We start from the raw sequence: 144,179 nt of genomic DNA on the forward strand, positions 1-144,179 counted from the left end.
TAACAGTTATTAATTCAGACTCATAACCATTCAGACCCATAACCATTCAGATGGTGGTAGACTATAACAGTTATTAATTCAGACCCATAACCATTCAGACCCATAACCATTCAGATGGTGGTAGACTATAACAGTTATTAATTCAGACCCATAACCATTCAGATGGTGGTAGGCTATAACAGTTATTAATTCAGACCCATAACCATTCAGATGGTGGTAGACTATAACAGTTATTAATTCAGACCCATAACCATTCAGACCCATAACCATTCAGATGGTGGTAGACTATAACAGTTATTAATTCAGACCCATAACCATTCAGACCCATAACCATTCAGACCCATAACCATTCAGATGGTGGTAGGCTATAACAGTTATTAATTCAGACCCATAACCATTCAGATGGTGGTAGACTATAACAGTTATTAATTCAGACCCATAACCATTCAGACCCATAACCATTCAGATGGTGGTAGACTATAACAGTTATTAATTCAGACCCATAACCATTCAGACCCATAACCATTCAGATGGTGGTAGACTATAACAGTTATTAATTCAGACCCATAACCATTCAGATGGTGGTAGGCTATAACAGTTATTAATTCAGACCCATAACCATTCAGATGGTGGTAGGCTATAACAGTTATTAATTCAGACCCATAACCATTCAGATGGTGGTAGACTATAACAGTTATTAATTCAGACCCATAACCATTCAGACCCATAACCATTCAGATGGTGGTAGACTATAACAGTTATTCATTCAGACCCATAACCATTCAGATGGTGGTAGACTATAACAGTTATTAATTCAGACCAATAACCATTCAGATGGTGGTAGACTATAACAGTTATTAATTCAGACCCATAACCATTCAGATGGTGGTAGACTATAACAGTTATTAATTCAGACCCATAACCATTCAGATGGTGGTAGACTATAACAGTTATTAATTCAGACCAATAACCATTCAGATGGTGGTAGGCTATAACAGTTATTAATTCAGACCCATAACCATTCAGATGGTGGTAGACTATAACAGTTATTCATTCAGACCCATAACCATTCAGACCCATAACCATTCAGATGGTGGTAGACTATAACAGTTATTAATTCAGACCCATAACCATTCAGATGGTGGTAGACTATAACAGTTATTAATTCAGACCCATAACCATTCAGATGGTGGTAGACTATAACAGTTATTAATTCAGACCCATAACCATTCAGACCCATAACCATTCAGATGGTGGTAGACTATAACAGTTATTCATTCAGACTCATAACCATTCAGATGGTGGTAGACTATAACAGTTATTAATTCAGACCCATAACCATTCAGATGGTGGTAGACTATAACAGTTATTAATTCAGACCCATTACCATTCAGATGGTGGTAGACTATAGCAGTTATTAATTCAGACCCATAACCATTCAGATGGTGGTAGACTATAACAGTTATTAATTCAGACCCATAACCATTCAGATGGTGGTAGACTATAACAGTTATTAATTCAGACCCATAACCATTCAGATGGTGGTAGACTATAACAGTTATTAATTCAGACCCATAACCATTCAGATGGTGGTAGACTATAACAGTTATTAATTCAGACCCATAACCATTCAGATGGTGGTAGACTATAACAGTTATTAATTCAGACCCATAACCATTCAGATGGTGGTAGACTATAGCAGTTATTAATTCAGACCCATAACCATTCAGACCCATAACCATTCAGACGGTGGTAGACTATAACAGTTATTAATTCAGACCCATAACCATTCAGATGGTGGTAGGCTATAACAGTTATTAACTCAGACCCATAACCACTCAGATGGTGGTAGACTATAACAGTTATTAATTCAGACCCATAACCATTCAGATGGTGGTAGACTATAACAGTTATTAATTCAGACCCATAACCATTCAGACCCATAACCATTCAGACCCATAACCATTCAGATGGTGGTAGACTATAACAGTTATTCATTCAGACCCATAACCATTCAGACCCATAACCATTCAGATGGTGGTAGGCTATAACAGTTATTAATTCAGACCCATAACCATTCAGATGGTGGTAGACTATAACAGTTATTCATTCAGACCCATAACCATTCAGACCCATAACCATTCAGATGATGGTAGACTATAACAGTTATTCATTCAGACCCATAACCATTCAGACCCATAACCATTCAGACCCATAACCATTCAGATGGTGGTAGGCTATAACAGTTATTAATTCAGACCCATAACCATTCAGATGGTGGTAGACTATAACAGTTATTAATTCAGACCCATAACCATTCAGACCCATAACCATTCAGATGGTGGTAGACTATAACAGTTATTAATTCAGACCCATAACCATTCAGATGGTGGTAGACTATAACAGTTATTAATTCAGACCCATAACCATTCAGACCCATAACCATTCAGATGGTGGTAGACTATAACAGTTATTAATTCAGACCCATAACCATTCAGATGGTGGTAGACTATAACAGTTATTAATTCAGACCCATAACCATTCAGATGGTGGTAGACTATAACAGTTATTAATTCAGACCCATAACCATTCAGATGGTGGTAGACTATAACAGTTATTAATTCAGACCCATAACCATTCAGATGGTGGTAGACTATAACAGTTATTAATTCAGACCCATAACCATTCAGATGGTGGTAGACTATAACAGTTATTAATTCAGACCCATAACCATTCAGATGGTGGTAGACTATAATAGTTATTAATTCAGACCCATAACCATTCAGATGGTGGTAGACTATAACAGTTATTAATTCAGACTCATAACCATTCAGACCCATAACCATTCAGATGGTGGTAGACTATAACAGTTATTAATTCAGACCCATAACCATTCAGACCCATAACCATTCAGATGGTGGTAGACTATAACAGTTATTCATTCAGACCCATAACCATTCAGATGGTGGTAGACTATAACAGTTATTAATTCAGACCCATAACCATTCAGATGGTGGTAGACTATAACAGTTATTCATTCAGACCCATAACCATTCAGATGGTGGTAGACTATAACAGTTATTCATTCAGACCCATAACCATTCAGACCCATAACCATTCAGATGGTGGTAGACTATAACAGTTATTAATTCAGACCCATAACCATTCAGATGGTGGTAGACTATAACAGTTATTAATTCAGACCCATAACCATTCAGATGGTGGTAGACTATAACAGTTATTAATTCAGACCCATAACCATTCAGACCCATAACCATTCAGATGGTGGTAGACTATAACAGTTATTCATTCAGACTCATAACCATTCAGATGGTGGTAGACTATAACAGTTATTAATTCAGACCCATAACCATTCAGATGGTGGTAGGCTATAACAGTTATTAATTCAGACCCATAACCATTCAGACCCATAACCATTCAGATGGTGGTAGACTATAACAGTTATTAATTCAGACCCATAACCATTCAGATGGTGGTAGACTATAACAGTTATTAATTCAGACCCATAACCATTCAGATGGTGGTAGACTATAACAGTTATTAATTCAGACCCATAACCATTCAGATGGTGGTAGACTATAACAGTTATTAATTCAGACTCATAACCATTCAGATGGTGGTAGACTATAACAGTTATTAATTCAGACCCATAACCATTCAGATGGTGGTAGACTATAACAGTTATTAATTCAGACCCATTACCATTCAGATGGTGGTAGACTATAGCAGTTATTAATTCAGACCCATAACCATTCAGATGGTGGTAGACTATAACAGTTATTAATTCAGACCCATAACCATTCAGATGGTGGTAGACTATAACAGTTATTAATTCAGACCCATAACCATTCAGATGGTGGTAGACTATAACAGTTATTAATTCAGACCCATAACCATTCAGATGGTGGTAGACTATAACAGTTATTAATTCAGACCCATAACCATTCAGATGGTGGTAGACTATAACAGTTATTAATTCAGACCCATAACCATTCAGATGGTGGTAGGCTATAACAGTTATTAATTCAGACCCATAACCACTCAGATGGTGGTAGACTATAACAGTTATTAATTCAGACCCATAACCATTCAGATGGTGGTAGACTATAACAGTTATTAATTCAGACCCATAACCATTCAGACCCATAACCATTCAGACCCATAACCATTCAGATGGTGGTAGACTATAACAGTTATTCATTCAGACCCATAACCATTCAGATGGTGGTAGGCTATAACAGTTATTAATTTAGACCCATAACCATTCAGATGGTGGTAGGCTATAACAGTTATTCATTCAGACCCATAACCATTCAGATGGTGGTAGGCTATAACAGTTATTCATTCAGACCCATAACCATTCAGATGGTGGTAGGCTATAACAGTTATTCATTCAGACCCATAACCATTCAGACCCATAACCATTCAGACCCATAACCATTCAGATGATGGTAGACTATAACAGTTATTCATTCAGACCCATAACCATTCAGACCCATAACCATTCAGACCCATAACCATTCAGATGGTGGTAGGCTATAACAGTTATTAATTCAGACCCATAACCATTCAGATGGTGGTAGACTATAACAGTTATTAATTCAGACCCATAACCATTCAGACCCATAACCATTCAGATGGTGGTAGACTATAACAGTTATTAATTCAGACCCACAACCATTCAGATGGTGGTAGGCTATAACAGTTATTAATTCAGACCCATAACCATTCAGATGGTGGTAGACTATAACAGTTATTAATTCAGACCCATAACCATTCAGATGGTGGTAGACTATAACAGTTATTAATTCAGACCCATAACCATTCAGACCCATAACCATTCAGATGGTGGTAGACTATAACAGTTATTCATTCAGACTCATAACCATTCAGACCCATAACCATTCAGATGGTGGTAGGCTATAACAGTTATTAATTCAGACCCATAACCATTCAGATGGTGGTAGGCTATAACAGTTATTAATTCAGACCCATAACCATTCAGACCCATAACCATTCAGATGGTGGTAGACTATAACAGTTATTAATTCAGACCCATAACCATTCAGATGGTGGTAGGCTATAACAGTTATTAATTCAGACCCATAACCATTCAGATGGTGGTAGACTATAACAGTTATTAATTCAGACCCATAACCATTCAGATGGTGGTAGACTATAGCAGTTATTCATTCAGACCCATAACAATTCAGATGGTGGTAGACTATAACAGTTATTAATTCAGACCCATAACCATTCAGACCCATAACCATTCAGATGGTGGTAGACTATAACAGTTATTAATTCAGACTCATAACCATTCAGATGGTGGTAGGCTATAACAGTTATTCATTCAGACCCATAACCATTCAGATGGTGGTAGACTATAACAGTTATTAATTCAGACCCATAACCATTCAGATGGTGGTAGACTATAACAGTTATTAATTCAGACCCATAACCATTCAGATGGTGGTAGACTATAACAGTTATTAATTCAGACCCATAACCATTCAGATGGTGGTAGACTATAGCAGTTATTAATTCAGACCCATAACCATTCAGACCCATAACCATTCAGATGGTGGTAGACTATAACAGTTATTAATTCAGACCCATAACCATTCTGATGGTGGTAGACTATAACAGTTATTAATTCAGACCCATAACCATTCAGATGGTGGTAGACTATAACAGTTATTAATTCAGACCCATAACCATTCAGATGGTGGTAGGCTATAACAGTTATTAATTCAGACCCATAACCAGTCAGATGGTGGTAGACTATAACAGTTATTAATTCAGACCCATAACCATTCAGACCCATAACCATTCAGATGGTGGTAGGCTATAACAGTTATTAATTTAGACCCATAACCATTCAGATGGTGGTAGGCTATAACAGTTATTCATTCAGACCCATAACCATTCAGACCCATAACCATTCAGACCCATAACCATTCAGATGATGGTAGACTATAACAGTTATTAATTCAGACCCATAACCATTCAGATGGTGGAAGACTATAACAGTTATTCATTCAGACCCATAACCATTCAGATGGTGGTAGGCTATAACAGTTATTAATTCAGACCCATAACCATTCAGATGGTGGTAGGCTATAACAGTTATTAATTCAGACCCATAACCATTCAGATGGTGGTAGACTATAACAGTTATTAATTCAGACCCATAACCATTCAGATGGTGGTAGACTATAACAGTTATTAATTCAGACCCATAACCATTCAGACCCATAACCATTCAGATGGTGGTAGACTATAACAGTTATTCATTCAGACTCATAACCATTCAGACCCATAACCATTCAGATGGTGGTAGACTATAACAGTTATTAATTCAGACCCATAACCATTCAGATGGTGGTAGACTATAACAGTTATTAATTCAGACCCATAACCATTCAGATGGTGGTAGGCTATAACAGTTATTAATTCAGACCCATAACCACTCAGATGGTGGTAGACTATAACAGTTATTAATTCAGACCCATAACCATTCAGATGGTGGTAGACTATAACAGTTATTAATTCAGACCCATAACCATTCAGACCCATAACCATTCAGACCCATAACCATTCAGATGGTGGTAGACTATAACAGTTATTAATTCAGACCCATAACCATTCAGATGGTGGTAGACTATAACAGTTATTAATTCAGACCCATAACCATTCAGACCCATAACCATTCAGACCCATAACCATTCAGATGGTGGTAGACTATAACAGTTATTAATTCAGACCCATAACCATTCAGATGGTGGTAGACTATAACAGTTATTAATTCAGACCCATAACCATTCAGATGGTGGTAGACTATAACAGTTATTAATTCAGACCCATAACCATTCAGATGGTGGTAGGCTATAACAGTTATTAATTTAGACCCATAACCATTCAGATGGTGGTAGGCTATAACAGTTATTCATTCAGACCCATAACCATTCAGACCCATAACCATTCAGACCCATAACCATTCAGATGATGGTAGACTATAACAGTTATTCATTCAGACCCATAACCATTCAGACCCATAACCATTCAGACCCATAACCATTCAGATGGTGGAAGACTATAACAGTTATTCATTCAGACCCATAACCATTCAGATGGTGGTAGGCTATAACAGTTATTAATTCAGACCCATAACCATTCAGATGGTGGTAGACTATAACAGTTATTAATTCAGACCCATAACCATTCAGACCCATAACCATTCAGATGGTGGTAGACTATAACAGTTATTAATTCAGACCCACAACCATTCAGATGGTGGTAGGCTATAACAGTTATTAATTCAGACCCATAACCATTCAGATGGTGGTAGACTATAACAGTTATTAATTCAGACCCACAACCATTCAGATGGTGGTAGACTATAACAGTTATTAATTCAGACCCATAACCATTCAGACCCATAACCATTCAGATGGTGGTAGACTATAACAGTTATTCATTCAGACTCATAACCATTCAGACCCATAACCATTCAGATGGTGGTAGGCTATAACAGTTATTAATTCAGACCCATAACCATTCAGATGGTGGTAGGCTATAACAGTTATTAATTCAGACCCATAACCATTCAGACCCATAACCATTCAGATGGTGGTAGACTATAACAGTTATTAATTCAGACCCATAACCATTCAGATGGTGGTAGGCTATAACAGTTATTAATTCAGACCCATAACCATTCAGATGGTGGTAGACTATAACAGTTATTAATTCAGACCCATAACCATTCAGATGGTGGTAGACTATAGCAGTTATTCATTCAGACCCATAACAATTCAGATGGTGGTAGACTATAACAGTTATTAATTCAGACCCATAACCATTCAGACCCATAACCATTCAGATGGTGGTAGACTATAACAGTTATTAATTCAGACTCATAACCATTCAGATGGTGGTAGGCTATAACAGTTATTCATTCAGACCCATAACCATTCAGATGGTGGTAGACTATAACAGTTATTAATTCAGACCCATAACCATTCAGATGGTGGTAGACTATAACAGTTATTAATTCAGACCCATAACCATTCAGATGGTGGTAGACTATAACAGTTATTAATTCAGACCCATAACCATTCAGATGGTGGTAGACTATAGCAGTTATTAATTCAGACCCATAACCATTCAGACCCATAACCATTCAGATGGTGGTAGACTATAACAGTTATTAATTCAGACCCATAACCATTCTGATGGTGGTAGACTATAACAGTTATTAATTCAGACCCATAACCATTCAGATGGTGGTAGACTATAACAGTTATTAATTCAGACCCATAACCATTCAGATGGTGGTAGGCTATAACAGTTATTAATTCAGACCCATAACCATTCAGATGGTGGTAGACTATAACAGTTATTAATTCAGACCCATAACCATTCAGACCCATAACCATTCAGATGGTGGTAGGCTATAACAGTTATTAATTTAGACCCATAACCATTCAGATGGTGGTAGGCTATAACAGTTATTCATTCAGACCCATAACCATTCAGACCCATAACCATTCAGACCCATAACCATTCAGATGATGGTAGACTATAACAGTTATTAATTCAGACCCATAACCATTCCAGATGGTGGAAGACTATAACAGTTATTCATTCAGACCCATAACCATTCAGATGGTGGTAGGCTATAACAGTTATTAATTCAGACCCATAACCATTCAGATGGTGGTAGGCTATAACAGTTATTAATTCAGACCCATAACCATTCAGATGGTGGTAGACTATAACAGTTATTAATTCAGACCCATAACCATTCAGATGGTGGTAGACTATAACAGTTATTAATTCAGACCCATAACCATTCAGACCCATAACCATTCAGATGGTGGTAGACTATAACAGTTATTCATTCAGACTCATAACCATTCAGACCCATAACCATTCAGATGGTGGTAGACTATAACAGTTATTAATTCAGACCCATAACCATTCAGATGGTGGTAGACTATAACAGTTATTAATTCAGACCCATAACCATTCAGATGGTGGTAGGCTATAACAGTTATTAATTCAGACCCATAACCACTCAGATGGTGGTAGACTATAACAGTTATTAATTCAGACCCATAACCATTCAGATGGTGGTAGACTATAACAGTTATTAATTCAGACCCATAACCATTCAGACCCATAACCATTCAGACCCATAACCATTCAGATGGTGGTAGACTATAACAGTTATTAATTCAGACCCATAACCATTCAGATGGTGGTAGACTATAACAGTTATTAATTCAGACCCATAACCATTCAGACCCATAACCATTCAGACCCATAACCATTCAGATGGTGGTAGACTATAACAGTTATTAATTCAGACCCATAACCATTCAGATGGTGGTAGACTATAACAGTTATTAATTCAGACCCATAACCATTCAGATGGTGGTAGACTATAACAGTTATTAATTCAGACCCATAACCATTCAGATGGTGGTAGGCTATAACAGTTATTAATTTAGACCCATAACCATTCAGATGGTGGTAGGCTATAACAGTTATTCATTCAGACCCATAACCATTCAGACCCATAACCATTCAGACCCATAACCATTCAGATGATGGTAGACTATAACAGTTATTCATTCAGACCCATAACCATTCAGACCCATAACCATTCAGACCCATAACCATTCAGATGGTGGAAGACTATAACAGTTATTCATTCAGACCCATAACCATTCAGATGGTGGTAGGCTATAACAGTTATTAATTCAGACCCATAACCATTCAGATGGTGGTAGGCTATAACAGTTATTAATTCAGACCCATAACCATTCAGATGGTGGTAGACTATAACAGTTATTAATTCAGACCCATAACCATTCAGATGGTGGTAGACTATAACAGTTATTAATTCAGACCCATAACCATTCAGACCCATAACCATTCAGATGGTGGTAGACTATAACAGTTATTCATTCAGACTCATAACCATTCAGACCCATAACCATTCAGATGGTGGTAGGCTATAACAGTTATTAATTCAGACCCATAACCATTCAGATGGTGGTAGGCTATAACAGTTATTAATTCAGACCCATAACCATTCAGACCCATAACCATTCAGATGGTGGTAGACTATAACAGTTATTAATTCAGACCCATAACCATTCAGATGGTGGTAGGCTATAACAGTTATTAATTCAGACCCATAACCATTCAGATGGTGGTAGACTATAGCAGTTATTCATTCAGACCCATAACAATTCAGATGGTGGTAGACTATAACAGTTATTAATTCAGACCCATAACCATTCAGATGGTGGTAGACTATAACAGTTATTAATTCAGACCCATAACCATTCAGATGGTGGTAGGCTATAACAGTTATTAATTCAGACCCATAACCATTCAGATGGTGGTAGACTATAACAGTTATTAATTCAGACCCATAACCATTCAGACCCATAACCATTCAGATGGTGGTAGGCTATAACAGTTATTAATTCAGACCCATAACCATTCAGATGGTGGTAGACTATAACAGTTATTAATTCAGACCCATAACCATTCAGACCCATAACCATTCAGATGGTGGTAGACTATAACAGTTATTAATTCAGACCCATAACCATTCAGATGGTGGTAGACTTTAACAGTTATTAATTCAGACCCATAACCATTCAGATGGTGGTAGACTATAACAGTTATTAATTCAGACCCATAACCATTCAGATGGTGGTAGGCTATAACAGTTATTAATTCAGACCCATAACCATTCAGACCCATAACCATTCAGACCCATAACCATTCAGACCCATAACCATTCAGACCCATAACCATTCAGATGGTGGTAGACTATAACAGTTATTAATTCAGACCCATAACCATTCAGATGGTGGTAGGCTATAACAGTTATTAATTCAGACCCATAACCATTCAGACCCATAACCATTCAGATGGTGGTAGACTATAACAGTTATTCATTCAGACCCATAACCATTCAGATGGTGGTAGACTATAACAGTTATTAATTCAGACCCATAACCATTCAGATGGTGGTAGGCTATAACAGTTATTAATTCAGACCCATAACCATTCAGATTGTGGTAGACTATAACAGTTATTAATTCAGACCCATAACCATTCAGATGGTGGTAGACTATAACAGTTATTAATTCAGACCCATAACCATTCAGATGGTGGTAGACTATAACAGTTATTAATTCAGACCCATAACCATTCAGACCCATAACCATTCAGATGGTGGTAGGCTATAACAGTTATTAATTCAGACCCATAACCATTCAGATGGTGGTAGACTATAACAGTTATTAATTCAGACCCATAACCATTCAGACCCATAACCATTCAGATGGTGGTAGACTATAACAGTTATTAATTCAGACCCATAACCATTCAGATGGTGGTAGACTATAACAGTTATTAATTCAGACCCATAACCATTCAGATGGTGGTAGACTTTAACAGTTATTAATTCAGACCCATAACCATTCAGATGGTGGTAGACTATAACAGTTATTAATTCAGACCCATAACCATTCAGATGGTGGTAGGCTATAACAGTTATTAATTCAGACCCATAACCATTCAGACCCATAACCATTCAGACCCATAACCATTCAGACCCATAACCATTCAGACCCATAACCATTCAGATGGTGGTAGACTATAACAGTTATTAATTCAGACCCATAACCATTCAGATGGTGGTAGACTATAACAGTTATTAATTCAGACCCATAACCATTCAGACCCATAACCATTCAGATGGTGGTAGATTATAACAGTTATTAATTCAGACCCATAACCATTCAGACCCATAACCATTCAGATGGTGGTAGGCTATAACAGTTATTAATTCAGACCCATAACCATTCAGACCCATAACCATTCAGATGGTGGTAGACTATAACAGTTATTCATTCAGACCCATAACCATTCAGATGGTGGTAGACTATAACAGTTATTAATTCAGACCCATAACCATTCAGATGGTGGTAGGCTATAACAGTTATTAATTCAGACCCATAACCATTCAGATGGTGGTAGGCTATAACAGTTATTAATTCAGACCCATAACCATTCAGATTGTGGTAGACTATAACAGTTATTAATTCAGACCCATAACCATTCAGATGGTGGTAGACTATAACAGTTATTAATTCAGACCCATAACCATTCAGATGGTGGTAGACTATAACAGTTATTAATTCAGACCCATAACCATTCAGATGGTGGTAGACTATAACAGTTATTAATTCAGACCCATAACCATTCAGATGGTGGTAGACTATAACAGTTATTAATTCAGACCCATAACCATTCAGACCCATAACCATTCAGATGATGGTAGACTATAACAGTTATTAATTCAGACCCATAACCATTCAGATGGTGGTAGACTATAACAGTTATTAATTCAGACCCATAACCATTCAGATGGTGGTAGGCTATAACAGTTATTAATTCAGACCCATAACCATTCAGATGGTGGTAGGCTATAACAGTTATTAATTCAGACCCATAACCATTCAGATGGTGGTAGGCTATAACAGTTATTAATTCAGACTCATAACCATTCAGACCCATAACCATTCAGATGGTGGTAGACTATAACAGTTATTAATTCAGACCCATAACCATTCAGACCCATAACCATTCAGATGGTGGTAGACTATAACAGTTATTAATTCAGACTCATAACCATTCAGACCCATAACCATTCAGATGGTGGTAGACTATAACAGTTATTAATTCAGACCCATAACCATTCAGATGGTGGTAGACTATAACAGTTATTAATTCAGACCCATAACCATTCAGATGGTGGTAGACTATAACAGTTATTAATTCAGACCCATAACCATTCAGATGGTGGTAGACTATAACTGTCACGTCCTGACCATATACTTAGGTTTTTTTGTATTATATTTGGTCAGGACGTGGCAGTTATGTTTGGTTATGGTATAGTGGGGTTGTGAGTGTTGGGGTAGGTTCTAGGTTAGGTATTTCTATGTGGAGTTTGGTGAGTGTATGTCTGTTGGGTTAATTGGGGTTGGGACTCTCAGTTGAAGGCAGGTGTTGTCTATCTGCCTTTGATTGAGAGTCCCATATAGTGGGGTGTGTTTGTGTTTGATTTTTGTGGGTAATTGTAATTTTGCACTGTGTTTCGTTTCACCTGTGAAACTGTCACCTTTCTCCTCTGCGTGTTTATTTTGTTTTGTCGTTTCCATCTAAAATAAATATGATGTGGAACAGTCAACCTGCTGCGTATTGGTCATCGAGTGATTTCGACATATCTTCCGATGAGGGAGAATACGAGGAACGTGACAGAATTACCCACCAACAACGGACCAAGCAGCAGAGGAAGGAGCAGCACAAGGAGAGGCACCAGGAGAAAAGCTATCTGGAGTCATGGACTTGGGAGGAAATCCTGGACGGGAAAGGACCATGGACTCAAGCTGGCGATTATCGCCGCCCACAGTGGGAGATCGAGGCGGCGAGAGCTGAGAGGCGCTGGTATGAGGAGAGGGAGCGCAACGGACACGGGAGGCAGCCCCACAATTTTTTTGGGGGGGCACACGGGGAGATTGGCGGAGTCAGGTGGTAGACCTAAGCCAACTCCCCGTGCTTACCGGAAGCAGCGTGGTACTGGTAAGACACCGTGTTATGCTGTGGAGCGCACGGTGTCCCCAGTGCGCGTTCAAAGCCCGGTGCGCTACATACCAGCCCCCGCAAGTGCCATGCGAGTGCAGGCATCGAGCCAGGGCGGATGGTGCCAGCTCAGCGCGTCTGGTCTCCAGTGCGCCTCCTCGGTCCAGGTTATCCTGCGCCGGCGTTGCGCACTGTGTCTCCAGAGCGCTGGGAGGGTCCAGTTCGCCCAATGCCTGCTCTCCGCCCGTGCCGGGCCAAAGTGGGCATTCAGCCTGGAGTGTGGGTAAAGAGTGTCCGTACCAGAACTCCAGTGCTCCCCCACAGCCCGGTTTATCCTGTGCCTCCTCCTCGGACCAGGCCTCCAGTGGGTCTCCCCATCCTGGTTCATCCTGTGCCACCTCCCAGGACCAGGCCTTCAGTGGGTCTCCCCATCCTGGTTCATCCTGTGCCACCTCCCAGGACCAGGCCTTCAGTGGGTCTCCCCAGCCTGGTGAGTCCTGTGCCACCTCCCAGGACCAGGCCTTCAGTGGGTCTCCCCAGCCTGGTGAGTCCTGTGCCACCTCCCAGGACCAGGCCTTCAGTGGGTCTCCCCATCCTGGTCCGTCCTGTGCCACCTCCTCGGACCAGGCCTCCAGTGGGTCTCCCCATCCTGGTTCATCCTGTGCCACCTCCCAGGACCAGGCCTTCAGTGGGTCTCCCCAGCCTGGTGAGTCCTGTGCCACCTCCCAGGACCAGGCCTTCAGTGGGTCTCCCCATCCTGGTTCATCCTGTGCCACCTCCTCGGACCAGGCATCCAGTGGGTCTCCCCATCCTGGTCCGTCCTGTGCCACCTCCTCGGACCAGGCCTCCAGTGGGTCTCCCCATCCTGGTTCATCCTGTGCCACCTCCCAGGACCAGGCCTTCAGTGGGTCTCCCCAGCCTGGTGAGTCCTGTGCCTGTGCCCAGGGCCAGGCATCCATCATGTCTCCCCAGCCTGGTGAATCCTGGGTCAGGGCCGTCGGAGGATCCGACACCGGGGTGCGGCCCAGAGGATCCGACACCGGGTGCGGACCAGAGTATCCGACAACCTCTTGCGACCCGGGACTGAGGGGGAGCTGCCTGTGACCCAGAACCGGGTGAGTCTGGTCACAATTCTAAAATAAAGTTGATTAACTATGACTGTGATGATTCTGCCTACAACCCAGAACCGAAGGAGTCTGCTTACAGCCTGGGACCGACGGAGTCGGCCCACGAACCAGAACCAAAGAAGTCTGCCTACTGTCCTAAGCCCAACAGGTCTGTCTACGGTCTGTTGGACAGTAGGCCAGAACCGAGCCACCTCCAATATAGGTGGGTTGGGGAGGGGGTGTAGCACTGTGCCGTCGTTGACGGCAGCCACCCTCCCTTCCCTCCCTTTAGTTAGGAGGTTAATTGTGTGTTGTTTTTTTTGTTTTGTTTTTTTCTGTTGGTTTTGTGCATTCAGTGTATGCACCTTTAGGGGGTAATGTCACGTCCTGACCATATACTTAGGTTTTTTTGTATTATATTTGGTCAGGACGTGGCAGTTATGTTTGGTTATGGTATAGTGGGGTTGTGAGTGTTGGGGTAGGTTCTAGGTTAGGTATTTCTATGTGGAGTTTGGTGAGTGTATGTCTGTTGGGTTAATGGGGTTGGGACTCTCAGTTGAAGGCAGGTGTTGTCTATCTGCCTTTGATTGAGAGTCCCATATAGTGGGGTGTGTTTGTGTTTGATTTTTGTGGGTAATTGTAATTTTGCACTGTGTTTCGTTTCACCTGTGAAACTGTCACCTTTCTCCTCTGCGTGTTTATTTTGTTTTGTCGTTTCCATCTAAAATAAATATGATGTGGAACAGTCAACCTGCTGCGTATTGGTCATCGAAAGTGATTTCGACATATCTTCCGATGAGGGAGAATACGAGGAACGTGACAATAACAGTTATTCATTCAGACTCATAACCATTCAGACCCATAACCATTCAGATGGTGGTAGACTATAACAGTTATTAATTCAGACCCATAACCATTCAGACCCATAACCATTCAGATGGTGGTAGACTATAACAGTTATTAATTCAGACCCATAACCATTCAGATGGTGGTAGGCTATAACAGTTATTAATTCAGACCCATAACCATTCAGATGGTGGTAGGCTATAACAGTTATTAATTCAGACCCATAACCATTCAGATGGTGGTAGGCTATAACAGTTATTAATTCAGACCCATAACCATTCAGATGGTGGTAGACTATAACAGTTATTCATTCAGACCCATAACCATTCAGACCCATAACCATTCAGATGGTGGTAGACTATAACAGTTATTAATTCAGACCCATAACCATTCAGATGGTGGTAGGCTATAACAGTTATTAATTCAGACTCATAACCATTCAGACCCATAACCATTCAGATGGTGGTAGATTATAACAGTTATTAATTCAGACCCATAACCATTCAGATGGTGGTAGACTATAACAGTTATTAATTCAGACCCATAACCATTCAGATGGTGGTAGACTTTAACAGTTATTAATTCAGACCCATAACCATTCAGATGGTGGTAGACTATAACAGTTATTAATTCAGACCCATAACCATTCAGATGGTGGTAGGCTATAACAGTTATTAATTCAGACCCATAACCATTCAGACCCATAACCATTCAGACCCATAACCATTCAGACCCATAACCATTCAGACCCATAACCATTCAGATGGTGGTAGACTATAACAGTTATTAATTCAGACCCATAACCATTCAGATGGTGGTAGACTATAACAGTTATTAATTCAGACCCATAACCATTCAGACCATAACCATTCAGATGGTGGTAGATTATAACAGTTATTAATTCAGACCCATAACCATTCAGACCCATAACCATTCAGATGGTGGTAGGCTATAACAGTTATTAATTCAGACCCATAACCATTCAGACCCATAACCATTCAGATGGTGGTAGACTATAACAGTTATTCATTCAGACCCATAACCATTCAGATGGTGGTAGACTATAACAGTTATTAATTCAGACCCATAACCATTCAGATGGTGGTAGGCTATAACAGTTATTAATTCAGACCCATAACCATTCAGATGGTGGTAGGCTATAACAGTTATTAATTCAGACCCATAACCATTCAGATTGTGGTAGACTATAACAGTTATTAATTCAGACCCATAACCATTCAGATGGTGGTAGACTATAACAGTTATTAATTCAGACCCATAACCATTCAGATGGTGGTAGACTATAACAGTTATTAATTCAGACCCATAACCATTCAGATGGTGGTAGACTATAACAGTTATTAATTCAGACCCATAACCATTCAGATGGTGGTAGACTATAACAGTTATTAATTCAGACCCATAACCATTCAGACCCATAACCATTCAGATGATGGTAGACTATAACAGTTATTAATTCAGACCCATAACCATTCAGATGGTGGTAGACTATAACAGTTATTAATTCAGACCCATAACCATTCAGATGGTGGTAGGCTATAACAGTTATTAATTCAGACCCATAACCATTCAGATGGTGGTAGGCTATAACAGTTATTAATTCAGACCCATAACCATTCAGATGGTGGTAGGCTATAACAGTTATTAATTCAGACTCATAACCATTCAGACCCATAACCATTCAGATGGTGGTAGACTATAACAGTTATTAATTCAGACCCATAACCATTCAGACCCATAACCATTCAGATGGTGGTAGACTATAACAGTTATTAATTCAGACTCATAACCATTCAGACCCATAACCATTCAGATGGTGGTAGACTATAACAGTTATTAATTCAGACCCATAACCATTCAGATGGTGGTAGAGTATAACAGTTATTAATTCAGACCCATAACCATTCAGATGGTGGTAGACTATAACAGTTATTAATTCAGACCCATAACCATTCAGATGGTGGTAGACTATAACTGTCACGTCCTGACCATATACTTAGGTTTTTTTGTATTATATTTGGTCAGGACGTGGCAGTTATGTTTGGTTATGGTATAGTGGGGTTGTGAGTGTTGGGGTAGGTTCTAGGTTAGGTATTTCTATGTGGAGTTTGGTGAGTGTATGTCTGTTGGGTTAATTGGGGTTGGGACTCTCAGTTGAAGGCAGGTGTTGTCTATCTGCCTTTGATTGAGAGTCCCATATAGTGGGGTGTGTTTGTGTTTGATTTTTGTGGGTAATTGTAATTTTGCACTGTGTTTCGTTTCACCTGTGAAACTGTCACCTTTCTCCTCTGCGTGTTTATTTTGTTTTGTCGTTTCCATCTAAAATAAATATGATGTGGAACAGTCAACCTGCTGCGTATTGGTCATCGAGTGATTTCGACATATCTTCCGATGAGGGAGAATACGAGGAACGTGACAGAATTACCCACCAACAACGGACCAAGCAGCAGAGGAAGGAGCAGCACAAGGAGAGGCACCAGGAGAAAAGCTATCTGGAGTCATGGACTTGGGAGGAAATCCTGGACGGGAAAGGACCATGGACTCAAGCTGGCGATTATCGCCGCCCACAGTGGGAGATCGAGGCGGCGAGAGCTGAGAGGCGCTGGTATGAGGAGAGGGAGCGCAACGGACACGGGAGGCAGCCCCACAATTTTTTTGGGGGGCACACGGGGAGATTGGCGGAGTCAGGTGGTAGACCTAAGCCAACTCCCCGTGCTTACCGGAAGCAGCGTGGTACTGGTAAGACACCGTGTTATGCTGTGGAGCGCACGGTGTCCCCAGTGCGCGTTCAAAGCCCGGTGCGCTACATACCAGCCCCCGCAAGTGCCATGCGAGTGCAGGCATCGAGCCAGGGCGGATGGTGCCAGCTCAGCGCGTCTGGTCTCCAGTGCGCCTCCTCGGTCCAGGTTATCCTGCGCCGGCGTTGCGCACTGTGTCTCCAGAGCGCTGGGAGGGTCCAGTTCGCCCAATGCCTGCTCTCCGCCCGTGCCGGGCCAAAGTGGGCATTCAGCCTGGAGTGTGGGTAAAGAGTGTCCGTACCAGAACTCCAGTGCTCCCCACAGCCCGGTTTATCCTGTGCCTCCTCCTCGGACCAGGCCTCCAGTGGGTCTCCCCATCCTGGTTCATCCTGTGCCACCTCCCAGGACCAGGCCTTCAGTGGGTCTCCCCATCCTGGTTCATCCTGTGCCACCTCCCAGGACCAGGCCTCCAGTGGGTCTCCCCATCCTGGTCCGTCCTGTGCCACCTCCCAGGACCAGGCCTTCAGTGGGTCTCCCCAGCCTGGTGAGTCCTGTGCCACCTCCCAGGACCAGGCCTTCAGTGGGTCTCCCCATCCTGGTCCGTCCTGTGCCACCTCCTCGGACCAGGCCTCCAGTGGGTCTCCCTATCCTGGTTCATCCTGTGCCACCTCCCAGGACCAGGCCTTCAGTGGGTCTCCCCAGCCTGGTGAGTCCTGTGCCACCTCCCAGGACCAGGCCTTCAGTGGGTCTCCCCATCCTGGTTCATCCTGTGCCACCTCCTCGGACCAGGCCTCCAGTGGGTCTCCCCATCCTGGTCCGTCCTGTGCCACCTCCTCGGACCAGGCCTCCAGTGGGTCTCCCCATCCTGGTTCATCCTGTGCCACCTCCCAGGACCAGGCCTTCAGTGGGTCTCCCCAGCCTGGTGAGTCCTGTGCCTGTGCCCAGGGCCAGGCATCCATCATGTCTCCCCAGCCTGGTGAATCCTGGGTCAGGGCCGTCGGAGGATCCGACACCGGGGTGCGGCCCAGAGGATCCGACACCGGGTGCGGACCAGAGTATCCGACAACCTCTTGCGACCCGGGACTGAGGGGAGCTGCCTGTGACCCAGAACCGGGTGAGTCTGGTCACAATTCTAAAATAAAGTTGATTAACTATGACTGTGATGATTCTGCCTACAACCCAGAACCGAAGGAGTCTGCTTACAGCCTGGGACCGACGGAGTCGGCCCACGAACCAGAACCAAAGAAGTCTGCCTACTGTCCTAAGCCCAACAGGTCTGTCTACGGTCTGTTGGACAGTAGGCCAGAACCGGAGCCACCTCCAATATAGGTGGGTTGGGGAGGGGTGTAGCACTGTGCCGTCGTTGACGGCAGCCACCCTCCCTTCCCTCCCTTTAGTTAGGAGGTTAATTGTGTGTTGTTTTTTTTTGTTTTGTTTTTTTCTGTTGGTTTTGTGCATTCAGTGTATGCACCTTTAGGGGGGTAATGTCACGTCCTGACCATATACTTAGGTTTTTTTGTATTATATTTGGTCAGGACGTGGCAGTTATGTTTGGTTATGGTATAGTGGGGTTGTGAGTGTTGGGGTAGGTTCTAGGTTAGGTATTTCTATGTGGAGTTTGGTGAGTGTATGTCTGTTGGGTTAATTGGGGTTGGGACTCTCAGTTGAAGGCAGGTGTTGTCTATCTGCCTTTGATTGAGAGTCCCATATAGTGGGGTGTGTTTGTGTTTGATTTTTGTGGGTAATTGTAATTTTGCACTGTGTTTCGTTTCACCTGTGAAACTGTCACCTTTCTCCTCTGCGTGTTTATTTTGTTTTGTCGTTTCCATCTAAAATAAATATGATGTGGAACAGTCAACCTGCTGCGTATTGGTCATCGAGTGATTTCGACATATCTTCCGATGAGGGAGAATACGAGGAACGTGACAATAACAGTTATTCATTCAGACTCATAACCATTCAGACCCATAACCATTCAGATGGTGGTAGACTATAACAGTTATTAATTCAGACCCATAACCATTCAGACCCATAACCATTCAGATGGTGGTAGACTATAACAGTTATTAATTCAGACCCATAACCATTCAGATGGTGGTAGGCTATAACAGTTATTAATTCAGACCCATAACCATTCAGATGGTGGTAGGCTATAACAGTTATTAATTCAGACCCATAACCATTCAGATGGTGGTAGGCTATAACAGTTATTAATTCAGACCCATAACCATTCAGATGGTGGTAGACTATAACAGTTATTCATTCAGACCCATAACCATTCAGACCCATAACCATTCAGATGGTGGTAGACTATAACAGTTATTAATTCAGACCCATAACCATTCAGATGGTGGTAGGCTATAACAGTTATTAATTCAGACTCATAACCATTCAGACCCATAACCATTCAGATGGTGGTAGATTATAACAGTTATTAATTCAGACCCATAACCATTCAGATGGTGGTAGACTATAACAGTTATTAATTCAGACCCATAACCATTCAGATGGTGGTAGACTATAACAGTTATTAATTCAGACCCATAACCATTCAGATGGTGGTAGACTATAACAGTTATTAATTCAGACCCATAACCATTCAGACCCATAACCATTCAGATGGTGGTAGACTATAACAGTTATTAATTCAGACCCATAACCATTCAGATGATGGTAGACTATAACAGTTATTAATTCAGACCCATAACCATTCAGATGGTGGTAGGCTATAACAGTTATTAATTCAGACCCATAACCATTCAGATGGTGGTAGGCTATAACAGTTATTAATTCATACCCATAACCATTCAGATGGTGGTAGACTATAACAGTTATTAATTCAGACCCATAACCATTCAGATGGTGGTAGACTATAACAGTTATTAATTCAGACTCATAACCATTCAGACCCATAACCATTCAGATGGTGGTAGATTATAACAGTTATTAATTCAGACCCATAACCATTCAGACCCATAACCATTCAGATGGTGGTAGACTATAACAGTTATTAATTCAGACTCATAACCATTCAGACCCATAACCATTCAGATGGTGGTAGACTATAACAGTTATTCATTCAGACCCATAACCATTCAGATGGTGGTAGACTATAACAGTTATTAATTCAGACCCATAACCATTCAGATGGTGGTAGACTATAACAGTTATTAATTCAGACCCATAACCATTCAGATGGTGGTAGACTATAACAGTTATTAATTCAGACCCATAACCATTCAGACCCATAACCATTCAGATGGTGGTAGACTATAACAGTTATTAATTCAGACCCATAACCATTCAGATGGTGGTAGACTATAACAGTTATTAATTCAGACCCATAACCATTCAGATGGTGGTAGGCTATAACAGTTATTAATTCAGACCCATAACCATTCAGATGGTGGTAGGCTATAACAGTTATTAATTCATACCCATAACCATTCAGATGGTGGTAGACTATAACAGTTATTAATTCAGACCCATAACCATTCAGATGGTGGTAGACTATAACAGTTATTAATTCAGACCCACAACCATTCAGATGGTGGTAGACTATAACAGTTATTAATTCAGACCCATAACCATTCAGATGGTGGTAGACTATAACAGTTATTCATTCAGACTCATAACCATTCAGACCCATAACCATTCAGATGGTGGTAGACTATAACAGTTATTAATTCAGACCCATAACCATTCAGATGGTGGTAGACTATAACAGTTATTAATTCAGACCCATAACCATTCAGATGGTGGTAGACTATAACAGTTATTAATTCAGACCCATAACCATTCAGATGGTGGTAGACTATAACAGTTATTAATTCAGACCCATAACCATTCAGACCCATAACCATTCAGATGATGGTAGACTATAACAGTTATTAATTCAGACCCATAACCATTCAGATGGTGGTAGACTATAACAGTTATTAATTCAGACCCATAACCATTCAGATGGTGGTAGGCTATAACAGTTATTAATTCAGACCCATAACCATTCAGATGGTGGTAGGCTATAACAGTTATTAATTCAGACCCATAACCATTCAGATGGTGGTAGGCTATAACAGTTATTAATTCAGACTCATAACCATTCAGACCCATAACCATTCAGATGGTGGTAGACTATAACAGTTATTAATTCAGACCCATAACCATTCAGACCCATAACCATTCAGATGGTGGTAGACTATAACAGTTATTAATTCAGACTCATAACCATTCAGACCCATAACCATTCAGATGGTGGTAGACTATAACAGTTATTAATTCAGACCCATAACCATTCAGATGGTGGTAGAGTATAACAGTTATTAATTCAGACCCACAACCATTCAGATGGTGGTAGACTATAACAGTTATTAATTCAGACCCATAACCATTCAGATGGTGGTAGACTATAACTGTCACGTCCTGACCATATACTTAGGTTTTTTGTATTATATTTGGTCAGGACGTGGCAGTTATGTTTGGTTATGGTATAGTGGGGTTGTGAGTGTTGGGGTAGGTTCTAGGTTAGGTATTTCTATGTGGAGTTTGGTGAGTGTATGTCTGTTGGGTTAATTGGGGTTGGGACTCTCAGTTGAAGGCAGGTGTTGTCTATCTGCCTTTGATTGAGAGTCCCATATAGTGGGGTGTGTTTGTGTTTGATTTTTGTGGGTAATTGTAATTTTGCACTGTGTTTCGTTTCACCTGTGAAACTGTCACCTTTCTCCTCTGCGTGTTTATTTTGTTTTGTCGTTTCCATCTAAAATAAATATGATGTGGAACAGTCAACCTGCTGCGTATTGGTCATCGAAGTGATTTCGACATATCTTCCGATGAGGGAGAATACGAGGAACGTGACAGAATTACCCACCAACAACGGACCAAGCAGCAGAGGAAGGAGCAGCACAAGGAGAGGCACCAGGAGAAAAGCTATCTGGAGTCATGGACTTGGGAGGAAATCCTGGACGGGAAAGGACCATGGACTCAAGCTGGCGATTATCGCCGCCCACAGTGGGAGATCGAGGCGGCGAGAGCTGAGAGGCGCTGGTATGAGGAGAGGGAGCGCAACGGACACGGGAGGCAGCCCCACAATTTTTTGGGGGGCACACGGGGAGATTGGCGGAGTCAGGTGGTAGACCTAAGCCAACTCCCCGTGCTTACCGGAAGCAGCGTGGTACTGGTAAGACACCGTGTTATGCTGTGGAGCGCACGGTGTCCCCAGTGCGCGTTCAAAGCCCGGTGCGCTACATACCAGCCCCCCGCAAGTGCCATGCGAGTGCAGGCATCGAGCCAGGGCGGATGGTGCCAGCTCAGCGCGTCTGGTCTCCAGTGCGCCTCCTCGGTCCAGGTTATCCTGCGCCGGCGTTGCGCACTGTGTCTCCAGAGCGCTGGGAGGGTCCAGTTCGCCCAATGCCTGCTCTCCGCCCGTGCCGGGCCAAAGTGGGCATTCAGCCTGGAGTGTGGGTAAAGAGTGTCCGTACCAGAACTCCAGTGCTCCCCCACAGCCCGGTTTATCCTGTGCCTCCTCCTCGGACCAGGCCTCCAGTGGGTCTCCCCATCCTGGTTCATCCTGTGCCACCTCCCAGGACCAGGCCTCCAGTGGGTCTCCCCATCCTGGTCCGTCCTGTGCCACCTCCCAGGACCAGGCCTTCAGTGGGTCTCCCCAGCCTGGTGAGTCCTGTGCCACCTCCCAGGACCAGGCCTTCAGTGGGTCTCCCCATCCTGGTCCGTCCTGTGCCACCTCCTCGGACCAGGCCTCCAGTGGGTCTCCCCATCCTGGTTCATCCTGTGCCACCTCCCAGGACCAGGCCTTCAGTGGGTCTCCCCAGCCTGGTGAGTCCTGTGCCACCTCCCAGGACCAGGCCTTCAGTGGGTCTCCCCATCCTGGTTCATCCTGTGCCACCTCCTCGGACCAGGCCTCCAGTGGGTCTCCCCATCCTGGTCCGTCCTGTGCCACCTCCTCGGACCAGGCCTCCAGTGGGTCTCCCCATCCTGGTTCATCCTGTGCCACCTCCCAGGACCAGGCCTTCAGTGGGTCTCCCCAGCCTGGTGAGTCCTGTGCCTGTGCCCAGGGCCAGGCATCCATCATGTCTCCCCAGCCTGGTGAATCCTGGGTCAGGGCCGTCGGAGGATCCGACACCGGGGTGCGGCCCAGAGGATCCGACACCGGGGTGCGGACCAGAGTATCCGACAACCTCTTGCGACCCGGGACTGAGAGGGGAGCTGCCTGTGACCCAGAACCGGGTGAGTCTGGTCACAATTCTAAAATAAAGTTGATTAACTATGACTGTGATGATTCTGCCTACAACCCAGAACCGAAGGAGTCTGCTTACAGCCTGGGACCGACGGAGTCGGCCCACGAACCAGAACCAAAGAAGTCTGCCTACTGTCCTAAGCCCAACAGGTCTGTCTACGGTCTGTTGGACAGTAGGCCAGAACCGGAGCCACCTCCAATATAGGTGGGTTGGGGAGGGGTGTAGCACTGTGCCGTCGTTGACGGCAGCCACCCTCCCTTCCCTCCCTTTAGTTAGGAGGTTAATTGTGTGTTGTTTTTTTTTGTTTTGTTTTTTTCTGTTGGTTTTGTGCATTCAGTGTATGCACCTTTAGGGGGGTAATGTCACGTCCTGACCATATACTTAGGTTTTTTTTGTATTATATTTGGTCAGGACGTGGCAGTTATGTTTGGTTATGGTATAGTGGGGTTGTGAGTGTTGGGGTAGGTTCTAGGTTAGGTATTTCTATGTGGAGTTTGGTGAGTGTATGTCTGTTGGGTTAATTGGGGTTGGGACTCTCAGCTGAAGGCAGGTGTTGTCTATCTGCCTTTGATTGAGAGTCCCATATAGTGGGGTGTGTTTGTGTTTGATTTTTGTGGGTAATTGTAATTTTGCACTGTGTTTCGTTTCACCTGTGAAACTGTCACCTTTCTCCTCTGCGTGTTTATTTTGTTTTGTCGTTTCCATCTAAAATAAATATGATGTGGAACAGTCAACCTGCTGCGTATTGGTCATCGAGTGATTTCGACATATCTTCCGATGAGGGAGAATACGAGGAACGTGACAATAACAGTTATTCATTCAGACTCATAACCATTCAGACCCATAACCATTCAGATGGTGGTAGACTATAACAGTTATTAATTCAGACCCATAACCATTCAGACCCATAACCATTCAGATGGTGGTAGACTATAACAGTTATTAATTCAGACCCATAACCATTCAGATGGTGGTAGGCTATAACAGTTATTAATTCAGACCCATAACCATTCAGATGGTGGTAGGCTATAACAGTTATTAATTCAGACCCATAACCATTCAGATGGTGGTAGGCTATAACAGTTATTAATTCAGACCCATAACCATTCAGATGGTGGTAGACTATAACAGTTATTCATTCAGACCCATAACCATTCAGACCCATAACCATTCAGATGGTGGTAGACTATAACAGTTATTAATTCAGACCCATAACCATTCAGATGGTGGTAGGCTATAACAGTTATTAATTCAGACCCATAACCATTCAGACCCATAACCATTCAGATGGTGGTAGATTATAACAGTTATTAATTCAGACCCATAACCATTCAGATGGTGGTAGACTATAACAGTTATTAATTCAGACCCATAACCATTCAGATGGTGGTAGACTATAACAGTTATTAATTCAGACCCATAACCATTCAGATGGTGGTAGACTATAACAGTTATTAATTCAGACCCATAACCATTCAGACCCATAACCATTCAGATGGTGGTAGACTATAACAGTTATTAATTCAGACCCATAACCATTCAGATGATGGTAGACTATAACAGTTATTAATTCAGACCCATAACCATTCAGATGGTGGTAGGCTATAACAGTTATTAATTCAGACCCATAACCATTCAGATGGTGGTAGGCTATAACAGTTATTAATTCATACCCATAACCATTCAGATGGTGGTAGACTATAACAGTTATTAATTCAGACCCATAACCATTCAGATGGTGGTAGACTATAACAGTTATTAATTCAGACTCATAACCATTCAGACCCATAACCATTCAGATGGTGGTAGATTATAACAGTTATTAATTCAGACCCATAACCATTCAGACCCATAACCATTCAGATGGTGGTAGACTATAACAGTTATTAATTCAGACTCATAACCATTCAGACCCATAACCATTCAGATGGTGGTAGACTATAACAGTTATTCATTCAGACCCATAACCATTCAGATGGTGGTAGACTATAACAGTTATTAATTCAGACCCATAACCATTCAGATGGTGGTAGACTATAACAGTTATTAATTCAGACCCATAACCATTCAGATGGTGGTAGACTATAACAGTTATTAATTCAGACCCATAACCATTCAGACCCATAACCATTCAGATGGTGGTAGACTATAACAGTTATTAATTCAGACCCATAACCATTCAGATGGTGGTAGACTATAACAGTTATTAATTCAGACCCATAACCATTCAGATGGTGGTAGGCTATAACAGTTATTAATTCAGACCCATAACCATTCAGATGGTGGTAGGCTATAACAGTTATTAATTCATACCCATAACCATTCAGATGGTGGTAGACTATAACAGTTATTAATTCAGACCCATAACCATTCAGATGGTGGTAGACTATAACAGTTATTAATTCAGACCCATAACCATTCAGATGGTGGTAGACTATAACAGTTATTAATTCAGACCCATAACCATTCAGATGGTGGTAGACTATAACAGTTATTCATTCAGACTCATAACCATTCAGACCCATAACCATTCAGATGGTGGTAGACTATAACAGTTATTAATTCAGACCCATAACCATTCAGATGGTGGTAGACTATAACAGTTATTAATTCAGACCCATAACCATTCAGACCCATAACCATTCAGATGGTGGTAGGCTATAACAGTTATTAATTCAGACCCATAACCATTCAGATGGTGGTAGACTATAACAGTTATTAATTCAGACCCATAACCATTCAGACCCATAACCATTCAGATGGTGGTAGGCTATAACAGTTATTAATTCAGACCCATAACCATTCAGACCCATAACCATTCAGATGGTGGTAGACTATAACAGTTATTAATTCAGACCCATAACCATTCAGACCCATAACCATTCAGATGGTGGTAGACTATAACAGTTATTAATTCAGACCCATAACCATTCAGATGGTGGTAGACTATAACAGTTATTAATTCAGACCCATAACCATTCAGATGGTGGTAGGCTATAACAGTTATTAATTCAGACCCATAACCATTCAGATGGTGGTAGGCTATAACAGTTATTAATTCAGACCCATAACCATTCAGATGGTGGTAGACTATAACAGTTATTAATTCAGACCCATAACCATTCAGATGGTGGTAGACTATAACAGTTATTCATTCAGACTCATAACCATTCAATCTTCGTGAAGAGAGGTGAAAGCCGTCTGCATCGAATTCTAGTCCTATATTACTCAAGCATGTCATTTGAATGATGAAGATAAGGACAAACTAAACTTATTTAATTTAACTGTTGAGAACGAGGAAGGAATGAAGCAACAATTGACAGAGAAAGAATAATAGGCACATCGCACAGCATTATGGGAAATATTATGAAAGGTATATACACTGAATGGACAAAACATTAAGAACACCTTCCTAATATTGAGTTGCACCCACATGGGGTCGAATTGCTGCATAAAAACCACTACTAAAGGACACCAATAATAAGAAGAGACTTGCTTGGGCCAAGAAACACGAGCAATGTACATTAGACCGGTGAAAATCTGTCCTTTGGTTGAGAGAATGCCAAGAGTGTGCAAAGTTGTCATCAAGACAAAGGGTGGCTACTTTGAAGAATCTCAAATATAACAGATATTTTAATTTGTTTAACACTTTTTTTTGGTTACTACATGATTCCATATGTGTTATTTCATAGTATTAATGTCTTCACTATTATTCTACAATGTAGAAAATAGTTTAAAAAAAATAAAGAAAAACTCCTGAATACAAACCAAGTGCATTTACCTATAACTCTACATGGTCTCTAGAAAACCTTGAGTCTGTCCATCAGTAGAGAGGTCTGAAGTTGAGCCAGTCTGCGGCGACAAGTGTGGTAGACACTTTCACTGGTTGCCATGGGAGTTCTATCAGATACGATTTTGGACCCGTATGAGTGAGATTATTTGTAAAAAGTGGATTCTTGCTTTTTGGCATGTTGTTTCAGGCTGGATACAGACAAACTGGGATCAGTTACATCTGTGAAAGAGAAGTGCAATTTGTTTTGATTGTTTGTGTATCTTCCGCCCAGAGGCAGCGGAAAGACGCGCGTCTCGCGGCTCAACCTGTAGTCTGTTGTGCTTTGCTCTCCGGAGTAGTGATGTGCAGTTCGCGAAAGATTCGTTATTTTGCCTGAACTAGTCAAAAAGATCCAAGTCAGTAAAAAGAGCAGCAAATCCCATCACTACTCGGATCAGGGCGCTGCTCAAAGGAGTGATCAGTGGGGAAGTATTGAGTAGAGAGGTGGATCAAATTAAACATAATATTCCTGGTGCTGGTGACGCCCACCGTTTGGTGAGACGTAGACCCAGTGGCAATGGCGAGACTGAGAATACCCTGACGGTCTTGTTGAGCTTTGACACGGTTTCTACTGATAAGGCAACCTGGTCACATAGACTAGACGTAACATAGTAAATGCAAATCCGATATACAAAAATGTGCATTATATGGTTACATAAGACAGAAGGTTACTTAAGGCAAAGACTAAAGTAGGTTGGTTGGTCGGGGTGGATGGGTGGGCGTATAATGCGAACGTTTAGGTGTTCAAATCTCTTCACGGACAACATTAGCATTTAAGCTAATTAGCAACTTTGCAACTACTTACTACTTTTTAGCTTCTTTGCAACTACTTAGCATGTTAGCTAACCCTTCCTCTAACTCTAACCTTAACCCTTTAAACTAACTCCTAACCTTAACACTTTAAACTAACTCCTAACCTTAACCCTTTTATTTTTATTTAACATTTTTTTAACCTTTATTTAACTAGGCAAGTCAGTTAAGAACAAATTCTTACCAAAAGGCCTCCTGCGGGAACGGGGCATAAAAAATAAAAGAAATAGGACAAAACACATCACGACAAGAGAGACACCACAACACTACATCAAGAGAGACTCCACAACACTACATCAAGAGAGACTCCACAACACTACATCAAGAGAGACTCCACAACACTACATCAAGAGAGACACCACAACACTACATCAAGAGAGACACCACAACACTACATCAAGAGAGACTCCACAACACTACATCAAGAGAGACTCCACAACACTACATCAAGAGAGACACCACAACACTACATCAAGAGAGACTCCACAACACTACATCAAGAGAGACACCACAACACTACATCAAGAGAGACTCCACAACACTACATCAAGAGAGACACCACAACACTACATCAAGAGAGACTCCACAACACTTCATCAAGAGAGACACCACAACACTACATCAAGAGAGACTCCACAACACTACATCAAGAGAGACTCCACAACACTACATCAAGAGAGACTCCACAACACTACATCAAGAGAGACTCCACAACACTACATCAAGAGAGACTCCACAACACTACATCAAGAGAGACTCCACAACACTACATCAAGAGAGACTCCACAACACTACATCAAGAGAGACTCCACAACACTACATCAAGAGAGACTCCACAACACTACATCAAGAGAGACTCCACAACACTACATCAAGAGAGACTCCACAACACTACATCAAGAGAGACACCACAACACTACATCAAGAGAGACTCCACAACACTACATCAAGAGAGACTCCACAACACTACATCAAGAGAGACTCCACAACACTACATCAAGAGAGACTCCACAACACTACATCAAGAGAGACTCCACAACACTACATCAAGAGAGACTCCACAACACTACATCAAGAGAGACTCCACAACACTACATCAAGAGAGACTCCACAACACTACATCAAGAGAGACTCCACAACACTACATCAAGAGAGACTCCACAACACTACATCAAGAGAGACACCACAACACTACATCAAGAGAGACACCACAACACTACATCAAGAGAGACTCCACAACACTACATCAAGAGAGACTCCACAACACTACATCAAGAGAGACTCCACAACACTACATCAAGAGAGACACCACAACACTACATCAAGAGAGACTCCACAACACTACATCAAGAGAGACTCCACAACACTACATCAAGAGAGACACCACAACACTACATCAAGAGAGACACCACAACACTACATCAAGAGAGACTCCACAACACTACATCAAGAGAGACTCCACAACACTACATCAAGAGAGACTCCACAACACTACATCAAGAGAGACACCACAACACTACATCAAGAGAGACACCACAACACTACATCAAGAGAGACACCACAACACTACATCAAGAGAGACTCCACAACACTACATAAAGAGAGATGACACAACACTACATAAAGAGAGACTCCACAACACTACATCAAGAGAGACTCCACAACACTACATCAAGAGAGACACCACAACACTACATCAAGAGAGACCAAAGACAACAACATGGCATGGCAGCAACACGGCATGGTAGCAACACAACATGGTAGCAGAACAACCTGGTAGCAGAACAAAACACGGTACAAATATTATTGGGCAGAGACAACAGCACAAAGGGCAAGGTAGAGGCAACAATACATCATGTGAAGCAGCCACAACTGTAACCCTAACCTGAACCCTAACCTTAACCCCTAATCCCCTATTTTATCTAACCTTAGCCGCCAAGCTAACATTAACGATAGCTATCTAGCCACCTATATAACATTAGGTACAACAAATTGGAATTCGTAACATATATGTCTTTTGCAAATTCATAACATATTATATAAATTGCAATTTGTAACATATCGCATCGAATTCTGATTCATAACATATCATACGAAATGTAAAATGGACATCCAAAAGTTAATACATACCATGCGAAACTTAAACATATCACACTAGATGGAATACCCTGGAGTTACATTTACTATGTTACGTCTACCACTGAGTCCAGGTTGGATAAGGTGAAGTTAAGTTATAGTTGCTATTCTGTGAGGGCCTACAGTATGTTCCAAACCCGCTACGGTGCTTTAGGTGCCAAGGATTCAGAGGTGTTGCAGCAGTGTGAAGAAGGTAGATCCCAAGATGTGAGAACTGTGCAGGATAGGAGTGGAGAGCTGGGATAGAGAAAGAACTGTGTGTCAACTGTGGGGTTGCCAATGCAGGCTGGCGATACAGAGAGAGAGAGAGAGAGACAGAGAGAGAGAGAGAGAGAGAGAGAGAGAGAGAGAGAGAGAGAGAGAGAGAGAGAGAGAGAGAGAGAGAGAGAGAGAGAGAGAGAGAGAGAGAGAGAGAGAGAGAGAGAGAGAGAGAGAGAGAGAGAGAGAGAGAGAGAGACAGAGAGAGAGAACAGACAGAGAGAGAGAGACAGGTTGAGATTGCCGGAGTTTGAGTGGGGTAGAAAGTTTCCTATGCTGAGGCAGTGAAGAGAGTAACGGACAGCCCAAGGGTGAGTGATTTGACTGGGAGCTCCCCCCCACTGAGTAGGCCTGAAGTAAGGTTGGATTTCTTGCGTTTGTTGCCATGGTGATCCACTGTACTGCGCTGATGGAGCAGAAACCATAGAAGATGGATGAGGGAGTTGCAGCAGCAGAGAAATATTTGTGTGTGAGAGATTTTAGTGTCGAAGATCTGCAAGAAGTTTAGAGAAGAGAGTTTACATCCTCCCAGGCTGATGTTCAGGGCCAAAGAAGTGGGAGTGTATAGGTACAGGGTTAGATAGTGTATAGGTACAGGGTTAGATAGTAGATAGGTACAGGGTTAGATAGTAGATAGTGTATAGGTACAGGGTTAGATAGTAGATAGTGTATAGGTACAGGGTTAGATAGTAGATAGTGTATAGGTACAGGGTTAGATAGTAGATAGTGTATAGGTACAGGGTTAGATAGTAGATAGTGTATAGGTACAGGGTTAGATAGTGTATAGGTACAGGGTTAGATGGTAGATAGTGTATAGGTACAGGGTTAGATAGTAGATAGTGTATAGGTACAGGGTTAGATAGTGTATAGGTACAGGGTTAGATAGTGTATAGGTACAGGGTTAGATAGTAGATAGTGTATAGGTACAGGGTTAGATAGTAGATAGTGTATAGGTACAGGGTTAGATAGTAGATAGTGTATAGGTCAGGGTTAGATAGTAGATAGTGTATAGGTACAGGGTTAGATAGCAGATAGTGTATAGGTACAGGGTTAGATAGTAGATAGTGTATAGGTACAGGGTTAGATAGTAGATAGTAGATAGGTCAGGGTTAGATAGTAGATAGTGTATAGGTACAGGGTTAGATAGTAGATAGTAGATAGGTCAGGGTTAGATAGTAGATAGTGTATAGGTACAGGGTTAGATAGTAGATAGTGTATAGGTACAGGGTTAGATAGTAGATAGTGTATAGGTACAGGGTTAGATAGTAGATAGTAGATAGGTCAGGGTTAGATAGTAGATAGTGTATAGGTACAGGGTTAGATAGTAGATAGTAGATAGGTCAGGGTTAGATAGTAGATAGTGTATAGGTACAGGGTTAGATAGTGTATAGGTACAGGGTTAGATAGTGTATAGGTACAGGGTTAGATAGTAGATAGTGTATAGGTACAGGGTTAGATGGTAGATAGTGTATAGGTACAGGGTTAGATAGTAGATAGTGTATAGGTACAGGGTTAGATAGTAGATAGGTACAGGGTTAGATAGTAGATAGTGTATAGGTACAGGGTTAGATAGTAGATAGTAGATAGGTCAGGGTTAGATAGTAGATAGTGTATAGGTACAGGGTTAGATAGTAGATAGTGTATAGGTACAGGGTTAGATAGTGTATAGGTACAGGGTTAGATGGTAGATAGTGTATAGGTACAGGGTTAGATAGTAGATAGTGTATAGGTACAGGGTTAGATAGTGTATAGGTACAGGGTTAGATAGTAGATAGTGTATAGGTACAGGGTTAGATAGTAGATAGTGTATAGGTACAGGGTTAGATAGTGTATAGGTACAGGGTTAGATAGTAGATAGTGTATAGGTACAGGGTTAGATAGTAGATAGTGTATAGGTACAGGGTTAGATAGTAGATAGTGTATAGGTACAGGGTTAGATAGTAGATAGTGTATAGGTACAGGGTTAGATAGTGTATAGGTACAGGGTTAGATAGTAGATAGTGTATAGGTACAGGGTTAGATGGTAGATAGTGTATAGGTACAGGGTTAGATAGTAGATAGTGTATAGGTACAGGGTTAGATGGTAGATAGTGTATAGGTACAGGGTTAGATAGTAGATAGTGTATAGGTACAGGGTTAGATAGTAGATAGTGTATAGGTACAGGGTTAGATAGTAGATAGTAGATAGGTCAGGGTTAGATAGTAGATAGTGTATAGGTACAGGGTTAGATAGTAGATAGTGTATAGGTACAGGGTTAGATAGTGTATAGGTACAGGGTTAGATGGTAGATAGTGTATAGGTACAGGGTTAGATAGTAGATAGTGTATAGGTACAGGGTTAGATAGTAGATAGTGTATAGGTACAGGGTTAGATAGTAGATAGTGTATAGGTACAGGGTTAGATAGTGTATAGGTACAGGGTTAGATAGTAGATAGTGTATAGGTACAGGGTTAGATAGTAGATAGTGTATAGGTACAGGGTTAGATAGTAGATAGTGTATAGGTACAGGGTTAGATAGTAGATAGTGTATAGGTACAGGGTTAGATAGTGTATAGGTACAGGGTTAGATGGTAGATAGTGTATAGGTACAGGGTTAGATAGTAGATAGTGTATAGGTACAGGGTTAGATAGTAGATAGTGTATAGGTACAGGGTTAGATAGTAGATAGTGTATAGGTACAGGGTTAGATAGTGTATAGGTACAGGGTTAGATAGTGTATAGGTACAGGGTTAGATAGTAGATAGTGTATAGGTACAGGGTTAGATAGTAGATAGTGTATAGGTACAGGGTTAGATAGTGTATAGGTACAGGGTTAGATGGTAGATAGTGTATAGGTACAGGGTTAGATAGTAGATAGTGTATAGGTACAGGGTTAGATAGTAGATAGTGTATAGGTACAGGGTTAGATAGTAGATAGTGTATAGGTACAGGGTTAGATAAGAAGTGTATAGGTACAGGGTTAGATAGTGTATAGGTACAGGGTTAGATAGTAGATAGTGTATAGGTACAGGGTTAGATGGTAGATAGTGTATAGGTACAGGGTTAGATAGTAGATAGTGTATAGGTACAGGGTTAGATAGTGTATAGGTACAGGGTTAGATAGTAGATAGTGTATAGGTACAGGGTTAGATAGTAGATAGTGTATAGGTCAGGGTTAGATAGTAGATAGTGTATAGGTACAGGGTTAGATAGTAGATAGTGTATAGGTACAGGGTTAGATAGTGTATAGGTACAGGGTTAGATAGTGTATAGGTACAGGGTTAGATAGTAGATAGTGTATAGGTACAGGGTTAGATGGTAGATAGTGTATAGGTACAGGGTTAGATAGTAGATAGTGTATAGGTACAGGGTTAGATAGTGTATAGGTACAGGGTTAGATAGTAGATAGTGTATAGGTACAGGGTTAGATAGTAGATAGTGTATAGGTCAGGGTTAGATAGTAGATAGTGTATAGGTACAGGGTATAGATAGTGTATAGGTACAGGGTTAGATAGTGTATAGGTACAGGGTTAGATAGTAGATAGTGTATAGGTACAGGGTTAGATAGTAGATAGTGTATAGGTACAGGGTTAGATAGTGTATAGGTACAGGGTTAGATAGTAGATAGTGTATAGGTACAGGGTTAGATAGTAGATAGTGTATAGGTACAGGGTTAGATAGTGTATAGGTACAGGGTTAGATAGTGTATAGGTACAGGGTTAGATAGTAGATAGTGTATAGGTACAGGGTTAGATAGTGTATAGGTACAGGGTTAGATAGTAGATAGTGTATAGGTACAGGGTTAGATAGTAGATAGTGTATAGGTACAGGGTTAGATAGTGTATAGGTACAGGGTTAGATAGTGTATAGGTACAGGGTTAGATAGTAGATAGTGTATAGGTACAGGGTTAGATAGTGTATAGGTACAGGGTTAGATGGTAGATAGTGTATAGGTACAGGGTTAGATAGTAGATAGTGTATAGGTACAGGGTTAGATAGCAGATAGTGTATAGGTACAGGGTTAGATAGTAGATAGTGTATAGGTACAGGGTTAGATAGTAGATAGTGTATAGGTACAGGGTTAGATAGTAGATAGTGTAAAGGTACAGGGTTAGATAGTAGATAGTGTATAGGTACAGGGTTAGATAGTAGATAGTGTATAGGTACAGGGTTAGATAGTGTATAGGTACAGGGTTAGATAGTAGATAGTGTATAGGTACAGGGTTAGATAGTGTATAGGTACAGGGTTCGATAGTGGTGCTGTTCAAGATTTTGTCCTTCCCCATTTCCCTTTATTTTGTTACCGAAATTTGCAAGTCCGCGTTCTGACCTGCTAAAGGTAGCAAACCATACTGACACAGTGCCTAGATGGGAGATTCTAGATGTCTGTAGGAGGGAGATTCTAGATGTCTGTAGGAGGGAGATTCTAGATGTCTGTAGGAGGGAGATTCTAGATGTCTGTAGGGGGGAGATTCTAGATGTCTGTAGGGGGGAGATTCTAGATGTCTGTAGGGGGGAGATTCTAGATGCCTGTAGGAGGGAGATTCTAGATGTCTGTAGGGGGGAGATTCTAGATGTCTGTAGGGGGAGATTCTAGATGTCTGTAGGGGGGAGATTCTAGATGTCTGTAGGGGGGAGATTCTAGATGTCTGTAGGAGGGAGATTCTAGATGTCTGTAGGGGGGAGATTCTAGATGTCTGTAGGAGGGAGATTCTAGATGTCTGTAGGGGGGAGATTCTAGATGTCTGTAGGAGGGAGATTCTAGATGTCTGTAGGGGGGAGATTCTAGATGTCTGTAGGAGGGTGATTCTAGATGTCTGTAGGAGGGAGATTCCTAGATGTCTGTAGGGGGGGAGATTCTAGATGTCTGTAGGGGGGGAGATTCTAGATGTCTGTAGGAGGGAGATTCTAGATGTCTGTAGGAGGGAGATTCTAGATGTCTGTAGGGGGAGATTCTAGATGTCTGTAGGAGGGAGATTCTAGATGTCTGTAGGGGGAGATTCTAGATGTCTGTAGGAGGGAGATTCTAGATGTCTGTAGGGGGGAGATTCTAGATGTCTGTAGGAGGGTGATTCTAGATGTCTGTAGGGGGAGATTCTAGATGTCTGTAGGAGGGAGATTCTAGATGTCTGTAGGGGGAGATTCTAGATGTCTGTAGGAGGGAGATTCTAGATGTCTGTAGGAGGGAGATTCCTAGATGAGTTAGAGTTAGTTAGTATAGTGGTGATGTTTTAATGGGTGCAGGGTTAGTTGGTATAGTTGTGAGGTTTTAATGGGTGCAGGGTTAGTTGGTATAGTGGTGAGGTTTTAATGGGTGCAGGGTTAGTTGGTATAGTGGTGAGGTTTTAATGGGTGCAGGGTTAGTTGGTATAGTGGTGATGTTTTAATGGGTGCAGGGTTAGTTGGTATAGTGGTGAGGTTTTAATGGGTGCAGGGTTAGTTGGTATAGTGGTGAGGTTTTAATGGGTGCAGGGTTAGTTGGTATAGTGGTGAGGTTTTAATGGGTGTAGGGTTAGTTGGTATAGTGGTGAGGTTTTAATGGGTGCAGGGTTAGTTGGTATAGTGGTGAGGTTTTAATGGGTGCAGGGTTAGTTGGTATAGTGGTGAGGTTTTAATGGGTGCAGGGTTAGTTGGTATAGTGGTGAGGTTTTAATGGGTGCAGGGTTAGTTGGTATAGTGGTGAGGTTTTAATGGGTGTAGGGTTAGTTGGTATAGTGGTGAGGTTTTAATGGGTGCAGGGTTAGTTGGTATAGTGGTGAGGTTTTAATGGGTGTAGGGTTAGTTAGTATAGTGGTGAGGTTTTAATGGGTGCAGGGTTAGTTAGTTAGTAGGCCAATTTTTTCACAAAGTAATGAATTCATACCACAGAATCGTAGGCTGATACATAGCCAATACAGTAGGTGGCGGCATGCACCTATAATATTTGTTTGCGGGCGGCCATAATAGCAACGAAGAAGAAGAAGCGTCTCCCAGCCGGCAGAACATTCACACGAAGAAGAAGCCCCCTGCTCTTAGTCTTGACTTCGTCGCCATCTTGTGGTCCACTAACACTCTGCCGGGAGGCAGCGGGGGAATCATGTGGTTTGTCATGTGACGGTAAACAGGAATTGAATTGAAAAACCTGAAACGGTCAACATTTAGCTAGCAACTACACTATACTATAGGTGTATACCTTATAAACGGTCAACATTTAGCTAGCAGCTACACTATACTATAGGTGTATACCTTAATAATGTGAGTTACTGTTGTGAAATGATGCATGTAAAATATATAGAAACTCGCTCGGCTCGGTAGAATAAACCGCTTGTTGCAAAATATCTTACCGGCCACTAACTTCAACTAGCCTGCCGGTGATAACTAACGTTAAATGTACAATTGTTTCACGTAGTTAGCTGAACTCGTTAACGTTATACAAATGAATACTATTTAGAGATGCAGTTTTAGTCCCTGGTTTAACCTGTGGCAGCTGTGTCTCTCTTTGTGTAGAAGTGGGGGGCCAGAGCCCGATTTGCAGCGGTGCCTTGTAGACCCAGACCGCCGCCATGGTGGATTTCCTGGCGGAGAACAACCTGTGTGGTCAGGCGGTGCTGAGGATCGTGTCCCGGGGTAACGCTATCATAGCCGAGCTCCTCCGCCTCTCGGACTTCATCCCTGCTGTCTTCAGGCTCAAAGACAAGAGCGACCAGCAGAAATATGGAGACATCATCTGTGATTTCAGCTACTTCAAGGTGAGATGGGGGGGGATTGTCTTGTTAAATAGGTATGAGATGAGATCACAGTGAAAGGACATCATTTGCGGTGCACCTCCTTAGATAATGGACAGACACCGCCAGGGTCATGGTTAGGTCTTTCAAGTTATTTGATTTCCATCCGTCATCCATGAACTCAATTATTTACAATGTGTTATGGCATGATGATGATGAAGAAGTACAGGGATAACGTTATGTCCATAAGTAACCTTTTTATATTCTCCCGCTGCCTTCCAGGGTCCAGAGTACTACGACAGTAAGCTAGAAGCCAAACCAGATCTGCAGGATTTGGACGATGAGTTCCGGGAGAACAACATAGAGATACTTTCACGATTCTACCTGGCGTTTGAAAGTGTCCACAAGTACATCGTTGATCTGATCAGGTGATCTAGAATTACTTCCTTCCGATATCAACCAGGATGTCTGTTTTGGATTGAGATATTTTGGTTTGTTCACTCATTGAGCCTGAAGCCTTAATGTGTGGTGTGTCAAGTAGTCTGTCTGTCTCACCATTTCATTGAGCCTGAAGCCTTAATGTGTGGTGTGTCAAGTAGTCTGTCTGTCTCACCATTTCATTGAGCCTGAAGCCTTAATGTGTGGTGTGTCAAGTAGTCTGTCTGTCTCACCATTTCATTGAGCCTGAAGCCTTAATGTGTGGTGTGTCAAGTAGTCTGTCTGTCTCACCATTTCATTGAGCCTGAAGCCTTAATGTGTGGTGTGTCAAGTAGTCTGTCTGTCTCACCATTTCATTGAGCCTGAAGCCTTAATGTGTGGTGTGTCAAGTAGTCTGTCTGTCTCACCATTTCATTGAGCCTGAAGCCTTAATGTGTGGTGTGTCAAGTAGTCTGTCTGTCTCACCATTTCATTGAGCCTGAAGCCTTAATGTGTGGTGTGTCAAGTAGTCTGTCTGTCTCACCATTTCATTGAGCCTGAAGCCTTAATGTGTGGTGTGTCAAGTAGTCTGTCTGTCTCACCATTTCATTGAGCCTGAAGCCTTAATGTGTGGTGTGTCAAGTAGTCTGTCTGTCTCACCATTTCATTGAGCCTGAAGCCTTAATGTGTGGTGTGTCAAGTAGTCTGTCTGTCTCACCATTTCATTGAGCCTGAAGCCTTAATGTGTGGTGTGTCAAGTAGTCTGTCTGTCTCACCATTTCCTCACCATGCTTTATTTAATCAGCCGTTCTTCTCTCCAGGTACCTGGATGACCTGTATGAAGGAGTTTACATTCAACAGACCCTGGAGACTGTGCTGCTGAATGAGGATGGAAAACAACTCCTGGTAAAAAAAATATTTATTTAATTTTTATTTTACTAGGCAAGTCAGTTAAGAACAAATTCTTATTTTCAATGACGGTTAACTGCCTTTTTCATGGGGGCAGAGCGACAGATTTTCTTACCTTGTCAGCTCGGGGGGGATTCGATCTAGCAACCTTTCGGGTTACTAGTCCAACGCTCTAACCACTAGGCTACCCTGCCGCCCCAATCTCTTGTAATGACTTATATTTTGTAGAGGGGCCCCGGGGGTCGGGTTCCCTGGAAGCTTTGTAGCTCTAAGATCAACTTTTATACATTTCATGAAAATCGTCCCTGTATGTTTGGCGATGTCCAGAAGGTATGTAACAGTCCTATGATGTGGTGTTTGTCCTTGTTAACCAGTGTGATGCCCTGTATGTTTGGTGATGTCCAGAAGGTATGTAACAGTCCTATGATGTGGTGTTTGTCCTTGTTAACCAGTGTGATGCCCTGTATGTTTGGTGATGTCCAGAAGGTATGTAACAGTCCTATGATGTGGTGTTTGTCCTTGTTAACCAGTGTGATGCCCTGTATGTTTGGCGATGTCCAGAAGGTATGTAACAGTCCTATGATGTGGTGTTTGTCCTTGTTAACCAGTGTGATGCCCTGTATGTTTGGCGATGTCCAGAAGGTATGTAACAGTCCTATGATGTGGTGTTTGTCCTTGTTAACCAGTGTGATGCCCTGTATGTTTGGTGATGTCCAGAAGGTATGTAACAGTCCTATGATGTGGTGTTTCTCCTTGTTAACCAGTGTGAAGCCCTGTATCTCTATGGAGTCATGCTGTTGGTTATTGACCAGAAGATGGAGGGAGAGGTCAGAGAGAGGATGCTGGTGTCCTACTATAGATACAGGTCAGACTTTTGCTGCTCTTTTTGGGGGGAAATGGCTTCTACATCCTTTATACAGTTCAACCCTTTTAAGAATCAATCTTCTTTGTTATTTTGTCAGGGACTGTTTAATGCTGTCAATAATATCTATAATAATATCTATAATAATATCTATAATAATATCTATAATAATATCTATAATACTATAATAATATCTATAATATTATAATACTATAATATCTATAATACTATAATAATGTCTATAATACTATAATAATATCTATAATATTATAATACTATAATATCTATAATACTATAATAATGTCTATAATACCATAATACTATCTATAGTACTAGGACAGTAAGAGAGCGCTGACAGACATGGAAGCTCTGCTTTTAGCTCCTAAGCAATTTTGCACAAGCATTTCACTTCACACACACAATAACATCTGCTAAATATATGTATGTGACCAATAACATTTTGATTTGAAAACATTTCACAGGCTGAAATCTAATGCGTAGTACAAGAGAGAGCTAAAAAGTTATTTTAATGAAAGAAAACAAAACATCTTGAGTTAAAATGGACCGTGTTCCTAACAATACATGTCCTGTTTGTCTATCCAGTGCTGCCCGCTCCTCAGCAGACTCTAACCTGGATGACATCTGTAAGCTGCTGCGTAGTACAGGCTACTCCAGCCAGTCAGGGGCCAAACGGCCAGCTAACTACCCTGAGAGCTACTTCCAGAGAGTGCCTATCAGTTCTACCTTCATCAGCATGGTGATCGGCAGGCTGCGTTCTGATGACATCTATAACCAGGTAAGACTCAAACGGATCATTTCCTGGATTTTTTTAAATTGTTTTTTTATAACCATTTTGTTTTCTTACCTTTTTTTTTAAAAGGAGTTTGTCGTGTCACTGTTTTTCCTAGTTGGTAACGTAAACACTCCATTGGTTCCCTTTGGGTGGTTAGTATCCTAGAGCTGAATGACAGTTCTTACACCCCGACTAATGCTACAATATTACGTTGTCTTGAATGTTTTATTATTATCTATTTGTATGTTATTTATCATGTAATCGTCTGATTCTCAGATCCATGTTTAGTCCTGTCTCTAAAGATGTCCTCTGTCTCTCCCCCAGGTGTCTGAGCATCGCAGCACAGCGTTAGCATAACCAGTCTCAGATCCATGTTTAGTCCTGTCTCTAAAGATGTCCTCTGTCTCCCACCCAGGTGTCTGAGCATCGCAGCACAGCGTTAGCATAACCAGTCTCAGATCCATGTTTAGTCCTGTCTCTAAAGATGTCCTCTGTCTCCCACCCAGGTGTCTGAGCATCGCAGCACAGCGTTAGCATAACCAGTCTCAGATCCATGTTTAGTCCTGTCTCTAAAGATGTCCTCTGTCTCCCACCCAGGTGTCTGAGCATCGCAGCACAGCGTTAGCATAACCAGTCTCAGATCCATGTTTAGTCCTGTCTCTAAAGATGTCCTCTGTCTCCCACCCAGGTGTCTGAGCATCGCAGCACAGCGTTAGCATAACCAGTCTCAGATCCATGTTTAGTCCTGTCTCTAAAGATGTCCTGTGTCTCCCCCCAGGTGTCTGCGTACCCTCTGCCTGAGCATCGCAGCACAGCCTTAGCTAACCAGGCTGCCATGCTGTATGTCTGTCTCTACTTCATTCCCTCCATACTTCAGACTCAACAGGCCAAGATGAGGGAGATAGTGGACAAGTACTTCCCTGATAACTGGGTGAGAGACACCATCTAAACTGTACTTCCCTGAATACTAGGGGGAAAAAAAACATTTAGTGTACTTGTTTATCTTGATGCAGTATATTTCCCTCGGCCACCAGCCATTACGCTGGTTTAAAGTATTTACAATTTCTCCTGCTGCAGGTCATCAGTGTCTACATGGGAATCACTGTGAATCTGGTGGAGGCTTGGGAACCGTATAAAGCTGCCAAGATCGCCCTCAACTACACCCTGGACTCGGCCAATATCAGAGAGCAGGTATAGAGGCTAACAGGCTTACTGACAAAACGTCTACTAACATGAAATGGTTTTCACTTGTTATAGACGTGAGTCTCCCATCATATCCTTCACAAGTTGTTGTGAAAATGTGGAAGGTTAGAGGACTGCTTATGACCCCCCCCCCCCACTGCCATGTTATAACACCTTTTATAACACCCTGTAACTAACCATACATTAACCCTCCTCTAGGCCAGTCGTTATTCAGTCAGTATGGAGGGCCTGAGGCCACAGATTCAGCAGCTGCTGAAGGAAGGGTTTCTGAGGGAGGAGATCGTCCTGGATAACATCCCCAAGCTGCTCAACTGTCTACGGGACTGTAACGTTTCTATACGCTGGCTGATGCTACACACTGCAGACTCAGGTAGGTCTTTCTATAGACCTCTAGGTCCATGCATGAAATGGGCTTACAACTGATTTATGAAGCATCCATAAAGGCCTTATAAAGGGTTCATGAAGCATCCATAAAGGCCTTATAAAGGGTTCATGAAGCATCCATAAAGGCCTTATAAAGGGTTCATGAAGCATCCATAAAGGCCTTATAAAGGGTTCATGAAGCATCCATAAAGGCCTTATAAAGGGTTCATGAAGCATCCATAAAGGCCTTATAAAGGGTTCATGAAGCATCCATAAAGGCCTTATAAAGGGTTCATGAAGCATCCATAAAGGCCTTATAAAGGGTTCATGAAGCATTTTGTATTGATTTATTTTTAAGGTCCCGTGTGGCTCAGTTGGTAGAGCATGGTGTTTGCAACGCCAGGGTTGTGGGTTCAATTCCCACGGGGGACCAGTACGGAGAAAAAAAGGGAAAAAAATGTATGAAATGTATGCATTCACTACTGTAAGTCGCTCTGGATAAGAGCGTCTGCTAAATGACTAAAATGTAAAATGATTAAAGTGGGAATGAGAACTAGTATCAAAACCAGGTAGAGCAGAACCTCAGGTATAGTCATATCAGACAGAACCTCGGGTGTAATCGTGCTGGGCTGCACTGTGTCGTGCCAGGTTAACTATGTCATGCCAGGTGGCACTATGTCATGCCATGCCAGGTGATACTATGTCATGCCATGCCAGGTGACACTGTGTCGTGATACTATGTCATGCCAGGTCATACTGTCATGTCATGCGATACTATGTCATGCCATGCCAGGTGAACTATGCCATGCCAGGTGTAATGCCAGGTGATACTATGCCATGCCAGGTGATACTATGTCATGCCATGCCAGGTGATACTGTGTCATGCCATGCCAGGTGATACTATGTCATGCCATGCCAGGTGAAACTCTGTGTCATGCCAGGTGATACTGTGTCATGCCATGCCAGGTGATACTGTGTCATGCCATGCCAGGTGATACTATGTCATGCCATGCCAGGTGTACTGTGTCGTGCCATGTGATACTATGCCATGCCAGGTGATACTATGTCATGCCAGGTTTTTGCATGCCATGCCAGGTGATTGCATGTCATGCCATGCCAGGTGATTGCATGTCATGCCATGCCAGGTGATTGCATGTCATGCCATGCCAGGTGATTGCATGTCATGCCATGCCAGGTGATTGCATGTCATGCCAGGTATTACTGTGTCATGCCAGGTGATACTGTGTCATGCCAGGTGATCCTGTGTCATGACAGGTGATCCTGTGTCATGACAGGTGATCCTGTGTCATGCCAGGTATTACTGTGTCATGCCAGGTGATACTGTGTCATGACAGGTGATACTGTGTCATGACAGGTGATCCTGTGTCATGACAGGTGATCCTGTGTCATGACAGGTGATCCTGTGTCATGACAGGTGATACTGTGTCATGCCAGGTGATACTATATTCCTAAACTGTGCTGTGTTGTCTTCTTGCAGCCTATGATCTCAACAACAAGCGTCTGCGCCAGATCAAAGATCAGGTGATCAACGACTCCAAGTACAACCCCAAGATCCTCTTCCAGTTACTCCTCGACACCGCCCAGTTCGAGTTCACTCTCAAAGAGGTCAGTCTCAACAATATCATATATGATTTGATGCCAAGTTGTAATTACACAATTAAAAAAAAACGTGTCGGGTCTCTGAATATAAATGGTGAATTCACCATCTGTGTTCCCCCTGGTTTTTTCTCTTCCTCTCTCAGATGTTCAAGCAGATGCTGTCAGAGAAGCAGCTGAAATGGGAGAGTTATAGAACAGAGGGATCAGAGAGGATGACCGAGCTGGCTGAGGTCTTCTCTGGGGTCAAGCCTCTAACCAGAGTGGAGAAGAATGGTGAGATGGATAACAGAACTAGCTACAACATAAAAACACACATCATTACCACAACTGGTAGTTCACAATCTGGACTCCCTACTCTTATTGTAGTTCACAATCTGGACTCCCTGCTCTTATTGTAGTTCACAATCTGGACTCCCTGCTCTTATTGTAGTTCACAATCTGGACTCTCTGCTCTTTTTGTAGTTCACAATCTGGACTCCCTGCTCTTATTGTAGTTCACAATCTGGACTCCCTGCTCTTATTGTAGTTCACAATCTGGACTCCCTGCTCTTATTGTAGTTCACAATCTGGACTCCCTGCTCTTATTGTAGTTCACAATCTGGACTCCCTGCTCTTATTGTAGTTCACAATCTGGACTCCCTGCTCTTATTGTAGTTCACAATCTGGACTCCCTACTCTTTTTGTAGTTCACAATCTGGACTCCCTACTCTTATTGTAGTTCACAATCTGGACTCCCTACTCTTATTGTAGTTCACAATCTGGACTCCCTGCTCTTATTGTGACTGCTTGTAAAATCCTTTTAGTTGGAGTCAATCACTGAAACTGTTTGAATGGCACAAAAATACACAATCCATGTCTCAAGGCTTTAAAAAAATCGTCTTCACTGATTGAAGTGGATTTAACAAGTGACATCAATAAGGGATCATATCCTTCACCTGGATTCACCTGGTCAGTCTCTGTCATGGAAAGAGCAGGTGTCCAGTCAGTGTATACCCTACACATATATAGAGGGTGAAATGGACAAGGGGGTGAAATGGACAAGGGGGTGAAATGGACAAGGGGGTAAAATGGACAAGGGGGTAAAATGGACAAGGGGGTGAAATGGACAAGGGGGTGAATGGACAAGACAGAAGATGTAAGTATCTTTGAACAGGATATGGTAGTAGGTTCCAGACAGAAGATGTAAGTATCTTTGAACAGGATATGGTAGTAGGTTCCAGGCTCACCGCTTTCTGTCACACTCAAAAGTCCCCCTTCTGTATGAAGAATGGTCCCCCACCCAGCCAACATCCAGCCAACACCCAGCCAACACCCAGCCAACACCCAGCCAACACCCAGCCAACACCCAGCCAACACCCAGCCAACATCCAGCCAACACCCAGCCAACACCCAGCCAACATCCAGCCAACACCCAGCCAACACCCAGCCAACACCCAGCCAACATCCAGCCAACACCCAGCCAACACCCAGCCAACACCCAGCCAACTTAACACACCTGTGGGAAGCATTGGAGTGCTTTGGACACCTTGTAGAGTCCATGTCCCAACAACCTGAGGCAGTTCAGGGGGCAGAATACCTTCCTCAATATTAGGAAGGCATTCCTAATGTTTTTCTGTTAAAAGCATGTGGCTCACTGTACCATACCTATTCCTGTTGCAGGCTCACTGTACCATACTTATTCCTGTTGCGGGCTCACTGTGCCATACTTATTCCTGTTGCAGGCTCACTGTACCATACCTATTCCTGTTGCAGGCTCACTGTACCATACCTATTCCTGTTGCAGGCTCACTACCATACCTATTCCTGTTGCAGGCTCACTGTACCATACTTATTCCTGTTGCGGGCTCACTGTACCATACCTATTCCTGTTGCGGGCTCACTGTACCATACTTATTCCTGTTGCGGGCTCACTGTGCCATACTTATTCCTGTTGCGGGCTCACTGTACCATACTTATTCCTGTTGCAGGCTCACTGTACCATACCTATTCCTGTTGCAGGCTCACTGTACCATACTTATTCCTGTTGCGGGCTCACTGTACCATACCTACTCCTGTTGCAGTCTCACTGTACCATACCTATTCCTGTTGGGGGGCTCATTGTACCATACCTATTCCTGTTGCGGGCTCACTGTACCATACTTATTCCTGTTGCCGGCTCACTGTACCATACTTATTCCTGTTGCGGGCTCACTGTACCATACTTATTCCTGTTGCAGGCTCACTGTACCATACTTATTCCTGTTGCCGGCTCACTGTACCATACTTATTCCTGTTGCCGGCTCACTGTACCATACTTATTCCTGTTGCGGGCTCACTGTACCATACTTATTCCTGTTGCAGGCTCACTGTACCGTACCTATTCCTGTTGCAGGCTCACTGTACCATACCTATTCCTGTTGGGGGCTCACTGTACCATACTTATTCCTGTTGCGGGCTCACTGTACCATACTTATTCCTGTTGCGGGCTCACTGTACCATACTTATTCCTGTTGGGGGCTCACTGTACCATACCTACTCCTGTTGCAGGCTCACTGTACCATACCTATTCCTGTTGCAGGCTCACTGTACCATACTTATTCCTGTTGCAGGCTCACTGTACCATACCTATTCCTGTTGCGGGCTCACTGTACCATACTTATTCCTGTTGCGGGCTCACTGTACCATACTTATTCCTGTTGCGGGCTCACTGTACCATACTTTTTCCTGTTGCAGGCTCACTGTACCATACTTATTCCTGTTGCGGGCTCACTGTACCATACTTATTCCTGTTGCAGGCTCACTGTACCATACCTATTCCTGTCTCAATAGTGAAAGCTGATCTCACTGTACCATACTTATTCCTGTTGCAGGCTCACTGTACCATACTTATTCCTGTTGCGGGCTCACTGCACCATACCTATTCCTGTGGCAATAAGCTGATCTCACTGTACCATACCTATTCCTGTTGCGGGCTCACTGCACCATACCTATTCCTGTTGGGGGCTCACTGTACCATACTTATTCCTGTGGCAATAAGCTGATCTCACTGTACCATACCTATTCCTGTTGCGGGCTCACTGTACCATACCTATTCCTGTTGCAGGCTCACTGCACCATACCTATTCCTGTTGCAGGCTCACTGCACCATACCTATTCCTGTGGCAATAAGCTGATCTCACTGTGCCATACTTCCTCCCATTCTAAACGTGTTAGATGTTGATGTGTTGTTGACATGGTTGTTGTTGTTGTTGGACAGAGAACCTGCAGGCATGGTTCAGGGAGATCTCTAAGCAGATAGAGTCTCTGAACTACGAGGACTCCACCGCTGCAGGCAGGAAGACCGTTCAGCTGATACAGGCCCTCGTAGAGGTGAGGCTTGGAAATTCACCACAAACGACAACGACTAGAAAGTGAACAAGAGTACATTCACTTAGTGACCGTTACATGATCATTTTATTACACGGTAACACACTTAGTGACCGTTACATGATCATTATATTACATGGTAACACACTTAGTGACCGTTACATGATCATTATATTACATGGTAACACACTTAGTGACCGTTACATGATCATTATATTACATGGTAACACACTTAGTGACCGTTACATGATCATTATATTACATGGTAACACACTTAGTGACCGTTACATGATCATTATATTACATGGTAACACACTTAGTGACCGTTACATGATCATTATATTACACGGTAACACACTTAGTGACCGTTACATGATCATTATATTACATGGTAACACACTTAGTGACCGTTACATGATCATTATATTACATGGTAACACACTTAGTGACCGTTACATGATCATTATATTACATGGTAACACACTTAGTGACCGTTACATGATCATTATATTACATGGTAACACACTTAGTGACCGTTACATGATCATTATATTACATGGTAACACACTTAGTGACCGTTACATGATCATTATATTACATGGTAACACACTTAGTGACCGTTACATGATCATTATATTACATGGTAACACACTTAGTGACCGTTACATGATCATTATATTACACGGTTACACACTTAGTGACCGTTACATGATCATTATATTACACGGTGAGTACATGGTAACACACTTAGTGACCGTTACATGATCATTATATTACACGGTGGTTACATTTGTATTCCTTCGATTTAATATACAATGGTGTTGCTTTGTCCAAAAATATGTTGTAACTTTTCAGTGAAAAGCTCAACTTTTCTCATGTTCATTCTAACAGCCAATTGGATAAGAGACTTGGAAGTGTGGAAACAGGAGACTATATAACCCTGTCTTCCTGTCCTCTCCTTACCTATATAGCCTGACTTCCTCACCTTACCTGTAAACCCCGACTTCCTGTCCCCTCCTTACTAATAAACCCTGACTTCCTCTCCTTACCAATAAACCACGACTTCCTGTCCTCTCCTTACCAATAAACCACGACTTCCTGTCCTCTCCTTACCAATAAACCCTGACTTCCTGTCCTCTCCTTACCTATAAACCCTGACTTGCTGTCCTCTCCTTACCTATAAACCCTGACTTCCTGTCCTCTCCTTACCTATAAACCCTGACTTCCTGTCCTCTCCTTACCTATAAACCCTGACTTCCTGTCCTCTCCTTACCTATAAACCCTGACTTCCTGTCCTCTCCTTACCTATAAACCCTGACTTCCTGTCCTCTCCTTACCTATAAACCCTGACTTCCTGTCCTCTCCTTACCTATAAACCCTGACTTCCTGTCCTCTCCTTACCTATAAACCCTGACTTCCTGTCCTCTCCTTACCTATAAACCCTGACTTCCTGTCCTCTCCTTACCTATAAACCCTGACTTGCTGTCCTCTCCTTACCTATAAACCCTGACTTCCTGTCCTCTCCTTACCTATAAACCCTGACTTCCTGTCCTCTCCTTACCTATAAACCCTGACTTCCTGTCCTCTCCTTACCTGTGCTCAGGTTCAAGAGTTCCACCAGTTGGAGTCCAACCTGCAGGTGTGTCAGTTCCTGGCTGACACCAGGAAGTTCCTTCACCAGATGATCAGGACGATCAACATCAAGGAGGAGGTCCTGATCACCATGCAGATAGTAGGAGACCTGTCCTACGCTTGGCAGATCATAGACAGGTAGGGGTTATAAATGTCTTATGAATGGGTTATTTATGGGTTAATAATGGGTTATGAATGGTCCTGATCACCATGCAGATAGTAGGAGACCTCTCCTACGCTTGGCAGATCATAGACAGGTAGGGGTTATAAATGTCTTATGAATGGGTTATTTATGGGTTAATAATGGGTTATGAATGGTCCTGATCACCATGCAGATAGTAGTAGACCTGTCCTATGCATGGCAGATCATAGACAGGTACACACTGACCAACTACATATTACCAGTTTCATGATGACATAGTCAGGTCTCTCTTGCAAATAAGATCCCAGTGAGACTAACCTGGTCAACCCAGTGAGACTAACCTGGTCAACCCAGTGAGACTAACCTGGTCAACCCAGTGAGACTAACCTGGTCAACCCAGTGAGACTAACCTGGTCAACCCAGTGAGACTAACCTGGTCAAATAAGATCTCAGTGAGACTAACCTGGTCAACCCAGTGAGACTAACCTGGTCAACCCAGTGAGACTAACCTGGTCAACCCAGTGAGACTAACCTGGTCAACCCAGTGAGACTAACCTGGTCAACCCAGTGAGACTAACCTGGTCAAATAAGATCTCAGTGAGACTAACCTGGTCAACCCAGTGAGACTAACCTGGTCAACCCAGTGAGACTAACCTGGTCAACCCAGTGAGACTAACCTGGTCAACCCAGTGAGACTAACCTGGTCAACCCAGTGAGACTAACCTGGTCAACCCAGTGAGACTAACCTGGTCAACCCAGTGAGACTAACCTGGTCAAATAAAAAAAAAATCTAAATTTGCCATTTTGAATGTTTTTCTCTGGTTGTTTCCCAGCTTCACGTCCATCATGCAGGAGAGTATCAGAGTGAATCCATCCATGGTGACCAAACTACGAGCAACCTTCCTAAAGGTCAACCGTTCACCTCTCAGAAAAACACTTCATTTAGTAGAGGACACAGGTTCAAAAGGTCTTTTACTGTTTTGAAAACATGCAGTCTGTAACGCGTGTTTTTTATTGATGTATGTTTCCAGTTGGCGTCTGCGTTGGATCTGCCTCTGCTGCGAATCAACCAGGCTAACAGTCCAGATCTGCTTAGTGTTTCTCAGTTCTACTCCGGGGAACTGGTGACCTACGTCAGGAAGGTACGGTCCCGGGGACGAGGAATGCTGAATCTCAAATCAACCCCCGGTCCCCACTCCCTACGCCTAGTCTCTACTCTCTACCCCCAGCCCCTAGTCTCTACTCTCTACCCCCAGACCCTAGTCTCTACTCTCTACCCCCAGCCCCTAGTCTCTACTCTCTACCCCCAGCCCCTAGTCTCTACTCTCTACCCCCAGACCCTAGTCTCTACTCCCTACCCCCAGCCCCTAGTCTCTACTCTCTACCCCCAGTCCCTAGTCTCTACTCTCTACCCCCAGCCCCTAGTCTCTACTCTCTACCCTTAGCCTCTACTCTCTACCCCTAGCCTCTACTCTCTACCCTCAGCCCCTAGCCTCTACTCTCTACCCCTAGACTCTACTCTCTACCCCCAGCCCCTAGTCTCTACTCCCTACCCCCAGCCCCTAGTCTCTACTCTCTACCCCCAGCCCCTAGTCTCTACTCTCTACCCCCAGCCCCTAGTCTCTACTCTCTACCCCAGCCCCTAGTGTCTACTCTCTACCCCCAGACCCTAGTCTCTACTCCCTACCCCCAGCCCCTAGTCTCTACTCTCTACCCCCAGCCCCTAGTCTCTACTCTCTACCCCCAGCCCCTAGTCTCTACTCTCTACCCTCAGCCTCTACTCTCTACCCCCAGCCCCTAGCCTCTACTCTCTACCCTCAGCCCCTAGCCTCTACTCTCTACCCCTAGACTCTACTCTCTCCCCCAGCCCCTAGCCTCTACTCTCTACCCCCAGCCCCTAGCCTCTACTCTCTACCCCCAGCCCCTAGTCTCTACTTTCTACCCCCAGCCCCTAGTCTCTACCCTCTACCCCCAGCCCCTAGTCTCTACTCCCTACCCCCAGCCCCTAGTCTCTACTCTCTACCCCAGCCCCTAGTCTCTACTCCCAGCCCCTAGTCTCTACTCTCTACCCCCAGCCCCTAGTCTCTACTCTCTACCCCCCAGCCCCTAGTCTCTACTCTCTACCCCTAGCCTCTCTACCCCCTGCCCCTAGTCTCTACTCTCTACCCCCAGCCCCTAGTCTCTACTCTCTACCCCCAGCCCCTAGTCTCTACCCCCAGTCCCTAGTCTCTACTCTCTACCCCCCAGCCCCTAGTCTCTACTCTCTACCCCCAGCCCCTAGTCTCTACTCTCTACCCCCAGCCCCTAGTCTCTAGTCTCTACTCTCTACCCTCAGCCCCTAGTCTCTACTCTCTACCCCCAGCCCCTAGTCTCTACCGCCAGCCCCTAGTCTCTATTCTCTACCCCAAGCCCCTAGTCTCTACTCTCTACCCCCAGCCCCTAGTCTCTACCCCCAGCCCCTAGCCTCTACCCCCAGCCCCTAGCCTCTACCCCCAGCCCCTAGTCTCTACCCCCAGCCCCTAGTCTCTACTCTCTACCCCCAGCCCCTAGTCTCTACTCTCTACCCCCAGCCCCTAGTCTCTACTCTCTACCCCAGCCCCTAGTCTCTACTCTCTACCCCCAGCCCCTAGTCTCTACTCTCTACCCCCAGCCCCTAGTCTCTACTCTCTACCCCTAGTCTCTACTCTCTACCCCCAGCCCCTAGTCTCTACTCTCTACCCCTAGTCTCTACTCTCTTCCCCCAGCCCCTAGCCTCTACTCTCTGCCCCTAGCCTCTCCCCTCTACCCCCAGCCCCTAGTCTCTACTCTCTACCCCCAGCCCCTAGTCTCTACTCTCTACCCCCAGCCCCTAGTCTCTACTCCCTACCCCCAGCCCCTAGTCTCTACTCTCTACCCCAGCCCCTAGTCTCTACTCCCAGCCCCTAGCCTCTACTCTCTGCCCCTAGCCTCTCCCCTCTACCCCAAGCCCCTAGTCTCTACTCTCTACCCCTAGTCTCTACTCTCTACCCCCAGCCCCTAGTCTCTACTCTCTACCCCTAGACTCTACTCTCTACCCCCAGCCCCTAGTCTCTACCCCCAGCCCCTAGTCTCTACTCTCTACCCCCAGCCCCTAGTCTCTACTCTCTACCCTAGTCTCTATTCTCTACCCCCAGCCCCTAGTCTCTACCCCCAGCCCCTAGTCTCTACTCTCTGCCCCTAGCCTCTACTCTCTGCCCCTAGCCTCTCCCCTCTACCCCCAGCCCCTAGTCTCTACTCTCGACCCCTAGTCTCTACTCTCTACCCCCAGCCCCTAGTCTCTACTCTCTACCCTAGTCTCTATTCTCTACCCCCAGCCCCTAGTCTCTACCCCCAGCCCCTAGTCTCTACTCTCTACCCCTAGCCTCTACTCTCTACCCCCAGCCCCTAGGCTCTACTCTCTACCCCAGCCCCTAGTCTCTACTCTCTACCCCTAGCCTCTACTCACCCCTAGTCTCTACTCTCTACCCCAGCCCCTAGTCTCTACTCTCTACCCCCAGCCCCTAGTCTCTGCTCTCTACCCCCAGCCCCTAGTCTCTGGTCTCTACCCCCAGCCCCTAGTCTCTACTCTCTACCCCCAGCCCCTAGTCTCTACTCTCTGCCCCTAGTCTCTACCCCCAGCCCCTAGTCTCTACTCTCTACCCCAGCCCCTAGTCTCTACTCTCTACCCCCAGCCCCTAGTCTCTACTCTCTACCCCCAGCCCCTAGTCTCTACGTCTCTACCCCCAGCCCCTAGCCTCTACTCTCTACCCCCAGCCCCTAGTCTCTACTCTCTACCCCAGCCCCTAGTCTCTACTCTCTACCCCCAGCCCCTAGTCTCTACCCCCAGCCCCTAGTCTCTACTCTCTCCCCAGCCCCTAGTCTCTACCCCAGCCCCTAGCCTCTACTCTCTACCTCCAGCCCCTAGTCTCTACCCTATCCCCAGCCCCTAGTCTCTACTCCCTACCCCCAGCCCCTAGTCTCTACTCCCCAGCCCCTAGTCTCTACTCTCTACCCCCAGCCCCTAGTCTCTACTCCCTACCCCAACAGATCATCGTCCCTGAGAGCATGTTTCCTCTACTCTCCACTAGGTGTTACAGATCATCCCTGAGAGCATGTTTCCTCTACTCTCCACTAGGTGTTACAGATCATCCCTGAGAGCATGTTTCCTCTACTCTCCACTAGGTGTTACAGATCATCACTGAGAGCATGTTTCCTCTACTCTCCACTAGGTGTTACAGATCATCCCTGAGAGCATGTTTCCTCTACTCTCCACTAGGTGTTACAGATCATCGTCCCTGAGAGCATGTTTCCTCTACTCTCCACTAGGTGTTACAGATCATCCCTGAGAGCATGTTTCCTCTACTCTCCACTAGGTGTTACAGATCATCCCTGAGAGCATGTTTCCTCTACTCTCCACTAGGTGTTACAGATCATCCCTGAGAGCATGTTTCCTCTACTCTCCACTAGGTGTTACAGATCATCCCTGAGAGCATGTTTCCTCTACTCTCCACTAGGTGTTACAGATCATCCCTGAGAGCATGTTTCCTCTACTCTCCACTAGGTGTTACAGATCATCCCTGAGAGCATGTTTCCTCTACTCTCCACTAGGTGTTACAGATCATCCCTGAGAGCATGTTTCCTCTACTCTCCACTAGGTGTTACAGATCATCCCTGAGAGCATGTTTCCTCTACTCTCCACTAGGTGTTACAGATCATCCCTGAGAGCATGTTTCCTCTACTCTCCACTAGGTGTTACAGATCATCCCTGAGAGCATGTTTCCTCTACTCTCCACTAGGTGTTACAGATCATCCCTGAGAGCATGTTTCCTCTACTCTCCACTAGGTGTTACAGATCATCCCTGAGAGCATGTTTCCTCTACTCTCCACTAGGTGTTACAGATCATCCCTGAGAGCATGTTTCCTCTACTCTCCACTAGGTGTTACAGATCATCATCCCTGAGAGCATGTTTCCTCTACTCTCCACTAGGTGTTACAGATCATCCCTGAGAGCATGTTTCCTCTACTCTCCACTAGGTGTTACAGATCATCCCTGAGAGCATGTTTCCTCTACTCTCCACTAGGTGTTACAGATCATCCCTGAGAGCATGTTTCCTCTACTCTCCACTAGGTGTTACAGATCATCCCTGAGAGCATGTTTCCTCTACTCTCCACTAGGTGTTACAGATCATCCCTGAGAGCATGTTTCCTCTACTCTCCACTAGGTGTTACAGATCATCCCCTGAGAGCATGTTTCCTCTACTCTCCACTAGGTGTTACAGATCATCCCTGAGAGCATGTTTCCTCTACTCTCCACTAGGTGTTACAGATCATCCCTGAGAGCATGTTTCCTCTACTCTCCACTAGGTGTTACAGATCATCCCTGAGAGCATGTTTCCTCTACTCTCCACTAGGTGTTACAGATCATCCCTGAGAGCATGTTTCCTCTACTCTCCACTAGGTGTTACAGATCATCCCTGAGAGCATGTTTCCTCTACTCTCCACTAGGTGTTACAGATCATCCCTGAGAGCATGTTTCCTCTACTCTCCACTAGGTGTTACAGATCATCCCTGAGAGCATGTTTCCTCTACTCTCCACTAGGTGTTACAGATCATCCCTGAGAGCATGTTTCCTCTACTCTCCACTAGGTGTTACAGATCATCCCTGAGAGCATGTTTCCTCTACTCTCCACTAGGTGTTACAGATCATCCCTGAGAGCATGTTTCCTCTACTCTCCACTAGGTGTTACAGATCATCCCTGAGAGCATGTTTCCTCTACTCTCCACTAGGTGTTACAGATCATCCCTGAGAGCATGTTTCCTCTACTCTCCACTAGGTGTTACAGATCATCCCTGAGAGCATGTTTCCTCTACTCTCCACTAGGTGTTACAGATCATCCTGAGAGCATGTTTCCTCTACTCTCCACTAGGTGTTACAGATCATCCCTGAGAGCATGTTTCCTCTACTCTCCACTAGGTGTTACAGATCATCCCTGAGAGCATGTTTCCTCTACTCTCCACTAGGTGTTACAGATCATCCCTGAGAGCATGTTTCCTCTACTCTCCACTAGGTGTTACAGATCATCCCTGAGAGCATGTTTCCTCTACTCTCCACTAGGTGTTACAGATCATCCCTGAGAGCATGTTTCCTCTACTCTCCACTAGGTGTTACAGATCATCCCTGAGAGCATGTTTCCTCTACTCTCCACTAGGTGTTACAGATCATCCCTGAGAGCATGTTTCCTCTACTCTCCACTAGGTGTTACAGATCATCCCTGAGAGCATGTTTCCTCTACTCTCCACTAGGTGTTACAGATCATCCCTGAGAGCATGTTTCCTCTACTCTCCACTAGGTGTTACAGATCATCCCTGAGAGCATGTTTCCTCTACTCTCCACTAGGTGTTACAGATCATCCCTGAGAGCATGTTTCCTCTACTCTCCACTAGGTGTTACAGATCATCCCTGAGAGCATGTTTCCTCTACTCTCCACTAGGTGTTACAGATCATCCCTGAGAGCATGTTTCCTCTACTCTCCACTAGGTGTTACAGATCATCCCTGAGAGCATGTTTCCTCTACTCTCCACTAGGTGTTACAGATCATCCCTGAGAGCATGTTTCCTCTACTCTCCACTAGGTGTTACAGATCATCCCTGAGAGCATGTTTCCTCTACTCTCCACTAGGTGTTACAGATCATCCCTGAGAGCATGTTTCCTCTACTCTCCACTAGGTGTTACAGATCATCCCTGAGAGCATGTTTCCTCTACTCTCCACTAGGTGTTACAGATCATCCCTGAGAGCATGTTTCCTCTACTCTCCACTAGGTGTTACAGATCATCCCTGAGAGCATGTTTCCTCTACTCTCCACTAGGTGTTACAGATCATCCCTGAGAGCATGTTTCCTCTACTCTCCACTAGGTGTTACAGATCATCCCTGAGAGCATGTTTCCTCTACTCTCCACTAGGTGTTACAGATCATCCCTGAGAGCATGTTTCCTCTACTCTCCACTAGGTGTTACAGATCATCCCTGAGAGCATGTTTCCTCTACTCTCCACTAGGTGTTACAGATCATCCCTGAGAGCATGTTTCCTCTACTCTCCACTAGGTGTTACAGATCATCCCTGAGAGCATGTTTCCTCTACTCTCCACTAGGTGTTACAGATCATCCCTGAGAGCATGTTTCCTCTACTCTCCACTAGGTGTTACAGATCATCCCTGAGAGCATGTTTCCTCTACTCTCCACTAGGTGTTACAGATCATCCCTGAGAGCATGTTTCCTCTACTCTCCACTAGGTGTTACAGATCATCCCTGAGAGCATGTTTCCTCTACTCTCCACTAGGTGTTACAGATCATCCCTGAGAGCATGTTTCCTCTACTCTCCACTAGGTGTTACAGATCATCCCTGAGAGCATGTTTCCTCTACTCTCCACTAGGTGTTACAGATCATCCCTGAGAGCATGTTTCCTCTACTCTCCACTAGGTGTTACAGATCATCCCTGAGAGCATGTTTCCTCTACTCTCCACTAGGTGTTACAGATCATCCCTGAGAGCATGTTTCCTCTACTCTCCACTAGGTGTTACAGAATCATCCCTGAGAGCATGTTTCCTCTACTCTCCACTAGGTGTTACAGATCATCCCTGAGAGCATGTTTCCTCTACTCTCCACTAGGTGTTACAGATCATCCCTGAGAGCATGTTTCCTCTACTCTCCACTAGGTGTTACAGATCATCCCTGAGAGCATGTTTCCTCTACTCTCCACTAGGTGTTACAGATCATCCCTGAGAGCATGTTTCCTCTACTCTCCACTAGGTGTTACAGATCATCCCTGAGAGCATGTTTCCTCTACTCTCCACTAGGTGTTACAGATCATCCCTGAGAGCATGTTTCCTCTACTCTCCACTAGGTGTTACAGATCATCCCTGAGAGCATGTTTCCTCTACTCTCCACTAGGTGTTACAGATCATCCCTGAGAGCATGTTTCCTCTACTCTCCACTAGGTGTTACAGATCATCCCTGAGAGCATGTTTCCTCTACTCTCCACTAGGTGTTACAGAATCATCCCTGAGAGCATGTTTCCTCTACTCTCCACTAGGTGTTACAGATCATCCCTGAGAGCATGTTTCCTCTACTCTCCACTAGGTGTTACAGATCATCCCTGAGAGCATGTTTCCTCTACTCTCCACTAGGTGTTACAGATCATCCCTGAGAGCATGTTTCCTCTACTCTCCACTAGGTGTTACAGATCATCCCTGAGAGCATGTTTCCTCTACTCTCCACTAGGTGTTACAGATCATCCCTGAGAGCATGTTTCCTCTACTCTCCACTAGGTGTTACAGATCATCCCTGAGAGCATGTTTCCTCTACTCTCCACTAGGTGTTACAGATCATCCCTGAGAGCATGTTTCCTCTACTCTCCACTAGGTGTTACAGATCATCCCTGAGAGCATGTTTCCTCTACTCTCCACTAGGTGTTACAGATCATCCCTGAGAGCATGTTTCCTCTACTCTCCACTAGGTGTTACAGATCATCCCTGAGAGCATGTTTCCTCTACTCTCCACTAGGTGTTACAGATCATCATCCCTGAGAGCATGTTTCCTCTACTCTCCACTAGGTGTTACAGATCATCCCTGAGAGCATGTTTCCTCTACTCTCCACTAGGTGTTACAGATCATACCTGAGAGCATGTTTCCTCTACTCTCCACTAGGTGTTACAGATCATCCCTGAGAGCATGTTTCCTCTACTCTCCACTAGGTGTTACAGATCATCCCTGAGAGCATGTTTCCTCTACTCTCCACTAGGTGTTACAGATCATCCCTGAGAGCATGTTTCCTCTACTCTCCACTAGGTGTTACAGATCATCCCTGAGAGCATGTTTCCTCTACTCTCCACTAGGTGTTACAGATCATCCCTGAGAGCATGTTTCCTCTACTCTCCACTAGGTGTTACAGATCATCCCTGAGAGCATGTTTCCTCTACTCTCCACTAGGTGTTACAGATCATCCCTGAGAGCATGTTTCCTCTACTCTCCACTAGGTGTTACAGATCATCATCCCTGAGAGCATGTTTCCTCTACTCTCCACTAGGTGTTACAGATCATCCCTGAGAGCATGTTTCCTCTACTCTCCACTAGGTGTTACAGATCATCCCTGAGAGCATGTTTCCTCTACTCTCCACTAGGTGTTACAGATCATCATCCCTGAGAGCATGTTTCCTCTACTCTCCACTAGGTGTTACAGATCATACCTGAGAGCATGTTTCCTCTACTCTCCACTAGGTGTTACAGATCATCGTCCCTGAGAGCATGTTTCCTCTACTCTCCACTAGGTGTTACAGATCATCCCTGAGAGCATGTTTCCTCTACTCTCCACTAGGTGTTACAGATCATCGTCCCTGAGAGCATGTTTCCTCTACTCTCCACTAGGTGTTACAGATCATCCCTGAGAGCATGTTTCCTCTACTCTCCACTAGGTGTTACAGATCATCCCTGAGAGCATGTTTCCTCTACTCTCCACTAGGTGTTACAGATCATCACTGAGAGCATGTTTCCTCTACTCTCCACTAGGTGTTACAGATCATCCCTGAGAGCATGTTTCCTCTACTCTCCACTAGGTGTTACAGATCATCCCTGAGAGCATGTTTCCTCTACTCTCCACTAGGTGTTACAGATCATCCCTGAGAGCATGTTTCCTCTACTCTCCACTAGGTGTTACAGATCATCCCTGAGAGCATGTTTCCTCTCCTCTCCACTAGGTGTTACAGATCATCCCTGAGAGCATGTTTCCTCTACTCTCCACTAGGTGTTACAGATCATCCCTGAGAGCATGTTTCCTCTACTCTCCACTAGGTGTTACAGATCATCGTCCCTGAGAGCATGTTTCCTCTACTCTCCACTAGGTGTTACAGATCATCCCTGAGAGCATGTTTCCTCTACTCTCCACTAGGTGTTACAGATCATCACTGAGAGCATGTTTCCTCTACTCTCCACTAGGTGTTACAGATCATCCCTGAGAGCATGTTTCCTCTACTCTCCACTAGGTGTTACAGATCATCATCCCTGAGAGCATGTTTCCTCTACTCTCCACTAGGTGTTACAGATCATCCCTGAGAGCATGTTTCCTCTACTCTCCACTAGGTGTTACAGATCATCCCTGAGAGCATGTTTCCTCTACTCTCCACTAGGTGTTACAGATCATCCCTGAGAGCATGTTTCCTCTACTCTCCACTAGGTGTTACAGATCATCCCTGAGAGCATGTTTCCTCTCCTCTCCACTAGGTGTTACAGATCATCCCTGAGAGCATGTTTCCTCTACTCTCCACTAGGTGTTACAGATCATCCCTGAGAGCATGTTTCCTCTACTCTCCACTAGGTGTTACAGATCATCCCTGAGAGCATGTTTCCTCTACTCTCCACTAGGTGTTACAGATCATCCCTGAGAGCATGTTTCCTCTACTCTCCACTAGGTGTTACAGATCATCCCTGAGAGCATGTTTCCTCTACTCTCCACTAGGTGTTACAGATCATCCCTGAGAACATGTTTCCTCTACTCTCCACTAGGTGTTACAGATCATCCCTGAGAGCATGTTCACCTCCCTGGCTAAGATCATCAAGCTGCAGATCCATGCCATCATGGAGGTTCCCACCAGACTGGACAAGGACAAGCTGAAGGACTACGCCCAGCTGGGGGCTCGCTACGAGGTCAGAGGTCGTTTTAGAAACAGCTTTATGGTCCTGTGTGAATCAGTCGGATGAGCATGGGCGCTTGCGATGACAAAAGGTTGTGGGTTCGATTCCCGCTGGGGCCACCCATATGAAAAATGTAATCACACATGACTGTTAGTGTCTTTGTTTAAAAGTGTCTCCTAAATGGCAGATATAGAGGTCACTACTACACCAGACACACACTGCTAGTGTTAGACTGGTGCAGGGAACAAGATGGGGGGTCTCTCAGAGGACCTATACTATAACTAGGACCTATAGTAGTGACTATAACTAGGACCTATACTATAACTAGGACCTATACTATAACTAGGACCTATAGTAGTGACTATAACTAGGACCTATACTATAACTAGGACCTATACTATAACTAGGACCTATAGTAGTGACTATAACTAGGACCTATAGTAGTGACTATAACTAGGACCTATAGTAGTGACTATAACTAGGACCTATAGTAGTGACTATAACTAGGACCTATAGTAGTGACTATAACTAGGACCTATACTATAACTAGGACCTATAGTAGTGACTATAACTAGGACCTATAGTAGTGACTATAACTAGGACCTATACTATAACTAGGACCTATAGTAGTGACTATAACTAGGACCTATACTATAACTAGGACCTATAGTAGTGACTATAACTAGGACCTATACTATAACTAGGACCTATAGTAGTGACTATAATTAGGACCTATACTATAACTAGGACCTATAGTAGTGACTATAACTAGGACCTATAGTAGTGACTATAACTAGGACCTATAGTAGTGACTATAACTAGGACCTATAGTAGTGTCTATAACTAGGACCTATAGTAGTGACTATAACTAGGACCTATAATATAACTAAGACCTATAGTAGTGACTATAACTAGGACCTATAGTAGTGACTATAACTAGGACCTATAGTAGTGACTATAACTAGGACCTATACTATAACTAGGACCTATAGTAGTGACTATAACTAGGACCTATAGTAGTGACTATAACTAGGACCTATACTATAACTAGGACCTATAGTAGTGACTATAACTAGGACCTATAGTAGTGACTATAACTAGGACCTATAGTAGTGACTATAACTAGGACCTATAGTAGTGACTATAACTAGGACCTATAGTAGTGACTATAACTAGGACCTATAGTAGTGACTATAACTAGGACCAATAGTAGTGACTATAACTAGGACCTATAGTAGTGTCTATAACTAGGACCTATAGTAGTGACTATAACTAGGACCTATAGTAGTGACTATAACTAGGACCTATAGTAGTGACTATAACTAGGACCTATACTATAACTAGGACCTATAGTAGTGTCTATAACTAGGACCTATAGTAGTGACTATAACTAGAACCTATAGTAGTGACTATAACTTGGACCTATAGTAGTGACTATAACTAGGACCTATAGTAGTGACTATAACTAGGACCTATAGTAGTGACTATAACTAGGACCTATAGTAGTGACTATAACTAGGACCTATAGTAGTGACTATAACTAGGACCTATAGTAGTGACTATAACTAGGACCTATAGTAGTGACTATAACTAGGACCTATAGTAGTGACTATAACTAGGACCTATACTATAACTAGGACCTATAGTAGTGTCTATAACTAGGACCTATAGTAGTGACTATAACTAGGACCTATAGTAGTGACTATAACTAGGACCTATAGTAGTGACTATAACTAGGACCTATAGTAGTGACTATAACTAGGACCTATAGTAGTGACTATAACTACGACCTATAGTAGTGACTATAACTAGGACCTATAGTAGTGACTATAACTAGGACCTATAGTAGTGACTATAACTAGGACCTATACTATAACTAGGACCTATAGTAGTGACTATAACTAGGACCTATACTATAACTAGGACCTATAGTAGTGACTATAACTAGGACCTATAGTAGTGACTATAACTAGGACCTATAGTAGTGACTATAACTAGGACCTATACTATAACTATGACCTATAGTAGTGTCTATAACTAGGACCTATAGTAGTGACTATAACTAGGACCTATACTATAACTAGGACCTATAGTAGTGACTATAACTAGGACCTATAGTAGTGACTATAACTAGGACCTATAGTAGTGACTATAACTAGGACCTATAGTAGTGACTATAACTAGGACCTATAGTAGTGACTATAACTAGGACCTATAGTAGTGACTATAACTAGGACCTATAGTAGTGACTATAACTAGGACCTATAGTAGTGTCTATAACTAGGACCTATAGTAGTGACTATAACTAGGACCTATACTATAACTAGGACCTAAATTAGTGACTATAACTAGGACCTATACTATAACTAGGACCTATAGTAGTGACTATAACTAGGACCTATAGTAGTGTCTATAACTAGGACCTATAGTAGTGACTATAACTAGGACCTATAGTAGTGACTATAACTAGGACCTATAGTAGTGACTATAACTAGGACCTATAGTAGTGTCTATAACTAGGACCTATAGTAGTGTCTATAACTAGGACCTATACTATAACTAGGACCTATAGTAGTGACTATAACTAGGACCTATAGTAGTGACTATAACTAGGACCTATACTATAACTAGGACCTATAGTAGTGACTATAACTAGGACCTATACTATAACTAGGACCTATAGTAGTGACTATAATTAGGACCTATACTATAACTAGGACCTATAGTAGTGACTATAACTAGGACCTATAGTAGTGACTATAACTAGGACCTATACTATAACTAGGACCTATAGTAGTGACTATAATTAGGACCTATACTATAACTAGGACCTATAGTAGTGTCTATAACTAGGACCTATACTATAACTAGGACCTATAGTAGTGACTATAACTAGGACCTATAGTAGTGACTATAACTAGGACCTATAGTAGTGACTATAACTAGGACCTATAGTAGTGACTATAACTAGGACCTATAGTAGTGACTATAACTAGGACCTATAGTAGTGACTATAACTAGGACCTATACTATAACTAGGACCTATAGTAGTGACTATAACTAGGACCTATAGTAGTGACTATAACTAGGACCTATACTATAACTAGGACCTATAGTAGTGACTATAACTAGGACCTATAGTAGTGACTATAACTAGGACCTATAGTAGTGACTATAACTAGGACCTATAGTAGTGACTATAACTAGGACCTATAGTAGTGACTATAACTAGGACCTATACTATAACTAGGACCTATAGTAGTGACTATAACTAGGACCTATAGTAGTGTCTATAACTAGGACCTATAGTAGTGACTATAACTAGGACCTATAGTAGTGACTAGGACCTATAGTAGTGTCTATAACTAGGACCTATAGTAGTGACTATAACTAGGACCTATAGTAGTGACTATAACTAGGACCTATAGTAGTGACTATAACTAGGACCAATAGTAGTGACTATAACTAGGACCTATAGTAGTGTCTATAACTAGGACCTATAGTAGTGACTATAACTAGGACCTATAGTAGTGACTATAACTAGGACCTATAGTAGTGACTATAACTAGGACCTATAGTAGTGTCTATAACTAGGACCTATAGTAGTGACTATAACTAGGACCTATAGTAGTGTCTATAACTAGGACCTATACTATAACTAGGACCTATAGTAGTGTCTATAACTAGGACCTATAGTAGTGACTATAACTAGGACCTATAGTAGTGACTATAACTAGGACCTATAGTAGTGACTATAACTAGGACCTATAGTAGTGACTATAACTAGGACCTATAGTAGTGACTATAACTAGGACCTATAGTAGTGACTATAACTAGGACCTATAGTAGTGACTATAACTAGGACCTATAGTAGTGACTATAACTAGGACCTATACTATAACTAGGACCTATAGTAGTGACTATAACTAGGACCTATAGTAGTGACTATAACTAGGACCTATAGTAGTGACTATAACTAGGACCTATAGTAGTGACTATAACTAGGACCTATAGTAGTGACTATAACTAGGACCTATAGTAGTGACTATAACTACGACCTATAGTAGTGACTATAACTACGACCTATAGTAGTGACTATAACTAGGACCTATAGTAGTGACTATAACTAGGACCTATACTATAACTAGGACCTATAGTAGTGACTATAACTTGGACCTATAGTAGTGTCTATAACTAGGACCTATAGTAGTGACTATAACTAGGACCTATACTATAACTAGGACCTATAGTAGTGACTATAACTAGGACCTATACTATAACTAGGACCTATAGTAGTGACTATAACTAGGACCTATACTATAACTAGGACCTATAGTAGTGACTATAACTAGGACCTATACTATAACTATGACCTATAGTAGTGTCTATAACTAGGACCTATAGTAGTGACTATAACTAGGACCTATACTATAACTAGGACCTATAGTAGTGACTATAACTAGGACCTATACTATAACTAGGACCTATAGTAGTGACTATAACTAGGACCTATAGTAGTGACTATAACTAGGACCTATAGTAGTGACTATAACTAGGACCTATAGTAGTGACTATAACTAGGACCTATAGTAGTGACTATAACTAGGACCTATAGTAGTGACTATAACTAGGACCTATAGTAGTGACTATAACTAGGACCTATAGTAGTGACTATAACTAGGACCTATAGTAGTGTCTATAACTAGGACCTATACTATAACTAGGACCTATAGTAGTGACTATAACTAGGACCTATACTATAACTAGGACCTATAGTAGTGACTATAACTAGGACCTATAGTAGTGTCTATAACTAGGACCTATAGTAGTGTCTATAACTAGGACCTATAGTAGTGACTATAACTAGGACCTATAGTAGTGACTATAACTAGGACCTATAGTAGTGACTATAACTAGGACCTATAGTAGTGTCTATAACTAGGACCTATAGTAGTGTCTATAACTAGGACCTATACTATAACTAGGACCTATAGTAGTGACTATAACTAGGACCTATAGTAGTGACTATAACTAGGACCTATACTATAACTAGGACCTATAGTAGTGTCTATAACTAGGACCTATAGTAGTGACTATAACTAGGACCTATACTATAACTAGGACCTATAGTAGTGACTATAACTAGGACCTATACTATAACTAGGACCTATAGTAGTGACTATAACTAGGACCTATAGTAGTGACTATAACTAGGACCTATAGTAGTGACTATAACTAGGACCTATAGTAGTGACTATAACTAGGACCTATAGTAGTGACTATAACTAGGACCTATAGTAGTGACTATAACTAGGACCTATACTATAACTAGGACCTATAGTAGTGACTATAACTAGGACCTATAGTAGTGACTATAACTAGGACCTATACTATAACTAGGACCTATAGTAGTGTCTATAACTAGGACCTATAGTAGTGACTATAACTAGGACCTATACTATAACTAGGACCTATAGTAGTGACTATAACTAGGACCTATACTATAACTAGGACCTATAGTAGTGACTATAACTAGGACCTATACTATAACTAGGACCTATAGTAGTGACTATAACTAGGACCTATAGTAGTGACTATAACTAGGACCTATAGTAGTGACTATAACTAGGACCTATAGTAGTGACTATAACTAGGACCTATAGTAGTGACTATAACTAGGACCTATAGTAGTGACTATAACTAGGACCTATACTATAACTAGGACCTATAGTAGTGACTATAACTAGGACCTATAGTAGTGACTATAACTAGGACCTATAGTAGTGACTATAACTAGGACCTATAGTAGTGACTATAACTAGGACCTATAGTAGTGACTATAACTAGGACCTATAGTAGTGTCTATAACTTGGACCTATAGTAGTGACTATAACTAGGACCTATAGTAGTGACTATAACTAGGACCTATAGTAGTGACTATAACTAGGACCTATAGTAGTGACTATAACTAGGACCTATAGTAGTGACTATAACTAGGACCTATAGTAGTGTCTATAACTAGGACCTATAGTAGTGACTATAACTAGGACCTATAGTAGTGACTATAACTAGGACCTATAGTAGTGACTATAACTAGGACCTATACTATAACTAGGACCTATAGTAGTGACTATAACTAGGACCTATACTATAACTAGGACCTATAGTAGTGACTATAACTAGGACCTATAGTAGTGACTATAACTAGGACCTATAGTAGTGACTATAACTAGGACCTATAGTAGTGACTATAACTAGGACCTATAGTAGTGACTATAACTAGGACCTATAGTAGTGACTATAACTAGGACCTATAGTAGTGACTATAACTAGGACCTATACTATAACTAGGACCTATAGTAGTGACTATAGCGAGGACCTATAGTAGTGACTATAACTAGGACCTATACTATAACTAGGACCTATAGTAGTGACTATAACTAGGACCTATAGTAGTGTCTATAACTAGGACCTATAGTAGTGACTATAACTAGGACCTATACTATAACTAGGACCTATAGTAGTGTCTATAGCGAGGACCTATACTATAACTAGGACCTATAGTAGTGACTATAACTAGGACCTATAGTAGTGTCTATAACTAGGACCTATAGTAGTGACTATAACTAGGACCTATACTATAACTAGGACCTATAGTAGTGACTATAACTAGGACCTATAGTAGTGACTATAGCGAGGACCTATAGTAGTGACTATAACTAGGACCTATACTATAACTAGGACCTATAGTAGTGACTATAACTAGGACCTATAGTAGTGACTATAACTAGGACCTATAGTAGTGTCTATAACTAGGACCTATAGTAGTGACTATAACTAGGACCTATACTACAACTAGGACCTATAGTAGTGACTATAACTAGGACCTATAGTAGTGACTATAACTAGGACCTATAGTAGTGACTATAACTAGGACCTATACTATAACTAGGACCTATAGTAGTGACTATAACTAGGACCTATACTATAACTAGGACCTATAGTAGTGACTATAACTAGGACCTATAGTAGTGACTATAACGAGGACCTATAGTAGTGACTATAACGAGGACCTATTAGTAGTGTCTATAGCGAGGACCTATAGTAGTGACTATAACTAGGAGCCAGAGTGTCCCTGACTAGGTTCCTGGCCCCTAACTGTGCAGAGGGAACAGATGCTCACTGAGTCTCCCCAAACCGTTCCTCTCTGGCTGAATGGAGCAGTGTTGGTGAGAGGCAGTGGGTTTTCTACAGCTGAACATCCTCGACTTGTTATTTCGTTCTTGATTTTTCTCCCAGGTTGCCAAACTCACCCACGCCATCTCCATCTTTACTGAAGGGATTCTGATGATGAAGACTACGCTGGTTGGAATCATCAAGGTCAGTTTTTAAATTAAAACGGCTTTAGATATGATGACTGCAGGTAGCCTAGTGGTTAGAGGGGAGGGACGGCAGGTAGTCTAGTGGTTAGAGTGGAGGGACGGCAGGTAGCCTAGTGGTTAGAGGGGAGGGACGGCAGGTAGCCTAGTGGTTAGAGTGGAGGGACGGCAGGTAGACTAGTGGTTAGAGTGGAGGGGCGGCAGGTAGCCTAGTGGTTAGAGTGGAGGGACGGCAGGTAGACTAGTGGTTAGAGTGGAGGGACGGCAGGTAGCCTAGTGGTTAGAGTGGAGGGACGGCAGGTAGCCTAGTGGTTAGAGGGGAGGGACGGCAGGTAGCCTAGTGGTTAGAGTGGAGGGACGGCAGGTAGCCTAGTGGTTAGAGTGGAGGGGCGGCAGGTAGCCTAGTGGTTAGAGTGGAGGGACGGCAGGTAGCCTAGTGGTTAGAGTGGAGGGACGGCAGGTAGCCTAGTGGTTAGAGTGGAGGGACGGCAGGTAGCCTAGTGGTTAGAGTGGAGGGACGGCAGGTAGCCTAGTGGTTAGAGTGGAGGGACGGCAGGTAGCCTAGTGGTTAGAGTGGAGGGACGGCAGGTAGCCTAGTGGTTAGAGTGGAGGGACGGCAGGTAGCCTAGTGGTTAGAGTGGAGGGACGGCAGGTAGACTAGTGGTTAGAGTGGAGGGGCGGCAGGTAGCCTAGTGGTTAGAGTGGAGGGACGGCAGGTAGCCTAGTGGTTAGAGTGGAGGGGCGGCAGGTAGCCTAGTGGTTAGAGTGGAGGGACGGCAGGTAGCCTAGTGGTTAGAGTGGAGGGGCGGCAGGTAGCCTAGTGGTTAGAGAGGGGGGAGGCAGGTAGCCTAGTGGTTAGAGTGGAGGGACGGCAGGTAGTCTAGTGGTTAGAGTGGAGGGGCGGCAGGTAGCCTAGTGGTTAGAGGGGAGGGACGGCAGGTAGCCTAGTGGTTAGAGTGGAGGGACGGCAGGTAGCCTAGTGGTTAGAGTGGAGGGACGGCAGGTAGCCTAGTGGTTAGAGTGGAGGGACGGCAGGTAGCCTAGTGGTTAGAGTGGAGGGACGGCAGGTAGCCTAGTGGTTAGAGTGGAGGGACGGCAGGTAGCCTAGTGGTTAGAGTGGAGGGACGGCAGGTAGCCTAGTGGTTAGAGTGGAGGGACGGCAGGTAGCCTAGTGGTTAGAGTGGAGGGACGGCAGGTAGCCTAGTGGTTAGAGGGGAGGGACGGCAGGTAGCCTAGTGGTTAGAGTGGAGGGACGGCAGGTAGCCTAGTGGTTAGAGTGGAGGGACGGCAGGTAGCCTAGTGGTTAGAGTGGAGGGACGGCAGGTAGCCTAGTGGTTAGAGTGGAGGGACGGCAGGTAGCCTAGTGGTTAGAGGGAGGGACGGCAGGTAGCCTAGTGGTTAGAGTGGAGGGACGGCAGGTAGCCTAGTGGTTAGAGTGGAGGGACGGCAGGTAGCCTAGTGGTTAGAGTGGAGGGACGGCAGGTAGCCTAGTGGTTAGAGTGGAGGGACGGCAGGTAGCCTAGTGGTTAGAGTGGAGGGACGGCAGGTAGACTAGTGGTTAGAGTGGAGGGACGGCAGGTAGCCTAGTGGTTAGAGTGGAGGGACGGCAGGTAGCCTAGTGGTTAGAGTGGAGGGGCGGCAGGTAGCCTAGTGGTTAGAGTGGAGGGACGGCAGGTAGTCTAGTGGTTAGAGTGGAGGGGCGGCAGGTAGCCTAGTGGTTAGAGAGGGGGGAGGCAGGTAGCCTAGTGGTTAGAGTGGAGGGACGGCAGGTAGTCTAGTGGTTAGAGTGGAGGGGCGGCAGGTAGCCTAGTGGTTAGAGGGGAGGGACGGCAGGTAGCCTAGTGGTTAGAGTGGAGGGACGGCAGGTAGCCTAGTGGTTAGAGTGGAGGGACGGCAGGTAGCCTAGTGGTTAGAGTGGAGGGACGGCAGGTAGCCTAGTGGTTAGAGTGGAGGGACGGCAGGTAGCCTAGTGGTTAGAGTGGAGGGACGGCAGGTAGCCTAGTGGTTAGAGTGGAGGGACGGCAGGTAGCCTAGTGGTTAGAGTGGAGGGACGGCAGGTAGCCTAGTGGTTAGAGTGGAGGGACGGCAGGTAGCCTAGTGGTTAGAGTGGAGGGGCGGCAGGTAGCCTAGTGGTTAGAGTGGAGGGTCGGCAGGTAGCCTAGTGGTTAGAGTGGAGGGACGGCAGGTAGCCTAGTGGTTAGAGTGGAGGGACGGCAGGTAGCCTAGTGGTTAGAGGGGGGAGGCAGGTAGCCTAGTGGTTAGAGGGTGGAGGCAGGTAGCCTAGTGGTTAGAGTGGAGGGACGGCAGGTAGCCTAGTGGTTAGAGTGGAGGGACGGCAGGTAGCCTAGTGGTTAGAGGGGGGAGGCAGGTAGCCTAGTGGTTAGAGGGGGAGGCAGGTAGCCTAGTGGTTAGAGTGGGGAGGCAGGTAGCCTAGTGGTTAGAGTGTAGGGACGGCAGGTAGCCTAGTGGTTAGAGTGGAGGGGCGGCAGGGTAGCCTAGTGGTTAGAGTGGAGGGGCTGCAGGGTAGCCTAGTGGTTAGAGTGGAGGGACGGCAGGTAGCCTAGTGGTTAGAGTGGAGGGACGGCAGGTAGCCTAGTGGTTAGAGTGGGGAGGCAGGTAGCCTAGTGGTTAGAGTGGAGGGACGGCAGGTAGCCTAGTGGTTAGAGGGGGAGGCAGGTAGCCTAGTGGTTAGAGTGGGGAGGCAGGTAGCCTAGTGGTTAGAGGGGGAGGCAGGTAGCCTAGTGGTTAGAGTGGAGGGACGGCAGGTAGCCTAGTGGTTAGAGGGGGAGGCAGGTAGCCTAGTGGTTAGAGGGGGGAGGCAGGTAGCCTAGTGGTTAGAGTGGAGGGACGGCAGGTAGCCTAGTGGTTAGAGTGGAGGGACGGCGGGTAGCCTAGTGGTTAGAGTGGAGGGACGGCGGGTAGCCTAGTGGTTAGAGTGGAGGGACGGCGGGTAGCCTAGTGGTTAGAGTGGAGGGACGGCAGGTAGCCTAGTGGTTAGAGTGGAGGGACGGCAGGTAGCCTAGTGGTTAGAGGGTTGGGCCAGTAACCGAAAGGTTGCTAGATGGAATCCCCCGAGCTGACAAGGTATAACAATCTGTCGTTCTGCCCCTGAACAAGGTAAAACAATCTGTCGTTCTGCCCCTGAACAAGGTAAAACAATCTGTCGTTCTGCCCCTGAACAAGGTAAAACAATCTGTCGTTCTGCCCCTGAACAAGGTATAACAATCTGTCGTTCTGCCCCTGAACAAGGTATAACAATCTGTCGTTCTGCCCCTGAACAAGGCATAAACAATCTGTCGTTCTGCCCCTGAACAAGGTAAAACAATCTGTCGTTCTGCCCCTGAACAAGGTAAAACAATCTGTCGTTCTGCCCCTGAACAAGGTATAACAATCTGTCGTTCTGCCCCTGAACAAGGTATAACAATCTGTCGTTCTGCCCCTGAACAAGGTAAAACAATCTGTCGTTCTGCCCCTGAACAAGGTAAAACAATCTGTCGTTCTGCCCCTGAACAAGGTAAAACAATCTGTCGTTCTGCCCCTGAACAAGGTAAAACAATCTGTCGTTCTGCCCCTGAACAAGGTAAAACAATCTGTCGTTCTGCCCCTGAACAAGGTAAAACAATCTGTCGTTCTGCCCCTGAACAAGGTAAAACAATCTGTCGTTCTGCCCCTGAACAAGGTAAAACAATCTGTCGTTCTGCCCCTGAACAAGGTAAAACAATCTGTCGTTTCTGCCCCTGAACAAGGTAAAACAATCTGTCGTTCTGCCCCTGAACAAGGTAAAACAATCTGTCGTTCTGCCCCTGAACAAGGTAAAACAATCTGTCGTTCTGCCCCTGAACAAGGTAAAACAATCTGTCGTTCTGCCCCTGAACAAGGTAAAACAATCTGTCGTTCTGCCCCTGAACAAGGTAAAACAATCTGTCGTTCTGCCCCTGAACAAGGTATAACAATCTGTCGTTCTGCCCCTGAACAAGGTAAAACAATCTGTCGTTCTGCCCCTGAACAAGGTAAAACAATCTGTCGTTCTGCCCCTGAACAAGGTAAAACAATCTGTCGTTCTGCCCCTGAACAAGGTAAAACAATCTGTCGTTCTGCCCCTGAACAAGGTATAACAATCTGTCGTTCTGCCCCTGAACAAGGTAAAACAATCTGTCGTTCTGCCCCTGAACAAGGTAAAACAATCTGTCGTTCTGCCCCTGAACAAGATAAACAATCTGTCGTTCTGCCCCTGAACAAGGTAAAACAATCTGTCGTTCTGCCCCTGAACAAGGTATAACAATCTGTCGTTCTGCCCCTGAACAAGGTAAAACAATCTGTCGTTCTGCCCCTGAACAAGGTATAACAATCTGTCGTTCTGCCCCTGAACAAGGTATAACAATCTGTCGTTCTGCCCCTGAACAAGGTAAAACAATCTGTCGTTCTGCCCCTGAACAAGGTAAAACAATCTGTCGTTCTGCCCCTGAACAAGGTAAAACAATCTGTCGTTCTGCCCCTGAACAAGGTAAAACAATCTGTCGTTCTGCCCCTGAACAAGGTAAAACAATCTGTCGTTCTGCCCCTGAACAAGGTAAAACAATCTGTCGTTCTGCCCCTGAACAAGGTAAAACAATCTGTCGTTCTGCCCCTGAACAAGGTATAACAATCTGTCGTTCTGCCCCTGAACAAGGTATAACAATCTGTCGTTCTGCCCCTGAACAAGGTAAAACAATCTGTCGTTCTGCCCCTGAACAAGGTATAACAATCTGTCGTTCTGCCCCTGAACAAGGTAAAACAATCTGTCGTTCTGCCCCTGAACAAGGTATAACAATCTGTCGTTCTGCCCCTGAACAAGGTATAACAATCTGTCGTTCTGCCCCTGAACAAGGTAAAACAATCTGTCGTTCTGCCCCTGAACAAGGTAAAACAATCTGTCGTTCTGCCCCTGAACAAGGTAAAACAATCTGTCGTTCTGCCCCTGAACAAGGTATAACAATCTGTCGTTCTGCCCCTGAACAAGGTAAAACAATCTGTCGTTCTGCCCCTGAACAAGGTAAAACAATCTGTCGTTCTGCCCTGAACAAGGTAAAACAATCTGTCGTTCTGCCCCTGAACAAGGTAAAACAATCTGTCGTTCTGCCCCTGAACAAGGTAAAACAATCTGTCGTTCTGCCCCTGAACAAGGTAAAACAATCTGTCGTTCTGCCCCTGAACAAGGTAAAACAATCTGTCGTTCTGCCCCTGAACAAGGTAAAACAATCTGTCGTTCTGCCCCTGAACAAGGTAAAACAATCTGTCGTTCTGCCCCTGAACAAGGTAAAACAATCTGTCGTTCTGCCCCTGAACAAGGTAAAACAATCTGTCGTTCTGCCCCTGAACAAGGTAAAACAATCTGTCGTTCTGCCCCTGAACAAGGTAAAACAATCTGTCGTTCTGCCCCTGAACAAGGTAAAACAATCTGTCGTTCTGCCCCTGAACAAGGTATAACAATCTGTCGTTCTGCCCCTGAACAAGGTATAACAATCTGTCGTTCTGCCCCTGAACAAGGTAAAACAATCTGTCGTTCTGCCCCTGAACAAGGTAAAACAATCTGTCGTTCTGCCCCTGAACAAGGTATAACAATCTGTCGTTCTGCCCCTGAACAAGGTATAACAATCTGTCGTTCTGCCCCTGAACAAGGTAAAACAATCTGTCGTTCTGCCCCTGAACAAGGTATAACAATCTGTCGTTCTGCCCCTGAACAAGGTAAAACAATCTGTCGTTCTGCCCCTGAACAAGGTAAAACAATCTGTCGTTCTGCCCCTGAACAAGGTAAAACAATCTGTCGTTCTGCCCCTGAACAAGGTAAAACAATCTGTCGTTCTGCCCCTGAACAAGGTAAAACAATCTGTCGTTCTGCCCCTGAACAAGGTAAAACAATCTGTCGTTCTGCCCCTGAACAAGGTAAAACAATCTGTCGTTCTGCCCCTGAACAAGGCATAACAATCTGTCGTTCTGCCCCTGAACAAGGTAAAACAATCTGTCGTTCTGCCCCTGAACAAGGTAAAACAATCTGTCGTTCTGCCCCTGAACAAGGTATAACAATCTGTCGTTCTGCCCCTGAACAAGTGTCAGGAGAATGTTCAATCCCAGTGACGATAACTAAACAGTAATTTAAGCTTTGACCAATCCCCCGAGGTTTATAAGACCCTGGGATTTAATAATAATTAGGCTAAGTCTCAGATTCTCCAAATGGTTCATTGTTCTTTATTCACGAGAGCTCTGAAGTCAAAAATGCAAACACAGTCATTTTATAACTCCCACCTACAACACACACACACACACACAGTTTATCACTTTTGTACCAGCCTGGCAGTTTCTAGCCGTTTCTCTCCTCCCTAGATTAGAGGGGCCTTGGAAAGGCCCTCCTTCCTGTTGTCAGTTTTCAGAGTTACAACCAGGTCATGTGTAGTTCAGTTGTCCTTTGTTTTCTCAACCATACCTTTCTCACCCTTAACTTGTCTCACACACATTATTGGATTATAGTCTTATAATTCTAATACATTTCACACCGTTAAATACGTTTCAGGGTGGAATTCTTTAGTCATTACTTTAAACATATAAATTCCTTTATCAACAAGGCAGTTAACCCACTGTTCGTCATGGTGGTCGTCATTGTAAAATAAGAATTTGTTCTTAACTGACTTGCCTCGTTTTAAATAAAAGTTAAATAAAATAAAAATATATATTTTTATAATTGAGAAAATGTGTCTAAATGCATAAGTCTTACCTTTTTCATGGCGTCTCTTCAGGTGGATCCCAAGCAGCTCCTGGAAGATGGTATCAGGAAGGAGTTGGTGAGAAGAGTAGCCTACGCTCTACACAAAGGACTTATCTTTAACCCCAAGGCTAAGGTGAGATATCTGACCATGACACAGCACAATATCAACCGTTCCGTGGGGCTCCCGAGTGGCGCAGCGGTCTAAGGCACTGCATCTCAGTGCTAGAGGAGTCACTACAGTCCCTGGTTCGATTCCAGGCTGTATCACATCCCGGCCGTGATTGGGAGTCCCATAGGGTGGCGCACAATTGACCCAGCGTCGTCCGGGTTTGGCCGGGGTAGGCCGTCCATTGTAAATAAGAATTGTTTCTTAACTGACTTGCCTAGTTAAATAAGTTACATTTATAAATATATCCTCAGTACCATTCAGCACAATGTTAACCGTCACTTTCAAAACTTTCTAAGTTTGTTCAGGTTTTATTCATGACAGAATACAAAACAAACTTGTCTGCTAACTTGAAAATGTAAAAAGAAATGAAGTGTTGCAGAATATGAATCGTGGTAAATTTCAATCTCACACCTGGTCAGACCAGTGAGTTGATGCTGAAGCTGAAGGAGATGGCAGCCACCATGGATGGCTTCTACCGGTCCTTTGAGTACATCCAGGATTACGTCTCCATCTACGGCCTGAAGATCTGGCAGGAGGAAGTCTCTCGTATCATCAACTACAACGTGGAGCAGGAATGCAACAGTTTCCTGCGCACCAAGGTTGGACCTTTTATTTATATATATATATATATATATATATATATATATATATATATATATATATATATATATATATATATATATATATATATATATATATATAGTCACATGGCTCTTTCTCAGTTGGTCTGGTTGATTCCTTTAAACATTAAAACATCATCCAAAACGAACGAGGAAACATTACATTCCTCGCCTCGTTCTCAATCGTATTGGAGGAGAAGGTCCAAGCCTCCCGTCTTCTAATTAAATCAAAGTTTATTTGTCACGTGCGCCGAATACAGTGAAATGTTTACTTACAGGCTCTAACCAACAGTGCAAAAAAGGTATTAGGTGAACAATAGGTAGGTAAAGAAATAAAACAACAGTAAAAAGACAGGATATACACAGTAGAGAGGATATATACAGTAGAGGTTATATACAGTAGAGAGGCTATATACAGTAGAGAGACTATATACAGTAGCAAGGCTATATACAGTAGAGGTTATATACAGTAGAGGTTATATACAGTAGAGAGGCTATATACAGTAGAGGTTATATACAGTAGAGAGGATATATACAGTAGACAGGATATACACAGTAGAGAGGATATATACAGTAGAGGTTATATACAGTAGAGAGGATATATACAGTAGAGAGGCTATATACAGTAGACAGGATATACACAGTAGAGAGGATATATACAGTAGAGGTTATATACAGTAGAGAGGCTATATACAGTAGAGAGGCTATATACAGTAGAGAGGCTATATACAGTAGAGAGGCTATACGCAGTAGAGAGGCTATACACAGTAGAGAGGCTACACGCAGTAGAGAGGCTATAGACAGTAGAGAGGCTATATAGAGTAGAGAGGCTATAAACAGTATATATTAGCTGGTTGAATCAGGTTAGTTACAACTGGGCGTTGGATTGAAAACCATACAGGAGAGTAGCTCTCCAGAAACGGGGTTGGGAAAGCCCTGGTTTAAATGATATACGTACTATTTAAACGGCTAATGTTTAGCTCTTTGTGTTTCTTAGATCCAGGATTGGCAGAGTGTCTACCAGTCGACTCATATCCCCATCCCCAAGTTCCCCTCGGTCGATGAGTCGGCCACCTTCATAGGACGACTCTGTAGAGAGATCCTCCGCATCACAGACCCCAAGTAGGTATCTCTCTCCATGTCATCTTGGTGGCATCAGTCTGTTAGCTTATAGGTACACTGCCTTCTCATTCAAGGGTATTTATTTGTACTATTTTCTACATTGTAGAATATATATATATATATATATATATATATAAATTTTTTTTAAACGATGAAATTACACATATGGAGTCATGTAGTAACCAAACAAGTTAATAGCCACCCTTTGCCTTGATGACAGCTTTGCACACTCTTGGCATTCTCTCAACCAGCTTCACCTGGAATGCTTTTCCAACAGTCATCAAGGCGAAAGGGTGGCTATTTGAAGATTAGTTATGGAAGGTAGCGTTGGTGTTCTTTTAACACGTCTGTTTTGGGTTTACTCTCTTCTCAGTGCTTTGAAAATATGTCTTAATAATGCTACGGTTGACCTGTTACCTGTGTTCCCAGAGTGACGTGTTACATGGACCAGTTGAACACCTGGTACGACCTGAAGACCCACCAGGAAGTGACCAACAACCGTCTGTTCTCTGAGATACAGGACACCTTGGGGACCTTCGGCCTCAACGGGCTCGACAGGCTACTCTGCTTCATGATCGTCAAGGAACTGCAGGTCACATGATATTATGAAACCCAGCCTGCCAGCCTATGAATACAACTCTCCTATCTATTAGGATGCTATGGAACCTTACTACCTCAGTCCTAACAACTATTTAACCTTTTTATTTAACCAGCTTGTACCCATTTTTTTGTACTTCAAACAATCATGATATTGAGGTCAATATGAGTTTGCTGTTATATTTTAATACAGATACTGTCATTCGTAGCTTTACTTTTCTGTAGAGACAACGCCAGTCATTATCATTCAACAAGCACATATTGCAGTGTGAGTCGGCTCACCTGTTTTTAAATCTTGAATACATTTAGAGTCATTCAGGTGTTTCCGGGTTTGTTATTGCTTCCCCTCAAGGTTCCGTAACATGACAGGTTTTTGTTCCGTTAGAACTTCCTGTCGGTGTTTCAGAAGACCATCCTGAGAGACAAGGCTATGGTGGATGTCTTTAAAGCCATGCTGAGCGCTGTCAATCCCGTCAAAGGTATTGTGGGTAGGTATCAACAGCTCAGGAAGGATTCTTACCAGGGTTGTGTACAACTTTTTGCAGTGGAAACCAAAAAAATTGTCATTTTCTTCCATTTGGTGCCAAGTGAACAGGACCCAGAGATTATGACCAGGGAACATTATCCTCCCAGTGAACAGGAGATTATGACCAGGGAACATTATCCTCCCACTGAACAGGAGATTATGACCAGGGAACATTATCCTCCCACTGAACAGGAGATTATGACCAGGGAACATTATCCTCCCACTGAACAGGACCCAGAGATTATGACCAGGGAACATTATCCTCCCAGTGAACAGGAGATTATGACCAGGGAACATTATCCTCCCACTGAACAGGAGATTATGACCAGGGAACATTATCCTCCCACTGAACAGGAGATTATGACCAGGGAACATTATCCTCCCAGTGAACAGGAGATTATGACCAGGGAACATTATCCTCCCAGAGAACAGGAGATTATGACCAGGGAACATTATCCTCCCACTGAACAGGAGATTATGACCAGGGAACATTAGGCTCCCACTGAACAGGAGATTCTGAACAGGTAACATTATCCTCCCACTGAACAGGACCCAGAGATTATGACCAGGGAACATTATCCTCCCAGTGAACAGGAGATTATGACCAGGGAACATTATCCTCCCACTGAACAGGAGATTATGACCAGGGAACATTATCCTCCCACTGAACAGGAGATTATGACCAGGGAACATTAGGCTCCCACTGAACAGGAGATTATGACCAGGGAACATTATCCTCCCACTGAACAGGACCCAGAGATTATGACCAGGGAACATTATCCTCCCAGTGAACAGGAGATTATGACCAGGGAACATTATCCTCCCACTGAACAGGAGATTATGACCAGGGAACATTATCCTCCCAGTGAACAGGAGATTATGACCAGGTAACATTATCCTCCCACTGAACAGGACCCAGAGATTATGACCAGGGAACATTATCCTCCCAGTGAACAGGAGATTATGACCAGGGAACATTATCCTCCCACTGAACAGGAGATTATGACCAGGGAACATTATCCTCCCACTGAACAGGAGATTATGACCAGGGAACATTATCCTCCCAGTGAACAGGAGATTATGACCAGGGAACATTATCCTCCCAGTGAACAGGACCCAGAGATTATGACCAGGGAACATTATCCTCCCAGTGAACAGGAGATTATGACCAGGGAACATTATCCTCCCACTGAACAGGACCCAGAGATTATGACCAGGGAACATTATCCTCCCACTGAACAGGGGATTATGACCAGGGAACATTATCCTCCCACTGAACAGGAGATTATGACCAGGGAACATTATCCTCCCACTGAACAGGAGATTATGACCAGGGAACATTATCCTCCCAGTGAACAGGAGATTATGACCAGGGAACATTATCCTCCCAGTGAACAGGAGATTATGACCAGGGAACATTATCCTCCCACTGAACAGGAGATTATGACCAGGGAACATTAGGCTCCCACTGAACAGGAGATTCTGAACAGGTAACATTATCCTCCCACTGAACAGGAGATTATGACCAGGGAACATTATCCTCCCACTGAACAGGAGATTATGACCAGGGAACATTAGGCTCCCACTGAACAGGAGATTATGACCAGGGAACATTATCCTCCCACTGAACAGGACCCAGAGATTATGACCAGGGAACATTATCCTCCCAGTGAACAGGAGATTATGACCAGGGAACATTATCCTCCCACTGAACAGGAGATTATGACCAGGGAACATTATCCTCCCACTGAACAGGAGATTATGACCAGGGAACATTATCCTCCCACTGAACAGGAGATTATGACCAGGGAACATTATCCTCCCAGTGAACAGGAGATTATGACCAGGGAACATTATCCTCCCACTGAACAGGACCCAGAGATTATGACCAGGGAACATTATCCTCCCACTGAACAGGGGATTATGACCAGGGAACATTATCCTCCCACTGAACAGGAGATTATGACCAGGGAACATTATCCTCCCACTGAACAGGAGATTATGACCAGGGAACATTATCCTCCCAGTGAACAGGAGATTATGACCAGGGAACATTATCCTCCCAGTGAACAGGAGATTATGACCAGGGAACATTATCCTCCCACTGAACAGGAGATTATGACCAGGGAACATTAGGCTCCCACTGAACAGGAGATTCTGAACAGGTAACATTATCCTCCCACTGAACAGGACCCAGAGATTATGACCAGGGAACATTATCCTCCCAGTGAACAGGAGATTATGACCAGGGAACATTATCCTCCCACTGAACAGGAGATTATGACCAGGGAACATTATCCTCCCACTGAACAGGAGATTATGACCAGGGAACATTAGGCTCCCACTGAACAGGAGATTATGACCAGGGAACATTATCCTCCCACTGAACAGGACCCAGAGATTATGACCAGGGAACATTATCCTCCCAGTGAACAGGAGATTATGACCAGGGAACATTATCCTCCCACTGAACAGGAGATTATGACCAGGGAACATTATCCTCCCAGTGAACAGGAGATTATGACCAGGTAACATTATCCTCCCACTGAACAGGACCCAGAGATTATGACCAGGGAACATTATCCTCCCAGTGAACAGGAGATTATGACCAGGGAACATTATCCTCCCACTGAACAGGAGATTATGACCAGGGAACATTATCCTCCCACTGAACAGGAGATTATGACCAGGGGAACATTATCCTCCCAGTGAACAGGAGATTATGACCAGGGAACATTATCCTCCCAGTGAACAGGACCCAGAGATTATGACCAGGGAACATTATCCTCCCAGTGAACAGGAGATTATGACCAGGGAACATTATCCTCCCACTGAACAGGACCCAGAGATTATGACCAGGGAACATTATCCTCCCACTGAACAGGGGATTATGACCAGGGAACATTATCCTCCCACTGAACAGGAGATTATGACCAGGGAACATTATCCTCCCACTGAACAGGAGATTATGACCAGGGAACATTATCCTCCCAGTGAACAGGAGATTATGACCAGGGAACATTATCCTCCCAGTGAACAGGAGATTATGACCAGGGAACATTATCCTCCCACTGAACAGGAGATTATGACCAGGGAACATTAGGCTCCCACTGAACAGGAGATTCTGAACAGGTAACATTATCCTCCCACTGAACAGGAGATTATGACCAGGGAACATTATCCTCCCACTGAACAGGAGATTATGACCAGGGAACACTAGGCTCCCACTGAACAGGAGATTATGACCAGGGAACATTATCCTCCCACTGAACAGGACCCAGAGATTATGACCAGGGAACATTATCCTCCCAGTGAACAGGAGATTATGACCAGGGAACATTATCCTCCCACTGAACAGGAGATTATGACCAGGGAACATTATCCTCCCACTGAACAGGAGATTATGACCAGGGAACATTATCCTCCCACTGAACAGGAGATTATGACCAGGGAACATTATCCTCCCAGTGAACAGGAGATTATGACCAGGGAACATTATCCTCTGGTTATGACTGTCCAGGCCGTCATCACTCACTGTTGCATTTCTTTGTCTTCTTTCTGTCAGCAAATGCCAGTAAAGTCTACGCCAACGCTGTCGCCAAAACGCAGAAGATCTGGGGTCCGTACTTGGAATCCATCATGAAGGTGCTGTGTTTCGTTGACCTGTTTTAGCAATACCAACTTAATGTTATGAACTACACAACCTCTTCGTTCAGTGATCGTTCTCTAGATTACTATAATCTAAGATGGGTGACGGTGCAGAACCTGCTGTAGGGTTAACACACTGGCCACAATAACATGTACAGTTGAAGTCGGAAGTTTACATACACTTAGGTCGGAGTCATTAAAACTTGTTTTTCAACCACTCCACAAATGTCTTGTTAACAAACTATAGTTTTGGCAAGTCTGTTAGGACATCTACTTTGTGCATGACACAAGTAATTTTTCCAACAATTGTTTACAGACAGATGATTTCACTTATAATTCACTGTAACACAATGTGGGTCAGAAGTTTACATACACTAAGTTGACTGTGCCTTTAAACAGCTTGGAAAATTCCAGAAAATGATGTCATGGCTTTAGAAGCTTCTGATAGGCTAATTGACATCATTTGAGTCAATTGGAGGTGTACCTTTTTTATTTTTTATTTTACCGTTATTTTACCAGGTAAGTTGACTGAGAACATGTTCTCATTTACAGCAGCGACCTGGGGAATAGTTACAGGGGAGAGGAGGGGGATGAATGAGCCAATTGTATGCTGGGGATGATTAGGTGGGCGTGATGGTATGAAGGCCAGATTGGGAATTTAGCCAGGACACCGGGGTTAACACGCCTACTCTTACAATAAGTGTCATGGGATCTTTAATGACCTCAGAGAGTCAGGACACTCTATCTATATCCACAGTAAAATGAGTCCTATATCAACATAACCTGAAAGGCCGCTCAGCAAGGAAGAAGCCACTGCTCCAAAACCGCCATAAAAATCCAGACTACAGTTTGCATCTGCACATGGGGACAAAGATTGTACTTTTTGGAGAAATGTCTCTGGTCTGATGAAACAAAAATAGAACTGTTTGGCCATAATGACCATCGTTATGTTTGGAGGAAAAGGGGGAGGCTTGCAAGCCGAAGAACACCATCCCAACCGTGAAGCACGGGGTGGCAGCATCATGTTGTGGGGGTGCTTTGCTGCAGGAGGGACTGGTGCACTTCACAAAATAGATGGCATCATGAGATCATGAGGAAGGAGAATTATGTGGCTATATTGAAGCAAAATCTCAAGACTTCAGTCAGGAAGTTAAAGCTTGGTCGCAAATGGGTCTTCCAAATGGACAATGACCCCAAGCATACTTACAAAGTTGTGGCAAAATGGCTTAAGGACAACAAAGTCAAGGTATTTGAGTGGCCATCACAAAGCCCTGACCTCAATCCCATAGAACATTTGTGGGCAGAACTGAAAAAGTGTTTGCGAGCAAGGAGGCCTACAAACCTGACTCAGTTACACCAGCTCTGTCAGGAAGAACTTTTTTGTGGGACGCTTGTGGAAGGCTACCCGAAACGTTTGACCCCAGTTAAACAATTTAAAGGCAATGCTACCAAATACTAATTGATTGTATGTAAACTTCTAACCCACTGGGAATGTGATGAAAGAAATAAAAGCTGAAATAAATCATTCTCTCTACTATTATTCTGACATTTCACATTCTTAAAATAAAGTGGTTATCCTAACTGACCTAAGACAGGGAATTTTTACTAGGATTAAATGTCAGGGACTGTGTGAAACTGAGTTTAAATGTATTTGGCTAAGGTGTATGTAACCTTCCCACTTCAACTGTACCTCCAAGGTTTATTACAAGTTGAGCTGTCTTCTACACACTCACAGTCTAAACGCTGAATTGCGGTATACAGACAAAAAGGGAGATCAAAGTGACTTGAAGAAGGAAAAAACAATTCTAATCTTCTAGAAGTCTCTGGAGGTCTCAAGTCTTGACGTAGAGACGTGTGTGTATATACCCTTCCCCACCGGGGAGAGCGGGGTTCAATCCCTGTATGGAAGTGACACGGGGTTGTTTTCCCTCAGGTTGGTCAGATGCAGATCCTGAGGCAACAGATCGCCAACGAGCTGAACTACTCCTGCAAGTTTGACTCCAAACACCTGGCCGCTGCGCTGGAGAACCTCAACAAGTCAGTGCCCATCTGAGATGATGCGTTAGAGAGACATGACATTTTGTTATAAGTCTTTTGTTATAAGACGTTATGAAGGCTCGTACATGTTTTAATTATTAATAAAAGATGGTATACCTTGCAGGCTTTAAAAGTAAAGGGTTTTACTGTTCATTTGAAATGGGGAAGAGTGATTGTTGCTTGTCATGAAAGGGATGGCCGTTGTCATGGAGTTTCTTATCACTAGACATGGAAAAGTCAGAACATATTTCATTTTAACATGCATGTTTCTACTAATTGGTCTTTTGACCAATCGGATCAGCTCTTTTACAACTAATTGGTATTTTGACCAATCGGATCAGCTCTTTTACCACTAATTGATCTTTTGACCAATCAGATCAGCTCTTTTACCACTAATTGGTCTTTTGACCAATCAGATCAGCTCTTTTACCACTAATTGATCTTTTGACCAATCAGATCAGCTCTTTTACCACTAATAGGTCTTTTGACCAATCGGATCAGCTCTTTTACCAGTAATCGGGCAAAAGTTCAGAATTTGTCTGCGTGTGTAAACTCGGCCTAAGAGTGTGAACCCGGTAAAGTAATGTTGCTATAATAGTTTTTATCTGTCATTTAAAGGCTGTGTTGAATAGTCAGGTGTCTGCTGTTTCTACCGTAGGTCTCTACTGGCTGATATAGAAGCCCACTACCAGGACCCCAGCCTTCCATACCCCAAGGAGGACAACAACCTGCTGTATGAGATCACAGCCTCTCTGGAGGCAGCAGGCATTCACAACCCACTCAACAAGGTCTGGCTTCTAATTACTATTATTACTGCTACTATTATTACTGCTACTATTATTAATACTACTACTATTATTATTTCTACTACTGCTACTGCTGCTACTATTATTAATACTACTACTATTACTACTGCTATTACTACTGCTACTACTACTGTTAATACTGCTACTACTATTATTAATACTGCTACTACTACTATTAATACTACTACTACTACTACTACTACTACTGTTAATACTACTACTACTAATTCTACTACTACTACTAATACTACTACTACTACTGTTAATACTACTACTACTACTGTTAATACTACTACTACTACTACTGTTAATACTACTACTACTACTACTACTACTGTTAATACTACTACTACTACTACTGTTAATACTACTACTACTACTACTACTACTACTGTCAATACTGCTACTACTACTACTGTCAATACTGCTACTACTACTATTAATACTGCTGCTACTACTGTTAATACTACTACCACTACTATTAATACTATATGTTGTAGATCTACATTACAACCCAGCACCTCCCTTACATCAGCTGTTCTATATGTTGTAGATCTACATTACAACCCAGCACCTCCCTTACTTCACCTGTTCTATATGTTGTAGATCTACATTACAACCAAGCGCCTGCCTTACTTTCCTATCGTCAACTTCCTCTTCATCATCGCTCAGCTGCCTAAACTGCAGTACAGCAAAAACCAAGGTGAGTTTCAGTCAACATTATTGATACTGACAGGGGAAATCAAGGTGAGTTTGAATCAACTTTATCGATACCGTAATTTCCGGACTATTAAGCGCACCTGAATATAAGCCGCACCCACTGAATTTTTTGAAAATTATTATTTTGAACATAAATAAGCCGCACATGTCTATAAGCCGCAGGTGCCTACCGGTACATTGAAACAAATGAACTTTACACAGGCTTTAACGAAACACGGCTTGTAACAAAAATACAAAATTAGCAGTAAGCTTTAGTTGTCTTTTTGCACTGAGTCAATTCCTCACGCTGCTGTTTCCAACGTCTTATCATCGACTCATTAAGACCAAGCTCCCGTGCAGCAGCTCTATTTCCTTTTCCAACAGCCAGATCAATCGCCTTCAACTTGAAAGCGGCATCATATGCATTTCTCCGTGTCTTTGCCATGATGAGGGTGACAAAATGACTACCGTAATCACAATGATGGGAAGTTTGAGAGCGCTCGATTTAATCTAAACAAAGTTGTTTGACCTTAACCCGTTCGGCAATTTCATTGGTCTAATGAAAGCTTCATGCCGCCAAAAAACTGAGCACGTCACAGAATGTGTTTTTTTTGGAGAGAAAAAAAATTGAAAGCGGGAAAAATCCATATATTAGCCGCGTCATTGTTCAAAGCATGGGAAAAAAAGTTGCGGCTTATAGTCCGGAAATTACGGTACTCACGGGAAATCAAGGTGAGTTTCAAGCAACTTTATTGATACTCACAGGGGGAAATTCAATTTTTCACCATCATATGACATATACACTGAGTATACAAAACATTAAGGACACCTGCTCTTTCCATGTGAAAGGTATGATCCCTTATTGATGTCACTTGTTAAATCCACTTCAGTGTAGATGAAGGGGAGGAGACGAGTTAAAGAACGATTTTTAAGCCTTGAAACAATTGAGACATGGATTGTGTATGTCTGCCATTCAGAGGGTGAACGGGCAAGACAAAAGATTTAAGAACCTTTGAACATGGTATGGTAGTAGGTACCAGGTAGAGGGCTGGGTTCCCCTGGGTCCTGATGGTAGTAGGTACCAGGTAGAGGGGCTGGGTTCCCCTGGGTCCTGATGGTAGTAGGTACCAGGTAGAGGGCTGGGTTCCCCTGGGTCCTGATGGTAGTAGGTACCAGGTAGAGGGCTGGGTTCCCCTGGGTCCTGATGGTAGTAGGTACCAGGTAGAGGGCTGGGTTCCCCTGGGTCCTGATGGTAGTAGGTACCAGGTAGAGGGCTGGGTTCCCCTGGGTCCTGATTGTATGGTAGTAGGTACCAGGTAGAGGGGCTGGGTTCCCCTGGGTCCTGATGGTAGTAGGTACCAGGTAGAGGGCTGGGTTCCCCTGGGTCCTGATGGTAGTAGGTACCAGGTAGAGGGCTGGGTTCCCCTGGGTCCTGATGGTAGTAGGTACCAGGTAGAGGGCTGGGTTCCCCTGGGTCCTGATGGTAGTAGGTACCAGGTAGAGGGCTGGGTTCCCCTGGGTCCTGATGGTAGTAGGTACCAGGTAGAGGGCTGGGTTCCCTGGGTCCTGATGGTATGGTAGTAGGTACCAGGTAGAGGGCTGGGTTCCCCTGGGTCCTGATGGTAGTAGGTACCAGGTAGAGGGCTGGGTTCCCCTGGGTCCTGATGGTAGTAGGTACCAGGTAGAGGGCTGGGTTCCCCTGGGTCCTGATGGTAGTAGGTACCAGGTAGAGGGCTGGGTTCCCCTGGGTCCTGATGGTAGTAGGTACCAGGTAGAGGGCTGGGTTCCCCTGGGTCCTGATGGTAGTAGGTACCAGGTAGAGGGCTGGGTTCCCCTGGGTCCTGATGGTAGTAGGTACCAGGTAGAGGGCTGGGTTCCCCTGGGTCCTGATGGTAGTAGGTACCAGGTAGAGGGCTGGGTTCCCCTGGGTCCTGATGGTAGTAGGTACCAGGTAGAGGGCTGGGTTCCTCTGGGTCCTGATGGTAGTAGGTACCAGGTAGAGGGCTGGGTTCCCCTGGGTCCTGATGGTAGTAGGTACCAGGTAGAGGGCTGGGTTCCCCTGGGTCCTGATGGTAGTAGGTACCAGGTAGAGGGCTGGGTTCCTCTGGGTCCTGATGGTAGTAGGTACCAGGTAGAGGGCTGGGTTCCCCTGGGTCCTGATGGTAGTAGGTACCAGGTAGAGGGCTGGGTTCCTCTGGGTCCTGATGGTAGTAGGTACCAGGTAGAGGGCTGGGTTCCCCTGGGTCCTGATGGTAGTAGGTACCAGGTAGAGGGCTGGGTTCCCCTGGGTCCTGATGGTAGTAGGTACCAGGTAGAGGGCTGGGTTCCCTGGGTCCTGATGGTAGTAGGTACCAGGTAGAGGGCTGGGTTCCCCTGGGTCCTGATGGTAGTAGGTACCAGGTAGAGGGCTGGGTTCCTCTGGGTCCTGATGGTAGTAGGTACCAGGTAGAGGGCTGGGTTCCCCTGGGTCCTGATGGTAGTAGGTACCAGGTAGAGGGCTGGGTTCCCCTGGGTCCTGATGGTAGTAGGTACCAGGTAGAGGGCTGGGTTCCCCTGGGTCCTGATGGTATGGTGGTAGGGTAGTAGGGATGAAGAAGTCAGTCCTGCGCAGACCTCTAGTGCCAGGAACACCGGTTTGTCAAGAACTGCAACGCTACTGGGTGCCTGTGTAAAGGCGACCAATGAGTGCCTGTGTAAAGGCGACCAATGAGACACATCCTCTCCAGAACAACCAGGGGGAACGGTTACCATGGTGATGTGTTTTCATTCATCTTCCTGTCTGAATTGTCCATGTAGGACCACATTGGGGATAAGTGTTGCGTAATGCTTTCATATGTTCTGCTCTCTTGATTTGATTTTATCCGTCAGTAAAAAAATATATAAATAAGTAATCCCCCAAAAAATGTAATTAACAAAAAAAAGTAATATCTGGTCCTGACCCCATGTTGAGTGTGTCCACCATGTGATTGGCTGGTCCTGACCCCATGTTGAGTGCGTCCACCATGTGATTGGCTGGTCCTGACCCCATGTGGAATGTGTCCACCATGTGATTGGCTGGTCCTGACCCCATGTTGAGTGTGTCCACCATGTGAATGGCTGGTCCTGACCCCATGTTGAATGTGTCCACCATGTGATTGGCTGGTCCTGACCCCATGTTGAGTGCGTCCACCATGTGATTGGCTGGTCCTGACCCCATGTGATTGGCTGGTCCTGACCCCATGTTGAGTGCGTCCACCATGTGATTGGCTGGTCCTGACCCATGTTGAGTGCGTCCACCACGTGATTGGCTGTTCTCCTATTTGTCCAGGGATGACGTGCAGGAAAGCCACCGACCCGGTCGACTGGTCTCCTCTGGTTCTGGGCCTGCTCACTCTGCTCAAGCAGTTCCACTCCAGATACACAGAGCAGTTCCTGGCTCTCATTGGGCAATTCATACGCTCTGTCATGGAACAGTGCACCAGGTACATGTCCATCCATCCATCCATCCATCCATCCATCCCTCCATCCATCCATCCATCCATCCCTCCATCCATCCATCCCTTCATCCATCCCTTCATCCATCCCTCCATCATCCATCCATCCATCCACTCATCCATCCATCCCTCCATCCATCCATCCATCCACTCATCCATCCCTCCATCCATCCCTCCATCCATCCATCCATCCATCCACTCATCCATCCCTCCATCCATCCACTCATCCATCCCTCCCTCCCTCCCTCCCTCCTCCATCCCTCCATCCCTCCATCCCTCCATCCATCCCTCCCTCCCTCCATCCCTCTATCCCTCCCTCTATCCCTCCCTCCATCCCTCCATCCCTCCCTCCATCCATCCCTCCATCCATCCCTCCCTCCATCCCTCTATCCCTCCCTCCATCCCTCCATCCCTCCCTCCATCCATCCCTCCATCCATCCCTCCCTCCCTCCCTCCATCCCTCCATCCATCCCTCCCTCCCTCCATCCCTCCATCCCTCTATCCCTCCCTCCCTCCCTCCCTCCCTCCCTCCATCCATCCTTTGATTGATTGATTGATTGATTGATTGATTTTTTTATTTGCCAGTTTAAAAACCTCACATATACACATTAATTTTAAGAACGTGACAGTGATATCACAGTAAAGTCAGATGTATTTATATATAATACATTTAGTGCTAGTGTTGTAATGTTGCCCAAGGCTGCTATTTCAAACAGCTCTTTCTTGCAAAAAAACCCCCCAAATGTTATCTCCATAGATCTAATCTGTATAAATACAATTTGAAATGTAAAATTAAGTACATTTGTGGATCACTGTGCTATTATATGTGGATTATATTTTGCTTCAAATTCAATGAAATTGAGATTTTGGGTAAATCATTATTTTACAGTCAGAAGATCCCGGACATGCCGTCTGATGTGGTGGGAGCTCTGATGTTTCTGGAGGATTACGTACGCTACACCAAACTGCCTCGCAAGGTAGGATTAGGATTGGATTATGATTGGATTATGATTGGATTAGGATTGGATTAGGATTAGATTAGGATTAGATTAGGATTGGATTAGATTTGGATTAGGATTGGATTAGGATTGGATTAGATTAGGATTAGATTAGGATTGGATTAGATTAGGATTGGATTAGGATTGGATTAGGATTAGATTAGGATCAGGATTAGCAACAACACCCATGGGGGAAAGAAAATACTATAGATATTTATCTGGAATATTACATTTTACATACATATAATAATCTGTTGTTTTTCTGTTTTTTAAAGGTGGCCGAGGCCCATGTGCCAAGTTTCATCTTCGACGAGTTCAGGACAGTCCTGTGAAGATCTGGATAAAGACCTCGAGTTCAGGATGGTCCTGTGAAGATCTGGATAAAGACCTCGAGTTCAGGACGGTCCTGTGAAGATCTGGATAAAGGCCTCTTCCTTTAACTTTCTGTTGATTCATTCATTTTGACTTTAATTAAAGCTCTTCCTTACGTAATGACCTTTAATGTGCTAATTCTTTAGTAACACTGTAAATAGCTTAATGGTTTTTAATAACATCATTTGTTGCCAACCTTGGTATAATGTCACTGTGGTAATATGTCATAAATTAAATACAAAAGAGGCTTTGAATAAATCTAATGATATCATTTTCTTGATTTTTAATTTCTTTTTTATTTCATATAACAGAACTTTTTAAAAACATTTTAAAATCCAAGCAATTTACAGTAGTTTGGGTGTCTTTTATTTTGAAGGAATGTCTGGCTGGACTTCCTCCTTCCTCAATGAGACTGGATTCATTGGTCCAGATCCTGCCGGACGACATGAGCAGGTGTTGCATTGACCAATGGTTGCGTGCCACGTCATAGACTGAGCCGCCGGGCACAAGATGACTATATCAGATGATGTGGTTAGCTGATATGTTAACTACCTATCCAGGTATCAGATGATGTGGTTAGCTGATATGTTAACTACCTATCCAGGTATCAGATGATATGTTAACTACCTATCCAGGTATCAGATGATGTGGTTAGCTGCTACGTTAACTACCTATCCAGGTATCAGATGATGTGGTTAACTACCTATCTAGGTATCAGATGATGTGGTTAGCTGATATGTTAACTACCTATCCAGGTATCAGCTGATGTGGTTAGCTGATATGTTAACTACCTATCCAGGTATCAGATGATATGGTTAACTACCTATCCAGGTATCAGATGATGTGGGTTAGCTGCTACGTTAACTACCTATCCAGGTATCAGATGATGTGGTTAGCTGATATGTTAACTACCTATCCAGGTATCAGATGATGTGGTTAGCTGATATGTTAACTACCTATCCAGGTATCAGATGATGTGGTTAGCTGATATGTTAACTACCTATCCAGGTATCAGATGATGTGGTTAGCTGATATGTTAACTACCTATCCAGGTATCAGATAATGTGGTTAGCTGATATGTTAACTACCTATCCAGGTATCAGATGATGTGGTTAGCTGATATGTTAACTACCTATCCAGGTATCAGATGATGTGGTTAGCTGATAGGTTAACTACCTATCCAGGCGTTGTAAGATCTGGCGTGCGTCTGCAACGTCTAAGCAGAGGAACACGACCAATGGTTGCGTGCCACATCATAAACTGTGCCGCCGGGCACCACATTGCTACATCATATAATGTGGATCCTAATAGATTCCTAATCATACTATAGCTGGTGTGATACTCTGTATAATCTGTCTGACTGAACAGCGACTGTCTGACTGAACAGCGACTGTCTGACTGAACAGCGACTGCTTCAGGTATAATAGCTTCCTCCCCTTAATATGTACTGACAGCAGAGATAGTTTAGAATGACCTGCCAGCCAGAGCTGTGTTTCTCTGCACCTGCACACACTGATCTCTCTCTGCCTCTCTCACGCTCCCGTCCTCTCTCTGCCTCTCTCATGCTCCCATCCTCTCTCTGCCTCTCTCATGCTCCTAACCTCTCTCTGCCTCTCATGCTCCCATCCTCTCTCCTGCTCCCATCCTCTCTCTGCCTCTCATGCTCCCATCCTCTCTCATGCTCCCATCCTCTCTCTGCCCCCTATGCTCCCATCCTCTCTCTGCCCCTCATGCTCCCATCCTCTCTCTGCCTCTCATGCTCTCTCTGCCTCTCATGCTCCCATCCTCTCTCATGCTCCCATCCTCTCTCTGCCTCTCATGCTCCCATCCTCACTCTGCCTCTCATGCTCCCATCCTCTCTCATGCTCCCATCCTCTCTCTGCCTCTCATGCTCCCATCCTCTCTCATGCTCCCATCCTCTCTCTGCCTCTCATGCTCCCATCCTCTCTCATGCTCCCATCCTCTCTCTGCCTCTCATGCTCCCATCCTCTCTCATGCTCCCATCCTCTCTCTCTCCTCTCATGCTCCTATCCTCTCTCTGCCTCTCTCATGCTCCCATCCTCTCTCATGCTCCCATCCTCTCTCATGCTCCCATCCTCTCTCATGCTCCCATCCTCTCTCATGCTCCCATCCTCTCTGCCTATCATGCTCCCATCCTCTCTCTCATCTCATGCTCCCGTCCTTTCTTGCTCTCCTCTCACATGCTCCCATCCTCCCTCTCTCTCTCTCTCTCTCTCTCTCTCTCTCTCTCTCTCTCTCTCTCTCTCTCTCTCTCTCTCTCCAATTTGCTTTATTGGCATGACGTAGCAATGTGAGAATCAAAAATGAGAATCAAAATTGTCAACGGGACAACAGTAACAACAGTAACCAAGGGTTAAAATAACCATACATTCAACAATAACAATAAGCATACAGTAGAGGACATGTGCAGGTTGATTGGTCTGTCAGACGATGTCCCTCATCTTATGGCAGGCAGCAATGTAGTGCGCTGCCAACCCACAGCTCTCTGCGTCCTCCCCCAACAGGACGGGTAGCCTACTCTCATCAGAGAGGTCTTTGAAACCTTGAATAAGGGTTTCAAATTTGGGGAAATGACACTCTAATTGTTTTATATTTTTGACATTTTGTCAGGAAATGCAGCTCTGTCTCAGGTTCTGCTGTTGTGCAGTGGTTGCACAGCCTTTCCTCTACAGGGAGCCAGGTTTTCCTGTGTCTACCCTTCTCAATGGCAAGGCTGTGCTCACTGAGCCTGTACTTTGTCAAGGTTCTCTCTCTCTCTGCTTCTCTCTCTCTCTGCTTCTCTCTCTCTCTCTCTGCTTCTCTCTCTCTCTGTGCTTCTCTCTCTCTCTCTGCTTCTCTCTCTCTCTCTCTGCTTCTCTCTCTCTCTCTGCGTCTCTCTCTCTCTCTGCTTCTCTCTCTCTCTCTCTCTGCTTCTCTCTCTCTCTCTCTCTCTCTCTGCTTCTCACTCACTCTCTGCTTCTCTCTCTCTCTCTGCTTCTCACTCACTCTCTGCTTCTCACTCACTCTCTGCTTCTCTCTCTCTCTCTGCTTCTCTCTCTCTCTCTGCTTCTCTCTCTCTCTCTCTCTCTCTCTCTCTCTCTCTCTCTCTCTCTCTCTCTCTCTCTCTCTCTCTCTCTCTCTCTCTCTCTCTCTCTCTCTCTCTCTCTCTCTCTCTCTCTCTCTGCTTCTCTCTCTCCTCCGACAGAGAGCTTACACTAAGTCCAGGCTGATAGCAATGAACCTGCTGCTACACATTCTGTGACATGGCTGATTGCTAACCATGGTGCAGCGGTGTGTAGAGAAAGAGTGGGAGGGCTTGCCTGACACTTTCTGGATATCACTGCACCCCTTAATTCCAGCAACATTGATGAATATTGCTCTTTATTGTTATGAATCATTTTAGAATGTGCATCATGTATGGAGTTTGCGCTCTCTTTCTTTAAATCAATCCATTGCCAGCCACATCACAGCAAAATGTATGTTATATTTAGATACATTCTGGGGTGGCAGGTAACCTAGTGGTTAGGCGTTGGGCCAGTAACCGAAAGGTCAGCTCGGGGATTCGATCCAGCAACAAGGTAAAAATCTGTCGTTCTGCCCCTGAACAAGGCAGTTAACCCACTGTTCCCCGGTAGGCCGTCATTGTAAATAAGAATTTGTTCGTAACTGACTTGCCTAGTTAAATAAAGGTTAAATAAATAAATAAATATATAATAATAAAAAATCGAATGCAACAGTAACGACACATTATGTATAGATATACCATTTCTAGAAGTTATATTCCTCATTTTAACGATACATTATGTATAGATATACAATTTCTAGAAGTTATATTCCTCATCATTATGTATAGATATAGCATTTCTAGAAGTTATATCCCTCATCTTAATGATACATTATGTATAGATATACCATTTCTAGAAGTCATATTCCTCATCTTAATTACACATTATGTATAGATATACAATTTCTAGAAGTTATATTCCTCATCTTAATGACACATTATGAGTTGAGAATTGGAAGGATGGCCTTGAGATTAGATCACATCGGTTAACGTAGCCCATCACAGGCCCCTGAGCCTGTCCAGGGAAGTATTTTGGAGTGGACTGTGATTGAATAAGTATAATTAATAAATATATATAAATATATATATATATATATATATATATATATATATATGTTTTTTTTTTAGTTGACGTTTTTTATTTTGTATGAAATCGTTTTCCCCGCTTTCCTGAAACGTTTTTGTCTGTTTGTTTGTTATTCAGTACCCCGTCCAGCTGGTGGCGGTAATGCACTATTAACATTAGATGCCAACCGCCGTTAAACCCCGTCGAAGAAGAAGAAGGTCAGCCCGACTCAAGAGAAACCGGAAAAGGTAGCAACAACAAACTTTTTCCCGGTAATTTTATGCAGCTACTGTAGGTAGCTAAAGTTGTTTAGCGTTTTCTCTTATTTAGGCACCAACACATTAAAGAACACTTCTACAACTAGTTTATCCCATCCCAGTGGGGAAAGTCGTGAGGTTAGCAAGCTATTTATTGGCATGCTTGCTTAGCCATAGTTAGTGATTTTAACGTAACGTTAGCCGGCTAGCCAGATATCAACATACATAGCTAGTCAGTGCACTTGTTGGTGATACGTGGATTCAACTTGAAGGTAGCTACAGATAACTTGTTTTGTGACCGTATGCAGGTTATTATTACAACCTTGCTCTAACGTTAACTCAACTAATCAAGGTCTCGGTGAGCAACTGAATCAGGTGTTTTTTGAGCAGGGCTGGAACAAAAACCTGCACACCAGTTCTCCTGGGGTTAGGGTTTGACATCCTGGCATCTGCTCCAATATACCGAGGGTGGCTTGATCCATTATAACTAGGTCCCTGTGTTTTGGTTGATTCATTATAACTAGGTCCCTGTGTTTTGGTTGATTCATTATAACTAGGACCCTGTGTTTTGGTTGATTCATTATAACTAGGTCCCTGTGTTTTGGTTGATCCATTATAACTAGGTCCCTGTGTTTTGGTTGATTCATTATAACTAGGTCCCTGTGTTTTGGTTGATTCATTATAACTAGGTCCCTGTGTTTTGGTTAATCATGTTGATTCATTATAACTAGGTCCCTGTGTTTTGGTTAATCATGTTGATTCATTATAACCAGGTCCCTGTGTTTTGGTTGATTCATTATAACTAGGTCCCTGTGTTTTGGTTAATCATGTTGATTCATTATAACTAGGTCCCTGTGTTTTGGTTAATCATGTTGATTCATTATAACTAGGTCCCTGTGTTTTGGTTAATCATGTTGATTCATTATAACTAGGACCCTGTGTTTTGGTTAATCATGTTGATTCATTATAACTAGGACCCTGTGTTTTGGTTGATCATGTTGATTCATTATAACTAGGACCCTGTGTTTTGGTTAATCATGTTGATCCATTATAACTAGGACCCTGTGTTTTGGTTAATTCATTATAACTAGGTCCCTGTGTTTTGGTTAATCATGTTGATTCATTATAACTAGGTCCCTGTGTTTTGGTTAATCATGTTGATTCATTATAACCAGGTCCCTGTGTTTTGGTTAATCATGTTGATTCATTATAACTAGGACCCTGTGTTTTGGTTAATCATGTTGATTCATTATAACTAGGTCCCTGTGTTTTGGTTAATCATGTTGATTCATTATAACTAGGACCCTGTGTTTTGGTTAATCATGTTGATTCATTATAACCAGGTCCCTGTGTTTTGGTTAATCATGTTGATTCATTATAACTAGGACCCTGTGTTTTGGTTAATCATGTTGATTCATTATAACTAGGTCCCTGTGTTTTGGTTAATCATGTTGATTCATTATAACCAGGACCCTGTGTTTTGGTTAATCATGTTGATTCATTATAACCAGGTCCCTGTGTTTTGGTTAATCATGTTGATTCATTATAACCAGGTCCCTGTGTTTTGGTTAATCATGTTGATTCATTATAACCAGGTCCCTGTGTTTTGGTTAATCATGTTGATTCATTATAACTAGGTCCCTGTGTTTTGGTTAATCATGTTGATTCATTATAACTAGGTCCCTGTGTTTTGGTTAATCATGTTGATTCATTATAACTAGGACCCTGTGTTTTGGTTAATCATGTTGATTCATTATAACTAGGACCCTGTGTTTTGGTTGATCATGTTGATTCATTATAACTAGGACCCTGTGTTTTGGTTAATCATGTTGATCCATTATAACTAGGACCCTGTGTTTTAGTTAATTCATTATAACTAGGTCCCTGTGTTTTGGTTAATCATGTTGATTCATTATAACTAGCTCCCTGTGTTTTGGTTAATCATGTTGATTCATTATAACCAGGTCCCTGTGTTTTGGTTAATCATGTTGATTCATTATAACTAGGACCCTGTGTTTTGGTTAATCATGTTGATTCATTATAACCAGGTCCCTGTGTTTTGGTTAATCATGTTGATTCATTATAACTAGGACCCTGTGTTTTGGTTAATCATGTTGATTCATTATAACTAGGTCCCTGTGTTTTGGTTAATCATGTTGATTCATTATAACCAGGACCCTGTGTTTTGGTTAATCATGTTGATTCATTATAACCAGGTCCCTGTGTTTTGGTTAATCATGTTGATTCATTATAACCAGGTCCCTGTGTTTTGGTTAATCATGTTGATTCATTATAACCAGGTCCCTGTGTTTTGGTTAATCATGTTGATTCATTATAACTAGGACCCTGTGTTTTGGTTAATTATGTTGATCCATTATAACTAGGACCCTGTGTTTTGGTTAATCATGTTGATTCATTATAACCAGGTCCCTGTGTTTTGGTTAATTCATTATAACTAGGACCCTGTGTTTTGGTTAATCATGTTGATTCATTATAACTAGGACCCTGTGTTTTGGTTAATCATGTTGATTCATTATAACCAGGACCCTGTGTTTTGGTTAATCATGTTGATTCATTATAACTAGGACCCTGTGTTTTGGTTAATCATGTTGATTCATTATAACCAGGTCCCTGTGTTTTGGTTAATCATGTTGATTCATTATAATTAGGTCCCTGTGTTTTGGTTAATCATGTTGATTCATTATAACTAGGTCCCTGTGTTTTGGTTAATCATGTTGATTCATTATAACTAGGTCCCTGTGTTTTGGTTAATCATGTTGATTCATTATAACTAGGTCCCTGTGTTTTGGTTAATCATGTTGATTCATTATAACTAGGTCCCTGTGTTTTGGTTAATCATGTTGATTCATTATAACTAGGTCCCTGTGTTTTGGTTGATTCATTATAACTAGGTCCCTGTGTTTTGGTTAATCATGTTGATTCATTATAACTAGGACCCTGTGTTTTGGTTAATTCATTATAACTAGGTCCCTGTGTTTTGGTTAATCATGTTGATTCATTATAACTAGGACCCTGTGTTTTGGTTTATTCATTATAACTAGGACCCTGTGTTTTGGTTGATTCATTATAACTAGGTCCCTGTGTTTTGGTTAATCATGTTGATTCATTATAACTAGGACCCTGTGTTTTGGTTAATTCATTATAACCAGGACCCTGTGTTTTGGTTAATCATGTTGATTCATTATAACTAGGTCCCTGTGTTTTGGTTAATCATGTTGATCCATTATAACTAGTTCCCTGTGTTTTGGTTAATCATGTTGATTCATTATAACTAGGACCCTGTGTTTTGGTTAATTCATTATAACTAGGTCCCTGTGTTTTGGTTAATCATGTTGATTCATTATAACTAGGTCCCTGTGTTTTGGTTAATCATGTTGATCCATTATAACTAGGTCCCTGTGTTTTGGTTAATCATGTTGATTCATTATAACTAGGACCCTGTGTTTTGGTTAATCATGTTGATCCATTATAACTAGGACCCTGTGTTTTGGTTAATCATGTTGATTCATTATAACCAGGTCCCTGTGTTTTGGTTAATCATGTTGATTCATTATAACTAGGACCCTGTGTTTTGGTTAATTCATTATAACTAGGACCCTGTGTTTTGGTTGATTCATTATAACTAGGTCCCTGTGTTTTGGTTAATCATGTTGATTCATTATAACTAGGACCCTGTGTTTTGGTTAATTCATTATAACCAGGACCCTGTGTTTTGGTTAATCATGTTGATTCATTATAACTAGGTCCCTGTGTTTTGGTTAATCATGTTGATCCATTATAACTAGTTCCCTGTGTTTTGGTTAATCATGTTGATTCATTATAACTAGGACCCTGTGTTTTGGTTAATTCATTATAACTAGGTCCCTGTGTTTTGGTTAATCATGTTGATTCATTATAACTAGGTCCCTGTGTTTTGGTTAATCATGTTGATCCATTATAACTAGGTCCCTGTGTTTTGGTTAATCATGTTGATTCATTATAACTAGGACCCTGTGTTTTGGTTAATCATGTTGATCCATTATAACTAGGACCCTGTGTTTTGGTTAATCATGTTGATTCATTATAACCAGGTCCCTGTGTTTTGGTTAATCATGTTGATTCATTATAACTAGTTCCCTGTGTTTTGGTTAATCATGTTGATTCATTATAACTAGTTCCCTGTGTTTTGGTTAATCATGTTGATTCATTATAACCAGGTCCCTGTGTTTTGGTTGATTCATTATAACTAGGTCCCTGTGTTTTGGTTAATCATGTTGATTCATTATAACTAGGACCCTGTGTTTTGGTTAATTCATTATAACTAGGTCCCTGTGTTTTGGTTAATCATGTTGATTCATTATAACTAGGACCCTGTGTTTTGGTTAATTCATTATAACTAGGACCCTGTGTTTTGGTTGATTCATTATAACTAGGTCCCTGTGTTTTGGTTAATCATGTTGATTCATTATAACTAGGACCCTGTGTTTTGGTTAATTCATTATAACCAGGACCCTGTGTTTTGGTTAATCATGTTGATTCATTATAACTAGGTCCCTGTGTTTTGGTTAATCATGTTGATCCATTATAACTAGTTCCCTGTGTTTTGGTTAATCATGTTGATTCATTATAACTAGGACCCTGTGTTTTGGTTAATTCATTATAACTAGGTCCCTGTGTTTTGGTTAATCATGTTGATTCATTATAACTAGGTCCCTGTGTTTTGGTTGATTCATTATAACCAGGTCCCTGTGTTTTGGTTAATCATGTTGATTCATTATAACTAGGTCCCTGTGTTTTGGTTGATTCATTATAACTAGGTCCCTGTGTTTTGGTTAATCATGTTGATTCATTATAACTAGGACCCTGTGTTTTGGTTAATCATGTTGATCCATTATAACTAGGACCCTGTGTTTTGGTTAATCATGTTGATTCATTATAACCAGGTCCCTGTGTTTTGGTTAATCATGTTGACTCATTATAACTAGGACCCTGTGTTTTGGTTAATTCATTATAACTAGGACCCTGTGTTTTGGTTGATTCATTATAACTAGGTCCCTGTGTTTTGGTTAATCATGTTGATTCATTATAACTAGGACCCTGTGTTTTGGTTAATTCATTATAACCAGGACCCTGTGTTTTGGTTAATCATGTTGATTCATTATAACTAGGTCCCTGTGTTTTGGTTAATCATGTTGATCCATTATAACTAGTTCCCTGTGTTTTGGTTAATCATGTTGATTCATTATAACTAGGACCCTGTGTTTTGGTTAATTCATTATAACTAGGTCCCTGTGTTTTGGTTAATCATGTTGATTCATTATAACTAGGTCCCTGTGTTTTGGTTAATCATGTTGATTCATTATAACTAGGACCCTGTGTTTTGGTTAATCATGTTGATTCATTATAACTAGGATCCTGTGTTTTGGTTAATCATGTTGATTCATTATAACTAGGACCCTGTGTTTTGGTTAATCATGTTGATTCATTATAACCAGGTCCCTGTGTTTTGGTTAATCATGTTGATCCATTATAACTAGGACCCTGTGTTTTGGTTAATCATGTTGATTCATTATAACCAGGTCCCTGTGTTTTGGTTAATCATGTTGATTCATTATAACTAGTTCCCTGTGTTTTGCTTAATCATGTTGATTCATTATAACTAGTTCCCTGTGTTTTGGTTAATCATGTTGATTCATTATAACCAGGTCCCTGTGTTTTGGTTAATCATGTCACATGACCTGGAATTTAACATTTTTTTATTTCAAGCCTTTTCTAGGAATTTGAATTAGAACAAAAATGAAAGCAGTTATCTGAGGATGTTGTTGGACCATCTGACATGAAAAGAAGACCGTTTGATGAAAAATCTTTTAAATAAAAGGTTAAAACCATGTCATGTGACAAGACACGATTAACCAAAAACACAGGGCCCTAATATTATAACAACTTGCATGTCTTGTTTCAGATACTTTCATGTTTTAGATGTCAACATGTCCTTGAGTACAGTCCACTCCACACTGTCTAGTCTGAAAACATGCCAGACAGATATTGGAACAGGGATGGACATTGTGACAGACGTTGCTCTGGACGTGGCAGAAACAGCAGGTAAGTTAATAGCACATCTCTATCAGAGAGACACTTTACTGTGCTGATAATATCTTTGTCGAATCCTTCTCACTGGACAGGCTCTTTGTGTATCTAGTCAATGGGACTGACTGACTGGCTGACTGGCTGACTGGCTGGCTGGCTGGCTGGCTGGCTGGCTGGCTGGCTGGCTGGCTGGCTGACTGACTGACGTAACTAGGATGTGGAACGGTACACACAAGGATGTAACTAGGAAGTGGAACGGTACACACAAGGATGTAACTAGGAAGTGGAACGGTACACACAAGGATGTAACTAGGAAGTGGAACGGTACACACAAGGATGTAACTAGGAAGTGGAACGGTACACACAAGGATGTAACTAGGAAGTGGAACGGTACACACAAGGATGTAACTAGGAAGTGGAACGGTACACACAAGGATGTAACTAGGAAGTGGAACGGTACACACAAGGATGTAACTAGGAAGTGGAACGGTACACACAAGGATGTAACTAGGAAGTGGAACGGTACACACAAGGATGTAACTAGGAAGTGGAACGGTACACACAAGGATGTAACTAGGAAGTGGAACGGTACACACAAGGATGTAACTAGGAAGTGGAACGGTACACACAAGGATGTAACTTCAGGATTTTGGGAACTGGTCAGCCGTGCAAGTATATTGATATTTTTACTAATCCAGGTCAAAAATCTGTGTCATGTGGTATTTGAAAATATGAAATCTCGCTAGCCAGCGGGCTAGTCGGATGCATTTTCTACTAGCTCGGTCTGAAAAGCACTAGCCAGCGGGCTAGTCGGATGCATTTTCTACTAGCTCGGTCTGAAAAGCACTAGCCAGCGGGCTAGTCGGATGCATTTTCTACTAGCTCGGTCTGAAAAGCACTAGCCAGCGGGCTAGTCGGATGAATTTTCTACTAGCTCGGTCTGAAAAGCACTAGCCAGCGGGCTAGTCGGATGCATTTTCTACTAGCTCGGTCTGAAAAGCACTAGCCAGCCGGGCTGAGTCGGACGCATTTTCTACTAGCTCGGTCTGGAAAGCACTAGCCAGCGGGCTAGTTGGACGCATTTTCTACTAGCTCGGTCTGAAAAGCACTAGCCAGCGGGCTAGTTGGACGCATTTTCTACTAGCTCGGTCTGAAAAGCACTAGCCAGCGGGCTAGTTGGATGCATTTTCTACTAGCTCGGTCTGAGAAGCACTAGCCAGCGGGATACCTTAATTTTCATCCCTGTGTACACAGCTGTCAATCTCCCATACAATTGTCCAGTTCAAGTACTTTAACAATAATTGAGTTGTGAGTATAGCATTCCAGTTTGGGGTTTTCTAATTTCTACAAAGAACAGAGAAGACGGAGAGCTATGGCATTCTATCATTTGGAAGCTTGTGTCCCCATAACCAACAGTATACAAGATATGAATTATTTTGTATTATTATTATTATTGTTCCAGGAAGTGAGAATGATGCAGTCCTGAAGAAGCTGGAGTTGATGATGCTGGAGTGTGCCAAACTGGACCAGGAGATCAACTGCTTCGTCGATGTGGTGAACTGTGTCACTGCAGAGGTGAGGTGGTGAACTGTGTCACTGCGGAGGTGAGGTGGTGAACTGTGTCACTGCAGAGGTGAGGTGGTGAACTGTGTCACTGCGGAGGTGAGGTGGTGAACTGTGTCACTGCGGAGGTGAGGTGGTGAACTGTGTCACTGCGGAGGTGAGGTGGTGAACTGTGTCACTGCGGAGGTGAGGTGGTGAACTGTGTCACTGCAGAGGTGAGGTGGTGAACTGTGTCACTGCGGAGGTGAGGTGGTGAACTGTGTCACTGCGGAGGTGAGGTGGTGAACTGTGTCACTGCGGAGGTGAGGTGGTGAACTGTGAGGTGGTGAACTGTGTCACTGCGGAGGTGAGGTGGTGAACTGTGTCACTGCGGAGGTGAGGTGGTGAACTGTGTCACTGCAGAGGTCGAAGTTGTCCTTCATCGTGACCGATTTCTCCCATCGGATGGATTCTGGAGATGTCGTTTTGGAGATCAGTGTGTAGTCTACTGTAGCTGTTGGATAAGTACATCAAATCCTCTACGTTATCACTCAGAATGTCACTTTCCAGTGATACTAGTCCTGTAATGGTGTTATTAAACTAAACCAGACATCTAACTAGTCCTGTAATGGTGTTATTATACTAAACCAGACATCTAACTAGTCCTGTAATGGTGTTATTAAACTAAACCAGACATCTAACTAGTCCTGTAATGGTGTTATTAAACTAAACCAGACATCTAACTAGTCCTGTAATGGTGTTATTAAACTAAACCAGACATCTAACTAGTCCTGTAATGGTGTTATTAAACTAAACCAGACATCTAACTAGTCCTGTAATGGTGTTATTATACTAAACCAGACATCTAACTAGTCCTGTAATGGTGTTATTAAACTAAACCAGACATCTAACTAGTCCTGTAATGGTGTTATTATACTAAACCAGACATCTAACTAGTCCTGTAATGGTGTTATTAAACTAAACCAGACATCTAACTAGTCCTGTAATGGTGTTATTATACTAAACCAGACATCTAACTAGTCCTGTAATGGTGTTATTAAACTAAACCAGACATCTAACTAGTCCTGTAATGGTGTTATTAAACTAAACCAGACATCTAACTAGTCCTGTAATGGTGTTATTAAACTAAACCAGACATCTAACTAGTCCTGTAATGGTGTTATTAAACTAAACCAGACATCTAACTAGTCCTGTAATGGTGTTATTAAACTAAACCAGACATCTAACTAGTCCTGTAATGGTGTTATTAAACTAAACCAGACATCTAACTAGTCCTGTAATGGTGTTATTATACTAAACCAGACAAGCCCATAGAACAATGTAGTAATAAATACATTTGTTACATTTCTTTAAAAAATGTCATTGCATAATACCTGTTAGCAAAGGTGTCAGCTAGAGATGCCGTGCAGGAGCATGCTGGGATTTGTATGTCTACTTTGATGCTAATTAGCATTTTCAAATCTGAGACTAAATAGAGCCAAATATATTGATAAAAGTCACCTTGTCCTAGAGAGATTTACACGGTTATCAAAACGTCACGCCGGGGTAAACCTACACCAAACACAGCCCTTATTTTAAATGTTTCTAAAACTCCCTATGGGGAAAAATGTATGGTGGGAAAACGATTGGAACCATTTCCCTGTTTGAACGCTAGGTTTTCTGGGTATTATGACACCTCCACGGTGGAGCTCTATAACACCCAGGTCGAATTCCTTTGGCACCAAACGTATCAGAGCCGTCTGAAACAGGGAGGGACTAACTGATCATGTCCAATGTGAAACTCTTAGTTTTAATTTCCATTGCTAAGCTTTTTGCTACGCTGTGCACTAATGAATATGACCCTGATTCAACTAATCAACAGCTTGATGATTATATGCTGATTGGCTCCTGTCCACCAGCTGAGGAACCAGGAGGTTAGGGTTAACTCACCTGTCTGCCCCCTGCACCTGTCTGCTGCCCCCAGAGCACCTGTCTGCTGCCCCCAGAGCACCTGTCTGCTGCCCCCAGAGCACCTGTCTGCTGCCCCCAGCTGCCCCCAGCAGCACCTGTCTGATGATACCTGTCTCCTGTTCTCCAGGTGAGGAACCAGGAGCCCGAGGCCATGTTCAGACTGAAGTCTCTGGTGAAGGACAAGTTCACTGAGAGACACAGCAGACTGTCTGAGGGAGAGATACAGAACCACGGCAAGATGGTCAGCTTTAAGGAGAACGTCACAAACGCACTCAAAACGGGTGAGGCACACACACACACACACACACACACACACACACACACACACACACACACACACACACACAAGTTGGTCTCTACTCCTCCTGTCAGTAGGTAACCTGTCCCCTCACTCAGGTTGGTCTCTACTCCTCCTGTCAGTAGGTAACCTGTCCCCTCACTCAGGTTGGTCTCTACTCCTCCTGTCAGTAGGTAACCTGTCCCCTCACTCAGGTTGGTCTCTACTCCTCCTGTCAGTAGGTAACCTGTCCCCTCACTCAGGTTGGTCTCTACTCCTCCTGTCAGTAGGTAACCTGTCCCCTCACTCAGGTTGGTCTCTACTCCTCCTGTCAGTAGGTAACCTGTCCCCTCACTCAGGTTGGTCTCTACTCCTCCTGTCAGTAGGTAACCTGTCCCCTCACTCAGGTTGGTCTCTACTCCTCCTGTCAGTAGGTAACCTGTCCCCTCACTCAGGTTGGTCTCTACTCCTCCTGTCAGTAGGTAACCTGTCCCCTCACTCAGGTTGGTCTCTACTCCTCCTGTCAGTAGGTAACCTGTCCCCTCACTCAGGTTGGTCTCTCCTCCTCCTGTCAGTAGGTAACCTGTCCCCTCACTCAGGTTGGTCTCTACTCCTCCTGTCAGTAGGTAACCTGTCCCCTCACTCAGGTTGGTCTCTACTCCTCCTGTCAGTAGGTAACCTGTCCCCTCACTCAGGTTGGTCTCTACTCCTCCTGTCAGTAGGTAACCTGTCCCCTCACTCAGGTTGGTCTCTACTCCTCCTGTCAGTAGGTAACCTGTCCCCTCACTCAGGTTGGTCTCTACTCCTCCTGTCAGTAGGTAACCTGTCCCCTCACTCAGGTTGGTCTCTACTCCTCCTGTCAGTAGGTAACCTGTCCCCTCACTCAGGTTGGTCTCTACTCCTCCTGTCAGTAGGTAACCTGTCCCCTCACTCAGGTTGGTCTCTACTCCTCCTGTCAGTAGGTAACCTGTCCCCTCACTCAGGTTGGTCTCTACTCCTCCTGTCAGTAGGTAACCTGTCCCCTCACTCAGGTTGGTCTCTACTCCTCCTGTCAGTAGGTAACCTGTCCCCTCACTCAGGTTGGTCTCTACTCCTCCTGTCAGTAGGTAACCTGTCCCCTCACTCAGGTTGGTCTCTACTCCTCCTGTCAGTAGGTAACCTGTCCCCTCACTCAGGTTGGTCTCTACTCCTCCTGTCAGTAGGTAACCTGTCCCCTCACTCAGGTTGGTCTCTACTCCTCCTGTCAGTAGGTAACCTGTCCCCTCACTCAGGTTGGTCTCTACTCCTCCTGTCAGTAGGTAACCTGTCCCCTCACTCAGGTTGGTCTCTACTCCTCCTGTCAGTAGGTAACCTGTCCCCTCACTCAGGTTGGTCTCTACTCCTCCTGTCAGTAGGTAACCTGTCCCCTCACTCAGGTTGGTCTCTACTCCTCCTGTCAGTAGGTAACCTGTCCCCTCACTCAGGTTGGTCTCTACTCCTCCTGTCAGTAGGTAACCTGTCCCCTCACTCAGGTTGGTCTCTACTCCTCCTGTCAGTAGGTAACCTGTCCCCTCACTCAGGTTGGTCTCTACTCCTCCTGTCAGTAGGTAACCTGTCCCCTCACTCAGGTTGGTCTCTACTCCTCCTGTCAGTAGGTAACCTGTCCCCTCACTCAGGTTGGTCTCTACTCCTCCTGTCAGTAGGTAACCTGTCCCCTCACTCAGGTTGGTCTCTACTCCTCCTGTCAGTAGGTAACCTGTCCCCTCACTCAGGTTGGTCTCTACTCCTCCTGTCAGTAGGTAACCTGTCCCCTCACTCAGGTTGGTCTCTACTCCTCCTGTCAGTAGGTAACCTGTCCCCTCACTCAGGTTGGTCTCTACTCCTCCTGTCAGTAGGTAACCTGTCCCCTCACTCAGGTTGGTCTCTACTCCTCCTGTCAGTAGGTAACCTGTCCCCTCACTCAGGTTGGTCTCTACTCCTCCTGTCAGTAGGTAACCTGTCCCCTCACTCAGGTTGGTCTCTCCTCCTGTCAGTAGGTAACCTGTCCCCTCACTCAGGTTGGTCTCTACTCCTCCTGTCAGTAGGTAACCTGTCCCCTCACTCAGGTTGGTCTCTACTCCTCCTGTCAGTGTTGTTACTATGTAGGTCTTGACTTGTCATCTGACAACCTCCATTTCACTTGAATGTGGTTGTTGTCTTGTGTTTTTCCCATTTCACTAATTCATAATGAGTATGTTTGGTATTTCTTTACCACTGTAAACTAAACTGCCCGGCAACAGGACCATAAAGCGTTCCAGTCTGGTTTTGTCCATGTTGTTGTGTGTCCCTGCAGGTGGAGATGGTGAACCCAATGAAGAACAAGAAGTGTAACCACCACTACGACCGGGACGCCATTATGGGGATGATCAAGGCCAGGCAAAACCAGAAGAAGAAGCTACGGTGAGACGTGATGCTCCTATTGGCTGGTTTAGTCATTTCATTTACACTACATCTGTTGTCTTGAGTCTGTCCTGCCCCTGTTGCTATAGCACCTTGTCAATCAGGATGTGATGTCGTCTCTCTGTCCTGCCCCTGTTGCTATAGCACCTTGTCAATCAGGATGTGATGTCGTCTCTCTGTCCTGCCCCTGTTGCTATAGCACCTTGTCATTCAGGATGTGATGTCATCTCTCTGTCCTCTCACCTTGTTTTCCCCTGTTGCTATAGCACCTTGTCAATCAGGATGTGATGTCATCTCTCCCTACGTTTTACCCCTGTTGCTATAGCACCTTGTCATTCAGGATGTGATGTCGTCTCTCCGTCCTTGTTTACCCCTGTTGCTATAGCACCTTGTCAATCAGGATGTGATGTCATCTCTCTGTCCTCTCACCTTGTTTTACCCCTGTTGCTATAGCACCTTGTCAATCAGGATGTGATGTCATCTCTCCGTCCTCTCACCTTGTTTTACCCCTGTTGCTATAGCACCTTGTCAATCAGGATGTGATGTCATCTCTCTGTCCTACCCCTGTTGCTATAGCACCTTGTCAATCAGGATGTGATGTCATCTCTCTGTCCTCTCTACCTTGTTTTACCCCTGTTGCTATAGCACCTTGTCAATCAGGATGTGATGTCATCTCTCTGTCCTGCCCCTGTTGCTATAGCACCTTGTCAATCAGGATGTGATGTCATCTCTCTGTTTCTCACCTTGTTTTACCCCTGTTGCTATAGCACCTTGTCAATCAGGATGTGATGTCATATCTCTGTACCTGTTTTACCCCTGTTGCTATAGCACCTTGTCATTCAGGATGTGATGTCATCTCTCTGTCCTCTCACCTTGTTTTACCCCTGTTGCTATAGCACCTTGTCATTCAGGATGTGATGTCATCTCTCTGTCCTCTCACCTTGTTTTACCCCTGTTGCTATAGCACCTTGTCAATCAGGATGTGATGTCATCTCTCTGTCCTCTCTACCTTGTTTTACCCCTGTTGCTATAGCACCTTGTCAATCAGGATGGGATGTCATCTCTCTGTCCTCTCTACCTTGTTTTACCCCTGTTGCTATAGCACCTTGTCAATCAGGATGTGATGTCATCTCTCTGTCCTCTCTACCTTGTTTTACCCCTGTTGCTATAGCACCTTGTCAATCAGGATGTGATGTCATCTCTCTGTCCTCTCTACCTTGTTTTACCCCTGTTGCTATAGCACCTTGTCATTCAGGATGTGATGTCGTCTCTCTGTCCTCTCACCTTGTTTTACCCCTGTTGCTATAGCACCTTGTCAATCAGGATGTGATGTCATCTCTCTGTCCTCTCTACCTTGTTTTACCCCTGTTGCTATAGCACCTTGTCAATCAGGATGTGATGTCATCTCTCCGTCCTCTCACCTTGTTTTACCCCTGTTGCTATAGCACCTTGTCAATCAGGATGTGATGTCATCTCTCTGTCCTCTCTACCTTGTTTTACACTTAAAACAACTGTTGCAGTAAAACATCAGATTGATTGATTAGCATAATATGGCTTTCTCCGTCCCACAGCTGTCCGGTGGTTGGCTGTGGCAACACGGACGTGAAGCAGGGAGACCTGATCTTAGATCAGATTATGAAGAGACAGATACAGAAGAGGTAGACTACCAAGGCATCATTCTGGGATACGCCAACTCATCAATCCTGACAATAATAATTTGACTTTTGAATTAATTGAGGAAAAAAACATGACTTGTTGTTGTTGTTGTGACCAAATGTTATCTTGCTGCCGTGTCTGATCGTATTTGTTCATCACAGAATTGTGGTATTCTGAAGTTTTCTGTAACAAAAACCTCTCTTTATTTATACTTAAGGGATTCATCTGTTTCAGTCAGTTAAATAAAGGTTTTGATACAATTTACCTATTAATGAAGTTATTGGATGCACTTCAGAGAACAGTGGGGCGGCAGGCAGGTAACCTAGCGGTTAGAGGGGGAGGCAGGTAGCCTAGCGGTTAGAGGGGGAGGCAGGTAGCCTAGCGGTTAGAGGGGGGAGGCAGGTAGCCTAGTGGTTAGAGGGGGGAGGCAGGTAGCCTAGCGGTTAGAGGGGGAGGCAGGTAGCCTAGTGGTTAGAGGGGGAGGCAGGTAACCTAGCGGTTAGAGGGGGAGGCAGGTAGCCTAGCGGTTAGAGGGGAGGCAGGTAGCCTAGCGGTTAGAGGGGGAGGCAGGTAGCCTAGCGGTTAGAGGGGGAGGCAGGTAGCCTAGCGGTTAGAGGGGGGAGGCAGGTAGCCTAGCGGTTAGAGGGGGGGAGGCAGGTAGCCTAGCGGTTAGAGGGGGAGGCAGGTAGCCTAGCGGTTAGAGGGGGGAGGCAGGTAGCCTAGCGGTTAGAGGGGGAGGCAGGTAGCCTAGCGGTTAGAGGGGGGAGGCAGGTAGCCTAGCGGTTAGAGGGGGAGGCAGGTAGCCTAGCGGTTAGAGGGGGGAGGCAGGTAGCCTAGCGGTTAGAGGGGGGAGGCAGGTAGCCTAGCGGTTAGAGGGGGAGGCAGGTAGCCTAGCGGTTAGAGGGGGAGGCAGGTAGCCTAGCGGTTAGAGGGGGAGGCGGGTAGCCTAGCGGTTAGAGGGGGAGGCGGGTAGCCTAGCGGTTAGAGGGGAGGCGGGTAGCCTAGCGGTTAGAGGGGGAGGCGGGTAGCCTAGCGGTTAGAGGGGGGAGGCGGGTAGCCTAGCGGTTAGAGAGGGGGGAGGCGGGTAGCCTAGCGGTTAGAGGGGGGAGGCAGGTAGCCTAGTGGTTAGAGTGTTGGACTAGTAACCGAAAGGTTGCTGGATCGAATCCCCCGAGCTGACAAGGTAAAAATCTGTCGTTCTGCCCCTGAACAAGGCAGTTAACCCACTGTTCCCTGGTAGGCCGTCATTGTAAATAAAAATTTGTTCTTAACTGACTTGCCTGGTTAAATAAAAATAATATCCTATGCCTTTGGTGTTGAGAATCTGCAGTTACTGTAATGGACCATTGGGGGCCAGTGTCGTCCCTGGAGTACACCACAAAGAGATCAGGAGAGGTGACCCAGGTCATGAAGAGAGAAGCCAGATAATCAGCCTAGTTATTCTGAGAGAGTTGGGCTAAATGAATCAGATAATGGGGTTTTTTCTTAATACTTACAAACGACAGAAAGATCATGTCTGTAACATACAAAAAGTGAAAAGATTATTGAATCAAGGATGTGGAAATGATCAAATATCTAGTTTCAGTTTCATCCTAAAAGTAGACCATTTCATTGTGTGAAATCTGTGAATCAATTCAGTTGAGTGATTTATATCTGTCTCCTCTCCTGCCTCTCCTACCTCTACCCCTGCCTCTCCTCTCCCGCCTCTACCCCTGCCTCTCCTGCCTCTACCCCTGCCTCTCCTCTCCCGCCTCTACTCTCCTGCCTCTCCTGCCTCTCCCCTGCCTCTACCCCTGCCTCTCCTCTCCCGCCTCTACCCCTGCCTCTCCTGCCTCTCCTCTCCTGCCTCTGCCTCTCCTCTCCTGCCTCCTCTCCTGCCTCTGTGTAAACTGAAGACTCTTTGTTCACAGGACAGAAACAAACAGAGTGCTGAGATGGAACTAGGTGAAGCTAATCTTTTAATAATCTTACGTCAGGTTTTTTAATAAGATTTCAGATGCAGCTTGCTTATTGTTTCCCCCCCTGATCTATGGCTGCCTTCCAAATTGCACCCTATTCCTTGTGTAGTGCACTACTATTGACCAGGGCCCATGGGGTGTCGTTTGGGATGTAGCTTTTTAAAGGGAATGGGGTGCGGTTTGGGACGTAGCCTCTTAAAGGTTAGGGAATGCCGTACTAACCATTTGCAGACAGAAATGAGAGCGGAGAAATGATTTACAGACAAACGATACAACATTTTTTTGAGTCTTTTATTCAGATTAAATCTGGGTCCGTTTTGTAATTAAAATTAAAATTATCTGCTCGTTTTCAATGTAGTTACATCACAGTTAATTTCACAGCAGTTTAGTTTTTGTAGGCAAACCAATGAACACTCGCCATTAGTGCCGGCCTGTCCAATCTCTTAGGGCTGGGTTTGACTGTGCTCCATCCACTCCACTCTGGTTGTCCCAAATGGCAGCCCATTCCCTTGAACTGCTTTGGAATTATTGGGGAAACAAATAGCTACTTTGGAGGCGATTTTTTTTTTTTTAACTATTTGAATACAGATTTCAGGAAGTGACTACTTCTTAAAACTATTTGAATACAGATTTCGGGAAGTGACTACTTCTTAAAACTATTTGAATACAGATTTCGGGAAGTGACTACTTCTTAAAACTATTTGAATACAGATTTCAGGAAGTGACTACTTCTTAAAACTATTTGAATACAGATTTCAGGAAGTGACTACTTTTTTAAAACTATTTGAATACAGATTTCAGGAAGTGACTACTTCTTAAAACTATTTGAATACAGATTTCAGGAAGTGACAACTTTTTAAAACTATTTGAATACAGATTTCAGGAAGTGACTACTTTTTTAAACTATTTGAATACAGATTTCAGGAAGTGACTTATTTTATGAAACTATTGGATTGGCTGCTTTCAATCTCTGACAGTCATATTTGATCTACACAATACATTTATATCTGAACATTTTGTTCAATGTCCATTTTCCTGACTGCCCATTGCCCCATGTGTAGATAATCAAGTCAAACCAATTATATATTTTTTACAGATAAGTATGAATAGGTTATGACTCAGCTATAGTCTGACTCTTTCAACATGCCCCTGAAAAGGGCCGAAAGCTGCACTTTTATAATGATACCTGAAAATACTGCAGAGCAATTCAAAGCCATTTTGTAAACATTATAAACATCAAGTTGGATGCTTAGTAAAACCAACGTGGAACCTCTTTGTCCATCTGAGGGTTAAGTGTTCTTATTTCAAAACACACTATACCATCTTTAAAGGAATATTTCAGGAGTTTATCTACTGACCCAGAGTCAGATGAACTCGTAGATTCCATCTTTAAAGGAATACTTCAGGATTGTATCTACTGACCCAGAGTCAGATGAACTCATGGATTCCATCTTTAATGTCTCTGTGTTCAGTATGGAAGGAAGTTGGGGGGGGGGGGGGGGTAGTTTAGTGAGACAATGCTAACTAGCATTAGCACAATGACTGGAAGTGTATGGGTATTAGCAGGTTCCCATAGACTTCTAGTCATTGCGCTAACGCTAGTTAGCAACCTCCTTCAAACTGCACGCAGAGACATAAAAATTGTTTCCACAAGTTCATCTGATTCTGGGGAAGTAGATAAAGGACCTCGTTGCCAAAATACTGAAGTTTCCCTTTAAAAGGGACAGTTTACTAGGAACACAAACTAACAGGTAAACTACCTCGGCTGTAGTTGATTTAAAGACGATAGTTTTTAGGGATATTTAGTTTTCTTACTGTCCGCGTTCTCGATAACACTTAATAACACAAACTGTTCTGGTGCCTGTGTTATACAATTACTTTTTTTGGAGCAGCATATTGTTACATAATATTTTGGTAATTGCATTTTAATTGCATAGCAATGAGCTGAGAGGTTGTTTTCTTCTTCTTCCTACTACTGTACAGGAGGAATAAGTGACTTCCTTATTCCACTTTATGTCATGGCTCCATTATGATGTCATTATAAAGACATTTCCAACGTCCTCTTTAACAACAATGATGCCACTGTCATAATCACGGAGTTACTACACTTGTATAAGAACCAGATGTCGTGTGTTATTGCTCACTCATTGTAAATATATATATTTATATATTTGTTAGACCACTTTTTTTACAGTTTTAAAATGACTATGTTGATTCTATGTTCCTCATGTATTTAATTCTAGGTTTTCTGGTATATTAATATCTGGCGAGCGCTCCAATGTGTTTAAAATGATCATATAATTAGACCTAATTCAAACTAACTGTTGTCGTTTTTCGGGTTCTAAATCAAATATTTGTTATTATTTAAATTTGTTAAAATAACTTCCATGTTATTTATATTGTATTTCTTTATTTAATGTTTAATCCCCTGTCCCCGCAGGAGGCCTTTTTGCCTTTTGGTAGGTCGTCAATGTAAATAACATTTTGTTCTTAACTGACTTGTCTAGTTGAATAAATGATCATTAAATAAAATATGTATTCAAATATATTCAACTATTGTTTGGTTTTCCTAAAGGTATTCCAAATAAATTCAAATCGTTTTTCTGAGACCTGTATTCGAATAATTGCATTTTAGTTTAAACTGTATGTAAACTATATTTGACTACCTTGAGTATTTGAAAAGTTCTTATTACAAAATGCAACTATTTTCTGCCCGATCTGGTGTACTACTTTGACTAGTGTCCATGCCCTATGAACCCTGGTCAAATTAGTACACTTGTAGGGAATTAGCTGCCATTTGGGACGCTAAACCTGCTCAGGCTAAAAAGCATGCAATGGAAAGTAGATAAGACTGTAGATACTGTACCTGGAACAGAACAGGTCCTGGAATCCTGTTAAAACCTGTTTTTTTAAGACAACAATAACTCTCAGCTCAGAGGTAGGTTTTTAGGGTGTTGTTCAGACAAAATCAACTTATAATAAAAGTTTACCTCGGCTGGTAATCACGACAGTTTGATGTACCGCAAAGGAAATAAAGTGATGACGTTCATTGACGATTGTTGCAAATTATGGGGAATAACCAATCGCTATAAGAGTGAATGTGGGACTGCCAATGGTAAAACCTTTCATATAATTTTCGCCTGACACGATCGCTTTGCACACTCTTAATTTTTGACTAATATATTGCCATTTCTTTTAACCAATACTGATGGTTGTTAAAAGCGGAATTTTGACAATATTACCGTTATATCAATATACTCGCGTTACTCCCGTTCAACAACTATAAATCGCTTTTTGCGCATTCGACAAAAGGGAAAGGGGGGGGGGACACAGAGTCAGTTGCACAACTGAAATCATTCAACCGAAATGTGTTTTCCGCATTTAACACAACCCCTCTGAATCAGACATCTAGTCACTTTCCGATAATGTTGATTACAGGTCTATGCATACAGGCATACAGGTCTATACATGCAGGTCTATACAGGTCTATACATACAGGTCTATGCATACAGGTCTATGCATACAGGTCTATGCATACAGGTCTACGCATACAGGTCTACGCATACAGGTCTATACATACAGGTCTATACATACAGGTCTATATATACAGGTCTATATATACAGGTCTATGCATACAGGTCTATGCATACAGGTCTATACATACAGGTCTGTACATACAGGTCTGTACATACAGGTCTATACATACAGGTCTGTACATACAGGTCTATACATACAGGTCTATACATACAGGTCTGTACATACAGGTCTATACATACAGGTCTATACATACAGGTCTATGCATACAGGTCTATGCATACAGGTCTATACATACAGGTCTATACATACAGGTCTATACATACAGGTCTATACATACAGGTCTATACATACAGGTCTATGCATACAGGTCTATACATACAGGTCTACATACAGGTCTATACATACAGGTCTATACATACAGGCATACAGGTCTATACATACAGGTCTGTAGATACAGGTCTATACATAAAGGTCTATACATACAGGTCTATACATACAGGTCTATACATACAGGTCTATGCATACAGGTCTATGCATACAGGTCTATGCATACAGGTCTATACATACAGGTCTATGCATACAGGTCTATACATACAGGTCTATACAGGTCTATACATACAGGTCTATGCATACAGGTCTATACATACAGGTCTATGCATACAGGTCTATGCATACAGGTCTATACATACAGGTCTATGCATACAGGTCTATACATACAGGTCTATACATACAGGTCTATACATACAGGTCTGTGCATACAGGTCTATACATACAGGTCTATACATACAGGTCTATGCATACAGGTCTATGCATACAGGTCTATGCATACAGGTCTATGCATACAGGTCTATGCATACAGGCATACAGGTCTATACATACAGGTCTATACATACAGGTCTATACATACAGGCATACAGGTCTATACATACAGGTCTATACATCCGAGTTAACACGAGCCATAGTTGCCTTCAATAGCCTTTATAGGTTATTGTTATTGCACGGATAAACTTTCTTTATTATCCTGTTCATATTTGTATTATATAATTTTTTATGCAGTGCGCACTGCGCAGTAAACCGGAGGACTCACTGAAGTACCGTTGTAATTTTGACCCCCTAAAGGCGGAGTCATCAACTAGAATCCGCCGCGGGCTGATTATTTTCCTCTAGCGGATTGGTAGGAGGGCAAGAACACAATTACTAATCATTGGTGGACTGCAAATTGACCCGCAAGAAGCCCAGACAGAAAGAATATTTGACTAAAAACATATAAATATTTCAAACCTTGCTTACATTTGTATTCATCACTTGTCTCTCTATTATGTGTGAGAATACTGATTTCTTAAATTAAAATCACTTGGAGCTGATTTCCTGCTGTTTTTACAGACTTATGTCCATCCAGCTATATATATTATATTTTATGTGGTTTTATTTGGCCCCCAAATAAAAACACTTTAGTTCGCTGGCGGCCAGCTGGGGAACCTTGCCTAAAGTGTGATTTGACACGAAAATAAAATATGAATTTATTCATGTAGGCATGCCCAATTAAGTCATAGTTTTGAACAAGGTGATGTTGACGCTCCAAATGGTTAACTGGAAATAACACGAGGCAGGTAATTAAATAATAGAAAGAAAAAAACAGTTTATTTAAGTATTTCGGCATAAATTGTGAAATAGACCTTGTGAAATCATCGTCAAAAGAGATACTGTTAGATGTAGATCTAGATACTGTTAGATCTAGATACTGTTAGATGTAGATCTAGATACTGTTAGATGTAGATCTAGATACTGTTAGATGTAGATCTAGATACTGTTAGATCTAGATACTGTTAGATGTGTAGATCTAGATACTGTTAGATGTAGATCTAGATACTGTTAGATCTAGATACTGTTAGATGTAGATCTAGATACTGTTAGATCTTAGATACTGTTAGATCTAGATACTGTTAGATCTAGATACTGTTAGATGTAGATCTAGATACTGTTAGATCTTAGATACTGTTAGATCTAGATACCGTTAGATCTAGATACTGTTAGATCTAGATACTGTTAGATCTAGATACTGTTAGATGTAGATCTAGATACTGTTAGATGTAGATCTAGATACTGTTAGATGTAGATCTAGATCCTGTTAGATGTAGATCTAGATACTGTTAGATGTAGATCCTGTTAGATCTAGATACTGTTAGATGTAGATCTAGATCCTGTTAGATCTTAGATACTGTTAGATCTAGATACTGTTAGATGTAGATCTAGATACTGTTAGATCTAGATACTGTTAGATGTAGATCTAGATACTGTTAGATCTAGATACTGTTAGATGTAGATCTAGATACTGTTAGATCTAGATACTGTTAGATGTAGATCTAGATACTGTTAGATCTAGATACTGTTAGATCTAGATACTGTTAGATCTAGATACTGTTAGATCTTAGATACTGTTAGATCTAGATACTGTTAGATCTTAGATACTGTTAGATCTAGATACTGTTAGATCTAGATACTGTTAGATCTTAGATACTGTTAGATCTTAGATACTGTTAGATCTAGATACTGTTAGATCTAGATACTGTTAGATCTTAGATACTGTTAGATCTAGATACTGTTAGATCTAGATACTGTTAGATCTTAGATACTGTTAGATCTTAGATACTGTTAGATGTAGATACTGTTAGATCTAGATACTGTTAGATCTAGATACTGTTAGATCTAGATACTGTTAGATCTTAGATACTGTTAGATCTAGATACTGTTAGATGTAGATCTAGATACTGTTAGATGTAGATCTAGATACTGTTAGATGTAGATCTAGATACTGTTAGATGTAGATACTGTTATATCTAGATACTGTTAGATCTAGATACTGTTAGATCTAGATACTGTTAGATGTAGATCCTGTTAGATCTAGATACTGTTAGATGTAGATCTAGATACTGTTAGATGTAGATCTAGATACTGTTAGATGTAGATCTAGATACCGTTAGATCTAGATACTGTTAGATGTAGATCTAGATACTGTTAGATGTAGATCTAGATACTGTTAGATGTAGATCTAGATACTGTTAGATGTAGATCCTGTTAGATCTAGATACTGTTAGATGTAGATCTAGATACTGTTAGATGTAGATCTAGATACTGTTAGATGTAGATCTAGATACTGTTAGATGTAGATCTAGATACTGTTAGATGTAGATCTAGATACTGTTAGATATAGATCCTGTTAGATCTAGATACTGTTAGATGTAGATCCTGTTATATCTAGATACTGTTAGATGTAGATCTAGATACTGTTAGATGTAGATCCTGTTATATCTAGATACTGTTAGATGTAGATCTAGATACTGTTAGATGTAGATCTAGATACTGTTAGATATAGATCTAGATACTGTTAGATGTAGATCTAGATACTGTTAGATATAGATCTTGATACTGTTACATGTAGATCTAAATCATATAGAAATATAAAAACATTCTCCAAAGCACCGGAACTCCAAAGCACCGGATCTCCAAAGCACCGGAACTCCAAAGCACTGGATCTCCAAAGCACCGGAACTCCAAAGCACCGGATCTCCAAAGCACCGGAACTCCAAAGCACCGGATCTCCAAAGCACCGGATCTCCAAAGCACCGGAACTCCAAAGCACCGAACTCCAAAGCACCGGAACTCCAAAGCACCGGAACTCAAAGCACCGAACTCAAAGCACCGGATCTCCAAAGCACCGGAACTCCAAAGCACCGGAACTCCAAAGCACCGGAACTCCAAAGCACCGGAACTCCAAAGCACCGGAACTCCAAAGCACCGGATCTCCAAAGCACCGGAACTCCAAAGCACCGGAACTCCAAAGCACCGGATCTCCAAAGCACCGGAACTCCAAAGCACCGGATCTCCAAAGCACCGGAACTCCAAAGCACCAGAACTCCAAAGCACCGGATCTCCAAAGCACCAGAACCACTGTCTAGCTGCATTTTTCTCTGATTAAGACACCTGCTTGTAACTCTTAACTGGTTAGGAAAGCTCATGAGGTGTCCTAAATATCTGTCGACTAGGTGGGACTCTTATGACTAAAGAGGCTTCATGCATAGATTTTATTTTTTTACCCGTAAGAGTAGGAGTAAAATATTTTCAGCACTTACCACCAATTTTCTGCTCTGAGACGCTTTGTGGATATGGGCCCAGAGCACCTGTATCAATCCTACAATAGAGAGGACAGGACTGTAGAGACTGTACCTGGAACAGAACAGAACACCTGTATCAATCCTACAATAGGGAGGACAGGACTGTAGAGACTGTACCTGGAACAGAACAGAACACCTGTATCAATCCTACAATAGAGAGGACAGGACTGTAGAGACTGTACCTGGAACAGAACAGAACACCTGTATCAATCCTACAATAGAGAGGACAGGACTGTACCTGGAACAGAACAGATCACCTGTATCAATCCTACAATAGAGAGGACAGGACTGTAGAGACTGTACCTGGAACAGAACAGAACACCTGTATCAATCCTACAATAGAGAGGACAGGACTGTACCTGGAACAGAACAGATCACCTGTATCAATCCTACAATAGAGAGGACAGGACTGTAGAGACTGTACCTGGAACAGATCAGAACACCTGTATCAATCACATTAGGATGAACATGAGCAGAAAATGAGTTCTCTGGGGACGTTTGTTGTCTACAATTATAAAAGTATGTTTGATCTGAGCGTTCTCCTTTCATCCCTCTGAACACAGTATCTCTCCTCATACAGAGACTGATGTTAGGCCACAGACACAGTGAAGGACACACACACACACACACACACACACACACACACACACACACACACACACACACACACACACACACACACACACACACACACACACACACACACACACACACACACACACACTCTCTCTCTCCTGGTATATCTCTGAAAGACAGTGTAGGAGTGTTTATAGTGTCAGTGGGAGCCAATACTTTCCTCCTCCTCCATTTTCTTTATCAACTCTCCGTATTTAACACCATAGGAATGTCCTCTAGATAGCAGCATGGGCAGGAGGACAGCTGAGGGAGTCTATAGTCTCCAGTAGTAACCTTGACTACCAGTAGGACCTTTAGACCCCCTTAACTGTGTAGAGCTGCTACAGCATCGGGAGGAGAGCCCTTCAAACTGTCTCTCACCATAGCTGGCTGGCATAGTGACTACATTTACGGGGGAGAAATGAACAAGGGGACAGACAGCACATTTTTAAGTAGCTATAAATACATTCATAAACCATTCAGAAAGTGCTGCAAAAAAAAGTTTTTTTCCCCTCCTGCTGCATTCTCTCTCTCTCTCTCTCTCTAAGTGGTTGTGTTCTGTTCCTGTGTGACTTCAGGACATCTCACCTATGTTGTGATTGATAGCAGCAGGCACAGGAGGACAGCTGGGGGATTGTCTAGTCTTCAGTACTTACCTTGCCTATCAGAGGGGATTTTTCTAAGTGAGACCATTAGATCCGTTACCTGTGTTACAGATACAGCATCGGGAGGAAAGACCTTCAACTGTCTCAATGACTGGCTGTATTACCATATTTCAATGGGATTTCATCATACCACGTCTGTCCTGTTTATATCACATATCGACTTCATTTAAAATAAAATATATAAATATATTTAACCTTTATTTAACTAGGCAAGTCAGTTAAGGACAAATTCTTATGTACAATGACGACTTAGATCGGCCAAACCCGGACGACGCTGGGCCAATTGTGCACCGACTTGATAGAGACAGTATTAACCAGGGCAAAGCATTGGGACTGAGGCATGAATGAAACACTTGTCTTTAGAGACTCAAATCACTCATCCATTTCTTTAAGAAAACATTTCAAAAAATGGGTTTTTCCTTCACCACACCTCCATCTTCCTAAATGGTTGTTTGCTGTATGTGAGTGTGAGTGATTTTAGCACTTTTGTCCCAACAGGTTTTTAACACTGAGTCAGAGTAGTGTTCTGGGATCTTTTTAACCCTGAGTCAGAGTAGTGTTCTGAGATTTTTTTAACCCTGAGTCAGAGTAGTGTTCTGAGATCTTTGTAACACTGAGTCAGAGTAGTGTTCTGAGATCTTTTTAACAATGAGTCAGAGTAGTGTTCTGAGATCTTTTTAACACTGAGTCAGAGTAGTGTTCTGGGATCTTTTTAACACTGAGTCAGAGTAGTGTTCTGGGATCTTTTTAACACTGAGTCAGAGTAGTGTTCTGAGATCTTTTTAACACTGAGTCAGAGTAGTGTTCTGAGATCTTTTTAACACTGAGTCAGAGTAGTGTTCTGAGATCTTTTTAACACTGAGTCAGAGTAGTGTTCTGAGATCTTTTTAACAGAGTAGTGTTCTGAGATCTTTTTAACAGAGTAGTGTTCTGAGATCTTTTTAACAGAGTAGTGTTCTGAGATCTTTTTAACACTGAGTCAGAGTAGTGTTCTGAGATCTTTTTAACACTGAGTCAGAGTAGTGTTCTGGGATCGTTTTAACACTGAATCAGAGTAGTGTTCTGGGATCTTTTTAACACTGAGTCAGAGTAGTGTTCTGAGATCTTTTTAACAGAGTAGTGTTCTGAGATCTTTTTAACACTGAGTCAGAGTAGTGTTCTGAGATCTTTTTAACACTGAGTCAGAGTAGTGTTCTGAGATCTTTTTAACACTGAGTCAGAGTAGTGTTCTGAGATCTTTTTAACACTGAGTTAGAGTAGTGTTCTGAGATCTTTTTAACACTGAGTCAGAGTAGTGTTCTGAGATCTTTTTAACACTGAGTTAGAGTAGTGTTCTGAGATCTTCATTTAGAGATGCCCCCTCATGTTCTCCCCCCTGATCATCCATCCTCTGCTTTCTGAACCCTGGCTTCAGTCGACCACTATGACTTAGTTTACACTTCTAGCAAGTGGATGTTATGGACAGACATCACGTTAGGCCACTTTCTCCCTGACATTTTCAAACAAAGGGAACTAACGACACTTGAGAATTTCAAGAGATCTTCTAGAATTCAACATTGTGTGAGGAACCCGGTGTACCAAATGCCAAATGTGTAATGCCTACAGGAGGAAGATGCAAGGTTTTAGCATGGCATGACATTATCAGGTCGGGTGTCTTCTCTAGTTCCTTTAAGTTAGGTTTCAGACACTTCCGTAAACTGAAATGGCAGTTGTTTTTCATAACTTCTTAACTCTTTCTTGGCAGGCGACCAGCAGTGGGTTGATGGTTGGTTGGGTTATTAGCAGTTCTTTCCTGGTAGCAGTGGGTTTATAGTTGGTTGGGTTATTAGCAGTTCTTTCCCGGTAGCAGTGGGTTTATAGTTGGTTGGGTTATTAGCTAGCAGTTCTTTCCTGGTAGCAGTGGGTTTATAGTTGGTTGGGTTATTAGCTAGCAGTTCTTTCCTGGTAGCAGTGGGTTTATAGTTGGTTGGGTTATTAGCTAGCAGTTCTTTCCTGGTAGCAGTGGGTTTATAGTTGGTTGGGTTATTAGCAGTTCTTTCCTGGTAGCAGTGGGTTTATAGTTGGTTGGGTTATTAGCTAGCAGTTCTTTCCTGGTAGCAGTGGGTTTATAGTTGGTTGGGTTATTAGCTAGCAGTTCTTTCCTGGTAGCAGTGGGTTTATAGTTGGTTGGGTTATTAGCAGTTCTTTCCTGGTAGCAGTGGGTTTATAGTTGGTTGGGTTATTAGCTAGCAGTTCTTTCCTGGTAGCAGTGGGTTTATAGTTGGTTGGGTTATTAGCTAGCAGTTCTTTCCTGGTAGCAGTGGGTTTATAGTTGGTTGGGTTATTAGCAGTTCTTTCCTGGTAGCAGTGGGTTTATAGTTGGTTGGGTTATTAGCTAGCAGTTCTTTCCTGGTAGCAGTGGGTTTATAGTTGGTTGGGTTATTAGCAGTTCTTTCCTGGTAGCAGTGGGTTTATAGTTGGTTGGGTTATTAGCAGTTCTTTCCTGGTAGCAGTGGGTTTATAGTTGGTTGGGTTATTAGCTAGCAGTTCTTTCCTGGTAGCAGTGGGTTTATAGTTGGTTGGGTTATTAGCAGTTCTTTCCTGGTAGCAGTGGGTTTATAGTTGGTTGGGTTATTAGCAGTTCTTTCCTGGTAGCAGTGGGTTTATAGTTGGTTGGGTTATTAGCTAGCAGTTCTTTCCTGGTAGCAGTGGGTTTATAGTTGGTTGGGTTATTAGCTAGCAGTTCTTTCCTGGTAGCAGTGGGTTTATAGTTGGTTGGGTTATTAACTAGCAGTTCTTTCCTGGTAGCAGTGGGTTTATAGTTGGTTGGGTTATTAGCTAGCAGTTCTTTCCTGGTAGCAGTGGGTTTATAGTTGGTTGGGTTATTAGCTAGCAGTTCTTTCCTGGTAGCAGTGGGTTTATAGTTGGTTGGGTTATATAGCAGTTCTTTCCTGGTAGCAGTGGGTTTATAGTTGGTTGGGTTATTAGCAGTTCTTTCCTGGTAGCAGTGGGTTTATAGTTGGTTGGGTTATTAGCTAGCAGTTCTTTCCTGGTAGCAGTGGGTTTATAGTTGGTTGGGTTATTAGCTAGCAGTTCTTTCCTGGTAGCAGTGGGTTTATAGTTGGTTGGGTTAATAGCAGTTCTTTCCTGGAACATTGCTCTCTTTTATTCTACCCTGTAATCCAGTGAATGTTTCTTCTCTCCAGGCAACAGCCAGGCTTCTGTTCCCCAGTACACTATATAGGTAGTAGGATGTCATTTGAGGCATATATAATGTTTGCGTTCTTCAATCTGTGTGTTATAGAGCACGTAGGGAGGGTGGTACAGGAGGAACCTGCCTTTTGGATGGTTGGGTCTGTGCACAACCCTTATCCACAAACATACAAATGTGTATATATACAGGGCCTTCAGAAACTATTCAGACCCCTTAACCTTTTCCACATTTTGTTAGATTACAGCCTTATTCTAAAATTGATTTTTCTTTTAATCCTCAGCAATCTACACACAATACCCCATAATGACGAAATTTATGCAAATGTATTACAAATTAAAAACGAATATCTTATTTACATAAGTATTCAGACCCTTTTGCTATGAGACTCGAAATTGAGCCCAGGTGCATCCTGTTTCCATTTATCATCCTTGAGATGTTTCTACAACTTGATTGGAGTCCACCTGTGGTAAATTAAATTGAATGGACATGATTTTGAAAGGCACACACCTGTCTATATAAGGTCCCACAGTTGACAGTGCATGTCAAAGTAAAAACCAAGCCATGAGGTCGAAGGAATTGTCCGTAGAGCTCTGAGACAGGATTGTGTCGAGGCACAGATCTGGGGAAGGGTAACCAACATTGTTTTGCAGCCTTGAAGGTCTCCAAGAACACAGTGGCCTCCATCATTCTTAAATGGTTTGTAGCCACCAAGACTCTTCCTAGAGCTGGCCGCCCGGCCAACCTGGTAATCTGGGGAGAAAGGCCTTGGTCAGGGAGGTGACCAAGAACCCGATGGTCACTCTGACAGAGCTCAAGAGTTCCTCTGTGGAGATGGGAGAACCTTCCAGAAGGACAACCATCTCTGCAGCACTCCACTAATCAGGCCTTTAAGGTAGAGTGGCCAGACGGAAGCCACACCTCAGTAAAAGGCACATGACAGCCCGCTTGGAGTTTGCCAAAGGCACCTAAAGACTCTCAAGATTCTTTGGTATGATGAAACCAATATTGAAATCTTTGGCCTGAATGCCAAGCGTCACATCTGGTGGAAACCTGGCACCATCCCTACGGTGAAGCATGGTGGTGGCAGCATCATGCTGTGGGGATGTTTTTCAGCGGCAGGGACTGGGAGACTAGTCAGGATCGAGGGACAGATGAAAGGAGCAAAGTACAGAGAGATCCTTGATGAAATCCTGCTCCAGAGCGCTCAGGACCTCAGACTGGGGCAAAGGTTCACCTTCCAACAGGACGACAACCCCAAGCACACAGCCAAGACAACGCAGGAATGGCTTCGGGACAAGCCTCTGAATGTTCTTGAGTGGCCCAACCACAGTCCGGACATAAACCCGATCGAACATCTCTGGAGAAACCTAAAAATAACTGTGCAGCAACGCTCCCCATCCAACCTGTCAGAGCTTGAGAGGATCTGCAGAGAAGAATGGGAGAAACTCCCCAAATACAGGTGTGCCAAGCTTGTAGCGTCCTACTCAAGAAGAATCGAGGATGTAATCGCTGCCAAAAGTGTTTCAACAAAGTACTGAGTAAAGGGTCTTTGTAATATTTCAGTTTATTATCAATAAATTAGCAAAAATATTGTGTTTAGATTCACATTTTAATGAATTTTAGAATAAGCCTGTAAGTCGAGGGGTCTGAATACTTTCTGAATGCACTGTATACACACAAACACACATATAACTAACCTTGTGGGGTACCAATCAACATCCTATTTTCACTAACCCCTAAACCTACGCCTTAACCTTAACCCGAAATCTTAACCTTAAACCTAACCCTAACTCCTAACACTGAACATAATTCTAACCTTAATTCTAACCTTAACTCTAAACCTAACCCTAACTCCTAACACTGAACATAATTCTAACCCTAATTCTAACCTTAACTCTAAACCTAACCCTAACTCCTAACACTGAACATAATTCTAACCCTAATTCTAACCTGAACTCTAAACCTAACCCTAACTCCTAACACTGAACATAATTCTAACCCTAATTCTAACCTGAACTCTAAACCTAACCCTAACTCCTAACACTGAACATAATTCTAACCTTAATTCTAACCTGAACTCTAAACCTAACCCTAACTCCTAACACTGAACATAATTCTAACCCTAATTCTAACCTTAACTCTAAACCTAACCCTAACTCCTAACACTGAACATAATTCTAACCCTAATTCTAACCTGAACTCTAAACCTAACCCTAACTCCTAACACTGAACATAATTCTAACCCTAATTCTAACCTGATCTCTAAACCTAACCCTAACTCCTAACACTGAACATAATTCTAACCTTAATTCTAACCTTAACTCTAAACCTAACCCTAACTCCTAACACTGAACATAATTCTAACCCTAATTCTAACCTGAACTCTAAACCTAACCCTAACTCCTAACACTGAACATAATTCTAACCCTAATTCTAACCTGAACTCTAAACCTAACCCTAACTCCTAACACTGAACATAATTCTAACCCTAATTCTAACCTGAACTCTAAACCTAACCCTAACTCCTAACACTGAACATAATTCTAACCTTAATTCTAACCTGAACTCTAAACCTAACCCTAACTCCTAACACTGAACATAATTCTAACCCTAATTCTAACCTGAACTCTAAACCTAACCCTAACTCCTAACACTGAACATAATTCTAACCCTAATTCTAACCTGAACTCTAAACCTAACCCTAACTCCTAACACTGAACATAATTCTAACCCTAATTCTAACCTGAACTCTAAACCTAACCCTAACTCCTAACACTGAACATAATTCTAACCTTAATTCTAACCTGAACTCTAAACCTAACCCTAACTCCTAACACTGAACATAATTCTAACCCTAATTCTAACCTGAACTCTAAACCTAACCCTAACTCCTAACACTGAACATAATTCTAACCTTAATTCTAACCTGAACTCTAAACCTAACCCTAACTCCTAACACTGAACATAATTCTAACCCTAATTCTAACCTGAACTCTAAACCTAACCCTAACTCCTAACACTGAACATAATTCTAACCCTAATTCTAACCTGAACTCTAAACCTAACCCTAACTCCTAACACTGAACATAATTCTAACCTTAATTCTAACCTGAACTCTAAACCTAACCCTAACTCCTAACACTGAACATAATTCTAACCCTAATTCTAACCTGAACTCTAAACCTAACCCTAACTCCTAACACTGAACATAATTCTAACCCTAATTCTAACCTGAACTCTAAACCTAACCCTAACTCCTAACACTGAACATAATTCTAACCTTAATTCTAACCTGAACTCTAAACCTAACCCTAACTCCTAACACTGAACATAATTCTAACCCTAATTCTAACCTTAACTCTAAACCTAACCCTAACTCCTAACACTGAACATAATTCTAACCCTAATTCTAACCTGAACTCTAAACCTAACCCTAACTCCTAACACTGAACATAATTCTAACCCTAATTCTAACCTGAACTCTAAACCTAACCCTAACTCCTAACACTGAACATAATTCTAACCTTAATTCTAACCTGAACTCTAAACCTAACCCTAACTCCTAACACTGAACATAATTCTAACCCTAATTCTAACCTGAACTCTAAACCTAACCCTAACTCCTAACACTGAACATAATTCTAACCTTAATTCTAACCTGAACTCTAAACCTAACCCTAACTCCTAACACTGAACATAATTCTAACCCTAATTCTAACCTGAACTCTAAACCTAACCCTAACTCCTAACACTGAACATAATTCTAACCCTAATTCTAACCTGAACTCTAAACCTAACCCTAACTCCTAACACTGAACATAATTCTAACCTTAATTCTAACCTGAACTCTAAACCTAACCCTAACTCCTAACACTGAACATAATTCTAACCCTAATTCTAACCTGAACTCTAAACCTAACCCTAACTCCTAACACTGAACATAATTCTAACCCTAATTCTAACCTGAACTCTAAACCTAACCCTAACTCCTAACACTGAACATAATTCTAACCTTAATTCTAACCTGAACTCTAAACCTAACCCTAACTCCTAACACTGAACATAATTCTAACCCTAATTCTAACCTTAACTCTAAACCTAACCCTAACTCCTAACACTGAACATAATTCTAACCCTAATTCTAACCTTAACTCTAAACCTAACCCTAACTCCTAACACTGAACATAATTCTAACTCCTAACACTGAACATAATTCTAACCCTAATTCTAACCCTAACTCTAAACCTAACCCTAACTCCTAACACTGAACATAATTCTAACCCTAATTCTAACCTTAACTCTAAACCTAACCCTAACTCCTAACACTGAACATAATTCTAACCCTAATTCTAACCTGAACTCTAAACCTAACCCTAACTCCTAACACTGAACATAATTCTAACCCTAATTCTAACCTGAACTCTAAACCTAACCCTAACTCCTAACACTGAACATAATTCTAACCCTAATTCTAACCTGAACTCTAAACCTAACCCTAACTCCTAACACTGAACATAATTCTAACCCTAATTCTAACCTGAACTCTAAACCTAACCCTAACTCCTAACACTGAACATAATTCTAACCCTAATTCTAACCTGAACTCTAAACCTAACCCTAACTCCTAACACTGAACATAATTCTAACCTGAACTCTAAACCTCCTAGAAATAGCATTTGACCTATTTTGTTTGTTTATTATTCTTGTGGGGACTTCCGGTCCACACACACACACACACACACACACACACACACACACACACACACACACACACACACACACACACACACACACCACACACTCACACACACACACACACACACACACACACACACACACACACACACACACACACACACACACACACACACACACACACACACACTCAACACACACACACACACACACACACACTCAACACACACACACACACTCAACACACACACACACACACACACACACACACACACACACACACACACACACACACACACACACACACACACACTCAACACACACACACACACACACACACACACACACACACACACACACACACACACACACACACACACACACACACACACACACACACACACACACACACACACACACACACACACACACACACACACACACACACACACACACACTCAACACACACACACACACACTCACACACACACACACACACACACTCAACACACACACACACACTCAACACACACACACACACACACACACACCACACACTCAACACACACACACACACACACACACACACACACACACACACACACACACACACTCAACACACACACACACACTCAACACACACACACACACACACACACACACACACATAGGGCAATAATACCATTTAGACCAACTATGAAACTAATGTAGACTAGCTACCTACAGCGCAATACAAAGAGAGGTCACCTCATAGCAGGGAAACAATATGAAGAGAAGGTCACCTCATAGCAGGGAAACAACAAGAAGAGAAGGTCACCTCATAGCAGGGAAACAACAAGAAGAGAAGGTCACCTCATAGCAGGGAAACAACAAGAAGAGAAGGTCACCTCATAGCAGGGAAACAACAAGAAGAGAAGGTCACCTCATAGCAGGGAAACAATAAGAAGAGAAGGTCACCTCATAGCAGGGAAACAACAAGAAGAGAAGGTCACCTCATAGCAGGGAAACAACAAGAAGAGAAGGTCACCTCATAGCAGGGAAACAACAAGAAGAGAAGGTCACCTCATAGCAGGGAAACAACAAGAAGAGAAGGTCACCTCATAGCAGGGAAACAACAAGAAGAGAAGGTCACCTCATAGCAGGGAAACAACAAGAAGAGAAGGTCACCTCATAGCAGGGAAACAACAAGAAGAGAAGGTCACCTCATAGCAGGGAAACAACAAGAAGAGAAGGTCACCTCATAGCAGGGAAACAATAAGAAGAGAAGGTCACCTCATAGCAGGGAAACAACAAGAAGAGAAGGTCACCTCATAGCAGGGAAACAACAAGAAGAGAAGGTCACCTCATAGCAGGGAAACAACAAGAAGAGAAGGTCACCTCATAGCAGGGAAACAACAAGAAGAGAAGGTCACCTCATAGCAGGGAAACAACAAGAAGAGAAGGTCACCTCATAGCAGGGAAACAACAAGAAGAGAAGGTCACCTCATAGCAGGGAAACAATAAGAAGAGAAGGTCACCTCATAGCAGGGAAACAACAAGAAGAGAAGGTCACCTCATAGCAGGGAAACAATAAGAAGAGAAGGTCACCTCATAGCAGGGAAACAACAAGAAGAGAAGGTCACCTCATAGCAGGGAAACAACAAGAAGAGAAGGTCACCTCATAGCAGGGAAACAACAAGAAGAGAAGGTCACCTCATAGCAGGGAAACAACAAGAAGAGAAGGTCACCTCATAGCAGGGAAACAACAAGAAGAGAAGGTCACCTCATAGCAGGGAAACAACAAGAAGAGAAGGTCACCTCATAGCAGGGAAACAACAAGAAGAGAAGGTCACCTCATAGCAGGGAAACAATAAGAAGAGAAGGTCACCTCATAGCAGGGAAACAACAAGAAGAGAAGGTCACCTCATAGCAGGGAAACAACAAGAAGAGAAGGTCACCTCATAGCAGGGAAACAACAAGAAGAGAAGGTCACCTCATAGCAGGGAAACAACAAGAAGAGAAGGTCACCTCATAGCAGGGAAACAACAAGAAGAGAAGGTCACCTCATAGCAGGGAAACAATAAGAAGAGAAGGTCACCTCATAGCAGGGAAACAATATGAAGAGAAGGTCACCTCATAGCAGGGAAACAACAAGAAGAGAAGGTCACCTCATAGCAGGGAAACAACAAGAAGAGAAGGTCACCTCATAGCAGGGAAACAACAAGAAGAGAAGGTCACCTCATAGCAGGGAAACAACAAGAAGAGAAGGTCACCTCATAGCAGGGAAACAACAAGAAGAGAAGGTCACCTCATAGCAGGGAAACAACAAGAAGAGAAGGTCACCTCATAGCAGGGAAACAACAAGAAGAGAAGGTCACCTCATAGCAGGGAAACAACAAGAAGAGAAGGTCACCTCATAGCAGGGAAACAACAAGAAGAGAAGGTCACCTCATAGCAGGGAAACAATAAGAAGAGAAGGTCACCTCATAGCAGGGAAACAACAAGAAGAGAAGGTCACCTCATAGCAGGGAAACAATAAGAAGAGAAGGTCACCTCATAGCAGGGAAACAACAAGAAGAGAAGGTCACCTCATAGCAGGGAAACAACAAGAAGAGAAGGTCACCTCATAGCAGGGAAACAACAAGAAGAGAAGGTCACCTCATAGCAGGGAAACAATAAGAAGAGAAGGTCACCTCATAGCAGGGAAACAACAAGAAGAGAAGGTCACCTCATAGCAGGGAAACAACAAGAAGAGAAGGTCACCTCATAGCAGGGAAACAACAAGAAGAGAAGGTCACCTCATAGCAGGGAAACAACAAGAAGAGAAGGTCACCTCATAGCAGGGAAACAATAAGAAGAGAAGGTCACCTCATAGCAGGGAAACAATAAGAAGAGAAGGTCACCTCATAGCAGGGAAACAATAAGAAGAGAAGGTCACCTCATAGCAGGGAAACAATAAGAAGAGAAGGTCACCTCATAGCAGGGAAACAACAAGAAGAGAAGGTCACCTCATAGCAGGGAAACAACAAGAAGAGAAGGTCACCTCATAGCAGGGAAACAACAAGAAGAGAAGGTCACCTCATAGCAGGGAAACAATAAGAAGAGAAGGTCACCTCATAGCAGGGAAACAACAAGAAGAGAAGGTCACCTCATAGCAGGGAAACAACAAGAAGAGAAGGTCACCTCATAGCAGGGAAACAATAAGAAGAGAAGGTCACCTCATAGCAGGGAAACAACAAGAAGAGAAGGTCACCTCATAGCAGGGAAACAACAAGAAGAGAAGGTCACCTCATAGCAGGGAAACAACAAGAAGAGAAGGTCACCTCATAGCAGGGAAACAACAAGAAGAGAAGGTCACCTCATAGCAGGGAAACAACAAGAAGAGAAGGTCACCTCATAGCAGGGAAACAACATAACTAGGTAAAGAGCACTGTACGTCATGGTAACTCACAGTTAGATAAAAGGTTCATCCCTTGCGTGCTGAAACCATAAAGAGCTGAGTGGGAAGGCTATGTTTACAGTTGTCTGCTTATCGGCCCGGTCACAGTGAACTGATGAAGCAGAGTAGTCTCAGATTAGTAAGACGTATATCTGAAGGATGAAAGTAGAGCAGAGCCAGGAGGACTGTGATAACACTCTGATTCAGTCCCAGTCTCTGAAAGTAGAGAAGAGCCAGGAGGACTGTGATAACACTCTGATTCAGTCCCAGTCTCTGGAAGCGAAGAAGAGCCAGGAGGACTGTGAGAACACTCTGATTCAGTCCCAGTCTCTGAAAGTAGAGCAGAGCCAGGAGGACTGTGATAACACTCTGATTCAGTCCCAGTCTCTGAAAGCGAAGAAGTGCTTTCAGAGGTCACATGTCAGTAGAGATACACAACCAGTAGGTCACGTGTCAGTACAGACACACAACCAGTAGGTCACATGTCAGTACAGACACACAACCAGTAGGTCACGTGTCAGTACAGACACACAACCAGTAGGTCACATGTCAGTACAGACACACAACCAGTAGGTCACATGTCAGTACACACAACCAGTAGGTCACATGTCAGTACAGACAACCAGTAGGTCACGTGTCAGTACAGACACACAACCAGTAGGTCACATGTCAGTACAGACACACAACCAGTAGGTCACATGTCAGTACACACAACCAGTAGGTCACATGTCAGTACAGACACACAACCAGTAGGTCACGTGTCAGTACAGACACACAACCAGTAGGTCACATGTCAGTACAGACACACAACCAGTAGGTCACATGTCAGTACACACAACCAGTAGGTCACGTGTCAGTACAGACACACAACCAGTAGGTCACGTGTCAGTACAGACACACAACCAGTAGGTCACATGTCAGTACAGACACACAACCAGTAGGTCACATGTCAGTACACACAACCAGTAGGTCACATGTCAGTACAGACAACCAGTAGGTCACGTGTCAGTACAGACACACAACCAGTAGGTCACGTGTCAGTACAGACACACAACCAGTAGGTCACGTGTCAGTACAGACACACAACCAGTAGGTCACATGTCAGTACACACAACCAGTAGGTCACATGTCAGTACAGACAACCAGTAGGTCACATGTCAGTACAGACACACAACCAGTAGGTCACATGTCAGTACACACAACCAGTAGGTCACATGTCAGTACAGACACACAACCAGTAGGTCACATGTCAGTACAGACAACCAGTAGGTCACATGTCAGTACAGACAACCAGTAGGTCACATGTCAGTACACACAACCAGTAGGTCACATGTCAGTACAGACAACCAGTAGGTCACATGTCAGTACACACAACCAGTAGGTCACATGTCAGTACAGACAACCAGTAGGTCACATGTCAGTACAGACAACCAGTAGGTCACATGTCAGTACAGACAACCAGTAGGTCACATGTCAGTACAGACAACCAGTAGGTCACATGTCAGTACAGACAACCAGTAGGTCACATGTCAGTACAGACAACCAGTAGGTCACATGTCAGTACAGACAACCAGTAGGTCACATGTCAGTACAGACAACCAGTAGGTCACATGTCAGTACAGACAACCAGTAGGTCACGTGTCAGTACAGACAACCAGTAGGTCACGTGTCAGTACAGACAACCAGTAGGTCACGTGTCAGTACAGACAACCAGTAGGTCACGTGTCAGTACAGACAACCAGTAGGTCACGTGTCAGTACAGACAACCAGTAGGTCACGTGTCAGTACAGACAACCAGTAGGTCACGTGTCAGTACAGACAACCAGTAGGTCACATGTCAGTACAGACAACCAGTAGGTCACATGTCAGTACAGACAACCAGTAGGTCACGTATCAGTACAGACAACCAGTAGGTCACATGTCAGTACAGACAACCAGTAGGTCACGTGTCAGTACAGACAACCAGTAGGTCACATGTCAGTACAGACAACCAGTAGGTCACGTGTCAGTACAGACAACCAGTAGGTCACGTGTCAGTACAGACAACCAGTAGGTCACATGTCAGTACAGACAACCAGTAGGTCATAGAGAGAGAGAGACTGGGGTGGATAGTATTTATATCGGCCCTCTGATTACAATGAAGAGCAAGACGTGCAGCTCTGTTCTGGGCCAGCTGCAGCTTAACTAGGTGTTTCCTTGCAGCACTCGACCACACGACTGGACATTAATCAAGATAAGGTATCCTGGAGTGTTGAGGCAGTAGCTGAAAAAGGCTGTTTCGATGTGCCTTTGAGCATGGCACTCTCTGAAAGTGGAACAGAACCATGAGGACTTTGATAGCACCCAGCCTCTCTCTCTCTTTTCCTCCCTCTTTCTCTCCTTTTCTCTCTCTCTCCTTTTCTCTCTCTCTCTCTCTCTCTCTCCTTTTCTCTCTCTCTCTCTCACTCTCGTTTCTCTCTCTCTCTCTCTCCTTTTCTCTCTCTCTCCTTTTCTCTCTCTCTCTCTCTCTCTCTCTCTCTCCTTTTCTCACTCCCTCTCATACTCTCTCTCTTTCTCTCATTTTCTGTCACTCTCTCTCTCTGTTCCTCTCTTCCTCAGCCTTTCTCTCATTTTCTCTCTCTCTCTCATTCTCTCTCTCTCTCTCCTTTTCTCTCTCTCCTTTTCTCTCATTCTCTCTCTCTCTCCTTCTCTCCTTTTCTCTCACTCTCTCTCACTACTCTCTCTCTCTCTCCTTTTCTCTCATTCTCTCTCTCTCACTCTCTCCTTTTCTCTCTCCTTTTCTCTCATTCTCTCTCTCTCTCTCTCCTTTTCTCTCATTCTCTTCTCTCACTCTCTCCTTTTCTCTCTTCTTTTCTCTCATTCTCTCTCTCTCTCCTTCTCTCCTTTTCTCTCACTCTCTCTCATACTCTCTCTCTCTCTCCTTTTCTCTCATTCTCTCTCTCTCACTCTCTCCTTTTCTCTCTCCTTTTCTCTCATTCTCTCTCTCTCTCTCCTTCTCTACTTTTCTCTCACTCTCTCTCATACTCTCTCTCTCTCACTCTCTCCTTTTCTCTCTCTGTCTCTCATTTCCTCTGTCTCGCTCTCTCTCTCTCTCTCTTTCTCTCTCTCTGTTCCTCTCTTGCTCAGCCTCTGTCTCTCTACCTATCTTGCTCTACGTCTCTGCGTCAGCCCAACTCTCAGAGCTGTAACAGAGCCTGCCCAATGGTTCAATGGCCTAATTGCCAGGCCTGGGTCATGTTCAGTCAGCGCGAAACAGAAGAAACCGGTCTGAAACGTATTGAAACAGGAGCTCCTGTCTGAATTTATCCAATAAGACATGCTTGTTTTCATTTTCTGCTTCTAAACCCTTTTTTTGTAACAGTGTGCCCTATGAACATGACCCTGGTGTCACATCAAAACATGCCCCCCCTCCCGGAGGAGGAAGCAGCATGGACCCCGATTCAAATTAAAAACCTTGTCAGACTCCGCACCAACGAGTCTAAACACGACAGCTTCTTACCATGGGCCAGTCAGATCAATGTTCTCCATAACAAAACGGGATCCAAATTGTTGTTGTCATTAAAATGTGAAATGATATGGCTGTTAGGTTACTAACCCTCAAGGCTTATCCAAAATACTGTTATTTTTGAAGAGATTATTAATTGGACAAGCTACATGCTCAAAGAGAATGCAGAAAAAAACAAAACATGGAGCGTGCATCCCAAATTCCACCCTATTCCCTTTACAGTGCTCTGCTTTTGGAGGGCGATCGTTTTAGGTGGTGTAGCACGACGATAGCGCCTGCCCCGAGGGTGGTCTGAACGGTTTAACGAACCACTCAAACCTCTCTGATCATTCAAGTCAGTGGAAGATGGACTTTGGAACACATTGTTTGCCGACCAGTTGTGGCACAAATACCCCTGTCAGACCTCAACACCCTCCCCACCCCAACGATAATCCTTCTCAGTGTCGCAAAGAAATTAGAGCAGAGAGAGAGAGAAGTGAAGTAGTGTTTCTCTGTTGATCCTGGGTTGTGGGGGGTAGAGCAGAGAGAGAGAGAGAAGTGAAGTAGTGTTTCTCTGTTGATCCTGGGTTGTGGGGGTAGTGCAGAGAGAGAGAGAGAAGTGAAGTAGTGTTTCTCTGTTGATCCTGGGTTGTGGGGGGTAGAGCAGAGAGAGAGAGAAGTGAAGTAGTGTTTCTCTGTTGATCCTGGGTTGTGGGGGGTAGAGCAGAGAGAGAGAGAGAAGTGAAGTAGTGTTTCTCTGTTGATCCTGGGTTGTGGGGGGTAGAGCAGAGAGAGAGAGAAGTGAAGTAGTGTTTCTCTGTTGATCCTGGGTTGTGGGGGGTAGAGCAGAGAGAGAGAGAGTGAAGTAGTGTTTCTCTGTTGATCCTGGGTTGTGGGGGGTAGAGCAAGAGAGAGAGAAGTGAAGTAGTGTTTCTCTGTTGATCCTGGGTTGTGGGGGTAGAGCAGAGAGAGAGAGAAGTGAAGTAGTGTTTCTCTGTTGATCCTGGGTTGTGGGGGTTAGAGCAGAGAGAGAGAGAGAAGTGAAGTAGTGTTTCTCTGTTGATCCTGGGTTGTGGGGGGTAGAGCAGAGAGAGAGAGAAGTGAAGTAGTGTTTCTCTGTTGATCCTGGGTTGTGGGGGGTAGAGCAGAGAGAGAGAAGTGAAGTAGTGTTTCTCTGTTGATCCTGGGTTGTGGGGGGTAGAGCAGAGAGAGAGAAGTGAAGTAGTGTTTCTCTGTTGATCCTGGGTTGTGGGGGGTAGAGCAGAGAGAGAGAGAAGTGAAGTAGTGTTTCTCTGTTGATCCTGGGTTGTGGGGGGTAGAGCAGAGAGAGAGAGAAGTGAAGTAGTGTTTCTCTGTTGATCCTGGGTTGTGGGGGGTAGAGCAGAGAGAGAGAAGTGAAGTAGTGTTTCTCTGTTGATCCTGGGTTGTGGGGGGTAGAGCAGAGAGAGAGAGAAGTGAAGTAGTGTTTCTCTGTTGATCCTGGGTTGTGGGGGGTAGAGCAGAGAGAGAGAGAAGTGAAGTAGTGTTTCTCTGTTGATCCTGGGTTGTGGGGGGTAGAGCAGAGAGAGAGAGAAGTGAAGTAGTGTTTCTCTGTTGATCCTGGGTTGTGCGGGGTAGAGCAGAGAGAGAGAAGTGAAGTAGTGTTTCTCTGTTGATCCTGGGTTGTGGGGGGTAGAGCAGAGAGAGAGAGAGAAGTGAAGTAGTGTTTCTCTGTTGATCCTGGGTTGTGCGGGGTAGAGCAGAGAGAGAGAGAAGTGAAGTAGTGTTTCTCTGTTGATCCTGGGTTGTGGGGGGTAGAGCAGAGAGAGAGAAGTGAAGTAGTGTTTCTCTGTTGATCCTGGGTTGTGGGGGGTAGAGCAGAGAGAGAGAAGTGAAGTAGTGTTTCTCTGTTGATCCTGGGTTGTGGGGGGTAGAGCAGAGAGAGAGAGAGTGAAGTAGTGTTTCTCTGTTGATCCTGGGTTGTGGGGGTAGAGCAGAGAGAGAGAGAAGTGAAGTAGTGTTTCTCTGTTGATCCTGGGTTGTGGGGGGTAGAGCAGAGAGAGAGAGAAGTGAAGTAGTGTTTCTCTGTTGATCCTGGGTTGTGGGGGTAGAGCAGAGAGAGAGAGAAGTGAAGTAGTGTTTCTCTGTTGATCCTGGGTTGTGGGGGGTAGAGCAGAGAGAGAGAGAAGTGAAGTAGTGTTTCTCTGTTGATCCTGGGTTGTGGGGGGGTAGAGCAGAGAGAGAGAGAAGTGAAGTAGTGTTTCTCTGTTGATCCTGGGTTGTGGGGGGTAGAGCAGAGAGAGAGAGAAGTGAAGTAGTGTTTCTCTGTTGATCCTGGGTTGTGGGGGGTAGAGCAGAGAGAGAGAGAAGTGAAGTAGTGTTTCTCTGTTGATCCTGGGTTGTGGGGGGTAGAGCAGAGAGAGAGAGAAGTGAAGTAGTGTTTCTCTGTTGATCCTGGGTTGTGGGGGGTAGAGCAGAGAGAGAGAGAGAAGTGAAGTAGTGTTTCTCTGTTGATCCTGGGTTGTGGGGGGTAGAGCAGAGAGAGAGAAGTGAAGTAGTGTTTCTCTGTTGATCCTGGGTTGTGGGGGGTAGAGCAGAGAGAGAGAGAAGTGAAGTAGTGTTTCTCTGTTGATCCTGGGTTGTGGGGGGTAGAGCAGAGAGAGAGAGAAGTGAAGTAGTGTTTCTCTGTTGATCCTGGGTTGTGGGGGGTAGAGCAGAGAGAGAGAGAAGTGAAGTAGTGTTTCTCTGTTGATCCTGGGTTGTGGGGGGTAGAGCAGAGAGAGAGAAGTGAAGTAGTGTTTCTCTGTTGATCCTGGGTTGTGGGGGGTAGAGCAGAGAGAGAGAGAAGTGAAGTAGTGTTTCTCTGTTGATCCTGGGTTGTGGGGGTAGAGCAGAGAGAGAGAGAAGTGAAGTAGTGTTTCTCTGTTGATCCTGGGTTGTGGGGGGTAGAGCAGAGAGAGAGAGAAGTGAAGTAGTGTTTCTCTGTTGATCCTGGGTTGTGGGGGGTAGAGCAGAGAGAGAGAGAAGTGAAGTAGTGTTTCTCTGTTGGTCCTGCTATCTCTGTGTATCTCTGTTGGTCCTGCTATCTCTGTGTGTATTTGTTGGTCCTGCTATCTCTGTGTATCTCTGTTGGTCCTGCTATCTCTGTGTATCTCTGTTGGTCCTGCTATCTCTGTGTATCGCTGTTGGTCATGCTATCTCTGTTGGTCCTGCTATCTCTGTGTAACTCAGTTGGTCCTGCTATCTCTGTGTATCTCCAATGGTCCTGCTATCTCTGTTCGTCCTGTTATCTCTGTGTATCTTTATTGGTCCTGCTATCTCTGTGTATCTCTGTTGGTCCTGCTATCTCTGTTGGTCCTGCTATCTCTGTGTATCTCTATTGGTCCTGCTCCCTCTGTCTATGACCTTCCTGCTATCCCTGTGTATCTCTGTGGGTCCTGCTATCTCTGTGTAGTGCTGTGTGTCTCTGTGTAGCAGTGATTGGGAGTGGCAGTAGAGGAGTGGACTGTAGGAGTGGAGGCCTTTAGACTACGATGTGATGGTAATGCACGTCACATTGATGAGAGGAGAGGAGGAGAGGAGAAGCTAGGATCTAACGGGGTCAGCTCCTCATCCTCTCCCTCTCTCCCTCTCTCCCTCTCTCCCTCTCTCTCTCTCTCTCTCTCTCTCTCTCTCTCTCTCTCCCTCTCTCCCTCTCTCCCTCTCTCTCTCTCTCTCTCTCTCTCTCTCTCCCTCTCTCTCTCTCTATCCCTCTGTCTCTTTCTCTCTCCCTCTTTCTCTTTCTCTCTCCCTCTCTCTCTCTCCCTCTCTCTCTATCCCTCTCTCTCCCTCTCTCTCTATCCCTCTCTCCCTCTGTCTCTCTCTCTCTCTCTCTCTCTCTCTCTCTCTCTCTCTCTCTGTCTCTCTCTCTCTATTTCTCCTCTACTCCCTGTCTCTCTCTCTCTATTTCTCCTCTACTCCCTGTCTCCCTCTCTCTATTTCTCCTCTACTCCCTGTCTCTCTCTCTCTATTTCTCCTCTACTCCCTGTCTCCCTCTCTCTATTTCTCCTCTACTCCCTGTCTCTCTCTCTCTATTTCTCCTCTACTCCCTGTCTCCCTCTCTCTATTTCTCCTCTACTCCCTGTCTCTCTCTCTCTATTTCTCCACTACTTCCTGTCTCTCTCTATTTCTCCACTACTCCCTGTCTCTCTCTCTATTTCTCCTCTACTCCCTGTCTCTCTCTCTATTTCTCCTCTACTCCCTGTCTCTCTCTCTATTTCTCCTCTACTCCCTGTCTCTCTCTCTATTTCTCCTCTACTCCCTGTCTCTCTCTCTCTATTTCTCCTCTACTCCCTGTCTCTCTCTCTCTATTTCTCCTCTACTCCCTGTCTCTCTCTCTCTATTTCTCCACTACTCCCTGTCTCTCTTTCAATTTCTCCACTACTTCCTGTCTCTCTTTCTATTTCTCCACTACTTCCTGTCTCTCTCTATTTCTCCACTACTCCCTGTCTCTCTCTCTATTTCTCCTCTACTCCCTGTCTCTCTCTCTCTATTTCTCCACTACTCCCTGTCTCTCTCTCAATTTCTCCACTACTTCCTGTCTCTCTTTCTATTTCTCCACTACTTCCTGTCTCTCTCTCTATTTCTCCACTACTTCCTGTCTCTCTCTCTCTATGTCTCCTCTACTCCCTGTCTCTCTCTCTATTTCTCCACTACTCTGTCTGTCTGTCTGTCTGTCTGTCTGTCTGTCTGTCTGTCTGTCTGTCTGTCTGTCTGTCTGTCTGTCTGTCTGTCTGTCTGTCTGTCTGTCTGTCTGTCTGTCTGTCTGTCTCTCCCTCTCCCTCTCCCTCTTGCTGTCACTCTTTATCTCTCTCTCAATTCAATTCAAGGGCTTTATCTCTCTCTCTCTCTCTCTCCAGTTCTCTCCTTGTTTTGTTCTCTTGTCCTCTCACAGATACCATTTAAATCTTATTTTACTTACACTGCTCTCTTAACTCTGTCTGGAGTGGAGGGCTGTGGTTACTGGATTTAACCATTTGTCCTGATCTACTTTATACTGAATGTCATTGACCGCTACTTCTATATGTAGACAGCAGTAAACTACCTCTATATGTAGACAGCAGTAAACTACCTCTATATGTAGACAGCAGTAAACTACCTCTATATGAAGCAGTAAACTACCTCTATATGTAGACAGCAGTAAACTACCTCTATATGTAGACAGCAGTAAACTACCTCTATATGTAGACAGCAGTAAACTACCTCTATATGAAGACAGCAGTAAACTACCTCTATATGTAGACAGCAGTAAACTACCTCTATATGTAGACAGCAGTAAACTACCTCTATATGTAGACAGCAGTAAACTACCTCTATATGAAGACAGCAGTAAACTACCTCTATATGTAGACAGCAGTAAACTACCTCTATATGAAGCAGTACACTACCTCTATATGAAGACAGCAGTAAACTACTTCTATATGAAGACAGCAGTAAACTACCTCTATATGAAGACAGCAGTAAACTACCTCTATATGAAGACAGCAGTAAACTACCTCTATATGTAGACAGCAGTAAACTACCTCTATATGAAGACAGCAGTAAACTACCTCTATATGTAGACAGCAGTAAACTACCTCTATATGAAGCAGTAAACTACCTCTATATGAAGACAGCAGTAAACTACCTCTATATGTAGACAGCAGTAAACTACCTCTATATGAAGCAGTAAACTACCTCTAAATGAAGACAGCAGTAAACTACCTCTATATGTAGACAGCAGTAAACTACCTCTATATGTAGACAGCAGTAAACTACCTCTATATGTAGACAGCAGTAAACTACCTCTATATGTAGACAGCAGTAAACTACCTCTATATGTAGACAGCAGTAAACTACCTCTATATGTAGACAGCAGTAAACTACCTCTATATGAAGCAGTAAACTACCTCTATATGAAGACAGCAGCAAACTACCTCTATATATAGACAGCAGTAAACTACCTCTATATGTAGACAGCAGTAAACTACCTCTATATGAAGCAGTAAACTACCTGTATATGTAGACAGCAGTAAACTACCTCTATATGAAGCAGTAAACTACCTCTATATGAAGACAGCAGTAAACTACCTCTATATGTAGACAGCAGTAAACTACCTCTATATGAAGCAGTAAACTACCTCTATATGTAGACAGCAGTAAACTACCTCTATATGAAGCAGTAAACTACCTCTATATGTAGACAGCAGTAAACTACCTCTACATGAAGCAGTAAACTACCTCTATATGAAGACAGCAGTAAACTACCTCTATATGTAGACAGCAGTAAACTACCTCTATATGAAGCAGTAAACTACCTCCATATGTAGACAGCAGTAAACTACCTCTATATGTAAACAGCTGTAAACTACCTCTATATGAAGCAGTAAACTACCTCTATATGTAGACAGCAGTAAACTACCTCTATATGAAGACAGCAGTAAACTACCTCTATATGAAGACAGCAGTAAACTACCTCTATATGTAGACAGCAGTAAACTACCTCTATATGTAGACAGCAGTAAACTACCTCTATATGAAGACAGCAGTAAACTACCTCTATATGTAGACAGCAGTAAACTACCTCTATATGTAGACAGCAGTAAACTACCTCTATATGTAGACAGCAGTAAACTACCTCTATATGTAGACAGCAGTAAACTACCTCTATATGAAGCAGTAAACTACCTCTATATGTAGACAGCAGTAAACTACCTCTATATGAAGACAGCAGTAAACTACCTCTATATGAAGCAGTAAACTACCTCTATATGTAGACAGCAGTAAACTACCTCGACATGAAGCAGTAAACTACCTCTATATGAAGACAGCAGTTAACTACCTCTATATGTAGACAGCAGTAAACTACCTCTATATGAAGACAGCAGTAAACTACCTCTATATGTAGACAGCAGTAAACTACCTCTATATGTAGACAGCAGTAAACTACCTCTATATGTAGACAGCAGTAATCTACCTCTATGTGAAGACAGCTGTAAACTACCTCTATATGTAGACAGCAGTAAACTACCTCTATATGAAGCAGTAAACTACCTCTATATGAAGACAGCAGTAAACTACCTCTATATGTAGACAGCAGTAAACTACCTCTATATGAAGACAGCAGTAAACTACCTCTATATGAAGACAGCAGTAAATGGGGTGGTAATGGGACTACCATGGGGTGGTAATGGGACTACCATGGGGTTGTAATGGGACTACGTAATGGGACTGCCATGGGGTGGTAATGGGACTACCATGGGGTGGTAATTGGACTGCCATGGGGTGGTAATGGGACTACCATGGGGTGGTAATGGGACTACCATGGGGTGGTAATGGGACTACCATGGGGTGGTAATGGGACTGCCATGGGGTGGTAATGGGACTGCCATGGGGTGGTAATGGGACTACCATGGGGTGGTAATGGGACTACCTAAGCTGTTTTATACCTCTTCCCCATTATCCCCTGTGTATTTATACCTGTGTTCTCTGTTTGTCTGTTGCCAGTTCGTCGTGTTTGTCAAGTCAACCAGCGCTTTTCTCAGCTCCTGCTTTTCCCCGGTCTCTCTTTTTTTCGCCCTCCTGGTTTTGACCCTTGCCTGACAGACTCTGAGCCCGCCTGCCTGACCACTCTGCCTGCCCCTGCCCCTGAGCCTGCCTGCCGTCCTGTACCTTTGACCCACTACTCTGGATTATAAACCCCTGCCTGCTTTGACCTGTCGTTTGCCTGCTCCTGTTGCTGTAATAAACATTGTTACTTCAACACAGTCTGCACTGGGGTCTTACCTGAAACGTGATATAGGTATAAAAGCAGCTTGTCAGTCTTGGTAGCATCCATCGTTTCCTAATCATCAGGGCATATCAATAGCGTCCCATGCAGGGCTGGATATGCATCCCAAATGGCACCCTATTCCCTATGTAGTGCACTACTTTATACCAGGGCCCAATGGCACCCTATTCCCTATATATAGTGCACTACTATAGACCAGAACCCAATGGTACCCTATTCCCTATATAGTGCACTACTTTATACCAGGACCCAATGTAACCCTATTCCCTATATAGTGCACTACTTTAGACCAGGCCCAAATGGCACCCTATTCCCTATATAGTGCACTACTTTTCACAGGAGCCCTCTGGACTAGGATGCCATTTGGGATGCAGAGCTGGGTAGATGAGTCTGGTGAGATGCTGACTCTGCCTGCGTTACATGGGACCAGACAGCTGGGACTCTGTTGGGCTGTTGGCCTTCTATACTGAGAGTTATGGATCCTATCACCACTACCTTTACCTGACACCCTGGACCCAGACAGCTGGGACTCTGTTGGGCTGTTGGCCTTCTATACTGAGAGTTATGGATCCTATCACCACTACCTTTACCTGACACCCTGGACCCAGACAGCTGGGACTCTGTTGGGCTGTTGGCCTTCTATACTGAGAGTTATGGATCCTATCACCACTACCTTTACCTGACACCCTGGACCCAGACAGCTGGGACTCTGTTGGGCTGTTGGCCTTCTATACTGAGAGTTATGGATCCTATCACCACTACCTTTACCTGACACCCTGGACCCAGACAGCTGGGACTCTGTTGGGCTGTTGGCCTTCTATACTGAGAGTTATGGATCCTATCACCACTACCTTACCAGACACCCTGGACCCACTGCAAATTTGCTTACCGCCCCAATAGATCCACAGACAATGCAGTCGCACTGCACACTGCCCTATCCAATCTGGACAAGAGGAATACCTCTGTAAGAATGCTGTTGCATTGACTATAGCTCAGCATTCAACACCATAGTACCTTCCAAGCTCATCATTAAGCTCGGGACTCTGGCACTGAACCCCGCCCTGTGCAACTGGGTCCTGAACTTCCTGACGGGCTGACTCCAGGTGGTGAAGGTAGGAAACAACACCTCCATTTCGCTGATCCTCAACACAGGGGCCCCACAAGGGTGCGTGCTCAGCCCCGTCCTGTACTCCCTGTTCACCGATGACTGCGTGGCCACGAACGCCTCCAACTCAATCATCAAGTTTGCAGACGACACAACAGTAGTAGGACTGATTATCAACAATGATGAGACAGCCTACAGGGAGGAGGTGAGGCCCCTGGCAGAAAATAACTTCTCACTCAACGTCAACAAAACAAAGGAGCTGATCGTGGACTTCAGGAAACAGCAGAGGGAGCACGCCCCTATCCACATCGACGGGACCGCAGTGGAGAAGGTGGAAAGCTTTAAGTTCCTCGGCGTACACATCACTGACGATCTGAAATGGTTCACCCACACAAACAGTGTGGTGAAGAAGGTGCAGCCTCATGAGGCTGAAGAAATTTGGCTTGGCACCTAAAAGCCTCACAAAGTTTTACAGATGCACAATTGAGAGCATCCTGTCTGACTGTATCACCGACTGGTATGCCAACAGCACTGCCCTCAACTGCAGGGCTCTCCAGAGGGTGGTGCGGTCTGCCCAACGCATCACCAGGGGCAAACTACCTGCCCTCCAGGACACCTACAGCACCTGATGTCACAGGAAGGCCAAAAAGATCATCAAGGACAACAACCACCTGAGCCACAACCTGTTCACCCCGCTAACATCCAGAAGGTGAGGTCAGTACAGGTGCATCAAAGCTGGGACCGAGAGACTGAAAAACAGCTTCTATCTCAAGGCCATCAGCCTGTTAAATAGCCATCACTAGCTGGCTTCCACCAGGTTACTCAACCCTGCACCTTAGAGGCTGCTGCCCCATATACGTAGACATGGAATCACTGGCCACTTTAATAATGGTTTTATACTGCTTAGTAGAGGGTCTGTTGGGGGCGGTGGTCTGTTAGTAGAGGGTCTGTTGGGGGCGGTGGTCTGTTAGTAGAGGGTCTGTTAGTAGAGGGTCTGTTGGGGTGGTGGTCTGTTAGTAGAGGGTCTGTTGGGGCGGTGGTTTGTTAGTAGAGGGTCTGTTGGGGCGGTGGTCTGTTAGTAGAGGGTCTGTTAGTAGAGGGTCTGTTGGGGGCGGTGGTCTGTTAGTAGAGGGTCTGTTGGGGCGGTGGTTTGTTAGTAGAGGGTCTGTTGGGGCGGTGGTCTGTTAGTAGAGGGTCTGTTAGTAGAGGGTCTGTTGGGGCGGTGGTCTGCTAGTAGAGGGTCTGTTGGGGCGGTGGTCTGTTAGTAGAGGGTCTGTTGGGGCGGTGGTCTGTTAGTAGAGGGTCTGTTGGGGCGGTGGTCTGCTAGTAGAGGGTCTGTTGGGGCGGTGGTCTGTTGGGGTGGTGGTCTGCTAGTAGAGGGTCTGTTGGGGTGGTGGTCTGTTGGGGCGGTGGTCTGTTGGGGCGGTGGTCTGCTAGTAGAGGGTCTGTTGGGGCGGTGGTCTGTTGGGGTGGTGGTCTGCTAGTAGAGGGTCTGTTGGGGTGGTGGTCTGTTGGGGCGGTGGTCTGTTGGGGCGGTGGTCTGTTAGTAGAGGGTCTGTTGGGGTGGTGGTCTGTTAGTAGAGGGTCTGTTGGGGCGGTGGTCTGTTAGTAGAGGGTCTGTTGGGGTGGTGGTCTGTTAGTAGAGGGTCTGTTGGGGCGGTGGTCTGTTAGTAGAGGGTC

The 144,179-nt window shown here is 43.6% G+C and overlaps 2 protein-coding genes across 4 annotated transcripts; both read left to right on the top strand.

Annotated features, from left to right (window-relative positions):
- Positions 1–37,620: 37,620 nt before the first annotated feature.
- LOC106593536 (WASH complex subunit 5) lies at positions 37,621–89,802 on the top strand. 3 transcript variants are annotated; one of them, XM_045713415.1, is made up of 29 exons: positions 37,621–37,772; positions 38,163–38,404; positions 38,663–38,808; positions 39,619–39,703; positions 40,471–40,571; positions 41,172–41,364; positions 42,140–42,292; positions 42,439–42,552; positions 42,763–42,934; positions 44,426–44,553; positions 44,691–44,820; positions 47,783–47,895; positions 49,496–49,662; positions 50,500–50,575; positions 50,698–50,808; positions 60,220–60,360; positions 67,648–67,728; positions 74,498–74,599; positions 75,055–75,234; positions 76,253–76,377; positions 76,807–76,969; positions 77,360–77,462; positions 81,066–81,145; positions 83,082–83,185; positions 83,844–83,973; positions 84,598–84,694; positions 87,998–88,151; positions 89,053–89,140; positions 89,437–89,802. In XM_045713415.1, exons 2-29 carry the CDS (start codon positions 38,219–38,221, stop codon positions 89,491–89,493), a joined length of 3,480 nt encoding a protein of 1,159 aa, XP_045569371.1. In that variant the 5' UTR covers positions 37,621–37,772; positions 38,163–38,218; the 3' UTR covers positions 89,494–89,802. The 3 variants fall into 3 exon arrangements, with proteins under 3 accessions (XP_045569371.1, XP_045569373.1, XP_045569372.1); XM_045713417.1 differs by having other exon boundaries at positions 37,761–37,910; XM_045713416.1 differs by lacking the exon at positions 37,621–37,772 and adding an exon at positions 37,779–37,910 and having other exon boundaries at positions 38,166–38,404.
- A 4,115-nt stretch (positions 89,803–93,917) lies between these two features.
- Positions 93,918–108,135, top strand: LOC106590807 (E3 SUMO-protein ligase NSE2). Its single transcript, XM_045713418.1, has 8 exons — positions 93,918–94,192; positions 99,687–99,798; positions 99,883–100,022; positions 101,470–101,582; positions 103,648–103,860; positions 103,899–103,916; positions 106,109–106,215; positions 107,787–108,135. Exons 2-8 carry the CDS (start codon positions 99,776–99,778, stop codon positions 107,875–107,877), a joined length of 705 nt encoding a protein of 234 aa, XP_045569374.1. The 5' UTR covers positions 93,918–94,192; positions 99,687–99,775; the 3' UTR covers positions 107,878–108,135.
- The last annotated feature ends 36,044 nt before the right edge of the window (positions 108,136–144,179 follow it).

This window comes from Salmo salar, unplaced genomic scaffold, assembly GCF_905237065.1.
Source record: "Salmo salar unplaced genomic scaffold, Ssal_v3.1, whole genome shotgun sequence".
Lineage (NCBI taxonomy): Eukaryota > Metazoa > Chordata > Actinopteri > Salmoniformes > Salmonidae > Salmo > Salmo salar.

Bases quoted from the DNA above. Each gene is read 5' to 3' on its own strand.
- LOC106593536 (XM_045713415.1), top strand. From the start codon at position 38,219: ATGGTGGATTTCCTGGCGGAGAACAACCTGTGTGGTCAGGCGGTGCTG. The intron at 50,809-60,219 runs GTACGGTCCCGG...ACTCTCCACTAG, and splicing joins TGGTGACCTACGTCAGGAAG to GTGTTACAGATCATCCCTGA. The intron at 84,695-87,997 runs GTGAGTTTCAGT...CTATTTGTCCAG, and splicing joins GCAGTACAGCAAAAACCAAG to GGATGACGTGCAGGAAAGCC.
- LOC106590807 (XM_045713418.1), top strand. From the start codon at position 99,776: ATGAAAAATCTTTTAAATAAAAG. The intron at 100,023-101,469 runs GTAAGTTAATAG...TTATTGTTCCAG, and splicing joins GGACGTGGCAGAAACAGCAG to GAAGTGAGAATGATGCAGTC. The intron at 106,216-107,786 runs GTGAGACGTGAT...TCCGTCCCACAG, and splicing joins AACCAGAAGAAGAAGCTACG to CTGTCCGGTGGTTGGCTGTG.